The 143,230-nt window shown below is 39.9% G+C and overlaps 6 protein-coding genes across 6 annotated transcripts; 1 reads left to right on the top strand and 5 right to left on the bottom strand.

Moving 5' to 3' along the window:
- Positions 1-41,478: 41,478 nt before the first annotated feature.
- Positions 41,479-55,306, bottom strand: LOC308384449 (class I histocompatibility antigen, F10 alpha chain-like; the record flags this gene model as incomplete). Its single annotated transcript, XM_080863016.1, has 6 exons — positions 41,479-41,504; positions 41,677-41,766; positions 42,239-42,541; positions 43,110-43,388; positions 53,103-53,363; positions 55,240-55,306. 6 exons carry the CDS (start codon positions 55,304-55,306, stop codon positions 41,479-41,481), a joined length of 1,026 nt encoding a protein of 341 aa, XP_080719142.1.
- Positions 55,307-67,026: 11,720 nt separating this feature from the next.
- LOC308384448 (class I histocompatibility antigen, F10 alpha chain-like) lies at positions 67,027-68,884 on the bottom strand (the record flags this gene model as incomplete). The annotated part of the gene is made up of 3 exons (XM_080863015.1): positions 67,027-67,355; positions 67,703-67,981; positions 68,710-68,884. 3 exons carry the CDS (start codon positions 68,882-68,884, stop codon positions 67,027-67,029), a joined length of 783 nt encoding a protein of 260 aa, XP_080719141.1.
- Positions 68,885-73,426: 4,542 nt separating this feature from the next.
- Positions 73,427-99,669, bottom strand: LOC308384970 (class I histocompatibility antigen, F10 alpha chain-like). Its single transcript, XM_080863670.1, has 10 exons — positions 99,421-99,669; positions 97,303-97,557; positions 77,099-77,377; positions 76,432-76,734; positions 75,813-75,953; positions 75,517-75,534; positions 75,267-75,311; positions 74,500-74,547; positions 73,931-73,965; positions 73,427-73,762 (listed from the first exon to the last, which is right to left on the bottom strand). The coding sequence occupies exons 1-9, from the start codon at positions 99,485-99,487 to the stop codon at positions 73,961-73,963; spliced, it is 1,161 nt and encodes a 386-aa protein (XP_080719796.1). The 5' UTR covers positions 99,488-99,669; the 3' UTR covers positions 73,427-73,762; positions 73,931-73,960.
- Positions 99,670-109,173: 9,504 nt separating this feature from the next.
- On the bottom strand, positions 109,174-116,568 carry LOC308384447 (DLA class I histocompatibility antigen, A9/A9 alpha chain-like; the record flags this gene model as incomplete). Its single annotated transcript, XM_080863014.1, has 6 exons — positions 109,174-109,184; positions 109,416-109,520; positions 110,584-110,886; positions 111,228-111,506; positions 112,281-112,547; positions 116,541-116,568. 6 exons carry the CDS (start codon positions 116,566-116,568, stop codon positions 109,174-109,176), a joined length of 993 nt encoding a protein of 330 aa, XP_080719140.1.
- On the bottom strand, positions 115,855-122,766 carry LOC308384978 (class I histocompatibility antigen, F10 alpha chain-like). The gene is made up of 9 exons (XM_080863686.1): positions 122,508-122,766; positions 120,734-121,012; positions 120,067-120,369; positions 119,447-119,587; positions 119,155-119,172; positions 118,904-118,948; positions 118,116-118,163; positions 117,547-117,581; positions 115,855-117,378 (listed from the first exon to the last, which is right to left on the bottom strand). The coding sequence occupies exons 1-8, from the start codon at positions 122,692-122,694 to the stop codon at positions 117,577-117,579; spliced, it is 1,026 nt and encodes a 341-aa protein (XP_080719812.1). The 5' UTR covers positions 122,695-122,766; the 3' UTR covers positions 115,855-117,378; positions 117,547-117,576.
- An 11,683-nt stretch (positions 122,767-134,449) lies between these two features.
- LOC308384989 (uncharacterized protein) lies at positions 134,450-141,205 on the top strand. The gene is made up of 10 exons (XM_080863699.1): positions 134,450-134,821; positions 135,959-136,108; positions 136,216-136,358; positions 136,481-136,617; positions 136,728-136,821; positions 136,907-137,017; positions 137,092-137,318; positions 137,414-137,585; positions 137,683-137,810; positions 137,919-141,205. Exons 2-6 carry the CDS (start codon positions 136,000-136,002, stop codon positions 136,955-136,957), a joined length of 534 nt encoding a protein of 177 aa, XP_080719825.1. The 5' UTR covers positions 134,450-134,821; positions 135,959-135,999; the 3' UTR covers positions 136,958-137,017; positions 137,092-137,318; positions 137,414-137,585; positions 137,683-137,810; positions 137,919-141,205.
- The last annotated feature ends 2,025 nt before the right edge of the window (positions 141,206-143,230 follow it).

Genomic DNA, 143,230 nt, shown 5'->3' with positions numbered 1-143,230 from the left:
AAAAACTATAAAATGGCGGACGAGATGAGCTCATTAAAAACTATAAAATGGCGGACGAGATGAACTCATTAAAAACTATAAAATGGCGGAAGAGATGAACTCATTAAAAACTATAAAATGGCAGAAGAGGTGAGCTCATCAAAAACTATAAAATGGCGGACGAGATGAACTCATTAAAAACTATAAAATGGCGGAAGAGATGAACTCATCAAAAACTATAAAATGGCGGACGAGGCGAGCTCATCAAAAACTATAAAATGGCGGAAGAGGCGAGCTCATCAAAAACTATAAAATGGCGGAAGAGGTGAGCTCATTAAAAACTATAAAATGGTGGAAGATGAAGCCGACAGCTGTTTTGATGCCCCGCCCACACACCTCACAGCTCACGCTTTGGAGCCAGTGAGGAGGAGAGAGAGTGACCACAGGAAACAGCTGAGAGGATCAACAGGTGGAGCGAGCAGGTGAGGAGAGGGCGAGCGACACCACCTGTCGCGTGCGTGAACGCTGCAGGGAGACGGCGAGCGAGTCGAGCTGCTGTCAGGAAGCTGCTGTGGATCCAGCAGGTGCTGACGGTCTGACATCTGAACGTCACAAAGTCGTCTCTAACCTGTCGCCTCCTTTTCTTTATGAAGTCTGACAGAAGGTTAGAAAACGAGCAGCTGCACCACCACGACTCAGAGGTGAACTACACCGACTCAACCTGACAAAGATCATTTACTGATCAACAGTTAGCGTCCAGTTTGTTTCTGCTCTTATCGTAGCTGCAGAACAACGATGATGCTGGACTCAGTTATGCTGGACTCAAAGCCTTTGATACACGGAGCATCGTTTCATCTTTCAATCTTTAAACTAATTTAGTTTCAGTAATTATTTCTCTACATCAGTCAAAACTCTACACAAACAGTAACAGCTGTAATAAACTGATGGCTGCTACATCCACAGATTTAACCTGCATGGAGGAAGAAGACGAGGCGGCTCCGCCTCTCTGCACCTCTTCCTGTTAGTGTTTTATCAGACGAGTAAAATCAGGTGATGTAAAAGGATCTCCGTCACTGGCAGAGAGTTAATCGCAGCACAGCTGACGACACCGCTCTGATTTAGACAAATGAAGGTCAAGTCTGAGCTGCTGCAGTGAACAGTTTCTCCAAAGCTTCCAGATTTGACCTGAATATTAATAAACGTGAACTCATCACAGACGCTCCAAATCTGACCTTTGTAATATCTCCATGAAACAACAGCTTCCATATTTAAGGATGTGAATCACTGAGGATGAAAAGAATGAATCTAAGTCTGATCCCTCCTACAAAAAGAGTTAAAAACAAATTCAGCTCTCTCACTGAGAGGAAGAGTTTTGACTAAAGCAGGAATCTCTGGTGTCCCTGAGGCAGCGCTGGCTCGACGCCTCCATAATAAACCATCAAAGACACTGACAGGCTGCTCTTCAGCTTCATGTGGACAAACAGGAGACGTCACATTAGAAAAACAGCTCGTATGAACTCGATGTAAACGGTGGGCTGAATGTTTCAGATTTCCACACTTTAAACGGCACATTTAAGATAAACTGGCTCTTTTGTTGTGGGCAGTCTGAGGTACACCTGTGCACTACTCATGATGTCAGATCAGCATCCTGATGTGGCACACCTGTGAGGTGGGATGGATTATCTCAATATAGCAGATGTGCCCACTACCACACATTTGGACTGATTTGTGACCACTGTTTGGGAGGGATGGTTATATTGTGTATCTGGAATGAATTTTAGGTCTCTACGTCCATCCCATGGGGAATGGGAGCAAAAACAAAAGTGTTGCGTTTATATTTTTGTTCAGTGTACGTACCGAGTAAACCGCGTCATGAAACATGAGCAGAGTGGCTCATAGGAGGCTTCTACAGCTATGACCTAAAAACAATATCTGTTTACCACCAAGTAAGGTAATGTACACACTACAATGAGTAAACACCTACCAGCCGCGATGATCTCTGCAACACCGAAGGGAAGTCAGGTGACCAAAAAGGAGATCACAGGTAAGCGATCCAGGAATGCTCAAATGGCCACTATTTATACTAGCGCCCCCTAATGCGCCAGGCTGAAAGTGGGTTGAACCAAGGAATAACATTCATCCTGCCACATTAGCCTTACTCTGTGTGCATTATGTTCTAGTTCTCTTCCCATTTATCATTAGTTCATTATGATCAGCTGTTCACTCACCTGCCTCTAATCACTCATCATTTAGCCTGTGTACTTAAGTCCCTCAGTTACATCAGTTCAGCGTCGTGTCATTGATGTTATGTTGTCGTTTCCGCCTACGTTCAGTTCAGCCAGCCATTCAGTTCAGCCAGCCATTCATTCAGTCTTTCAGCCAGTCAGTCCTTTCGTTCCTGCCCTGTTCATCCACTCTTCATAATAAACCATCTTCAGTTCTTCACTACCTACGAGTCCTGCGTTTGGGTCACTTCCTGACCTCCACACGACACAAATCCTGACAATTACTAAACCGTGATTTTGTTTGCAGGAGTGTCTCATGACAATCACTTAAGTGTGTGTGACGTTCGTGATAACATACGTGTGCAGATCAACAATGGATAATATATCAAGTGTGGAAGAGCATATGACCGTACAGTGTTTAAAGAGTGGAAGTACTGACCTTACTTTGACTTTGATTCCGTAAAAAGTGACAAAAACATAGCATCTGCTGTTCACTGCGTGGGAGGAAAACTTCTTTAATTTCCACGCAGAAGAAAACCCCCCTAAACTTCTGAGCAAGCACCGAGCAGGCTGCCACAGGAATGTGAAATTTACAGAGAAACCCCCAGATCCCCCCACTGACATGACCGCTGTTACTTTCCCGTAAGCACCGGGCAAACCTCCACCTGCTCCACTCCTGCTAAACAGGTGAAAATAGATTTAAGAGCAACAGGCCTTAGTGCCGCTGAGTCTTTGATTTTATTTATTTTCTGCTGTGTTTTACTTGCATCTATTTGAAAGAGTGAGTGTAAACACAAAAAATTGTTTTATTTTATATGCTGGAATATGCAGAAAATAGGTTTAAATGTTAAAGACTTTGCATATAATTCAATTTTTACTAATGCAATGTGCATAAAATTAAAAGGTTAAAACTCAAAATAATTTTTAAAAAGAGACTTTTTCATTTGATTCAATTTCATATGATGGATTATGCACAAAAAATAGAATTGGGCTTAAAGGTCTATTGCTTTATTACCTATTCAGGTTGTGTATCATGTTTTTAAAAACAGAAACTAAGTAACTAATTACTTTTGAAAATACCGTATTTCCCGGACTACAAAGCGCACCTGAATATTAGCCGCACAAGCTAAAATCAGGGGAAAATCCTGTTTTGTACATACATTAGCCGCACCTGACCAAAAGCCGCAGGTGTTTCAATGTTGACTCATCATATGTAAGAGAATATGCACAAAGGGAATTGTCAGGAAAGAGATGGCTGTTTGGAGACACACCCCTTTTATTAATATTTTGAAAAACAAGTTATGGGTACATATTTGCACATGTGCTGTGCTTCATAAATGAGTAACAAATGTATTACATAACAATAACCTACAGCACACCAGAAAAATAGATTCGGACTACCTTTTAGGCTCAGGTGCAGTGACACGGCTTTAACAAGAAGAAAAGGCAGTCATTCACCACCATCTTCCTGCGCTCTAAAACCACCAAAGTCCTCTTCTCCAGTGTCGGATACGAACAGGATCAGGATGGCTTCGTCATCCACTCTCAGCTTCTTTCCTTCGTTGTCACTTTCAAAACCAAAGAAATCCTCATTGTCAGTGTCGGAGTCGAACACCCTCTGAAGGGCCGTGGCGGTGTCCTCCTCTCCATCATGCAGCAGTCCAGCCCTTCGAAATCCGTTGGTGATCGTGGATGTTTTCACACTTTTCCACGCTGTCAGAATCCACCGGTGGAGTTGAGCACAACTTGCTTTTCGCAAGTTTATGGCCGCTCGTCATCCACGACTCCCGCTGAACGCGTAGCGCTACTTTGAAGTTTGTTTTTCGCGCTACTTGTACGGCACTATGTTGCCTGGCGGATGGACATGTGACCAACATACCACTCTTGAACCCCGATCCTTCCGCCAGGCAACGTAGTGCCGTACAACAGCGGAACAAACAAAACAAATCGTCTTACGATATGACAAAAATCATGGACAATCTATAGAAAAGCCGCACCTGACTAAAAGCCGCAGGGTTCAAAGCTTGTGCAAAAAGTAGCGGCTTATAGCCCGACAATTACGGTAAGTAATCAATTCAATTCAATTCAATTTCTTTATTGTCCCACAAGGGGAAATTAGTTTAGCAGCAGGAGGATAAGAACAAACAGAACAATGCTATAAAACAATAATAACAATAATAATGATAGAAAATTCAAGGACAATTATTTGCCATTAAGGAGACAAGACGCAGTAGGGATAAAAGAGACCCGGAGTCTTTTGGTCCTCCTCGGAGGTACTCTAAAACGGCGGCCGGAAGGCAACAACTCAAACTCACTGTGAAGTGGATGGTTCACACAATTAATAATAGAATGAGCCTTTCTAAGCACATTTCTATTGTAAATGGCCAAAAGTCCATCTTGCCAGCGCCCTGAAATTTTGCTAGCAGTTTTTACCAGAAGTCCCAACCGATTCTTATTCTTCACCGTCAGGTTACCAAACCAGGCAGCGATACAAAAAGACATCACAGATTTGATAAAACTTCTATAAAACAAGGACAACATCTCAGATGAGACATTAAAAGATCTCATTTTCCTTAAAAAGAACAGTCTTTGTTGAACTTTTTTAGTAGTGGCATCAGCATGAGATTCAAAACACAGTTTATGGTCAAGTACCACACCTAGATATTTATAACTCTCAGCGATCCCAATGTCGGCAGTTTTAATGATAGTGGGTGATGAGCTATAAGAGGACTTCCTAAAATCAATAATCATGTCTTTAGTTTTTGACACATTAAGTGAAAGGAAGGACTCATCACACCAATTCACAAAATCATCTACAACCTGTCCATGGCCTGACTCGTCCCCCACTAGAAGACTGACGATCACTGTGTCGTCAGCAAACTTCAGGATGTGTCTGTTTGTGAAATTGCTGCGACACTCATTTGTGTACAGAATGAACAGAAGGGGAGAGAGGCAGCAACCCTGGGGAGATCCAGTAGAGGAGGAGAGCACATCAGAAAATACATGATTCACCCTCACGCATTGTGACCTATTAGTCAGAAAGTCTGTCACCCAGCTGACCAGACTAGTGTCAAGCTTGAAATGATTGTAAAGCCTGTCAGCAAGTAAGAGGGGTTGAATTGTATTAAATGCAGATGAAAAGTCAGCAAATAATAATCTTGCATGGGTGTGGGGGGCCTCAAGATGCTTATACAAGAGATGCAGGAGTGTGACAGCAGCATCCTCCACACCTCTCCCTGCTCTATAGGCAAACTGGAAGGGGTCAAGATGGTGTTCAACATGCATTAAAATCTCCTTCTTAATTATCTTCTCAAATGTCTTCATCACTAAAGAAGTCAGAGCCACAGGCCTAAAATCATTCAGTGCCTTAGGAGAACTGCCCTTAGCAACAGGAACAATAATAGCATGTTTCCAAATCTTAGGTACTGTCTGTAGCTCTAAAGAAAGTGAGAAGATATAGTGAAAAATCCCACTCAGCTGATCAGCGCAAGTTCTCAGTACCTGTCCACAGATGTTGTCAGGTCCAGGACTCTTGCTTTTGGTGTGGCTAAAAAGATTAGCTACCCCTGTCTCATCAATACAAATTGATGGGGGAGTGATGGTCTTTTCCCTCAGTGTGCTGGTCTGCCTAGAACAGTCATAGTTCTCAAAACGAAGGTAAAAACTGTTAAGACTGTCTGCCAGATGTTTGTCAGAGGTAAACCCCTCTAAGGTAATGCTGCTTTTACCTTTCGTGTGTAGCCCTGCCATTGTTTTCATACCAAGCCAAGCTCTTTTGAGGTTGTTACTGCTGAGTTCTGCCTCAATCTTATTTCTGTACCTCATCTTGGCGTGTGAAAATGAAAACCTGTGTTTTCATTTTCACATACTGTATCAACACAATTGATCTAAAATCAGACAAAAAACATAAAATCTGAGTAAAAAAAGTTATAATTTTTACTGTAACAACCACAAACATGTTTAATGATCATATTTCATAACTTGAAATGCAAATATAAATTGTCAATCTTAAAATCATATGCACAAGTTTTGCAAACAAAGTTATTTGCAGCCATTTACATTTACATAAACCCTCAATACTTGATAAATATTTGAGTTTTGGAACATTTGAACTATGGACACAAATAAAGCTGCTGACAGGCCCCCGGAGCCTGCTGCAGAATCAGCTGTGCAAAGTAGCAACGCCAGCAAGGCTGAGACACATCCAGAAAAGGAAAAACGAGTGGTGAAATTGACTGCTAAGGCACTTGCAGAGAGACTAGACAGACTGCAACGTGATAGAAAAGCTAAATTAAATAAAGCTAATAATTTAAAAGAGAGTATAAGGGTCTCAATGGAAAAAAATGAAACTTCTATGATTCAAGCATCATTCAATGATTTTGTTGGTTTGTGTAATGAAGCAAAAACAATTCATGGTTCATTGATGTGTTTGTTACCAGATGATGAAAAAGAAAAGCATGAAACATGGTTTAAAGCAAAAACAATGCATTATGATGAGTTCACTTATGAAGTGAAAGAATGGTTGTCAGGTTGCGAACATTTACATTTAAAGGGTGATCATGGTGTTGATGATGGTGTTAAGCCAGAGGACAGTGTTTCAAATGTTGTTGGTAAATCCTCAGTCACTAAAAGCTCATCTAGTGGTAAAGTGAGCACAACTTCTTCTGCCAAAATCAAAGCAAAAGCAGAAAAGGCAGCATTACTCGCTCGTATGGCAGTCCTAAAAGAGAAGCATGCTTTGGAGGAGCAAGAGCTAAAGCTAAGGAGGAAACGTGAACAGCTTGAGCTTGAAGCGTTGCTTTCTGCCTCTTCTGCAAAGTTAGCTGTTCTCCAAGCTGCTGAAGTTCAAAGTATATCTAACATATCGTCCAATGCTATGAATTCATATTATGAAAGGGAAATCAGGAAAACAGCTGCTTCAGCCACAGTCAAGCCTAGTACACCAGTCAATGAAGATAAATCTGCAGTGCAAATAGTACAGACTGAAAGCAACATATCTGCAATGATCCTGCCAGGAACGGAAATTAAAAGTGAGCCACAAGCTCAAACGGTCATCACAACGCAATTTCACAATGTGGATCCTCCATCGCCCAGGTCAATTCCTACAGCGGCAGAAGGACGGTCGGAGGACATTTGTACCATTTTACAAAGACAAAATGAAATAACTGCAACCCTTGTTCAGCATCAGCGTGCATCGTCATTACCATCCAGGAAAGTACCTGTATTCGATGGTGATCCTCTTCAGTACATCTCTTTCATTAATGCGTTTGAACAAGGAGTGGAAGAAAAGGCCAATAAGAGGGACTGCTTGTATTATTTGGAGCAGTTTACAACAGGACAGCCGAGAGAGCTGGTACGCAGTTGTCAACATATGGCTGCAGGACAAGGCTATATACAAGCAAAGCAACTGCTCAAAGAACACTTCGGAAATGAATATAAAATTGCAACTGCTTACATTGACAAGGCATTATCTTGGCCTGCAATTAAAAATGAAGATGTGAAATCATTGCAAGCATATTCTCTTTTCTTACGTGGGAGTTGTAATGTCATGAAAACATTGCAACATATGCAGGAACTGGACATGCCAGTGAACATGAAAATCATTTTGTGCAAGTTGCCATATAAAATGAGAGAGAAATGGAGAGCGTTTGCATATGATATATTGGAAACCTCTAAACACAGAGCTCGGTTTCAAGATTTGGTTGCCTTTATTGAAAAGCAGGTGAAAATTCTTTCGGATCCTTTGTTTGAGGACATTCAGAATGTAACGTCAACAATCCCTGTCTCGAAGGTTGACAACAGACTGAAGTCACAACCAAGCAAACAAATTAAAGGGAACAGCTTTGCTGCTACAGCCACACCCATGAACATGAATAAAACCTACAGCACGGAAAGGCTGATTACTACAACAAGCCATGACTTTACAGTAAAGCCATCTTGTGTCTGCTGTACTCAACGACACACACTGGAGGAGTGTCAACAGTTTCAGCGGAAGAAGCACAGAGACAAAATGCTTTTTCTAAAGGAGAAAGGGCTGTGTTTTGGTTGCTTAGGTGCTGGGCACATAAGCAAGGACTGTGCTAAGCGTTTGATATGTAGAACGTGTGGTAAAGGTCATCCCACTGTCCTCCATATTGATAACAATGGTGTAAGCCCTGAATGCTATGGAGAGCCCTCTTCTTCAAAGAATGTAAAAACTTGTGGTCATACAGGGGCCGGAAGAGAAAGCGGTTTGCTTTCCATTCTTCCAGTTCAAATAAAGTCTGTTAAAGGTAGTCATGTCATACAGACATATGCTTTTTTAGATCCTGGCAGTTCAGCTAGCTTCTGTTCAGAGCACCTCATGCAAAAGCTAAATCTTGTGGGCAAAAGAACTCACTTCCTGTTACAAACGATGGGTCAAGAAAAGGTAGTCTCTGCCCACTCACTTACTGGTCTTGAAGTTTCTGGTTTAGGCAGCAATGCCTTCTATGAACTTCCAGAAATCCTAACACAGGAAAGGTTGCCTGTCACCACGGATAACTTTGTAAAGGAAGAAGATCTGATCAGGTGGCCATATCTGTCAAAGGTTCAAATTCCCCACATAATGGCTAATGTGGACCTGTTGATTGGATGCAATGCTCCCAAGTTATTGGAACCATGGGAGGTCATTCATAGCCAGGGGAATGGCCCATATGCTATAAGAACAGCATTGGGTTGGGTCATAAATGGGCCCATGGAAGATGGTAAAAGCAACTTGGACAGCGAGCACCCACCAACAGTTGTAAACAGGATATCTGTTTGTAAGCTGGAGGAGATGTTGAAAAGTCAATATAACTATGACTTTAATGAAAGGGTTACAGAGGAAAAGGGTTTGTCAAGGGAGGACCTTAAGTTCATGAAGATCATGGAAAAATCTGCAACAATGGAAGATGGACACTACTGTTTGAAGTTACCTTTTAAAAAGGATAACATAAAGATGCCAAACAATTTCTCCCTGGTTAAACAAAGGTTGCAAAGTCTACAACGAAAACTTCTCAACAATGAACAGTTGCATAAAGAATATAAAAACTTTATGGACGAGATGATAAGTAATGGATATGCAGAGCAAATACCTTCACAGCAGCTGTCTTGCGAAAATGGAAAGAAGTGGTACATTCCTCATCACGCAGTTTACCATCGCAGAAAACGATCTATAAGAATTGTATTTGACTGTGGGGCATCATTCCAGGGGACATCATTAAACAAGCAGCTCTTACAAGGTCCTAATCTCACAAGCACATTGCTTGGGGTTTTGCTTAGATTTCGACAGGATCCAGTCGCATTTATGGGTGACATAAAGGCAATGTTTAATCAAGTTAAAGTTGCCAAAGAGGACAGAGACTTTCTGCGTTTTTTATGGTGGCCAGATGGAGATCTGAGCAAGGACATAATTGAGTTTCGCATGACTGTTCATCTGTTCGGTGCAGTATCTTCCCCGAGCTGCGCCAGTTTCGCTTTGAGAAAAACGGCTGAGGACAATAAAACTGAATTCCTAGACAAGGTATGTGAAATGCTGAAAGAGAACTTCTATGTGGACGACTGTTTAAAGAGTGTGGCCTCCGCCTCAGATGCTATTGATTTGGTCAAAGATCTTTCAGCACTCTGTCAAAGGGGAGGATTTACACTGACCAAGTGGGTCAGTAACAATCGCACCCTGTTGCAAAGTATCTCTGAGGAGCAAAGGGCTAAAGACTTGAAAAAATTAAATCTTGACAGAGACAAACTTCCGGTAGAAAGAGTTCTGGGCTTGCAGTGGTGTGTGGAAACTGATACATTCAACTTCAAAATGGATATCCCTCAAAAATCCTGTACTAGGCGTGGAATGTTATCAATATCAAGTTCCATTTACGATCCATTGGGATTTCTTGCACCAGTCCTGCTGCCTGCCAAAGGAATGCAGCAGGAGCTTTGCAAAAGGAAACTGGGATGGGATGAACCAATACCCCAAACCATGTTGCAAAGGTGGAAAGGTTGGCTCAGTGATTTGCAAATGCTGTCCCATTTCAAGGTTAAAAGGTGTATACAACCAAGAGAGTTTGGACCTCTCTCACATGCACAGCTACACCATTTTTCAGATGCTGGTGAATCTGGATATGGAAACGTGTCATATCTGCGCATGCAAGATAATAGGAAATCCATCCACGTCGCATTCTTGATGGGCAAGGCAAGAGTAACACCTCTAAAACCTGTCACTATTCCACGTCTGGAACTAACAGCTGCTGTAGTTGCCGTCCGAGTGGATCTCATGTTAAGGGCTCAGTTGAGAATGAAACTCGAGCAATCTATATTTTGGACAGATAGTACATCTGTACTCAAATATATAATGAATGAGGATAAACGATTCCTTACCTTTGTGCCAAACAGAGTCTCATTCATTACAACTGCAACTAAACAATCACAATGGAGATATGTAAGCTCAAAGGAAAATCCAGCAGATGATGCTACAAGAGGGCTCAAGGCTGGGAACGTTGTTCATAGCAGCCGCTGGATTGAAGGACCAAGCTTTCTGCAGAAGCCAGAAAGTGATTGGCCAACCAATTTAATGGAATGCTCCTTAGAACCAGAGGACCCTGAAGTCAAAGGTGAGGCCACAGTAAATGTTACTCAGGTAAAAGACTTGCTTGATGCTACATGTCAATTGATGGTGTACTTCTCAGACTGGAGAAGGCTCAAGGTTGCTGTTGCTTGGTTCCTTAGACTGAAGGCAATCCTTCGTTCAATGAGAGATAAGAAAAAAAGACCGCAACCTTACTCAGATAACCCAATTTGTAAAGGTACTACAAAGGAGAAAGTAAAGAAAACGCAACTGTACAGACTATCTTCAAAGGATCTTCTGGAAGCTGAGCTTGCCATTATTAGATTTTGCCAGCAACAACGATTTGGAGAGGAGATTGCTACGTTGTCAAGTGGGAAAGGTTCTGTGAGCAGGCACAGCTCAGTTTATAGATTAGATCCTTATCTTGACGATGAAGGCCTCTTAAGAGTTGGGGGACGACTGACAAAGGGCTCCTTACCAGAAGAAATAAAGCATCCCTTTGTTCTTGCAAAGGATCAACATGTAGCAAATCTCATCCTAAAGCACATTCATCAACAGCTTGGTCATAGCGGTCGTAACCACACCTTATCCACGCTAAGGAGAAAATACTGGATCACAAAGGCCAACTCAGCTGTAAGGAAGGTTATCGCAGAATGTAATTTTTGCAGAAAATATCATGGAAAAGCCTTGGAGCAAAAGATGGCAGATTTACCCAAGGAAAGAATTTTGCCAGATAACCCACCATTCACCAATGTCGGAGTTGATTACTTCGGACCTATTGAAGTGAAAAGAGGACGAGGTACAGCTAAACGCTATGGAGTCATTTTCACCTGTTTAGCCAGCCGAGCAGTGCACTTGGAAGTGGCTAGCTCTCTAAACACAGATGCCTGCATTAATGCTTTGCACCGTTTTGTGAGTTGAAGTGGTCAAGTCGCTCACATCCAATCGGACAATGGAACCAACTTTGTCGGAGCAGACAGAGAATTAAGGGAGGCTCTTGAATTGCTGAAACATACCCAAATAGCGGATGCTTTGCGACACATTGGAATAAGATGGAGTTTTAATCCGCCTGGAGCATCACATCATGGTGGAATTTGGGAACGGATAATTCGTATGATCAGAAAGATTCTGAGATCCGTTCTTCAGCAACAACAGTTGGACGACGATGGATTAAATACGGTTCTATGTGAAATTGAAGCAATTGTAAATGACAGACCCATCACAAAGCTTTCTGATGATCCAAAAGACCTAGAGCCACTTACACCAAATCACATCCTCCTGATGAAAGGAAAACCATCTTTACCACCCGGACTATTTGACCCTCAGGATATGTATCTGAAGAGAAGATGGAAACAGGCTCAGTACATCTCAGATCTTTTTTGGAAACGATGGATACGCGAATACCTGCCTTTGTTACAGGAGAGACAAAAATGGAACCAAAAGAAGAAGAATCTAAAACCTGGAGATATAGTCATTATAATGGATTCTTCTGCACCACGTGGTTCCTGGCCACTTGGAAGAGTTCTGGAAGCCATTCGTGACAAAAAAAGGACTTGTGCGATCTGCACGTTTAAAAACAAAGACTAATATTCTGGAAAGACCTGTAACTAAACTTTGCTTGTTACATGAAACTGTAATCTAAAAGTGTGTTACTTATGTTTATTTATGTGAATGTATAGGTCTAAAGTAGACTGTATTAGTGGCTCCTTATTTTCTTTGTGATTAGAATTGCCATGTCTGATAGCCATTTCAATTAGGGGCCGGGGTGTAGGAGCCATTCTTGGGTTAATACCTTATGTGGTCACTAGAGGTCACCTTTTTCTGTTTTGATTATGTAATGTAAAGGTATTTAAGGTAGACGCACGTAACCGGCGTCAGGTGTGTCATTAAGAAGGCAAACAGTTTGTGACCGTTGCGCTGTTATGCTAAGTCGATACAGAATAACGACCAAAAAGGACAAGATACATACTGCTGGATTTATTGGACTGTGAACTTAATTCATGCATACCAGTGACATCGCGTCACCCCCGTTAACGACCACCTCAGTGGCTTCAAGCGTAGGCTTAGCCTCTACACCTTTCATCACAGAGTTAAAACAATGTAGAGATGGCAAGCATAAAAATGACAACATTTAACAATTCACTTTAACATTTCCCTCCTGTTTTGTTATTTTTATGCTCAATATTATTCCTGTGTAGTATATTCTCAGCCATGCACCTCTTGCTTGACATTTTCAGTGCAGGTGCCATTTATACACAGGCTTCTGTCATGTCATTCATTTCAGTCATTTCATATTGTTGTAAAAGTACATAATTAACAAATGTATTACAAATCATTTTAGTTAGCATTGATCTTATACACGGTAAAATGCATCCTATACTGTACATAAGCAAATCAATGTCAACAGTCCAAAAACAGGAGTTAATATTTTCAAAAGAAGATGCCACCAAGGACCAGACATTAACCAAACTATCCAGCCTTGTGGTGCATCTACTCCTGTCGTGTGATTCATTATGTATTTCTGCAAGTAAACAACTGAATGTAACAGTCAAACAAGAAGAATCAACATTCTCAAAAATCATATGTCACTACAGTACAACTGTATACAGACACAGGCATTCACATACATCAGTTGACTTTACTGTTTGTCCATGTTGCTCTCAGCTAACTTCAAAGCTGCAGCCTGGTCAACACCCTTCTTTATGACTCCTATCAACCCCCCAAATCTTCTCACTGTAGGCATCCTGTGGGGGTTAGAGTCAACTGGTGAATTATCTGCATTTACAACTCTTCTCCTGTCCTGTTGTCACCGCAGAAAAAGCTTTGTACAGGAAATTGGATCAAGGTGTTTTGATCTTCTTGGCTCAAAACCTCAACCAGCTTAGAGAAGTGTTCATGATGTAAATGTAGACAACAGGCTTCTCTGTTTACATCCTTCTTGTAGAGGACAAAAAGAATAGGTGATGTCGCACAAATTCCATGATAAATCTCCAACTTGGACTAATCCATTGCCCTTCATATACATAGGTAACTGGCCTGCTTCCAGTTTGTTTACCTGTTCAATGTCCAGCAGCGAGTCAGATACTTGGAGTCAGGCCAGCAGGTCCGTCGTACCAGAGCTGTTCACCTTCCTGGCTACTGGTGAATCAACCTTCCATTCAGGTTCAGAGGAGTTGAAAAGTTGGCAGTGTTCCAAGTACGTTTACTCCTGGATGTGTTGCTAAGGCAACCAAACAAACTGTCTCGCTCTCAGTGATGCTATATGGCCACAGTCCAGAAGAATGTGTAGACAGTGGCATCACAAGCATAACCATTGGTCTCGTTCTTATGTGAGCGGTTGTGTTCTTAAACTGCCACCAGTAGTTGGTTGAAAACCCATGCGGGTACTGGGTGTGATTTGCTCTGTCCCAGTGCGCTCCTGTCATCCCACTCAGGGTCCACAGGCTCAAGAAGGTGCACAGCACATTCCTTAACCATTCTAAGTTGGGTTCTGGATCCGTTGGTTTCTTCACCAGGATTGAGACGAGAGGTCCTAGAGATATACTCCCCCCTTTGTACCCTGGCCTTTTCACCATCACCCAGTCTGCCAGGAAGCGTGTTACCTTCTTGCAGTGAGCTTGATGTATCCAAGTGTTTCTTTCAGCAATCTTCACTGCTGTGGGCGTCGTCAGCAGCACCTGATAGGGACCTTCCCACCGTGGACTGGACCAGCACTTCCTCTCCATACCCTTATCAACATCCAATCTCCAGACTTCAGACTCTGCTCCTGCGGAGAAACAGAATCATCTGGCAGATCATTTGTTCTCATGACTTCTTTACTTTTAAACATTTTAAGCATCCAATCTACTAATATGCTCTCTCTTCTGCTTTTCTATCATCACTACAGAAGACTAGACCTCTAAATGCCCTACCATATATAATCTCAAAGAGTCAGACCGTTCTCTGTTAGAGTAATCCTCATGTACATCCTAACTAATTCTATACAGTCTAACCATGTCCTGCCTGTCTCTTCCATTGACTTCCTAAGTCTTAGCTTTACTGTTTCATTAGTTCTCTCTACCAACCCTGCACTTTGTGGGTGATATGAACAATGATGTTTTAGTGTTATCCCTAGATGCTGTGCCATTAATCCAATCACTTCATTTACAAAGTGTGGACCATTATCACTATAAATGGTCTCTGGAATCCCGTGTTCCGGGATGATATTCTTACATATTGCTTTGACAACCGAAATGGCATCTGCTTTCCTAGTTGGGACGATTTCTACCCACTTTGAAAAAGGGCACACTATCACTAGACAGTACTTATAGTTATTACAGTTGGAAAGCTCTATAAAGTCAATGTGAATAACTTGGTCAGATAATGAGCCCCATGTAACTATTTTGTAACCACTGCACATCTGTTCAATTGTCACTTGTCTGTCTGTGCTGAATCTTTTACTAACACTCTTAAAGAAAAACAAACATTAGCCAAACACACGGATCATCCTGGTGGTCAGGCATCGGTCATCCAGATTCCAGAGGTGCTGTAAAAGGTCATAAAGTTAACACTCTGCTGTAAAAAGAAGCAACACTGGTTTTAAACACAGTATGTCTCAAACTGTATTCATTTCTCCCCTGTAACATTCACATTTTCTCCAACATTTCCTCAACAACACAGTGTAATTTCATCATCAACATATAGCCTGTAACCACAGTTTTCTGCACACAAAATCTCAGTAATCCTGTGGTAGAAAAACATTAAGTTGTGTCCTGCTGTAAATCGCCTGATCAAATCACATGATTAACCATCTGCTGTAAAAAAGAAATGTAAATGTTAGCGCTGCGCAGGTGTATACACTCTTTCTCACAGTAATCTCTGTGAGCAACACAAGGTAGTGAATAACACACCCATGGTAAATTCACAGACACAGAAAAATTTAAACTAAAAAGTGTCACGGTACGGCATGGCACACCGTGGAAGGAGTGGGGAAGGAGGACCCAGGCGCGGTGCTCTACGTATAGACAGTGTTTATTTACAGAGGGTGATATCAAACAACAATAAATCCCCGTGTTTCTCCCCAGACTCCCGTGTCGTGTCCTCCAAGTGCTCTCTGCTCCCGTGTCTGCACTCCCGGTGCTCGCTGCTCCTTAAGCCTTCCACGCTCCTCCTGCGGGAAACAATAGCGGCAGCAGTCAGGACACTGAACAATGGCAGGCATACACTACACGACCAAAACCTAAACTGGGTAACTAACGTGGAGTCCCAAGCAATGATCCCGCGTCGGTGGGAGCTCCAAGACTCTCTTAAGTAGCTCCCCCGACGAGGCCTGATCAGCAGCAGGTGTGTGGCTTCGGGTGTGGCCAGTCCCCTTGCAGGGCCACACCCTCCAGGCCTGACGCCGCCTATAAACAAGTGCTCAGCCACCCACACACACATATACACAAGCACAGGGAAGGGGGAGCAACACCAAAATACACAGCAATAATAATAATAATAATATAATACATGACTGCTCAGGGATCCTGGGTCGCCCAGTCCCAGGACCCTGACAGTACCCCCCTCTAAGGGTCGGCTCCCGACGACCCCAAAACCAAAACAAAAAACAGCACAACCAACCCAGGGCGGGCGGCGGGGGGAACCAGGACGGAGGGCCAGAACCAAAACAAGCAAAAACAACAAAACCACAAACCGACCCAGTCCACAGTCTCAGAGTCAGGCCGCGCATCCCGCAGCGGTGCAAAAAGAAAACGAAAAGACGCCACAAACAGTCACAGGCGGCCCATCAACACAACAAGAGAGTTCAGGGGGCCTACCTCGAGCCCAACGGCGGTGACGTAGCAGCTCCGGCGGACGGCCCCGGGTCCGGCAGCAGCAGCAAAACAGTTCAGGGGGCCTGCCACGGGTCCGGTGGCGGCGGCGCTGCTCCTCCGGCGGCCTGCCACGGGTCCGGTGGCGGCGGAACGGTTCTGGTGGCCTGCCACGGGTCCGGTGGCGGCGGCGCTGTTCCTCCGGCGGCCTGCCACAGGTCCGGTGGCGGCGGAACGGTTCTGGTGGCCTGCCACGGGTCCGATGGCAACGTCGCTGCTCCGGTGAGCAACAGCGAGGCGTGGCACCAGGTCCATGACGCGCCGATCGCTGACGTGGACGCACCGGACGTGGACGGCGAGGAGGCCGCGCTAGACGTGGAGGTCCCTCCGGTCCGCTGACCTCCGGCCGAGCGGGACCCTCCTCGGCCGGCAGCGAGAGCTCCTCCTCGGCTCGCAGTGAGAGCTCCACCTCCGCTCGCAGCGAGAGCTCCTCCTCGGCCGGCAGCGAGAGCTCCTCCTCTGCTCGCAGCGAGAGCTCCTCCTCCGGCTCGCTGAGCTCCTCAGCTGGCAGAGCGGGCTCCTCCGGCTCGCCGAGCTCCTGCTCGGGCATGCTGAGCTCCACAGCTGGCGATGCGGGCTCCTCCGGCTCACTGAGCTCCTGCTCGGGCATGCTGAGCTCCTCAGCTGGCAGAGCGGGCTCCTCCGGCTCACTGAGCTCCTGCTCGGGCATGCTGAGCTCCTCCGGCTCACTGAGCTCCTGCTCGGGCATGCTGAGCTCCTCAGCTGGCAGAGCGGGCTCCTCCGGCTCACTGAGCTCCCGCTCGGGCATGCTGAGCTCCTCCGGCTCGCTGAGCTCCTCAGCAGGCGGTGCGGGCTCCTCCGGCTCGCTGAACTCCTGCTCGGGCATGCTGAGCTCCTCAGCTGGCGGTGCGGGCTCCTCCGGCTCGCTGAGCTCCTGCTGCTGCTGGACGAAGTCTGTGGTTTCCCAAGCTTGCACTACCCCCCGGGGCTTATGCAGGGTGCAAAGGCAGGCGGAAACTCCCTTAAGCTGGCCGAGGTAGGGATTTCCCACCAGGATTGCCTCGATGGCGTTTAACCCCACCACTCTTGCCCTTGTGTTGGTGGTGTGAGCTACCCAGTCCATCAGGCGTTGGACGCGTGTGAGGTCGCTCTCTCCGGACAAGGCCGCTGGAGTGGGTAGTGGAATGGAGGCTGCTGCTGGTGGAGAAGATGGCTGAGCGGGTGATGTGGACGGTGAATAGGATGAAACGGTAAGCGGTGAGGTAGATGTCGCGGGGGATGATTCAGCAGGTGACGGCTGGATTACTAGCTGGGCGATAGGCTGTGGTACAGCGACCAGCTGGGCCGCGGGCTGCGCTTTGGCTACCGGCTGGGCAGCTGGCTGTGCCGCAGCTACAGGTGGCTGCTGAGCAGGTAACTGAGCCGAAAGCGGACGGGCAGCTGACCGTATAAACATAGCCCCAGAGTAAACAGTTGAGGTGAGTGACGATGAATTGTCCATATGACTCACCACAGCCGGCTGTTGAGATGTCTGTGGATCTAGCTGCGGTGAGGAACGCTGGCGGCGCGAACGTCGTTTCCGTGTCGGCGTCGGGGCCGGCGTCTCAGGCAGTGAATCCACCAGCTGTCCGAGCTGGTTGGCAGCCTGAGGAGGAGAGTGGAGGTGGAGGGTGGAAAGTAGGAAGTCCAGGACCACTGCATTAAGGGAGTCCACCAGCCAGGGGAATTTAAAAAGCATCTCCTGCAGCCGCCTCTCCACGGCGCGACGCAAACCTTCCGCTGGCTTCTCCCACCACACCTCACATAGGTGGTACACTTCATCCATAACTTCCCTCCTGAGCCTCTCCTCGGAGACCGCTGGGTCCATAAGTGGCGGGATCATTCTGTCACGGTACGGCATGGCACACCGTGGAAGGAGTGGGGAAGGAGGACCCAGGCGCGGTGCTCTACGTATAGACAGTGTTTATTTACAGAGGGTGATATCAAACAACAATAAATCCCCGTGTTTCTCCCCAGACTCCCGTGTCGTGTCCTCCAAGTGCTCTCTGCTCCCGTGTCTGCACTCCCGGTGCTCGCTGCTCCTTAAGCCTTCCACGCTCCTCCTGCGGGAAACAATAGCGGCAGCAGTCAGGACACTGAACAATGGCAGGCATACACTACACGACCAAAACCTAAACTGGGTAACTAACGTGGAGTCCCAAGCAATGATCCCGCGTCGGTGGGAGCTCCAAGACTCTCTTAAGTAGCTCCCCCGACGAGGCCTGATCAGCAGCAGGTGTGTGGCTTCGGGTGTGGCCAGTCCCCTTGCAGGGCCACACCCTCCAGGCCTGACGCCGCCTATAAACAAGTGCTCAGCCACCCACACACACATATACACAAGCACAGGGAAGGGGGAGCAACACCAAAATACACAGCAATAATAATAATAATAATATAATACATGACTGCTCAGGGATCCTGGGTCGCCCAGTCCCAGGACCCTGACAAAAAGGTTAAATTTGCAGAGTTCACATAGTCATGTGACCCAAGTTTCCTCCTGTGGTCTCCTTCTGCTCCTGAAACAGAGACACACACAGAGATACATCCACACCTTTGTCAGGTGGGGGTTAACTTCACACAATGGTGTTAAGTCAGTCAGTCTTGTCAGCTTTTGTCAGCTTTAACCAGTCAGTCAGTTCCCCATTTTTTTAAAATTCTCACTCATTCATTCTTTCTTTGCTGATAGTGGAAATTATCGTCGCATTTCGTTTCCACCCTCAGCAAAACCGATGACATTTTAAAAAGAAAAAGAAGAATTTTGGACTGGATTTCCTCGTTGAATCCTTTTGGACAGGAACTCACTTTCTAACTGTCCCAAATAAGTGGCTTTCTCCTGAGCCCATTTTAATTTAGGAGAAACTCACTTTGCAACCGTTCGCAACGTTCAGATCTGCTTAGATGACAGAAAAATTATCAAACAAAACTTTCAGTGGCCTCTGGATGTCTGGAGTTTTGATCTCCTCCATACCTGCTTCAAGCCCTGGAGGACGGGGCTGTGGCCCCCCCACACCCTCTAGCAGATCATTACATGAAGGAACCTTTAAAAAAAACAAAAAACAAGCGCGTCCATGCTCACAGGTGTACACACGGGTGATCACACCCACAAACTACACCCTTTTTGGCTGTTGATCTTATGTGCTGCACAATAATGTTTAATATTTAGTATTTACTGTCATATTCCCATATATCATTGTGATGTTGTTTATTCTATTACTCTTGTTCTCTTCTGCTTGTTTTCTTTTTTCTTTCTCAGCAGGTGATCCAGGTGATCGATATATGCATTTATTTTTCTTTTTCTCTGCCCGTTCTGTTGGTTTTTGTCTTTTGCCCTTCTCCCCCGTCCCTCTTCTCAGCTGTTTCTCTTTCCCTCTTTCTTTCTCCCCTTCTTTCCCCCAGTCAAGTCTGTCCCGTATTCAGTAAGTGAAAATAAAATAAACAATAAAAGGTGAATCAAATGGACCATTATGGCAAGGCTGGGATGGTCAGTTTGGTAAAGTAAATCCGTTGGGCATCTTTCTTTGCCTTTAGACAACAATTCTGATGGCAAAAGAGCCAAACGGGACAGGCAGAAAAACAAAAAAAAACAAAACAAACTTTCAGTGCACCATGAGAGTAACAAAATAAAAAGAAAAGAAAGAAAATAAAGGAAAGCAAAGGAAAGAAAGGCCTTGTTTAAGTCATGACACGTGTTCTTCATGCCAGGGGATAAATCGTACCAACCCAATTGGCAGGCTCAACTTAGTAACAAAAGACAAATCAACAGCCAGTTTAATCTCAAACATTCATCCAATCAGCCACACACAACATACAGCATAACCCTGTTGTCTCATCACATTAATAAGTTTCTTCTTATGTAACCAAATGTGTGCCATGTTAAAACTTCTTCACACACCAGAAACTCACAATCAGCTCACTCATTTAAGACCCCTCATCAGCATTCTGTTTTCTCCTCTATGATGCAACCATCTGGCCTACTAATAATATTAAATTCAGTCCACTAGTCTATGTATCACTTTCATCTTACTAGTGACAAACAGAATCTCATGCTTAAGATGCTGTCTGGTCTTCATGAGCGTCATTGTATGTGTATATGCATGTAGGGTTAGTATAGTTAATGTATTTTCTGTATGTTTTTGTGTTCCTCTGTCATCACATTTTCATTATTCTCATCACTGCTTAAAACAACACACATCTCTCTCTGTTTTTTTTAACTGTCCTTTTCTCCAAAACAGAAAGTAGCATTACAGCTGTTTCAGGCTGGGAAACACCAAACACTCTTCATGTTATCATTCATATTTCATCCACAGAACTATTTTATTTCTTTTTGTCCACTGGGCAGGTGACCTGCAGAATCATGTCTGCCCCAGCTGGATACCTTTTCACACACAACGTGACGTCAGACACACTCACACTCACTTCTGCTTACTGCACAATTTCACTTCATTCGTCAAGATCCACACACCACGTGCTGCCCAATAAATACTTTGCAGTGTATTTCATCCTCTTTCAAGGCAGACTTCTTTTAAGTTTGCGTCAGGCAACGCGACTTACCCCAAAACCCAGGCTACGTGTGCACAACAGGTCACAGAATTTCGTTAACACCGCTTAGGTTTCCTTCTGTGTTGCTGCGTCCACTTACTGGCACTCACACACACATACGCTCATTAAAACTCTTTTTAGGCCTATATCTCCCTTATCCTCCTTACCATTAGTGGAGAAACCATACACTCAACGCCCTTAACTGCGGAGAAAAACCTTTTTTATTTTTTAGAGCTCTATCCTCCTTTCGGTGGAGAAACCGTCTTAACCCTCCTTAAAACATTGGCGAGGAAATCACTCTACCTCCTTAAATAAATCAAAAAGATAAAAAACAAAACAAAAACACTGGCGGAGAAGCCAGGTAGCTTGTGTCTACACCTTGCGCACTCACATACCTGCTTTAACGCACGGGCACGTAGCCGCTCTCTAACGGTGTGTTCACACCGAACGCAATGGACGCGAACAAAACGCCCCAAATGCCCCTAATTTGACGCGTGCACATTCGCGTCTCAACGCGTGTCCAAGAAAAAAAAACATCGCGCGTCAAACGGAAATGTGGGAGGAATGTGGGAGGAAGTTGTGCCAGACCGGTAGTGATGGGATTTAGGGCTGGGTATCGTCACTGATTTCTAGAATCGATTCAATTCCGATTCACAAGGTCCCGAATCGATTCGATCCACGATTCAATTTAATTCGATTCGATTCGATTTAAATCTGGGAAATTTTGACAGTCAGAAATATTATATTTCAGATAAGTACATTTACATATTTTTGTATCAATAAAAAGGAAGCTGACACACGCAAGACTATCACAGGTGTGAGCGTCACAGCAGATGCCTTTGTGTCAAAGTAGCTGAAGATAAAACACAGAAAAACATGAAGGTGATTTTCCTGGCCTGGGATTTTATAAAAATATTCTGCAGTACATCAAAAACGAAAGAAAACCATTAATCAGCATATGAACATTACCTCTGACGTTACAGCGGTTTTATTGGAGACACGGTTAAGCGTTTTGCATTTTGAATAATTTTAAAAAGTTTAAATTTGTTCAGTATTTGTTAGATTTGTGTTCTCATGAGTAAATATATTGATTTATTTTATGTTGGGAGAGACGCTTTTCTGATTGTCGTTTTCTGATTGTCATTTTATTTTGAAAGAGATTTTACTTTGGTGATTGTTTTTTCATTTCCTCTTCCTGTTCCGTGTGTGTGTTCAGTTGGCGCGAACTGCAGCAATTATGTATTGCATTCCCTTCCTGTGTTGCTAACAATAAAAGAAACGGGCAAAGTAATCAACCAAGTGAGTGTATTATTAAGAGAACATGGCCGAAGAAGAAGAAAACTCTTCAAGCTCAACAGTATTGAACAGCAGAAATTAGGTTTTCTTTTCGGAAGAATGTAAAAGGGAAAAAACAGCAGCCGACAGTGCTGTAAACAACAGTAGACTTGTGCGTAACAAGCAAGCGAATAATGAAGAAAGGGAAACTGTTCTAGAGAGAGAGAGAGAGACAAAACAGTAAAAGTCAGAGTGAAGTGAAGATGTTTATGTGAAGCGTTTGGAACTTCTTTTTGTTAGAGTTTGTATTGTTGATTGTTATTTATGCTTAGAAATATTTAACCATAGATGCTTAGAGGTGTATAATCAATTGTGTAGTGATAAGTTGTGTGATCTTTAACAGGCTACAGAGGCTTGGTGTGTATTCCACACTAGAATGCACACCTACATCCTGGGAGCACGGGAAGAGGTCGCATCTTGTTTTAATTGTTTTATGGTAGGATTAACGTAGCTACGTCTGTTCTAGTCTAAGTGCTTTTCTGTTTAGATGAACTGCTGGACTTCCTCACCGGGGGGGGGTCTAGTCTACCCTCTTCCTGACCAAGGATGTTTGACCCTTTGATCAGCCACACACACACACACACACACACACACACACACACACACACACACACACACACACACACACATCCACCACACACACACACACACAGGCAAGGTACTCTTTGTTTGTATGTAGACGTCGTATGTTAATGAACCTATGCATATTCATGTAACCTCAATAAAAGGACAGTGTTACGGGAGGACGGACGAGAGCTACTGGGGTCAAGCGAAGGAACGGCGTTTGTCTGGTTCTCTCCCGTGCACGAGAAACATGAAGAAGCTTGCCTACTTGTGTCTTGCTTTGCAGTGTAATTATATTGTCTTAACGTTCCAGCGAATAGGTTTATGCTACAAACCTATCATTAATTGGTCCTTCGATGCCGGAGCCCTGGAATCGCATTCACCGAGGGGAGGAGAGGCACGCTGAAAGACTGACGTCAGCCAGGAAGTTCCTGTGGATTCGCGGTCTGTCTTTTCTCCTCGATGAATGACGGTCGGCGGGATTTGGGCTGATATTACACTCTAAGCAACGCCAAGTAAGTTTAAAGAGGCCGACTCTATAACCATGTCATTGTGCAGTCTCCGCCACTGTGTGAGGCGTTGAGAAGAGCCCGACTCTATAACCGTGTGGTTGTGCAGTCTCCGCCACTGTGTGAGGCGTTGAGAAGTTCGCTACTTTGTGGAGCGATACCCGGGTTCCTTGCTACTTTGTGGAGCAAGAGGTTCCTCGCTACTTTGTGTGGCGAGAGGTGAGTTCTCCGCCACTTTGTGGGGAGTTGAGAAGTTCCGCGGGGTCCAGACTGTGCTGGACGATAGGCCTATTTTGTGTTGTTTTTGTTGTCGTCGTCGTCGTTGTTGTTGTTGTGTGGGTGTGTGCGGAGCAGAACACGTGGTCTGTGACACCGACTGTTGTTATTATCATGGGTTTCTAAGCAACCAAGAGTGATTCGGAGGGAGACAGACATTTGTGCTGGACTTTGCTCCTGGCAGCACAAAGTATTTATGTAAAAAAGAGAGGGAGCGACGGCTCCACAGCTGCGCGGGTTCACGCAAGCGCGGTCACGCGGGTTTCACGCGGACCTGAGCCGTGCGGTTAATCGCAGGCTTATAAATGGAAGAGATTAAGATGTTAAGAAGTTTTCAGAAAACACACCAGCCTTGAAGAGCGTGTGGAGAAGGCCAGCCCACATCAGCAGCTATGCTCTGGTGGGTGGCTGTCCCCCCACCCCTTGCTGACACAAAACGTTAACTCTTCAGCCTGTGTGCCAGACCATAGATTTAATTTAGGTGGATAGTTGTTAAAAGTAATCTACATTAAGCTTGTGATTGCTCAAATTCAGTACAATGACATATGAGGTGAAGTGTTATAGATAAATATTTAAGCTAATGAAGTGCATAGAGGCACTTGACCTGTGTGAAAGACTGTCGTCTTATTATGAACCATTGTTGAGATATACAGCACACCTGTGAAAACAACTAATATGCTGAACCCTGTATGAAACATCTAAAAGTACGTGATGGAGAAGCTGTATTGAATATGAAAGTGTAAGACTTTGCCGCTGTGGGCAGAGCAACTACTGTGTGATGTTGCGTTGCGTTTTTTTCTTTTTCTTCTGAGCTGATGAGCAAGCTACACATTATCAGATCAAGAGCTGTCTGAGAACTACTCAAAGAGAGGGAAACAGAGCTATGAGTGTGCACCGTTCCCGTGAGCAGTTTTCCTGCACCTTGACTCGTGTGTGTGTAGCATCAGCATCATGTGTTTGTTTATTTGTTTTGTTGGGTTAATAATAATTAAATAAACTGGTGATCATATTTATGGATCACCATGGCACATATCATCAGTCATGTGATTTATTTACGCAGATCACAAAGTGAGTGTGAATGTGTCTGACATCACAGTGTTTTTGTGCACTGTGCAAAAGTAATTGCCTTTGATTGTGAGTGACAGCGGTGATTTTGCAGGTCGCCAGCTATTGTAAAAAACAAAAAAAAAAACAAAAAGAGTGAATAAGAGGGAGAATTTATATTGTAGGAAAAAAATAATCATAGGAAAAAGGTTTTGTGTTGATCAACCAAAAAAAAACAACTATAATTTCATTTTCTGCTTTTAAGAAAGGCTTGTTCACAAAAACAGAGAGAGAGAGAGAGAGAGATGTGTGTTGGTTAAGCAGTGATGATAATAATGAAAATGTCTTAGTTTGTCACTTTCAGGTGAAAAGCAGACCTGAATCAATTTTCCACATGCAGCAGTCGGAAGAAAGTTATAGTTTAACATCACTGGAAACATGCAGGCCAAATTTCTGGCTGACTTATTTACAGAGCCATGTGTCTCTCAACCTCACAAGCAAGTGCTCACTCCTCCCTGAGGAATGCAGCTCCAAAGAGCAATAACATGGCAGATAAAGACAGCAGCAAGTCCTGAGCAAAGAGTCCCAGCAAAGCAGCAGCAATGTGGACAAACAGCATCAAAGAAGAAGAGCAAACCCATCATCCTGACTGATCGGATGGATGGCACTGTGTTTACAACAGGCTGTGACTTCACTGTGCATGTGAAGAAAACGTTTGAGGAGAACTGAACAGTTGGAGTTTGACATTTGCCACCTGTGGAGTAAAATGGCAAGAAGAGACAGTGGAACACAGGACAAAGCTGAAGGAGAACTGCCGGCTGTGGACTGTTAAAGTGGGAGAGGACAAAAGAGTGAGAGGACAACAGAGTGAGAAGACTAGGTGAGAACACAGAGGAATGCTGTTATTTAATGTGGGAAATCAAAATTTGGGTTAGCAAACCTGGGGAAAAGAAAACTGACTGCTTAAGTTGGAAAATTGAGAAGGAGTCTGGATATATGCAAATATAAAAAACATATACATCATATACAAAATCACACACACAAGCAGAACATGCATTAACCCTACTAACACAAACACAAGAGAGCTCGTGAAGATTAGACAACATCTTCAGCATGTGAGTCTGTTTATCATCTTGTCCAAGTCACTTAGTGTGATGCAAAGACCAGTGGACTCATAGCACATTAGTTAAGAAATGATTAAATAATAGCAGAGAAATGTGTAGGAAAGGCACAAACACCCATGCAATGAAAATTAGCTTGTTATCTTTCATCAGTGTTAAAATAGTGTCAATTTAGCAGACACTTGTTATCAAATGCTGAATTTATCCAATGCAAAAAAAAAATAAAATAAAAAATGACTCTCTAAGTTGCAGGACAACAGTTTAACTTTTGTGGGAAAAAAGATTCTGGTTTGACCGACCAGTGATCAGACAATAAATTTAGTTGTTAATATAGTAAATTGGGAGAAGCTTCCTGCTTGATTGATGCAGCACAAGTTTACTACTAAATTTACTGTATGAGGGAAATTCTCTTTTAGTGATAATATTTTGAACATGCTTTTCTGTTGTCCTGTCATCCTAGTGGGTTAATAGCTGATATGCAAATTAGTTGATCGGTTTTAGATTAATGAAAGGTGACTGAATTCTAGCACGAGTGAATGGGATGTGTTGGAGTTTGTTAGAGTGGAGACTCTAAAACACTGAGTTTCCTGCTTTGATGTGCGAGTGAATCCTGTATTTAGATACACAACTCTGAATACGTCAGAACAAACTTCTTTTGTGAAGTGCATGACAGCATGTCACATGTTTTATGATGAAGGGAAAAGGAAAATTGAATAAAATAGATCTGTGACCTAAATGAGTGAAGAGCACAGACCTGGGGATTAAACTCATAGCTAATAAGGCATTAAGGTTATGTTGTTTTGTGCAGCTGATGGTTGGTTTGGAGTGAATCTAGCTGATGATTTTTCTTTTGTTGTGAAGTTGAGCCTGCCGATTAGTATGATGGTATGATGAACCATGCTAATGGTATGATTTACCCTCCTGAGATGAGGAGCTTGTGTCATGACTTAACAAGGCCTTTTTATTTTGATACTTTCACAGTGCACTGAAAGTTTTGTTTGATAATCTCTGTTCTTTAAGCAGATCTGCACGTCGGGAATTAAAAGCGCTACACGTCGTCGAGAAAATTGTGCCAAGTGAGTTCTCCACATTTAAATGGACTCTGGAGAAAGCCACTTATTTGGGACAATTATTAAATGACAGTCCCAGTCCAAAAGGATTCAGCGATGTAATCCAAACTAAAGTTCTTCTTTTTCTTTTTGAAATGACGTCATTTTGCTGAGAGTGGAAACTAAATGCGACGATAGGTTCCACTATCAGCAAAGAAAGAAAGAATGAATGCATGAATGAGTGAGTGAAAGGAAAACAAACTGACTGACTGGTAAAAGCTGACAAAAGCTGACAAGACTTTACTGATGTAACACGACTGTGTGAAGTTGACCCCCGCCTGGCAGGGGTGCAGATGAGTCTGTGTGTGCTTCCCTTTACAGAAGCAGAAAGATGACAGCAACACTCGAGGTTGCATGATGATTTAACATTTTAAATGCCATTTTCTCTGTCTGTGAATTTACTATGTGTGTGTTATTCACTACCTTGTGTTGCTTACAGAGGTAATGGTGACAAAGTATGCAATACGCCTGCGCAAGCGCTAACATTTGCATTTTCTTTTCTACAGCATTACGGTTCTTCATGTGTTTGATCATGTGATTTATAGGAATACTGGCTAATGTTTCTCTACTACAAGATTTCTGGGTTTATGTGTGAAGAAAACTGTAGTTACAGGCTATATGTTGATGGAGAAATTAATATAGTTTGAGACATACTGTGATGAGACCAGTGTTACTTTTTCCACAGCGAGTGTTAACTTTATGGTGTTTTATGGCACCTCTGGAATGTGGATGGCCGACGCCTGCCCACCAGGATGGTCAATGTGTATTGCTAATGTTTGTTTTTCTGAGACTGTGTTTAGAAGATTCAGCTGAAGCGGACAAGTGACATGAGTAAAACAAATAAGAGATTACGGTAATTATGGAATAGTTTATTATGGGCTCATTTGCTGGCCACTTTTGAACCCATAATAATAATATATGAGTGGAGTGACTTTGCTTAAGAGAAGTCACTGATTACATTAATGTTAACAGAGTACATGGGATAATCCATGTCTGAGGTGAATTAGGGTAATAGTTGTAGTTACTGATTTGAGAAAACCTGCACATGACACTTGTCTTGCTGATGTTGAATGCTTATTACTCTTATGATACAATTGTTTACAGGTATGAAGTTTGATTTCACTTCCAGATTTTGCTTTCCAGGCCGTGATGGTGTGTATGCAGGCTCCTGGGAGAGCCAGGTGTTAAGCAAACTTAATATGCAACACACGCTAACATCTTTTATTGCAGGGTTACGGAGCTACTCCGGAGGAGGTGCCCTGATGTTGCCTGGGACATGATCTAGCTAATCTTTTTCTTTAAGACAGGGGTCCAGGTTTGGTGAGTTGACGCATGGGAATGTCCATGCGTCAAGAGGTGGAGTGCAAGGATTAACATTAAACAATGTTTACTATTATTGTTGCAGTGATTTGTGTGATTAGTCGTTTATTTACAAGTATTAAACCTATGCAAGTGGTGCATCCATGTTCAGATGAGGCTTTGATGGCCTATAAGTGAAGTTCACTGAACTAAAGAATGTGGTTTGATGATTGTTGACATGCTCTCCAAATAGAAGTTTTTCTTCTTAGCAAGGAAATACAGGTGCAGCAGTAATCTCCTGAGAAATCTTCAGAGGCCCAGTGAGAAGCGTGAACCATTCCAGGCATAGCTGACAGCCAGGCAGTGGTTGAGGTCAAAGGTCAAGCTGGTTGGGGCCCATCATGAGATCAGACCTTGGAGCCACAGCAAGGACCATGAAACTGCCTGCAAAATAGAGGAGAGGATCGTCCACAAGATGGGAGCTGAGGCCAGGAGAGAGGCTTCAGGAGGATCAGAGATCATCTTCAGCACAGCAGACATCACACAGAGAGCTGTGCTACTGAGCTTCCAGGAGATTTTAAATAAAATGAAAGATTCAATATTGACGCTGAGGAAGACAATTAAGGTGTACGACGTGCTCTGCCTTAAACCTTCAGCAGCGTTGGAACATGAAAACTCGTGGGATGAGGGGAGCGTGCCAAGCTCCATCGACAGCGCAGAAGGAGTTCGAGGATGACATCATGATTCTGTGAAAGCACAGGAACCAGAAGCTATGGTGGTGATGACAGCAGTTTCCTATGAACATCACCTAATGCTGTGCCACTATACTGTGCATACGATGACACTCTGAAGGCTGCTGGGATCATAACAGCAGTAAGACAACTGAACCCTGCACCCTTTCCACAGGGGTGTTTCTCTGCAGAGCGTGGACAATGAAGGAGTCATAAATATCCCCCTCGCAGGATGAAGGCCTGAAGTGAGGTGATGGGAGGCCATAAAACTAGAGTGCTGAGAGGTCTGCAGCTTTGGAAATAGCTGAGACCCATGTTGACAAACAACAAAACTAACTGGTATGTTTGAATGTTTATTCTACATACATTTGGACTCTGGTCCTATGGACAACGAAACAACTAGAAGAGACATTCATGACGCCCTGCAGAACTCAAACCACTCTGCAGAGAGACATGTGATTTGCACACCCGGAGGAAGCATCACCAAGCTGAGATGTTTTTGAAAATGTTACTTTCTTAGTTTCACTATTAAATTAACAATTTCTTTGGTTGCTCGTAAGATGCAGTTTGCCATGAGATGAGCTCAATGAATGGGGTAACTGCTAATACATTTATTAAACTGTGTAACTTTTACAGTAATTTAGGGTGATTTGACATATGCTGAGTAAAAAAATGTTTGCATTGAAACTGTCAGACATGAGGTATGCATAACTGGGAACTTTCTAGCATAAAGGTCAAAAACGGGGGAATGTTAGAGTTTGTATTGTTGATTGTTATTTATGCTTAGAAATATTTAACCATAGATGCTTAGAGGTGTATAATCAATTGTGTAGTGATAAGTTGTGTGATCTTTAACAGGCTACAGAGGCTTGGTGTGTATTCCACACTAGAATGCACACCTACATCCTGGGAGCACGGGAAGAGGTCGCATCTTGTTTTAATTGTTTTATGGTAGGATTAACGTAGCTACGTCTGTTCTAGTCTAAGTGCTTTTCTGTTTAGATGAACTGCTGGACTTCCTCACCGGGGGGGGGTCTAGTCTACCCTCTTCCTGACCAAGGATGTTTGACCCTTTGATCAGCCACACACACACACACACACACACACACACACACACACACACACACACACACACACACACACACACACAGGCAAGGTACTCTTTGTTTGTATGTAGACGTCGTATGTTAATGAACCTATGCATATTCATGTAACCTCAATAAAAGGACAGTGTTACGGGAGGACGGACGAGAGCTACTGGGGTCAAGCGAAGGAACGGCGTTTGTCTGGTTCTCTCCCGTGCACGAGAAACATGAAGAAGCTTGCCTACTTGTGTCTTGCTTTGCAGTGTAATTATATTGTCTTAACGTTCCAGCGAATAGGTTTATGCTACAAACCTATCACTTTTGCTGCTGGTTCGGTCAATATTGTTTGGAGAGAGATCAAACTAACAGCTTTAGAATCAGCGCATAAAGGGCGTGAACACAAAGCGCGGACCCGCCGACAGATCAGAATCAGCGAGCTGTCGGTTTTCAGCCCCGACCGTGAGAAAGGCGACATCTAACTGATTCTGATCCGCGGGTCGCGCTGTGTGTTTAAGTCTATGTGCAGAATCCGTGTACCTGCTCTCATTTACTGTCTTAACTGTTTGGTGGTTCTTGAAATTTTGTGAGATGTCACCAGAGATTCTGGCAATTCTGCTAAAATAAATTTATATTAAAAATCGATTCAGGATTTTAATGAATCGATTTTACGTTATCCAAGCCAGAATAAATTTTAATCGATGAATCGATTATAAAAACCCACCCCTAATGGGATTTCCGGCTCTTTTTAGAGACCCGGCTCTTTCGGCTCGGCTCACTAAAAAGAGCCGGCTCTTTCGGCTCCGAACCGGCTCTTCAGGTTGTTTTGTTGCTTTAATTAATTTATCATTAACAATAATATAAAATTATGCAGAAAAGGAATTACTAATGTAAAAAAAAAGTGGTTTTATTTATATATGTTTATATATGGCCCCTCGAGACAAAGCACGTACAAACTCTAAAGCATATACAAACTCCAAAAAGCACGTACAAACTCCAAAACACATTTCTAGCGTTAACTGAACTTCCAAAGCAGAGCTACTCAGATCACTTAAATTACACAATTGAAAGCATGTGTGTATTGTTTGTGTATTTATACACAAGCACTCATATTTATTCAAATAATTTAAAAAAAAAGTTCATTTACCTGTTACTACCACACACCAAATCCGGTTGTTGATACTTCCTGGCTTGTGTAGCCACTAGGTAACAAAAGCTCAACACTGCGCCCTAGCATCCTGGAGCACTTCTGTTGTCTTTTGTACGTGATTCTGAGTTTGTACGTGTTTTGGAGTTTGTACGTGCTTTGTCTCTAAGGGCCACCATAAATATACTTTATTTATTCACTCCACATAAAATGTAATAAATAAATCATATAATACAAAAAAACAACTATTTACATTTTAAACTTTTAACTATTTAAATTTTCAGCTTTTTCGATTCCAGAGATATCACCGTCGGCCAGTTTGAGGACCTGCTTTCCCTCGTCGGTCCCAGCATCGCCCGCCTAGACACCAATTACAGGCGCTCATCAAGTCCCGATTTAATTCGATTTATGCTGTTATCAGTGTTTGCAATGATAGCATGGCTGTGTTGTCTATCAGTGTATGCTCTCGGTGTTTGCTGATATCAAACTGTAGCATTAGGACCACTGAGTTAACCTTTGTAGTGATACTCACTCCTTTTTATTTAGACCTGGTTTAATTCTGGTATAGTTGAATATTTGTATATAATCCCTGCAGCTGTCAGACTCTATAGCAGGGGTCACAGCCTTTATTAAAACAGAGTTAGATAAAACTGTGAACAGTTTGGTTCATCTTTAGTTACATAGTTCTATCTTGATAAGCTGTCTTATCACAGATTAATTTTTCAAAAATATTAATGATTTAAGCAAGGAAAGGGCTACATGTCAACATCCAACTCTTTATTTCTATTAATGTCTTACTTCATTCCTACCTGATTGACATGTTTAGGAATTGTGAGTGATTGGCACACTGTAGTGGCAAAAGTTGCTACCAATCAAATTATGATATGTTAAAGTTAAAACAAAACACAACTGTTTTAGATATTATCTAATATACATTTTGTAATTATCCTTATAATTACAAAATGTTTTATGTAAGATTTAAGTTTTGTGATTTAAATCTGACATCACAAAAGTATTTTGGAATTTGAATAATGTATTTTGTAACTGCAGCACACATAATACTAATTTTGAACAATTTTGTCCAGGTTCCTTGCCACCGGGGACTCCTTCAGGACCATCGCGTTCAGTTTTCGAGTTGGTGTGTCCACGGTGAGCCAGATCATCCCCCAGGTAGCGACGGCCATCTGGGACTGTCTAGCGGACGACTTCATGGCTGTACCTTCACCTGGAGACTGGCGGTCCATCACAGAGGGATTCCAGGAGCGCTGGAACTTTCCTCTGTGCTGTGCAGCTCTGGATGGGAAGCACGTCCAGACAAAGGCACCTCGTATATCATATAGGAGACACACACATTGATATACACTAAATATTTATTTCATTTCTTTTTTGTGGTGCCCAAATTTATGCACCTGCTTGATTTTGTTTAAACAATTATTGCACACTTTCTGTAAATCCAGTAAACTTCTTTTCACTTCTCAAATATCACTGTGTGTGTCTCCTGTATGATATTTAACTGACATTTTTTATTGTAACAACCAACGATTTATACATTATATACTGGTTTGTTATTGACCAAATACTTATTTTCCACCCTAATTTACGAATAAATTCTTTACAAATCCTACCATGTGAATTCATGGATTTTTCTTTCACATTCTGTCTCTCACAGTTGAAGTGTACCTCTGGTGCAAATTACTGACCTCTGTCATCATTTTAAGTGGGGGAACTTGCACAATCGGTGGCTGACTAAATACTTTTTTGCCCCACTGTATGTGTCTCCAAGCTAGGTCCTTTTTATTCCTGTCTCAGTAGAAATAGTAGCTAGCATCATACAGCTCGGGGTGATTAGCCACAGCACTGATTAGCTTTTCCTCCATACTGAATGAAGAATGAAGGGCTTTGGCTGGATCTGCCCCTTTGACCTAGGTCAGAGCCACGTCACCAGGCTCCTGATTGGTTGTCGCGGCGCGATTTGATCGTGGAGTTCAGATTTTTCCAACTCGAGCGGTAGACGCGAAACACGCGTATGCACAAAATGCAACACAAAAACTCACGCGTGTGGTTTTATTCGCGAGTCAAACGCGCCAGACGCGCTACACTGACGCGCGTTTCACGCGTTTTGGCGTTTTCGCGATGCAAATCTGCTTCCGAATTTTCGCGGGACCCGCAATCGCGTGTCATCGCACCTTTCCATTGACTTTACATGTAAACCTGACGCTCTATTCACGTCCATCGCGTTCGGTGTGAACACACCGTAAGGCCTTCTGTACTCACTGTTCGTGTTGTTTCCGTTCACGGGAAGCGTCTCTGGATTCCGTCAATCGCCATCCATCCTGAGGGGAGTTCAGACGCAAACTCTCCGGCCTGGTGACAAAGTTAAGCACCAGGGCTTTCGTCATGGCGTCCCAGACGCTGGCTGCTAGCAGACTGCGGTGGCGTCATCTCCCTCTCCTCGGTGGATGCGATGTGTTAGGCTCTGGCTCGAAGGACCAAATAAATGTTGGGTCTGTGTTTTGTAACGTTGGGTTGTGTTGCATGGTTGAGAGGAGCCGGCAAAACACCTAGCAGGCTAGTCGGAAGAACACACACCCACGCTGGTATCTGTAATCCACGGTGGTTCTTTAATATGCCTTCTTCAACAACCATATAAAAGCCCGGCTGAACGGCTGCGGCTCAACAACATAACGCCCAGCGTTCATACAACCCAAACGTTGCAAACAAAACAAAAAGAAGGTCTGGAAAAGAAAACATAAATCCGTCCCTCGTTAAGCACAAGCGTGCAGGCACGTGTCCTCATAATCCCAGAGAGAGAGAGAGACAGAGAGCAGTGGCACAAACTGATGACACCATCAACCCTCGACTTGGGTGTCTTAAAGGGACACCACACCATTGTGACTGTTACAGTTTCCACAAGCCCCGCTGGTTTAGAGACTTATTCATCATGAAGAAAACAAGACAGTCAGCGATCGATCGATTTACTTGCAAAGGAGGCCTCGTTGGTATCTACCACAAAATGACCCCAACGACGGCCTCCGATCGCTGCCTTTTATTGAAAACGTTCACAATAAACAATAGTACTTCCCCTCGTAAACCCCCCTTGGTTACAAAGACAAGGCACTGTATGTATATGTGTGTGTATGTGTAAACATCTGTATGCATGTGAGAATGTGTGTGTGTGTGTTCCTGATCACAACTGTTTCTACAACATCCTGGTCATAAAGAGGGTAGTCTCCCCCACACCCAATGTATGGTTCACCCTGGAAAACACAGTGAAGCCATACAAAGGGCAGGAAGCTTACCAAACATCAAACAGACCTTCACAAGGATGTGCCTGTGATAAAACACTACAGCCCCCCCAGAACCTCGAGAGGCTGGGGAGGGGGACAAAGGAATTCCTTTCATCACAGAGTTAAAACAATGTAGAGATGGTAAGCATAAAAATGACAACATTTAACAATTCACTTTAACACCCCCTCTTCCTAAACAACCAAATGTCATATTGCCATATCAGTTTTTGATTGGTCGACATGGTACATTTTTCCACCAACACGAAAGGGGTGAGTTTTGTTGTTTAGTTTTTTTTAATTGTTGGTCATAAGCAGAGAGTGCTTGCTCGTGCTGTCCTTAGACAGTAAACGGGATGAAACTATTCAGGAAAATACACGCGTATATGTTGTTTATCATGACTCTGGTTTTATGTGGCCTATCAAGACAATTTAAAAACTGATATATATCACCTTGTTGCTTTGTCATCTTAAAGTGGTCATTTGATTGGCTTACCACGACTACTTTATTCTTCTTCAGTCAAACAGCAGCACTCATGTGATTGTTTTGCCCCGCTAGCTCCGGGTTGTGTGCCAGAAAGTGATTGCTCTCCACGGGAGCGCGCGCAGCTGCTCAAAGCCGTAGCGCCCAGATTACTTACGTAGACAGCTACTTCCGTGCAACTGATATAAGATGTGGTAAGCTGAACACAGCTTCAACCGTCTGTTTGTTGAAAAATAGTAACGCGACCGCACTGCATTTTCTTGTTAGTAGCGGTAACGGCGTTGTAACGATAGGAATAGTAATTAGTTCGATTACTCGTTACTGAAAAAAGTAACGCCGTTAGTGTCGGGTCTAAACTCAGACCCCGCTGACACAGAGAATTATTCCCGTGAAGGAAAGAAAGCAAGGCAACAGCGATTGATCGATTTACTTGCGCAAGGGAGGCCTTGTCTGTATCTCAGGAATGCACTTCGAATCCTATCACAAAATGACCCCGACTCAGGCCTCCGATCGCTGCCTTTTATTGAAAACTGTTACAATACACAATAGTTTACAGAAGCACCTCCCCTCGTAAACCCCCCCTTGGTTATAAAGACAAGGCACTGTGTGTCTGTATGTGTGTGCACGTATAAGCATGTGTGCAAGAATGTGTGTGTGTACGTGAGTTAGTGTGTGCGTCTCTCTGTGTGCGTGACTTCCTGATCACAGCTGTTTTTTTAACAACATCCTTGGTCATAAAGAGGGTAATCTCCCCCACACCCAATATATGGCTCAATTCCTGTATTGGTTCACCATACACAACACAGGTGAAGCCATAAAAGGGCAGGAAGCTTAACAAACATCAAACAGAACCTTCACATGGGATGCGTCTGTGATAAAACACTACAGCCTCCCCCAAAACCTTGACAGGCTGGGGAGGGGGACAAAGGAATGTCTTTGATCACACAGTTTGAAACGATGTAGAGATTAGGGGTGGGTTTTTATAATCGATTTATCGATTAAAATCGATTCTGGATTGGATAACGTGAAATCGATTCATTAAAATCCTGAATCAATTTTTTTAATATTAATTTATTTTTCCCGAAATGCCAGAATCTCTGGTGAAACCTCACAAAATTTCAACAACCACCAAACAGCTAAGACAGTAAATGAGAGCAGGTACACGGATTCTGCACAAAGACGTAAACACACAGCGCGGACCCACGGATCAGAATCAGAAACCTGACGGCACGGACACAGTCGGGGCTGAAAGCCGACAGCTCACTGATTCTGATCTGTCGGCGGGTCTGAGCTGTGTGTTTACGCCCTTTTTGCGCTGATTCTAAAGCTGTTAGTTTGATCTCTCTCCAAACAATATTGACCGAACCAGCAGCAAAAGAAGATCCAAACTACGGTTCACATAAACATCGTCATGAATTCACTCTGACTTTTACTGTTTTGCTTCCACCACGATAAAATCACACTTCATGCACAGCTCTCTCTCTCTCTTGCTCTCTCTCTCTCTCTCTCTCTCTCTCTCTCTCTCACACACACACACACACACACACACACACACACACACACACACACACACACACACACACACACACACACACAGTATACTTCAAGAACAGTTTCCCATCTAAAAGTCTGTTTTCTGCATTATTCAATGGCACAAGTCTACCATTGTTTACAGCGCTGTCGGCCGCTGTTTTTTTTTCCTTTTACTTTCTTCCGAAAGAAAGTCCCATTTCTGCCGTTCAATAGGCTTCTGAACAAATGTAAACTTTTTAAAACTATGCTAAATGCAAAACGCTTAGCCGTGTCTCTAATAAAACCGCTGTAACGTCAGAGGTAATGTTCATATGTTGATTAATGGTTTTCTTTCATTTTTGATGTACTGCAGAATATTTTTTATAAAATCCCAGGCCAGGAAAATCACCTTCATGTTTTTCTGTGTTTTATCCTCAGCTACTTTGACACAAAGGCATCTGCTGTGACGCTCACACCTTTGATAAAGTCTTGCAAGTGTCAGCTTCCTTTTTATTGATACAAAAATATGTAAATATACTGTGAGATTATTATATTATATTATGCCATGTTATACCCCTAATTAAAGATTGTGAAATTATGTAGTTTTAGTTTGCATTATTCTCCTGAATTAGAAGAAGGTGATAACTATTGCATTTGATAAACTGATTTGCATTACATTAGACTGCTGATTCAGTGTGAATGAATGATATTATTTATGATGCATTATACTGCTGAGTTATAAGAAATACTGTTTTCAGAGAGTCATCGCCTTATTTGTCTGATTAGAAAAGAACAGAACATACTGCACAGGAAGCCAAGGTCATAACTTAGGCGCCGTAAGAGAGAAAGAATGTGAATGTTTAGGCTTTTACAACTAGTTGGGGGCCACTAGAGGCTATAAGAGGTTGAGTAACCCTCCACCATTTTGAGATTTGCTGTGACCCTCTTCATGCATGTCTCCCCGTCCAGATGGGTTTGTGCTCAAAAGTGTTGAATTGTATGTAATAAAGTAATTGTTGATTGAGCATTTATACACCGAGTACTGTCCTTCCTTCAGCCCAAAGATCGAAAGAATTGGGAGGATTTAACAGTACTGATCTGAATTATAATATTTCTGACTGTCTGAGGCAAAATTTCCCAGATTCAAATCGAATTGAATCGAATCGTGGATCGAATGATTCGGGACCTTGTGAATCGAATCAATTCTAGAAATCAGTGACGATACCCAGCCCTATTTTTGACCCTCTTTAACAACATTCCAACATAACATTATCATTGACTGGGGAGATTAAAATTAATGATATATTTTTATGTGGTTCAGCCACAACTCTACTAACACCTCAGCCAATAATAGGTAGGCCAACTTTTGGACTGTCCAGTTGTCTGTATGACTGCCGCAGTATGTACATCACATCTTCGCATCAGAAAGTGCCAAACGATGCCCTGGTGGAGTGAGGAGCTGTAAAGAGAAGCAGAGTGCTCTGTTTATATTCTAAAAATGTTTTAGAATATTTTGTTTCAAAGATTCTGTACCGCAGCTTTAAATGTTTTCCAAAAGCACACATACATTTACCTTATCAGTGTTTCTCAAACCTTTTACAGTGTGTACCACCTGATAAAAATATTGATCTCTCCCAAGTACTCTCTCCCTGCCTCATCTCTCCCTGCCCACTTGCCTGCCCTCCGGCCTCTGGCATAAATAACATGAAAGCATGGATCCATCCTGCCTTGTGTCAACAGTTCAAGCTGCTGTTCATGCAATAGTGAGGGGATATTTTCTTGACACACTTTGGAGCTATTGGCGTAAACTAAGCATTGTTTAAATACACCAGCCTACCTGAGATTCGATGCTGAACATGTCCATCCCTTTGTAACCACAGTGCACTCATCTTTAAATGTCTGCTTAGAGTGGGTTAACACTCCATGTTTCAAAGCTCTAATCATCTCAGACTTATTTTATTGAACATGACAATGACTTCACTGTACTCATATGACCTCCACAGTCACCAGATCTCGATCCAATAGAGCAGCGTTGGGATTTGGGAGACTGCAACAGGAACAGGATGTGCAGCCAACAAATTTCCAGCGCGTGTGTGTGTCATCTCAATATGAACCAAAATCTCTGAGGAATGTTTCCAGCAACTTGCTGAATCTGTGCAATGAAAAATTAATTAAAATATGTTTATCTGGAACAATCATCAACATTGCTGTTGTTGTCATAGTCAAAATTGTCATAGTTTTCAGGCGGTTATTTTTTTTATAAATATGTCTCAAATTCTACTCTTTCTACTATACATATTCTGTGTATATTCTACTATAGCATAACTATAAAACTTACCTATAACAAAATAATAGATGCTGTTTGGAGTTAAATTTAGCAGAATTTGCAGTAAGTTGCCTGCCACAAACCTCAGTAAATCCCATGTGTGTGATTCATTACATTGTATCCTCACTTGGACAAATAAAGGAGCAGATGAGCTGCTCATCTGGGGAAACTGACTCAGAGCGACTGCAAAGTGTTGCCAATATTTCTGATGCTAATTAATAAGATATTGATTAATTACAGACCTTCCCCAGTCTAAGGGTTAGGGTCTGTCTACGTGCAATTATCTGAGACAGCAGAAAAAATACAAATGAAAAATGAGAGAAGTCAGCTACACACTACCAGCTTTTTGTGTTCACATGGAGCTTGCCAACCCATTCTTCCTTCAGTGTGACTGAGAACTAATAGATCTGTGATAAGTTAAAATGTCGCCTGGTGAAAAAGTCTTTTAACACTTAAGACATAAATCATGTTGTAGCTAAGTGTACAGTGTATGGAATCACAAAAAGACTGACATTTGGATTATTGGGGACTTTATTGAAAGGCAAAAGTATAAAAGAGAATGAAACAGCAACACAATTTTACAAGTGATAATTCCAACATCACATGTGATCTAAACATCACTGTTTAACTCCTAAATATTTACATAAGAGAGAAAAAACCCTTTAAAATCCCTAAATATGAGCAGAAAGCATTTTCAGAAAAATATCACACACGCCATCGAAAGCTCAATTTAAACTAAATCAGATAACAAACCAAAGATCAACACTTTTTAGACTAAAAACACAAAAGAAACAACAAAATGATCTTTTTTATTTGAGAATGACCTCAAATACATAAATTATAATTGGCCTAGGTCTGGTTAAAATTAACACAAATTAGTTTTAAAGAAATGTACAAGCAGTTTATGTACAAAATTTGGAAATCTACTGTGATCTGAGACTTTGGGCAAGTGTTTATGGATGGGTGTTATTTTATCCATCTACTTGATATACATTTTCAAGAAATCAAGTAAAAAAAATAATTTAGGGATGTAGTAGAAGCCAAATGGAAAATATGTGTTTAAAGCATTACTGACAAATCCTGCTAATCATAACAGTTCAGTGCCCATCCATCCATTTTCTGTCTGATTACTCAAAGTTGCAGAGGACTGGAGTCGTTCCCAGTTTACCATCAGATTTAGAAAGTTAAACAATAATTTACACTGACGAGTTTAAAATCTATAATTTCCATAATATGTTTTTAAATGTTGATGACTGATTTACAGAATTGTCCTGTTTGTTGACAAATCTAAAGAAATATATGATCATATTACCAAACTCTAAGATCATGTGTATGTAAAGGGAAAACATCTCTATTAATACATTTTTATTTGTTATAAACAGTAATTTACCGATTTACAGAATATCCCAACACCAGGAATCTTAAGCTAAAATATACTGTATTTATTTCCAATAAACAAAAATATTTTAGACTGATGTCATGTGATTTGAAAAAACATGTGGTACTTCCCTCAATTGGTGTTATATTTATCAAAGTAATCCACCTTCCTAATTGGGAATTAAAGTCTCAAAATGAGGTCACTGTCTTTGTCATACTTGTTAAATATCTGCCAATTCATGTTTAAATTTATTTCCCCAAAATTTAAGGTAATTAAAATCACAAATGTTTTTAATTACTTGAATTACTAATTTCAACTTTTTTGTTTTAATTTTCAAGTAATTTAAAATTAGGTAATGAATGAATAAGTAAGTGCAACTAGTGCAACACTTTTTCAAGTCTTGAGTTTGACGAATTAAAGAATTTAGTCCCACTTTATGGAGGAGAATCGAGTGACAATGTCTCTTTTTTGAGTGCAATATATCTCCATAAACCTGCAGAGAAAAAAAATAAACAACATTAAGATTTTATAAAACAATGATTTAGAACAAGTATTTATACATATTTACAGAATCATTAACACATAAAAGAACTCTGGTTCAGTCAAATATTTGATTAGAAAACTTTGTGAGCTTAAACATTTGTTTTATTATACATTAGTTAATAAATAGTTTATTAATGTTGTGTAGTCACTGTTTGCACTTGTTAAAATGTAAGTTAATATTTAACTGGCAAACAGAAAAAAAAGACTTCCTTTTAACAATATAACTTACTATAATTTGACTTTTAGACACTTTTATGAAAAGTAACTGAAAGTGTTGGTGCAGCTTCAAGGTGTTGTAGCAGTTGACAGAAATAAAACACTAACGTTTCAAGGCAGCTTTGTTTAAAGTGATGTAACTCACTGTATGGAAGGCTGTTTGTCATTTAGGCTGTTGGAGCAGGATTCAGTGGCTCCTTAACCGCAGAATCCTTCATAGCTGTAAAAGGCCAGAAACATGTTTTTAGTTCACATCCTGTCTGAACTGACACTTTAGAAACAGTCCTGAAAAAGTTATTTACCATAAAATACAGAAAAATACTTTATGATCTACAGAATGTTTAAGATATAAGAGAAAACAGACTAGTTTTACGTACGAGGCTGGGAGCATCTGCCTGAAATAAAGAAGAAAATAAAGATAAATTTAAATTCTTACTGTTATAATATTTTATGTGTTTCTCTTGTCATGTAATTCATATTTCCATGACACTGTGCCTGTGCTGCTTATACACTTTTGTATAAGAGCATTAACTAAAAATGATTTTTTTTTCTGTTTTTCTCCCTCACTTGTTTTCTTTTTGTAGACAATGAATCCAATCACAGCGCCGAGGACAAGAACCACAGCAACAATGGCAATGATGATGGTGAGATTATTTCCTGTAGATCAACAACAACAAACAAATCACAAACTGAAGCAGTAAAGAGAATAATCAGTTTCAACTAGATAAAAATACTGGCCTATAAAAATAAAAGACTGAAATAGGCTTGAAAATTTTGTTTCTATAAGCACAGAAATAAAGAAATGTTTAAAAACAAAGCTCAACAAAAAAGTATGTTGATGAGGATCAGCATTCAGCAAAGCTCAGTAAACAGTGAATGGACAGCAGTGAATAGTTGTGCTGGATAATAAAACCGGCATTACAGCACTTTCAAAACATTTAATGGGAAAAGTACTTTTAGGAAGTTGGCACTCAAACAATGATCCATGTATATTTGTATAACATATCAGTGTTATAGACTGAAAAGGAACTTATCTAACAGATAAAACAACATGAACCGCAGGACTCTTAAAATGTATATTTTTAACTTTAATCACTTCTGATTCCTGTGTTACCTTCATCACTTTTACCCTTGTTGGTTTTGATCACTGCTTTGTCCAGTTTGGTGACGATGTCCTCGTTCACACCAGAGAGCTGAAACACACATCTGTATCTGTCCCAGTCTTCAGGTTTGACTGATGAGACATCCAGGTCAACACTCATCTGGAAGGTCCCGTCATTGTTGGTGAGAATCTCTCCTTTGTTCACACCCTCATGAAGCTCCACTCCATCTTTTTTCCAGACCATCTCGGCTCTGTTAGGATAGAAACCTGTAGCGTGGCAGGTGACTGGAGAGGAGGAAGACTTCTGGAGGAGAGACACTTTGGGGAGATCTGTGGAGTAAAGACAAACAGTTCATTCTTTCTGTATTATTACTATTACTTGTATTTGAGCTGGAGAGGTGCATAGTGCAGACGAGACGTGAAGAAAAGAGTGCAGACAAGGTGGAGTGGATGGAGACGAGCGTCACGGGTGATTTGTGACAGAAGGATAGCTGCAAGAGTGAAAAGGAAAGTTTACAAGATGGCAGTGAGACCTGCTGTGATTTATGGTTTGGAGATAGTGGCACTGACAAAAATACAGGAGGAAGAGCTCATGATACTAAAATTTTCATAAGGAGTGAGAAAGACTGATGGGATTAGAAATGAGTATATCAGAGCTAAAACTGTGGAAGATGATCTGCTATGACGACCAGGAGCAACTTAAAAAGAAGATTATTAAAATTATTATTATTAAAAGCATAGTATTTTCTTTTTGATGTGATGTAGTTTATAAAATTAAATTACATTAAAATGTTTCAAAATGCCACATGAATTGTAATTATATTAATTTAATATAGTAAGTAATAAACTGAGATGTATGATTTTTGGCTTACAATCTAATTCTGGTCATAGATTTTACCTGTCCTCATCAGAGAGCTCCTCCCATAGTTCACGTACTTCTTCAGCCACTCAGGACACTCCTGGGTGAGGTAGTTGTTCCAATATGTGGTGAGAGCTCTGTCAGCATCCCACTTGTGTTTGGTGATGACAGCCTGTTGTACAGGAGCGATCCACGTCCCTTTCTTCAGGTCAAGTGCTACAAAGTCCTCTCCATCATAGCCGTCTTGGTGATATCCATTCACTTCACCTGTTTCTTCATCCCATTCACAGCCGCACATCTGCTGGACAATGTGAACACCTGACAGAAACACAGAGACAAAGACTGCAGTGAACCAGAGAGGCTGCACTAAAGTCTTATACTGACACAGAGACGTGATCAACATATAGAGGATCTACATTTATGGCTGCTTTTGTCTCAGTGGAAGATTTAAAAAAAAAAAAAAAAATCATCATTAACAATGTAGATTTTAGAAAAAGACACTGGGAAAAAAAACAGAATTCATTTTCTCCCGTTAGCACATCTACGTCCTGCCTGCAGAGATATCACTGCACAGGTTATCTATGCTGCTGTAGGTGGAGCAACTTCCTGTGAGCTGCAGGATCAGACAAACACACTAAGATGGATCCTGAGCAGCCGACACAGATCCTGATTCTAGATTTACTTTCCATCCTCTGAAACTCTGCAGCCGTCATCAGTCCAACAAAATCCTCCAACAAAAAAAACTAAACACCAGACTGTCCTGAGGTTTTTCTAGAGGTGTCTCTGTTTAATATGATCATGTGACATTAATCTAATCTGGAGTTCTACTTACAGCATTTCAGGCTCCAGCAAATGCTTCATGTCATCATTGATGACGATGCAAGAAATAATTTTTGATAAATCAGTTAATTTCTTGTGCTGTGACCTGACAAAAAGGTGAAAAAGGTTCCTCTAAGATTTTACAACCATGTTGTCAAATTTATTACATTTACTAAGAGCAGAGGACTGAAACAATAACTCAGACCTTGAATTTGACTCCATGCTGGGACACTTTGGTGTTTTTCAGCGTTGTGACCAGATCAAGTTTTTCCTCTAAAAACATCGAAACATTCACACTGATGATATTATTGGATGTGCAGCACAGAGATCTGTGAGTGCCGCTGATGCTGTGGTGAGAGCAGACAGTCTACAGATGAGGATGATATGAGGCCTTTTTTTATAACGTCGCTGCTCTCAAAGCCACGAGAAACGCCTCAGTGCATCATCAGATATTTTCTTTATGTCAACATGTAGAGTTACGAGCCACACAGGCTAAAAATTGCCACTTTTCCAACCCCTCTGGTAAAGAAATGATGTAAAAATCGCTGTTTAATAAATCAGGACGCCCTAAAAATCAACGAAAACCACACCAGGACTCCTCCTTATGAGCGGTGAAAAAAAGACGGATTTTTTCGGTCATTGAACGCCCCTTTGTAAGTCACGCGGAAGCGCAACATTTCAGCGTGGAGGAAAACAGCGTTTCAGACCCGAACAAAAGCAGAACGCTCTTTGTGAAACAAACAGTCCAAAAAGTTGATGCTGTTCATCTGGACGTCGTGTTTTCAGCGGGAGAAACGTTTCACCGCTCATCTAAATGACTTCTTCAGCCTCAGCTGACTGCAGGTTTCCCCAACGTTGAAACAGGACATCTGCATAATGCCTGATGCTAACACCTAGAGCTGGGCGATATATCGAGTTTTTAAAACATATCGATATATTTTTATACGAGATATAAGATGTGACAATATCCTTTATATCGATATAGTCTATGTTACGTTATAATTATAGTTGTGGAGCCGCAGGTTTGCCTCTCTTTCGTCCACTTTTGTCTCTACGCAACGTTACTCCGCCTCGCCTTCACTGAAGACAACTCCCCCTCCTCCCCCATCGCTTCACGTGCAGGCAGCGACAAGACGGACATGGCAAATCTCCGTTAACGAGTTACTGCGCATCGCCCCATGCGTGGGGCTGGACGGCGTCAACGTGCTAACGAGCTAAACATGCTAACGAGCTAACAGCGCTAACCCTAAAATCCTTTCATTCTCTCAAAAGTTGATAGCGCGCCTTATGTATGAATTCTGGTTGTGCTTGATGGCTGCGAACTGATTTTATGTGGTACACGGCGCTCAGCAATCTGTCAAAAATGTTTGAGTAAGACTTTGGTAAGCTACGGAGCTGCACCGATTGATAGATTGTCGGCGCATTACGGCTACCGAGGAGCTTCGCGGAGTGATACGTACTGTGCATCAACGTAATATTACCGTATTGTGTGTGGATAAGGACCATAAATGGCACCTGTAAGAGACGTGGTTATGAAGCGGATTTCAAACTCCAGGCTATCAGTCACACAGTAAAACTTGGGAACAGAGCAGCTGTAAAATCTGTCTGTCTTTGTTATTACGCTCAGCGTCTTTTAGTTTACATTTTGACTGCACAATTGTGAGCTCTTTGTTTAGCACAAAAACAACCTTGTTTTCTTTTATTTATGGAGCATTATTATTTAATTAATGCTCATAATTTAATTTTGAGTAATTTTTCATGTACATCTGTGCTGTATGTTAATAAAAGTGCCTGTGTGACATCTGGGACACAGCTTTGACTAAGAACTCTCTTTTTGTTCTTACTTTATGGCTTAAAAAAAAAATCGAGATATATATCTTATATCGCCATCCAGCTAAAAAATATCGAGATATGAATTTTGGGTCATATCGCCCAGCCCTACTAACACCGCCGACTAACAACGGGCCGCGAGGTCAGTGTCTGATCATAAACACGCAAACTGTCACGATCATTGATCAGTGGCCCTGAGTAACACGTACAGAGAGTTGAGGAACGGCCTCACAGCCCATTGTTAGTCAGTGCTGCTGGTGATCAAATAGGCAAACTTAAGCGATCACTTTACCGGACTGAGGGATGAGTTGGTGTCTGCGCTCCTTCTTCTTTGATTGGAGTTAAACTACAGTGGATGAGAAACATGAGGAGGCCCCGCATAGTTTAAGAAAACGCCTCACAGCTGTCACTGAGCGCCGGGTAAAGCAGCTCAGTGACCGAGCAAGAGCGCTGTTTTTTCCGCAGCTCTTAAATGTCGCGCACACCCGTGACGCCTAATGCAGCGTTCAAAGACCCCGCCAAAAATGTTGTTTTTTCGCTGCTCACATGAAGGCTTTCAAACACCACCCGCTGGCGCTAAATACGGTGTCCTGGCGGGGTTTTCTCCAACCTTTGCTGCGTCCTGATTTATTAAATGGCGATTTTTACATCATTTCTTAACCAGACGAATTGGAAAAGTGGCGAATGTTGGCCTAGACGATACCACAGGGCTGTGGTCATGTAATTATGTCTGTACTGTGGATGATTTTGGAGATGAGCGTCAGTATTTTTAATTCAGTTCGTCTCATTTATTTTGTACGAGGGAAAGTTGATTAAAGTTTTTTACTTGAGGATTTAGTCGCTGTGAGTTTTTTGGGTTAAAGTGAGGAAACATGTCGAGTTAAAGAGGACGTGAAACAGCACATTTTACAGCTTTGACACAAAATTAAGAGCGTTGTGATTTATTCTGAGAGAAACGTTGGATTCAAAGTGATTCTTGTTTATAGTCATTTTCCTGCTCGCTGATTTGTGGTCGTTACAGCACTCATTACGTCACAAGGTCGGCTGGTTGGGCAGCGCTCCCAGGAGAGGTGAGCTCATCAAAAACTATAAAATGGCGGAAGAGGTGAGCTCATCAAAAACTATAAAATGGCGGAAGAGGTGAGCTCATCAAAAACTATAAAATGGCGGAAGAGGTGAGCTCATCAAAAACTATAAAATGGCGGAAAAGGTGAGCTCATCAGAAACTATAAAATGGCGGAAGAGGCGAGCTCATCAAAAACTAAAATGGCGGAAAAGGTGAGCTCATCAGAAACTATAAAATGGCGGAAAAGGTGAGCTCATCAAAAACTATAAAATGGCGGAAAAGGTGAGCTCATCAGAAACTATAAAATGGTGGAAAAGGTGAGCTCATCAGAAACTATAAAATGGCGGAAGAGGCGAGCTCATCAAAAACTAAAATGGTGGAAAAGGTGAGCTCGTCAGAAACTATAAAATGGCGGAAGATGAAGCCGACAGCTGTTTTGATGCCCCGCCCACACACCTCACAGCTCACGCTTTGGAGCCAGTGAGGAGGAGAGAGAGTGACCACAGGAAGCAGCTGAGAGGATCAGCAGGTGGAGCGAGCAGGTGAGGAGAGGGCGAGCGGCACCACCTGACGCGCGGACGCTGCAGGGAGACGGCGAGCGAGTCGAGCTGCTGTCAGGAAGCTGCTGTGGATCCAGCAGGTGCTGACGGTCTGACATCTGAACGTCACAAAGTCGTCTCTAACCTGTCGCCTCCTTTTCTTTATGAAGTCTGACAGAAGGTTAGAAAACGAGCAGCTGCACCACCACGACTCAGAGGTGAACTGCACCGACTCAACCTGACAAAGATCATTTACTGATCAACAGTTAGCGTCCAGTTTGTTTCTGCTCTTATCGTAGCTGCAGAACAACGATGATGCTGGACTCAGTTATGCTGGACTCAAAGCCTTTGATACACGGAGCATCGTTTCATCTTTCAATCTTTAAACTAATTTAGTTTCAGTAATTATTTCTCTACATCAGTCAAAACTCTACACAAACAGTAGCAGCTGTAATAAACTGATGGCTGCTACATCCACAGATTTAACCTGCATGGAGGAAGAAGACGAGGCGGCTCCGCCTCTCTGCACCTCTTCCTGTTAGTGTTTTATCAGACGAGTAAAATCAGGTGATGTAAAAGGATCTCCGTCACTGGCAGAGAGTTAATCGCAGCACAGCTGACGACACCGCTCTGATTTAGACAAATGAAGGTCAAGTCTGAGCTGCTGCAGTGAACAGTTTCTCCAAAGCTTCCAGATTTTACCTGAATATTAATAAACGTGAACTCATCACAGACGCTCCAAATCTGACCTTTGTAATATCTCCATGAAACAACAGCTTCCATATTTAAGGATGTGAATCACTGAGGATGAAAAGAATGAATCTAAGTCTGATCCCTCCTACAAAAAGAGTTAAAAACAAATTCAGCTCTCTCACTGAGAGGAAGAGTTTTGACTAAAGCAGGAATCTCTGGTGTCCCTGAGGCAGCGCTGGCTCTGCGCCTCCATAATAAACCATCAAAGACACTGACAGGCTGCTCTTCAGCTTCATGTGGACGAACAGGAGACGTCACATTAGAAAAACAGCTCGTATGAACTCGATGTAAACGGTGGGCTGAATGTTTCAGATTTCCACACTTTAAACGGCACATTTAAGATAAACTGGCTCAAACAGCTGATCAGAAGCCCCGCCTCCACCCTGAGCGCTACACCTGTTCGTTTCCTCTCCGAGTCGCTGCACCGAGTTTTCCTCGTGTGTAACTTTGTGGATAAAATCCCCGTGAACACGTCGGCCTCTCATGGCCGGGCTTCCTCGTCACAGACTCTCGTCTACAAACACAGTTTGAGCCTCACACTTATTTTATGTGGAACAACAAGGATGTTTGTCCAAGAGGAAATCTGTTTTTCTGGATATTGGTTTGATAATATGATGATGTTGGTAAATCAGCTGTTCCACACAGACGCTGAGCTGCTCTCTGTGAAGAACTCCAGTTAAACATCATCTGTGGCTCCAGGAGATGATGTCACAGCGTATTTAAATATCAGCAACAGTTCAGACTCAACATCTGTCCTGTTCTCTCTGTGACACACTCCCACTGGGAAAACAGGTTTTTTCTGGTGGCTCTGAAAATAAAAACAAATCTATTGGATCTTTATTCCAGAGAAACACGAGCACGTCACCAGATGCAGTTTGTGTTTGGAGCCGTTTGGTGGATGAAACCTGCAGCGACCTGATAAGCATCTGATTACCAACAAAGTTCAAGAAGTTTCTTTAAACTCGTTCATAGACTTGATGTGAAAACGAGCTCGAAGCTGGACTGAAAGCAGACGCTGATGTGAGCTGGAGTTTCTGGAAGAGTCGCCCAGAAGCTGTCGCACGTTTTGCTTTTTGCACTTTTGTTCAGAACTTTTGGTCGAATCTGTGAAGCTTCTGTTGCAGAAAATCTTCTAAAGGTTTTGATTTATTTTGGAAAGATGTTTTATTTGCTCTGAAAACTGAGCGCGAACAAACTAACAGCACCAGCAGAGATATAATGGACCTCGTTGTTTTATGGGCAAAGTTTCACGTCCATCACAGCGAGGATACTGGGATCACAGCGAGGATACTGGGATCACAGCGAGTACACTGGGATCACAGCGAGGATACTGGGAGACGTCCCTCCTTTCTTGTGTTTGCTGTGAATTCAGGCCGAACGTTCGATCAGTTGAAGACTCGAAGGATCCTGAAGCTGTTCAAACTCTGCTGTTTGTGGCAGATAAACAGATTCAACAGAATCTGTTTGATTGTTTCTTTCTCGGCGTTTCTTCATTTAAATAAATGTTTGTAGACGTTTAATAACTGACATCAAACATGTTTGTTTCCCTGTTTTGTGTTTATTCATTTTCAAAAATAATTTTGTTTTGCACTAAAAACAAGAAGCTGCTGTGGATCAGCTGCTCGGGGTCTTCCTGTGTGACCGCCTGTTATCAGCTGCTTCGCTGTGAGAGGGGCGTGTCGGAGGAGCAACCAATCGGCAGCGGGCGCTCTGACGTCTGCTGACGACAGCTTAACGTCGGCGTCTGAAAGCGGACAGAGCGACGTTTGAAACGTGAATCAAACTGCACGGTTTAAGACGAGCCGCTGATTTTAAGCTGAGCTCCACGTCCACGGCTGCTGCTCCACTGATGACCGTTCAAACCGCGCCTGCTGCTGATTGGCTGATAAGACGTGAGGTCGCAGCCAGGAATATATTCAGAGTCAGGAAGCAGACTTTGTTTCACTGACGTCGTCTTCGGCTCGTTGGTGACGTGAGTTTAGACTCGGGTTACGTCACAGCTGATGGCGAGCGTGTCTGTGCTCGCTCTGCTCAGGTGAGCCACACAGACAGGTGTCAGGCTCCGCCCCCTCTTATGTCCCCCCGTCTCTCTATCCCTGTCGCACATGTCTGCGATCACTTCCTGTTGGAAGTTTCTAGAAATACACTAAGAGTGTAAGTGGAGCCTTTGACGCCATGTTTGTTCACATTCACGCTCTCTCCTCTTTAACAGGAAGCTCCACAGACTCGAGTCCCGGCGGCGCTCCGTCCTCGTGGCCTCGAGCCGCTGTGGTTCTGCTCGTGTTATAATAACAGTAAGCGGGAAACCGTTATTGTTCGGCGCAAATAAAAGACATGAATGGGTTTCGCTCTCGCTGCGCGTGCCGCGTCCTATGTGAGAGCGCTTAAACGCCACAGAGCATCATCAGCTATTTTTTCCACATGAACATGGAGAGTTACATCTAGGCCAAATTTCACCGCTTTTCCAGCCAGTCTGGTTAAGAAATTATGTAAAAATCAGTTTATTAGATCAGGATGCTGTAAAGGTCTGTGAAAAGCCTGTCAGAGGGTTTTTTTTATAACAGTGATGTTTTTTTTAAACACCTCTTTATGAGATGTTTACAAAAAAGGGAAAAAAAGATGGCTTTCTTCGGTCACTGATGGCCGCTTTGTAGGTCACTCGGTTGTGCAACGTTTACGAGCAGCGGAAAAAAGCGTTCTTGGCCTGAGCTCTCTTTTCTCAGCGCTCTGTGAGAGCTGAGAGCGTTTGCAGGGCCCCCCGGTGGTTTATTTCGTTGCCCTGTACCTGTGCATGTGCAATGACAATAAAGTTGAATTCTATTCTATTCTATTATCCTTTACTTAATTTAAAGTCCAATCAAAGAAGAAGTGCAGACACCAAATCATCTCAGATTCACTCTGATCCAAAGTGACTGCCTTAAGTTCACTTTCTTTTATCTTTCTTTGGCACAATCTTTACTTGAATACAAATCCCAGTATGCATTTCTGATGATTTTTCAACCTAACACATCAAACAAAAGACAGAATTTTCTTTCTGAAACAAGTGGGGACCTGCGAAAAGTTGATTCTGTTCATCTGGACGTCGCGTTTTCTGTGGGAGAAACGTTTCATCATCATCCAGGTGACTTCTTCAGTCTCAGCTGACTGCAGGTTTCTCCAATCTTATAAACAGTACATTTGCATAATGACTGAGTAACAATGGGCTGTGATCAGTTTCATGATCATAAATTTGTCATGATGATTGACCAATGACATCAGTACCATTCGGAGAGTTGGGGAACGGCCTCACAGGCCATTGTTAGTCAGTGGTGCTGGTGTCAGTAGATAAAATAGACAAACTTATGTGATCACAATGCTCAAAGTGAAATGGTGTCTCCTCTTCTTCTTTGATTGGAGTTTAAACCACCGGGAGGCCCTGAAAACGCTCTCAGCTGTCACAGAGCTCAGTGAACGGCCAAGAACGAGTTTTTTCCGTCATTCATAAACGTTGCGCAGCCTCAAGTGGAGTTCAATGACTGAAAAAAAAAATCAGTGGTTTTTATTCGCCGCTCGTAAGGACGTGTTCTGTCGGGGTTTTGCTGAGTTTTACAGCGACCTGATTTAAAAACGCCGCCTTAAATAATCAACCTTCAGCCACTTTATGGGAAATTTAAGACATTTTAACGCTTTAATTTCCCCATTATATTTTCAGGCTGTTGTCTATTAGTAAAAAATTAAATAAATCTGGGACCAAAAATATTCAACATAAACTGAAAGTCAAACTTAATGTCATTTAAAAATTAGACGAAAATCAGTTTGAAATTTAAAAAAAAAAATCTGATTTTCATGTCAGATCTCAGCTTGTATCGTCTGTCTGTTAGTTTGTTTCTTATTTTTGGTCTAATTCTCACTAAACTCTTGTGCTATTAGGCCCCCTGAATGTCTGCTTAATTTCACAATATTTGATGTATTTGGTTAAATATATTTAGTTATTAATGAGGATGTTTGCTGGTTTACAAAATCATCTCAGAAAACAGTGAATTTCCTCATAAATAACTTAAATATACGTGACAGTGATCTTCAGCACATTAAAGTGTTACGAGTGTTACTCTCACATGAATGTTCATTAAGATGATTCATAAAGAGGGCATGTTCACTGAGCCGTCTCTACTTTCACTTTTTCCCATTTTTATATTAAATATAACATCAGTTTGTGTTTAATGGAATCTGAAAATATTATCTGAGGCAAATGTAAAAACTGTGACGTTGCAGCACATTTACCATCTACTCTGGATGATAAATTATGTGTCTGACATATTTCCTTTTTTATAATTTATTACAACGTGATTATTTGTGAGGGACGTCTGAACTGAGATGAGCGACTTCCTGTGAGCTTCAGGAACAGACAAACACACTAAGATGGATCCTGAGCAGCAAACTCAGATCCTGATCCTGGTTTAAGTTTCCATCCTCTGAAACTCTGCAGCCTCCTATCGTTCTAACAGAATCGTCTAACTGTGAGAAACTACACACCAGACTGTCCTCAGATCTTTCTAGAAGCTTCCACTGAAGGAGAGTTTCAGTCCAGGATTGTTTTTATTAAAAGTCAAATATTAGTTCACAATAATTGTAAAACAAATAAATCTCTGATTATTTAGATCCTGCAGGAGATTTTTTTCTGATTAATCAGTTCATTGAGAAATTGTAGCAAAAACAACCGTCAACGTCTCAGAGACAAAAATCCTAAATATAAACAGAAAACTTCAAATATAATTAATTTTTACTTTATTATTTGATTATTTTGATCAACTAACCAGTTAACTGAAAAATTATATCAGTTCATACAAACATGATCATTAAAGCTGTTTGAATTAAATTAAAGCTTCACAGACTGTAGTTCTACATTCATTATGAATTATTATGTTAATAATTTTAATCTGTAATCTGAATGAAACATTTAATGTGTGCAAACCTGTTTACTACTGTAAACAAAACACACTGAAAACATTAACAGCAAATATCAGTAAAAATGAAACATGAACAAACCTCCAGTTTGGTTGAAGCGCTGCTTTAAAATCTCAGTGTTGGCTTTGAACCACTGCTGGGAACCCCTGTAGATATCAGTGTTCCTCTCCCAGTACTGCTGATCTGTGTTGCTGGCAAACCAGTCCTGTTTGGGCACAGTTTTCTCCGTGTCGCTGTCATAATAATCAATCTGAACATCATCAACCATCCCAACAGTCACAAACTCTGGGAAGTTTGGGACTTGAGAGGACGCAGTGTAGAAATACTTCAGCGAGTGGGTCACTGTAAGAAACAGTTAATGTTGTGAGATCTCAGGAACACAGACTTATAAATCTGGTTATTTTTTAAATAACACAATAAGAAAAACTACAGCACATTAAAGACATCCTGTAATAATCCTGCTGTCCCTTCAATAAACACAAAATAGATTTATGAACAGAAATTCAGTGTTTGTCATTTTCTGATCATCTTTTCTTCAAAACTGTAATTTTGTGTTTTGCAACAGATTCTAGTTTGAACCTGATTTACACAGAAAGCTTTAAAGTTTTAAAACTGGTGTTTTTAATCCTTCAGCTTAGTTTAATTCAGTTTTCATGATTAATGATTTGAACTCTTTATAACTTTAATTTGACTATATTTTTTATTTTCAGTGTTAAAGAAAGTGCACATTATTTTTAATCTGTTTTGCTTTTGTTAGCCGCTGTATGAACCGTAAAGTTTCTTCTTTCCTTTTTCTGAATCAAGCAGCAGGACTTCTAAAGTGAGTTGTTTTCTTTTTTGTTTCAGTTTTTTATATTATAAATTATATGAGTTCATTTCATTGTTTTGATGTGACTGTCCAGACTTTTTTTTTTTCATAATTTCTGTAATGGGTTTCCCATGCTTCTTCTTTGTTTATATTATTTTCACAGACTTTTGTCAATTAATGCACATTCAAAATTGTTACAGAAACTTTCCAATATGTTTGATCAATAATATTATCAATAAAAAACGAATGTTAAGTAAATATTGTTGGGGGAATATTATCTTAAGCATTTTTGATTTTATCTTTCACTCTATAATCAGGTTTGCAGGAGAGGTTTCAGTTATCAAAAGTACATGGATTTGTTTGTTTGTGTTACTGAACAACGCACACAGTAGTTTAAAACGCTTCTCATTAGCGCCCCCTGGTGGAGGAGCGAGTGTGTTGCAAAACCTTTCAGGGATTTCTCACCTGCAGCTTCTTATTGATCATTCAGCAGTGATACCAACATTAACTCTTGCTGGTAACTCCACGATATTATAAAGCAATAATGACTTAATTTGTATCGCAATTTAGTTAATCTGAATTCTATTTAATTTTATTTATATGACGCCAAATCACAACAAAAGTCCCATCATTGAGCTGTTACTGAATCAATAACATCAGAAAAACAGTGAACTTAAATCCGGGCGTAATTCGTTACATCATGTGTGCGCATGTTCTTCAAACAGAAAGTATTCACATGCATAACGCTGTGAAATAATATTGAATACAATCTAAAGCAGCAGTCTTTTACCTTTTAATGAATTCCATCAAATGACATGTGGCTCTACATACACAGCGTATACTGAACAAATAATTAAATAATTAAACTCTTAAATTTTAACAGATACTTTGTGTTAAACACACTTTAGTGAACTTTAATAATCAGCTGTTGTGTGAAAATATTTTTGATTCCTCATGAAAATTAAAATGGTTCTCCGTTTTTAAAGAACAGTGTTGATTACTGTCACCAGATTATCAACGAGCCTCCTCACTCATCTTTTATTTGTTGGACTGTTTGGAAACACAGCAGAGTCTCAACATTTAAAAACGCGTCATGAACGATTTAAAGACGGAAATCATCAAATAGTTTTGGACAGAAATCGCCTTGTTTTAATCTTTGCCTTATTTATTTATTCATTTATTTATTTATATTAGCTAAACGTAACTTTTAATCTAAACTTTAATGTTCATTATTAGGGATGTATAAAATGATCGATTGTTTCTTAACATTGATATTATCTACAAGTATCTATAATAACTAAATGTTTAGCGTACAGGAAGTCTCTGGGGAACAAACAATCTGTCCATTTGTATTTCAAATTACATAAATCTGACATATAAAAAACACAGAAACATTCAAATCAAACTGACCTGCCGCTGCTCCCTGCATTCCCAGGAGAAGAAAGAAGATGAAGACCTTCATTACCTTCATTACCATAAACATCCAAACCTTTAACAGACTTTGTGTGTTCGCTTGTCTAGAAAAGGAGCCTCTGTGCTTCCAGCTCAAGTATCAAAGCTAAAATAGGAGAAAACGAGGAGAACCAGGAGGTACGTCCCCGCTGGGCTCCATCTGAGCCAATAAGAATTTACTCTGACAGTAAACGTCACTTAAATCTGGGTTAAACGCAGCCTTTAGGGTTATCAACGAAAGTGAAAGTAAAATATCTTCATATGAACCATGAATGATAAAGAGAAGGGTTAAAGTTAGGTTCATCTGGTCATTATTATTTTTGATGTTATGACAGGCGTAGTTTGTGTTATGCTGGGTAGACATTGTATAATCTATTATTATTGTTATTATTGTTGTTGTTGTTGTTGTTGTTATTATTATAAATCTGGGTTCACTGTTTAGCTATTTGGTACAGATTGCCCCTGGAGTCTGTGAGGTTATGGTGTCTTTAAAGGTAAAGAATGACTGATAGAGAATACATATCAAATATGATTTCACCGAGTTGTGGGGCTCCCTCCAGTGGATAAAACATAACAGTCAGCTTGTCTTCTTTTTTTTTAAAAAACTTTTTTTTTTTTTTTAACATATCACCATTAAATAAGGTTTACTTCACAAGTTACTTATAAACGTGTTTGTTTCCTGACATTAGTTTTGTTTTGGTCAACAAATATTAATTTCAGTGAGCCCCCTCCCCCCTCCTCATTTCATGATTTGGGTTGGTCCAGGTGTGCGTTCCTAGCTGACGTTAGGGGATGTTAAGAGTCAAGTCTGGGTTTCAAAAAACAAACAGGGACAGATGGTAATTAAACTCACAGCACAGTCCAAATGAAAGAAGCTGCTTGACTTTCCTAGAGTTGGTTAGCTTACTTCATTTCATCTTATAACCCAATGTGACATTTTTCAATATCACATCTAATAACCGCATCATTAAAAATAGTAAAATGTAACAGAAAATGCTTTCAGATATCTAATTAATCATGCACAAAATCAAAAAAATATTTATCTAAGCACAATTTTTTTTTAGGGCTGGCATGATTTTCAGTTTTAAAGTGGTGGGACCCATATATTTATATTTTGGGGTATAAATAAAACTGAAAACCATGACAGCCCTAAAAAATTAAGGATCACTAGTCTTTCTGGAGTTTGCATGTTCTCTCTGTGTTTGCGTGGGTTCTCTTCAGGCTTCCTCCCACAGTCTAAAGACATGCTGTGGGGTTAGGCTAATTGGAAACTTCAAACTGCCCATAGAATGTGAGTGAAAGTGAGTGCAAATGGTTCCCTCTGTCCAGGGTGTACCCTGCCTCTTGCCCTATGACAGCTGGGATAGGCTCCAGCGCTCCCCCGCGACCCTGAAAATGATAAGCTGGATAGCTGTTATAGAGACATAAACAGTGTTACAGCGCCCCCTGCTGACCAATTCCGCGATTGTTACAGCTTTCTTTTCAGTTTGGCACTTTACTCACAACATATTTGAAGTTTTCAAGCCTGAATAAGCGTTTTCCAAAAGACAATAGTTAACATGCAAAAAACCTGTAACTCAATAAAAACCTTTATTCATTTTGAAATGTCTGTGAAAAAGTCGGTGCAATCAAAATAAAAGGAGAGTCAAAATATTTAGACATTTTGTGAGATACATTAACAGAAAATAAACTTCAATTACGCAGTACAGGACAGTAGTAATGTAGTCTTAAAAGTGCCAGGAATCACAGCACATGAAGTTCGTCCTGCCCCTTTGTCCAGTCAGGCTAATCATTCTCTTGCCTTGATATTCCTCTGGCAGGTTTGTGTGTGTGTGTAATCGTTGTGGGCGGCCTTTACTTCAAGTCCCCGCCCTCCTCACATGTGGATCATCACCCACCTTCTTGAGGCAGTGGCTGACAGTCACTCAACTCTAAATCGTTGACCTGCTTTGTGAATGAAACCATCCCTGAGATATATGACCGTGTCCTCTACGACTTCTGGCAATTAATTGTATGTTTCCCTGTGCACAGGTCTCCCCTGGTGTCCCATCCCTAAGGAATGTCGAGAGTGTTCCTGTGTTTCCCTCCCTCTGGATTAACATTCTGATCAATTTTGTGTTGTTTTGTTGCCTAAACCTTTGAATCTTTAGATGCAAGTCATGCTCACAAGCTCAAGACTGAACAGCAATAACAAAAAAAGACAAATCTTTACTTATTTAATTTACTTTATTTAATTATACTATACACCTTGAAGTTTTTTATAAACTCAGCTGAACATTGAGACTTTGACACCACATAAAAAACAGACAAAGAAGAGGTGACCCATCTACCAAAGGCCTTCTGGAGGGACATCGGTTCAACTCTGTCCCAGACTATTTTCTCCATGTCTTCATTCTTGTCCTACTTCCCTCTTACTTTCTACACGTTCCTACCAAATAAAAATAAATTGCCTGAAATAAAGCCTCACACAACACACTGAACCGTGAAACAGATGAACTACAGCAAAACAAGATAAAACTGGGTACAACTACTAACAACCCAGAACATGAAACTGATACGTGTACAATTCACTCAAGTCTAACCCGGTAACAGCAAATGCTGTTGTAATAGCTCCAGTTTGTTGTTTACCATTGTCTTGCTGAAATAAGCAAAGTCTTCAATGAAAAATATCACTTCAGGATGAGACTATATGTTGCTATTACATCTGTATATACTTTTCAGTACTGACAGTTGCTATTTCCAGATGTGCAAGCTGCTAATTCCACTGGCACTGATGCCACCACCGTACCATCAGAATGCAGACTTTTGAAGTAAGCACTGATAACAAGCTGGATGTACGATGATGTCAGCATTGAGTTCGACAGTGTGGGAAAGTGGAACCGATGTAAGGAACTGATTAGCACCTGAACACACAGGAAACCAGGCAGATGAGTGATTACAGATCTTCCTCACAGAACTCACCTATAAGCTTCATGTAATTTGCAAGTAAAGTTATCACATAAGGATAATGACATAAACCAAAGTCACTTACAAAACTTATAGAGCAGTTTCCTTAACATGAAACATAACGTATCAGCAGTTATATCACTTTTAATCAGCTCCACCAAGAGCCTTGGCCACCAAACCAATTAATTTGTCACATCTCTGCACTTGATGAGTCATTGTTTCCCAGCATATTTTATTTCAAATGTCTGCTCTCTGTGACCCTGGAATGATGCTCCTGCATCCTTGTAAGACAAAAGGCATCAGCCTCTGACAGCTAACTTTTCACTTTCATGTAAGTTCTGATGTTTAGTGGTTAATTACCACTGTAATTGGCCATCCTCTTCTTATGTAGTTGATGGTAGTCTGTAGTCCAGTGTCTACTGCAGTGGCAGTGAGCTTTAGGGCAGTTAACTCAATCCAGTGCAGCACTTTCTCAAGTCAGGCATTGTCTTGTTCCATGGTTCTATTTTCCGGATGTGTAATTGCTGTGCAAGAAACTCAACACATGTGAAAAAACACTGTGAAAAAAATGGAGATGACATCAAGCAATGATCAGCTGATCCTGATTTTACTAAACAAAAAAAGGAAGAAACAAAACTAAAAAAGGAAGATGTTTCTTCCTTTTTTAGGCAGCAGCAGTGATAATTTCATGGTTTAATTCAGGAGTTGAAGTAGTTGTATAAATCCTGACATAATTCAGGATATCAGAGGGACAGTCTGAGCTCTTGTTAGCAGAGTTGTGACCACATGTGAGGAGGAAGAGCGTTGGTCAGTCAACTTTATTGACTGACCAACGCGTTTAAGTCACGCCCAAGTAAATGCTGGACTTCATTAGTGATGAAGACGGGGGTGAGGAGACATAATTCCCACCTATCTTAAAATACATGCATGAAATACATAAAAGAATATTAAAAAATATGATTACAAAAAAAAACTTTTAACATTTTCAATCCTCAGAAATTCATCTTCAGCTAAAACTGTTAAATGTGCCATTAATGAGGGATTAATGAAGAGCACGGTCGTTTGATTTGGTGTTACTGTCCTCACTGATGTGGAGACACACTGAAACATGCTGCTGTTTGCACTAGAGGTGGACGGGTCGATCCAAATGTCAATAGTATCAACATTTGGATCGATATCAGTATTAGATCAATACTAATGCAAATGGATCCATGCTTTGTTTCTATCCTTATAGTATAAATGTTAATTATATTTATTAATGTTATCATTGTTTTAAATGAAAAAATATGTGTCAAACATGTACTATGAAAAATGTATGAACCATTTTATACTGACTGTCATGTCAATTCTTTATATTTTATAGCACATTTTAACAACAGAAGCTCAGAAAGCAGACACATTTACATTCCAGCTCATTTTAATTAACTTTCAAGCTCACAGTGATTTCTCTAGTCAGGGTAAATTCGGGTTTTTTCTCGGGTTTACTGAAGAGGCTCTACAGCAGATGGGCAGCCTCCACTCTGAAGATCTGCCCCTGGTTTGATCCCAGATGGATTGGCTGACATGGAGGAATCAGAGCTTATGACCTGGACGTTTTGGAGATGTTTTAGCTTCATTTTTGGGGAGCTGTCAGATTGCTCATGTTTCTTACAGTCACTTGCAGAGATCAGCAGGCTACTCTCTGTGGTCCTTTCCTTATTCCTTTATAAGGATATGACAAGTCAATTGTCAAAGCTGACATGGTTTTTACATAAAAACAGAATCCCTGTGTACCTGCATACATGTTAGAAAGTGGTTTCTAGAAAGTGACATTGTCCACTTAATTACACAATTAATTTCAAATTTTCTGGGATGGCTTATCTGAATTCAAGAATTCATCCAGGCTTAGTTCATTGATCTTGACACATTTTTGTTGGTTGGTTCTGGTTGTAGTCAACATGATTAGCTTTATCATTTACTATGATAAGCTATTCTGACAGCAGTAACAGCTCCTGTTGGCATAAAATAGCAAATGGGGACGTGTTACAGGTCAGTTTCTGTTTTAAAAATCATTATCCACCATCAATTTTCTTCCACTTATCCAGTCAGAGGTCTCCCAGTTTGCCATTAACTTTTTCATACCAAGTTTTGGTTCCAGAAACTAAGTCAGTGCATTTTCAATAACACCTATTAGGCTACTCAACTTTATCTTAACATTACTGTCATAGCACTCGCTAGTTAAACTTCTCAAAAGCATTTGATAAAAGTAGAAAAGCTATTATCATAACTACTAAAATACATTGAAAACTCCTAATTTAGTTCACTAGCCAGGAATAAACATATTATATTCAGTAATTGTTTCTTACAAATCTAACTGATTAACGTCATTTTGAGTCTTATGAGAAAGGAGACCCTGTTTTTGTTAGACTAGCCAGCAAAGCCGGGCGGTTCTTGGGTTCTTCCTGATCTTGTCTAATATTAGGGAGGTCAGCTGCTTCTGTTACTCTGTGATGGACGTGCAGGTAGCTGAGATGTGTTTTATTGTGGCTTCCAGACTTTAATTTAATTAAGCACATTTGTTTTTTGGGGCCTTTTTCTGGTTCCGGCCTTTAAGTTACAGTTAAGACTGAAACAAAAACAAAAGCCAGTGTAACCCTGGTAAGATTTACAGCAATCAGAAGTACAGGGTTCTTTGAATGCATCGTAGTCCTTGTCTGATAGTTTAATTTCCGGGCTTGCCCTGAAGGCACCATTTGCGGCTCCGTGCACGTGAAGGTGTGGTGTAGAGGAAAAAGGACGGCAAGGAAAAACTCCATGCTGCCGCGGAGCACGGTTTTTTCCAGTTGAAAGAGAGGAAAGAGGTTTAATTAACATTTGTGAGAGAGCTGTCGTTAGCGGTGAACCACAGACGGGTACCTACCTGAAAGGAGCCGGAGTATTTCTTTGAACTTTTTGAACTATTCTGGTGAGTTAGCCTAGCTCACTTAGCACCGCTATTGCAGTTCAATGCACTGGAAAAAATAACTAACCAGTCAGAATAGTAGTAAATGTGTTTAATGATGTTTAAGATGTGTTTTCATAGTATTGCAATGTTGTGACAGTTTTGGTTATTATGAGTGTCTAATGTTTTTACTTTCTTGGGCCTGCTAGTTCAGCCGCGGCCAGCTAAGTGGTTATGCGCAGTTCACGTGCAATAGCTGTGCTGTTACTGTAACTGCGGGTGATGCACAGTAATACGGTGTATTTACTTTTAATGTGTCACAAGATGCAGATTTATTTTAATATTTCAAAAGAACCAAGGACATTAGGAACAAGGACATTTAAGGAATGTGGACATCTAACATTCTGCATATTTGTGTGCAGACTGGTTTTTTTTTTAGGTACAGTTCCATGGGTGCCAAGTGAGGAGCTGGTATCGTGGGTCTAAGACACTGTTGCTGCTGTGGAGGCCTTCTCTGTGTCAGGACGCTACACGTTGATGCCTGCCGTACCAGGAGGGCGGTAGGGAAAAAAACAAAAGGAAGCCCACCTGAGAGATACCTTATCATTTTCTTTGCTACTTTTTCTCCGCCTGAGATTCAGGTCGTTTTCAGTTCTTAACCCAGGACAGTGGGTAACTGAATAAACTGACACCATAAGGAACTGGACACTCACATGCTATTTTATTTTCTTTTTCCTTTTCTTTGGGGTGTTGAAATATTGTGTTTCTTGTCTTACATCTATTTTGATTGTTTCAATTATTTTGTGATGCATTTGAGATGGTTACTGCATTTGGAGGTATCCCTACATTGAGGATGAGCAAAGGGAACTGATCCAAAAGGAAATATATAAAGCAAACTTTGTTTCACAAGCCTGTGGTCGTGCGTGTTATGTGGGTTGGAAGTCTCATTGCTCTTACAGAGTTGCTACCGCCAATCTCCTTCCCAAACCTAGATTTGGATATTGTAGACATTGCACTTGGGCGAGCAGTATAGATCATCTCTTTATAGATAGAGGGACACACGTCCAGGTTACACCAGGGAGAGAGAGAGAGACATGTGGCAAGGGGCAACAGGTCGGACTCAACCTGCTGTTCTCAGCCATAAAACACAGGGTCACTCATCCCACTGAGCTAAACTGGTGCCTTTAAAGTACCTTTATGACAAAGACACAGGTATTCTCTCTCTCACACACTCACCACAAGAAGGTTATTGATTTGTTTATCTGTGCATTTGCAGTGTTTTTTGTTCCAGGTGCTGTATCTTTGTTTTTTTTACAGGTGCAGCAGCTTGCAGTACATTGTGCTTTTCTATTTGTACTATACCCTTTTATTATATTTTCTTGATTTTTCTCCCTTTCTTTTTTTCTCCCGTGCCTTAGACACACTATACCACATATAATGTAATAACTGAAGTAACACAAATAGAAATGAATAAATAAACAGATAAAAGAAACACATGAACAAGAGGAGCCAATAGAGTGTTTGTAGACCTGACCTTGGAGAAGCAAAATGGGTTTGGCACTGCCGTTAATTCAGGTCATTATTCTGATTGCAAAAGCTGCCAGGCAGGACAAGATAAAAAACAAACAAACAAACACTCCACTGAAGGATCTGTGTCTGACCCTTCATATTTTGACATGAAGGCCTGCCAATTTGCTATTGGAGCTATAAGCAGATTTTCTTTTATTATATAAAATGTTTCCAGACAAATCTTTAAAGACCTTTTGCCAGATCTGTGATCTTTGGGATGTATATCTTGTATTTTACAAGATATTTTATAATATTCATTTCCATATAATATCCATATAATGTTCTGTGACTGATCTGATCTCCCCATATTCTCTCCATAAAGATTATTGAAACATGACAGATTCATAAATTTGTATACTGCTAGATCTCTCCGGACACAGGCCCTTTTTGTCCTGTGATAAAATCCCACATTTTTTAAATTCCTTGTCATGTGCTGTGTGCAGGAAGCCAGGAAAAGGATCCCATATTCAGACTCCAGGACACAAAACGTAAACTTAAAAAACAGCTTTATTGCTGAACAAGGAAAAAACTAACTAAACTAATGACACAAATAAATTAGGCAGATTTATGGACCGAACATACAGTGTAGGATGATGGTACAACGCAACAGTGACAGACAGAAACACGGGGCTTAAATACACTGAGGGATAACGAGGGAACTGCACACAGGAGAAAGTCACGGTTGGATCTAATTAACATTATGAGATGGGGAAGCAAAGCTGAATACACTGACATAACACAGAGACTTTCAAAGTAAAACAGGAAACGTAACACAGTGACAGAAACCAGAAGACTAAGAACTCTAACATTGAACCCAAAAGACTAGGAATGACAAATAATGACAAAAGTCAATCAATCATAATGCAAACAAACAAAAACAAACAAATAATCATTGGTAATGTAACACGATTGTGAGCACAAAAAGATAGAAGGTGTGAATAATAATTTTTTTTTTTTTTTAACTCATTCACTGCCATTGACGGCCCTGGCAGTGGGGAGTTACCTTGATTTGAAAATGGCTGGCAGTGAATGAGTTAATACTATCAGTGTTTTTTTTTTTCATTTTTATTAAATGGTTTATTAACTCCGTGACCTTTACACAACAGCACTACAACCTCACCGCTTTCTGAGCTGATCCAATCAAACTTGATGACAGCCAGTTACTGTAAGACAAATGGTGGAGAGGCAGGGCTCCAGGGCTGGACTGGGCCAAAAAAAAAAAGGCCTAGCACTTTTGGTCCACCATAATAGCTAACACATTTTTTAAAGTTAATTTCTTTTTATTGTTTTTATCAGCTTTTCAGCGGCACCTTTCGCCATTTCTTCCGCACTAAACCGTTTCTACAAGCTGCGTGAGCTCACAGCGAAGGTAGAGAAGGGAGCAGGGAGCATGAAGAGATTTGATTGGGCAATCCAGTGTCCAGAGGCCGGCCCATCGGGAAAACGCTCGATAACACCCAGTACTAGTGATGTGCGATACCACTGATTTCCTTTACCTTTTCCGATACCAAGTAAAATTCAGGGTGGTAACGACGATACTGATCAGATACCGATACTCTGTACAAAAACGTAATTTTTCATTGTATTTCATAATACAATATATATTGGATTATGTAATTGTAATAATAATGTAATAATATAGCTTCATAATGATTACAGGACATCAGACTACTTGTTCTTATTGCTTAATAATGCAGAATTATCATATAGAAATAAAAAACCTGAAGTTGTGCGCTATTTGAGCATGTTGCCTGCCTGCAGCACTAAAGGACTCCACGAGAGTCTCGCCCTAGCAGCACCTGCCCCTCTCCTCCTCTTCAGTTTGCCTTAACATAAGCTCATATTCTGTGATATGATTTACACTGTAAAGAAAACTGATTTGCTCACGATATGATTTTTTGATATCGTGAGCAAATCAGTTTTTTTTAATTTCGTAAAAGCACGTGTGTGTGTGTGTGTGTGTGTGTGTGTGTGTGTGTGTGTGTGTGTGTGTGTGTGTGTGTGTGTGTGTGTGTGCTCAGCTTTGTCTGAGAGCTCCTGCAGTGATCTCTCTCACCAAAACTAAAGGTTTTCAGTGCAAACACTTTGTGTAAACTGAATCTGACTTGCATTGTAAATTAAAACCTTGTATTATTGTCTTGTATTATTTTCAGTTTCTCCATTTTGGATGCAGCAGGAAGCCTCCTGATCATAAGTTCCTGCAGGTTCTCACTGTAACGGTGTAGGTTTCCATCCACAGTATAAAAAGATGCATGTCAGGTTAAATGCATCCATCCATTCGTTTCCGCTGATCATTTTCAGGGTCGTTGGGGGCGCTGGAGCCTATCCCAGCTGTCTTAAGGCGAGAGGCAGGGTACACCCTGGACAGGTCGCCAGTCTGTTGCAGGGCTAACACACAGACAGAGACAACCAATCGCACTCACATTCAGGCCTATGGGCAATTTAGTGTTTCCAATTAACCTATCCCCACTAACTGCATGTCTTTGGACGGAGGGAGGAAGCCGGAGTACCCGGGGAGCTCCACACAGAAAGACCCTTTTGTAGGTTAAGTTAAATGTTTATTCTAAAATAATTTAATTACCAGAAATTAATTAATCATTTTAATTCTAAGTTTTCCCTGCATGTGTGAGTTTGTGTGGTTGTCTCTCTCTTTCTCAGATAGACTGGCATCTCGTCCTGGATGTACCTTTGAGTCATTCAGCTGGGAGAGGCTGACTTCATGCGAAGCTGAGATGGTTGAGCGATAAATTTCTTTCTAAAGCTGCACTGAGTCACAGACAGAGAAATCTTTTAAACATCTTAAGTCTCAAACATTTTAAATAAGCATTTAAATCTGAAATATAAAAACCAAATAAAATTATTTTTAAGAAAATCTAATAAAATATATACATATATATATATAATAAATTAAATACTTACTGTCAGTACAGCTCTGAAAACACAGACAGTAATACAGTTAATTATTCAAAACATACAAAAGCACATAAGAATAAAGGCACTGTTTGCACCACTTGTATGAAACATTTGATTGAATATCAAATATTTACACATTATGAACTTTATCACATGGGAAGTAACAGACATGAAACTTATCAAATTATAAGAGCATAAACATCAAAATGTTGGAAACATGTTGAAGGTACATGTGTTTCATATTTCTCACCTTTATATTTTCTCCTCCAGATAAAGACTGCAGAGAAGCAGACAGTCAGGAGGAGCAGGATGCCCATAATCCGGACAACAACACCAGCAGGGAAGACTGAAGAACCTGAAACCAACACATTTACATTCTGTAGTTCATCTCACTGTTGGACCAACGTTCATTAAGACCACAACAGTCCTTCATCTATAAAACACCACAGACAATGTTTTAATGTAGATTAGTGAATAATCAAACTGTATTACAGTTTGATGTTTAGCAGTTACACTGAGCCAGTCATCAACAACAGGTGAATGAACACAGTATCACAGCAGGTTTGATTCTTCCATGTTATAAACAGATCACATAAAACCAGAAAAATAAATCAGGGTCACAAAAACCACATTAAAATTAAAGTTTGTAGTTTTTACCTCCCACTGATGATGATGAAAGACGGAGATCAGTGTAATCTGAGCTGTGTGTGATCCTCGGGCCTGCTCCTGTGTTTATTTTTTCTTTATTTGCTCTTGTGTGATTGCCGAGGGCTCCCTTTGCTCTGTTTATTGTCTGATCTTTATTTTCACCTGTGCTGTGTTAGTGGATCCTTCAGACCTGTTTGTGTTTTAGTTGTTGTTAGTGTTGTAGACACAGAGTGTTATTGGTCCTTGAAGGGTCTCTGTTTCTGTCCCTGCGCTAAGTTCACTCAGTGTTTCATCCGTTTAGTTTTACGTCAGCTGTGTCTCGTCACCCTCCTGTTTCCCACTCTCTGATTACCTCATGTGTTTATAAACACTCTTCCCTCCCTTCAGTCTTTGTTTTAGTGTCTGTTTGTTTTTCCTCGTGTGATTTCTCTGAGTGTTTTTTAGATTTACCAGTTTGTTTGGTTTTTTTTTTTTGCCTTTGTTAGGTTTTTGTTGAAAGTTTTGAATCAGCAGTTTAACTTTGTGCTAAAGCCCAAAAATGAAAGTTTTTTTGTTGTTTTTTTTCACTCCCACATCCTCCATTATTAAGATCAAGTACTGAATGATTAGTCCTGTTGCTCCCTAATCTCTATCAAACACCTGGTTTGTTTTAAGCATGTGTGAAAAGGGCTCCTTCCAGTTTCCTCCTTTCACATGGGGCCAAATGGAAAACCCAAATAAGGTCAAACAAAGGTGTATTTATAAAAGTTTTACTCACTTCTTTTTCCAATTTTACCCTCATTGGTCCTGATCGCTGCTTTACCCAGTTTGGTGACGATGTCCTCGTTCACACCTAAGAGCTGAAACACACAGTCGTACCTCCTCCAGTCCTCATGTATGACTGATGAGACATCCAGGTCAACACTCATCTGGAAGGTCCCATCATGGTTGGAGAGGATCTCTCCTTTGTTCACACCTTCATGAAGCTCCACTCCATCTTTTTTCCAGATCATCTCGGCTCTGTTAGGATAGAAACCTGTAGCGTGGCAGCTGACTGGAGAGGAGGAAGACTTCTGGAGGAGAGAGACTGATGGAAGCTCTAGGGAATTTAAAAAATAAAAAAAAATAAATCAAAAATCACCATTCATAACAGCATACTGAGTTTACCATTTTCATTTGATGTATTTTGAATGTTTTAGACACACAAATTAACATAAATGCCATTTAAAGAATAATTAAGAAAATGGTGGAATTACAAAAAGTACACAACTGAGTGAAGGGAGTGCTGTAAAAAGCTGCAGCGATGGTGATTAGAAAAGTTAAATAAACAGAAATTGGGAAAAATGAAAAGCATAAATGTGATGAAGTGGTAATAAATGTATGAGAAGATCAGGATGTGGCCTGTTAATTAAAAGTATTACAATAAATCAGGTCATGTGATTTTACCTGTCCTCATCAGAGTGCTCCTCCCATAGTTCACGTACTTCTTCAGCCACTCAGGACAAAGCTTGGAGTGATAGTTCCTCAGATCACCTGAAAGAGATCTGTCACTGTCCCACTCGTGTTTGGTGATTACAGCCTGCATTACTGGAGCGATCCATGTCTCTGTCCTCAGGTCAAATGATAGGAAGTCTTCTCCATCATAACCATACTGATGATAGCTGTTAACTACAGTCGTTTCATCGTCCCATTCACAGCCGTATATCAGCTGGTTAATGTGAACACCTGAAACCAAGAGGGGCAGGAAATAGTTGATATTTTCCCACAGATGAGGGAGTTAAGTTGAAGAGCTTCAATAAAAACTACATAAATACACATAATCAGCTTTTTTAATTTGGCTGGTTAAGCTTCCATTAGGGCGCTAACAAGCTAGCTTGTGTCTGTAATAGAGTTGGATGCCTCGAGACCACTTTTACGTGTTCTTGGTCTTGTCTTGGTCTCGCTGTCTCTGTCTTGCTGTCTCAGATCGACATAGTGAGTGTACCCATGACACACAAACCAACGTTCGATAATGTGTCGTGCACAAAAGCATGCTTAGAGAGTGCTTTGTAGTGAATCAGAAGAGTCGACTCCCATTGAGCGAGAGCCGGCTCCTCACTTAATTTCCTTTCGCTGCTCAGCTCTCACACAGTGGCTCAGCTATGCTCCAATCCCTCCATATTGTGGCCAATCACATGCGAGGAAATAGGATAACATCATTATGTGAAAAACAAGAGAAGGTGAGAGACGTGACAGTGTAAAGACTTTTTTGTCTCAGTCTCGTCTCGTCTTTGTCTTGGTCTCGATACCCTCTGGTCTTGGTATTGTCTTGGTCTTGGTTTAGGCGGTCTTGACTACAAGTCTAGTCTGTAACAACAAAGGTCTTTAAAACCTGGAGAGATTTAATTCAGTGTCAGCAGTCAGGTTAATAAAAAGCTTAATTTTAAGAGTAAAAAAGTGAAACAGAAACAAACCTCCAGTTTGGTTGAATCTCTGCTTCAAAGTGTCGATGTTGCCTTTAAAGACCTGCTGGGTGTTCATGAGCCTGTTAGTCTGGCGGGACAAATACTCTGGATCATCTTCTGCAGCTTTCTCCATCCACTGCTGCTTAAACTCTGCTTTCTCTGTGTTGCTGTCATAGTGAATCATCTGAACATCATCAACCAAACCAACAGCTACAAACTCTGGAAAGTTTGAGACTCCAGAGGAAGAAGTGTAGAAATATCTCAGAGAGCGAGTCACTGTAAGAAAAAATTACTGTTTCAGCTTTTAGACTCAACAGAAACAGCGCATGCAGTTCATATTTCATCTAATCATCCTATTATCATTCTAACAGTGCTGAGTTAAGGGCAGTTTTTATAAACAAAACAAAAACTATGGCACAGTCCAACACAAAGGTTTTTTTTTTACTATGTTTGAGACTAATACCGATGTAATTATGAATCAAATAATCAATAACTCATTATTGGCTTTTTTCAAATGTTGTAAAATTAGAAAATATCAGATTGTATTTTTGTTCAACTTTATTTTGAGAGTCTAAATTGATGTGATTAATAACAGATGATGAGTAATGGATCATGTTACACTGTTAGTAATGTTGCCGACACACCCTGAACTGCGCAGGAATCAGGAAGTCCTTTGGTGTCACTGATACGTTGATGTGATTAAAACTCACAAACCTTTTTGGTGTTTGTGACTTGAAAGTGATGCTAATCAAGCTTCCTGAAGCATTTTCCCAGAACTAGCAGAGATATTAATGGCTTTTATTTAAACATAGACAAACGCACCTATTAATAGCCTTTTTAAAAATAATCTTAAATATGTCCTTCTTAGCAAAACAAAGTTTAAAAAACTTTACTGTAAGTGATACAAATGTCTAACTCACGTCCCACCGTGCCGTGTATTTCCAGGAGAAGCAGAAAAATAAACAGTTTCATGGTGACCTCTCGATAATCTAACAGCTAATATCTTATTATCTATGTGGGTCTGCATGGAGACCCAAAGCTGAGGTCAAAGCTGCATCATCAGCCAATGAAAACCATCCTCAGTGCCAACGTCACTAATATCTGGGTTAAAATAAACCACTGATGTTATCCGCAGAACTGAAAGTAAAGTCTGCAAAATGTGATGAAATAAGGAGGCGGGGAGAGAGGCCGGGTGCTTCTGCCTTTGCTACAGAAGTTTGTTTAGTTTATGAGTCATGCTGCTCAGACTTTTTGTAGTTTAAAGTTTCTGTTGTTTCTATTGTGTCTGTGTTGTTAGGCTCCCTTTAGAGTGAAAACATTCCCAAATAAAATGTCACCAGAGGACAAACACAGTGTTTTATTGACACTACAAGGACTAAAACTGTGGTGAAGTGCTTCCCTCAGTGGTTCAAAAGGAAAACAGGTTATACATATACACTGAACGGACACTTTATTAGGTACACCTGTTAAACAGCTCATTAACACACATTTCTAATCAGCCAATCACAAAGCAGCAATCTGATGCATTCAGTTGTGTAGACACGGTTGAAACGTCCTGCTGAAGTTCAAACATGGCATCCAGCTTCTTCCACTTATCTGGGTTCAGGTCACGGGGGCAGCAGCCTGAGCAGAGAAGCCCAGACTTTTCTCATCCCGACACAATTACCCCCAAAAAACTGTGCATTCATTCTGCGGCGGTTAATTTCAATTTCATTAGCAAAATCTTATAACAGGAACTGTTTCGTTATTCTATTTGCAGTTTAATTTTCTCTTTCACCTGGATGGCATTACCTTGGCCTCCAGTAACGCTGTGAGGAACCTTGGAGTCATTTTGGACCAGGACATGTCCTTCAACGCACATATTAAACAAATATGCAAGACTGCTTTCTTCCATTTGTGCAACATCTCTAAAGTTAGAAATATCCTGTCTCAGAGTGAAGGCAAGACTTCATGTAGTAGACTGGGGGAGTTGTAGGTTCAGACTTTTAAAGGAGCTCAGCCCCCAATCACAACACCACGCATTATGATTGGGGGCTGAGCATTTTAACACCTTGTCGTTAATATTAGGAGAAAATGCTACTTGCAAATGTCATCAACCATTTTCACATTTTCAAACCTCAATTCTATTTGATACACATTAAAACGTTACTTTCAAAAGCAGCCTAATTAGTTGGATGACGTATTGTAATGTTTAAAAATGAATCAGAGTGAATAATCAGTGATTGTAATCTCATCCACCTGTTTTAGGGCGGAGCCTTTAGTTACCCAACCCAAGCGAAGACTTGTTAAAGAAGTTAAATAACTATTTGTGGCAAAGCAGAAAAGATAAGAAACAGCATTTCAGTCTCTTAACCACACAGAGGCTTCCACCAAATCATCAAGTACTTTAAGTGGCGTTATTCAGTACAGACACTGGAAAATCACGCTGCCACTCCACAGACCAGTACGTGAAGCAAACTGGTAATAGAGTTGTTTCGTATTAATATTTCTGAATTCATCGAACCCTCCCTTTATCATGCAAACACAGCACAGGGCATCATGTACTCCAGTTTTATGAGTGGAGAACTGATTTGTAGCCCATCACATTGTTGTAGTGGCAGCCATCCTGTTCAGCCATGTTTAGAGTGAATCCTGTAAAATGCTGCTATTCAAACCAATATCCCCTGTTCAGAATGTCTACTGGCATGTTTTACGTGTGCTACTGGAAAACAAAGTCTCCATGAAATACATGAAAAACTAATTTTGTTTTTCAGCTGCCTTCGCTGTCTGCTCCCTCAGTCTTCCTGTTCTTATACAACCTCTCTGTCCTCTCTCTCTGCATCATCCTCACTTAACTAGGAACAAGAAAATAACAAAAATATCATCTTAGAATAATTAAGATAAGATTATTATTATTATTATGATAAGGGCAGGTTTAGGATCCATAATTGATAACAGTATAACACACTGCTTTATACTGAAGCTACAACTTTATGCTGTTCGGTGAATTTGACCACATGTCCACTCTGTTTCTTTTTGCTCTCTGCTGTCTTCATCCTGCTCTCTCAAAAGTTAAATGTTACAGTGAATAAAGGACATAAACTCATCCATATAAGTTTATAGTGATATTCAAACTGAATACAGACTGATGCTGGACACTGACAGGTAACATTTTGACCTGCTGTCACTTGGATCTGGAGCTGAAGCCCAATTCATCCAGAATTGGAACAGAAATCTTTAACAAACTAAAATTATAAAGTACATCATCTCCTTGGCTGAAAGTAGTGATGCACCCACCTTTACATACTCAGTAATTCAATATTTGTGGTGTCAGGTTGGAACATGACTCATATTCACAAAGATTCTGTTCACTCATGTTATTGTACTCTCCTCTCAACACTCTGAATAATCGACATTATGCACGACCACAATGTAAAACTTTTATTTAGATGTTCAAGTGTAGAAACAGTGCAGTAGTCTAACAGAACAAAGACTCTTTCCCCTGATTCTGTAGATCAAAACACAGCTGACCTGAAACATCTAACATAAACACATAAACACACACACACACACACACACACACACACACACTGTAAACCTGATTTTTGGCAGCTGCATTGACCTTCTAACAGAACAAACAGTAATAAAATATACACATACATTTCTGTGTAGTATATATGTAATACAGTTACCATTAAAGTCATGACTGTTCATCACTGTCACATGTAACAGGGTTTGAACAAAACATAGAAATGGCAATAATAGAGTACAGCTTTTCTTTGCAATACCTTATTTATAGCTTTCATCAGCGTGTTCATATTTTTATTAAAGATGAAACAAATTATTTATGACAACTTTTATGAATTTTAAACTCAGTATTTCAAGACACCTCATGTTGTTGCTCATAAAAAAAACTGTGATTGTAAAGTGACTGTAAATGATCTGATCTGCAGTTAGTTCAAAGCACAGGAAATCACAGAACTATTATTTTCAACTTATTGACCTTAAATCACGATATCTCCAAAGGTGCAGTGGTTAGCATTCTGACCTTGTCAGTAAAAGGTTGATGGTTCAATTCCAGCTGAAAACACAAATACCGTTTGAGGTTGTGTCAGAAAAGTCATCCAGAATTAAACTAAAATCAAACATGCAGAACTAACTGCTGTAGCAAAGCAGCATTAAAACTGAATAATGTTAATACACGCTCAGACCCAACACTGAGGAAAATAAACACATAATTCCTACAGATGTCGTTTTTCTTCTTCAGGACCATCTTTACTTATTATTGCATAAAAGAGACCTACAGTGTAAAATTATACTTAAAAAATTTAAATTGTTTTTTTATGTTTTTTTCAGTGTTTTTATTTATGTAGTTTTATTTTTATGTGTTTATGTTATTGTTATGGTCTAATTATTGTTAATATTATTATAATTGTTGTTGTTGTTAATTAATTATTTTATTTTTTCATTTTTATTCTGTTCTTAATGTTAAGCACTTTGGTCAGGACTTGCTGTTGCAAAGCACTTTATAAAGTTAGTTTGGCTAAAAAGTATTTTTTCTCACAGAAAATAGTAATTCTCTTTTTTTCCTGTGACATAAAAGTAAAAATTTGGTTCCTTTGTGTTGTATGTTTCAGTCACAAATTGTAAATGGACTGATTCTTATATAGCACTTTTCTCCTCTCCCAGAGTACTCAAAGCGCTCTATACAACAAGCCACATTCACCCAATCACACCCATTCTCACAAGCACTTTATCTGTACTTAGTGCTTTTCTAACTAGAGTCACACACATTCACACTCCGATGGATGCATCAGAGAGCAACTTGGGGTTAGTATCTTGCCCAAGGATACTTGGCATGCAGACCAGAAGAGCCTGGGATCGAACCACCAACCTTCCGATCAGTAGGTGACCTGCTCTACCTCCTGAGCTACAGCCACCCCGTGCCCCAGGGCGGTTGTGTCAGGACAGTTGTGTCCTGGCTGGAATAAAAAATGTCCATTACAGTAGAAATGTTTTCTCAGGAGTTCAGTGATGCAGAATCCTCATCAAGTGAAGTTAGTCCAAGTGTTCAAAGTGTCTCCTGTTCAAAGAAAGATTCAGCTTTCATTAATGAGGAGTGAATGAAAAATTCTTCATGCATCAGCAAATGCAGTCAGTGTGAAAAATTCAGGGTTTCTTTAAATGCATTCAGTGCAACACAAAGATGACTGTATGTGGTACATGTGATGTGTTCAGAGACGTCACTTACCTTTGTTCCAGATTTCACTCTTTGTCAGAATTACTCTAAAGAAAAAAAACATTCAGGTCAAAAGCTCATCATGATAGAAGAGCTGTCACACACACTGGGCCACGACCATCTCCACACAAACTTTCCTCGTCTATCATGTCACTAGTGATACAGTTTAACTAGTTACTTGTTCCTCAGTAAAAATCTGTTAGATGGCCTCGTTATTCATCATATATGAGGTTTTAGTGGAAGCGACTGGTTCTTACCCAGATAAGAAAGAGCATAAAAATGTCTAGTTTGTTATATCTAGATCTTTGCGAGTGGTTGCCATGTTCAGCATGTATGTTGCTCCCTCTGAGGATGTTGTTTTGTTTAGATAAGAGCATTTAAAATCCAAAAACAATCGACTGTAGGAGAAGAAACGTGTGATATGATGGTGATGGAATCTACAGCTGGTGAGTCAGACCAGCTGAACAGTTCAGAAATGTTTTTAATAATTCAGAATGCATCAAAGTATAAAAATCCATCAGTAAAAACGTGCAGTACCACACAAAGATTAAGACTGTGTGTCATAGAGAGCCTGTACGTACTTGTCATCAGCTCAGTTTTGATGGTTATGTCTGAAGAAGGTTTTGAATCTGAGGAGGAAAAATACAAAATGATTATGTTCAACTAAAAAAATAATATGATCTGTTGATGTTGATGATAGTGTTTAATACAAACAGCATGAACACAAACGCAGACACGAGGAGAAAGTTTTCTCAGTTGCAAGAGTGTTTATGGTTCCGTTTCTGTCACTTGAATATTTAACTTTTTAAAATATGTGAGCACTGTTTCATTTTGTAGGTCAGTGCTTATAAAACATATTTATGTGAGCACTACAGAAATCTCAGTTAGTGAACATGGAGAAAAGTTTATTGGGCAACATCCAGGAAGAAGAAGAAGAATGAGGATGTGTGGTGGTGAAAAATGACAGAGAGCAGAATAAATGAAGATCCTGAGGAGTTCAGGGAAACGTTGAAGCTAAGAGACGGATGAGCATTTGTGGCCAAACAGATTAAAGTAACAGGACGTGCAGTGATTCACAGATTTAGTTTGTTACTGTAAAATATTACTGAACATACTGAACAGAGACAGGGCCGTCTATGTTTCCAAGGTACTTGTTTTTAGTACTGCTTTAATTGCTTTGTTCTGTTTAGTGCTGTGTAACTATAAACTATTATAACTGACTATATGAACACATGGTTTGAATATCTAACCTTCTACTTTCATATTTAGAAAAAGTAAAAAATAAAGCCACTACATTACAATTTTTATGAGGATACAAAAAAATCCTCCAATCCAAGCACAGACACACCTGAAGGGCTCCTTTCAGGATCATCTTCAGGTGAAGTCTTCATGTCTACAAAAATCAGACCAGACAGACAAAATCAAAACATAAAAACTTCAGCAACCGGCTGAGCTGCTCTGTGGTGATGCTGTTGTTAATTTCCAACATCTGCCTTGTTTCCATGCATTTAATTTTAGTCTCTAATTCACATTCAGTGAAACAGATTTTAATGTGAACAGGTTTCAGCTCAAAATGTCTACATGGGAATTTTACTTACAAGGTTTAGAAGGTTTAGCTGTAAATAAAAGAAAGAATCACATGTCAGTGATCATAGCTGTAAATACAGGAACACTGATCCCTACACCACTAACTCAAACTGGTTTACAAAGCTCTCTATGTTACTTTACCTTTTACTTTATTTACTAATGGCTCCTTCTCACTGTGATAATACTGTTACAGTCTCATCACTCTGGGGCTTTAAACATCATTGCTGTACCAGGACCTGAAGCTTGTTTTAATGTGCAACCTGGAAAAACACTAAAAATACTGAAATCATCACTTTGGTTCACTCACCAGTTTTCTTTTTGTAAATAATGAATCCGATTAGTGCAACAACAGCAAGAACAAGAGCAGCAGTGACAATGGGTACGCTGATGGGGACGGCAGTGGGGCTGGAGCTGGGGCCGATCGTGATGTTGGGCACTTCTGTTGAGGCTAAAAACAAACAAAGGAAAAAACAAAGAAGAAGAACAGTAAACAACTGATTTATTTATTTTAAATATCGTTTTGCAAAAAAAATACACTCAAATTTTTGTTCAATGATTAACAAAAAATGTTGAATGAAAATAAAGAGAAAGACAAAACTGAAATTTGTGTCCTTAGTGTCTTTAACTTCTTTGACTTATACTAATACTAAACTAATATTATATTAAATCCAAACATTTAAAGTGTCAGTGTTACAACTGCAAACCATGATTGATTAGTTTATTATATATAAAAATTATTTGTGTTTGTGGTTTTTTTCTGTTTTAGACTATTTATATATCATGAGTTCATACAGGAGGTCCATTGTGGGCTATAAAATGAGTAAAATTAGATTTTGAAAATAAAGTCAATATTTTATGACACCCATCAGCTCAAACACAAAACAATACAAACAACACCTCTTCATCATTTCTGATAATTTTCTTACCTTCATTTGTCCTGATGGCTGTTTTATCCAGTGTGGTGGTGACGTTTTCATTTATACCAGAGAACTGAAACACACAGTCGTACCTCCTCCAGTCTTCAGCTGGAACAGATCTCAGATCCAGGTTAACACTCATCTGGAAGGTCCCATCATTGTTGGTGAGGATCTCTCCTATCTCCACACCCTCATGAGTCTCCTCTCCATCTTTCCTCCAGATCATCTCGGCTCTGTCAGGATAGAAACCTGTAGCGTGGCAGCTGATGGCAGAGGAGGAAGACTTCTGGAGGAGAGACACTGAGGGAAGAACTGGAGAGTAAAGCGACACACAGGTCACTGTTTCTGTATTAACAGCATGCTAACACATATTAATGTACATATAGTACCATCTGAAGGATATTACAGAGTCAAATAAAGACTCTGTAATATAAAAATAAAGAAATAAGAAAAATATTTGAAGGGAGGGGGAAACACATTGTAAAAGGATGAAGGGATGGTTTTGAAATTTAACGAATAAATTACATTTCGATTATTGTTTAAAAAAAACACACGAGATTAGCAGACAGAGAGGAAGAGAGAAAATACACTGAACTTAACTGTGTTGGTCATAAAATAGTTGTATTACTTAATAAAAATGAGGTAAATTATCACACTAAGTCTGGTCATGTGATACCTGTTCTCATTAAAGAGCTCCTCCCATAGTTCAGATACTTCTTCAGCCACTCAGGACAAATCTGAGTGTAATAGTTCTTCACACTGGTTATAAAAGCGTTGTTACTGTCCCACTTGTGTTTGGTCACCACAGCCTGTCGTTTTGGAGCGACCCACGTCTCTGTCTGCAGGTCGAATATTATGAAGTCTTCTCCATCATAACCAAACTGCTCATATCCGTCCACCTCATTCGTCACATCGTCCCATTCGCAGCCGTACATCCGCTGGACAATGTGAACACCTGAAAGAAGAACAGAGACGAAGACGACAGTGAACCAGAGTGAGATCCAACATATAAACACAGAGACACAAGTCAACAGAGACTAAAACACCTGACCTGATTCAACACAGCTTCCACAGAAGGAGGGTTTCAGGACAGAGAAGCCTGTTCAGCAGCGAGTTGCTACAACTGGTTACAATAAACATAATAATAAATATCCTTAAAGACAAGTTATGTAAGATGTGAGCTCAGTACAAATACTGTTTTCAAAATTTTAATGAAAGAGAAAAACGTCATTTGACTTCACAATTCTTCATTTCTTCTTACTCTTTCGGTCACTCTCTTTTTCTTTTTTTCTTTTTTTTTTTTTTGGCCAGGCCCCGCCAGGTAGCCACCGGGTGCGAGCTGGTACATACCTGAGTGCCCAGCCCCAGACACCAAGAACCACCAATGCACCGACCCCTGAGGGCATCAATCACCGGCAGGGAGTGTGGTGAGGGGAGATAGGCCTTGGAGGGCCTGGGAGTTCCCAGAGAGGTGGAGTCTAAGACCCGACCTGACATATAGACACAGACAAACAGGCACACACAGACACAAACATGCATTCCCACTAGGGCTGCCACGATTAGTCGACTAGTCACGATTACGTCGACTATTAAAATCGTCGACGACTAATTTTAATAGTCGACGCGTCGTTCGAAGCTTTGTAAGATCACAAAAGACGCAGGAATAAGTAGTAGGATTTAAGAGTGTAATAACGGACTGAAACAGAAGATGGCAGCACTGCATGTACAAGGATGCCAGCTGCCGTTAAACCCCGAAGAAGAAGAAGAAGAAGAAGAAGCTGTGTCCCAGAATTCATAGCGCGGCCCCGCTCAGTTTCCAACAATGGCGGCAGCTAGTTAGTTTTAATGTTACTCTTATTATTCTTTCTGGGTCACAAAATAAACGTTTAACATATTTTCAGGCGAGAATGTAGCTGTGGAAACCTCAAATATCTGCTCAGTTTATCAAGACACCACATATTTTCAAAAGCGCTCCGACGTTTTTGGAGACGTCTGTTACCCACTAGCTCGATAGCTAGCTGGGGTTATAGGCTCACTAGAGCCCGTGAGAACACCGGACTCCTGGCAAATCGTTTTCAAACCCACCGCCATCTTTCGCTACTCAGGTTAAAAATGATATATAAGTCACTTAGATAACTTAAAAATTTTATTGTTTGGCTTTTAAGTGTTTTAATTGTTCCTGAGTAAATCGGTTTGGCTGAGATTAAAGTTTTTACACAGCTGAATAAACGTCAAGCAGACAGCTGATTATCAGAAGTGTGAGATGCTGGAGAATTTACTCCGGTGCCCTGTTATATTTTAGATAGCAAGGAGTTTATTAAACTTCACCGAAACAATCTGCAAACTTCATTAAAATTTAACAAACTATCATCTTGTCTTTATTTTTAGTTAGCACATACCTTAAACACTTAAAGCTGTAAGCTAATGATAGTTATATAAGAGCAGATGCTGCTGGTGCAATAAGCTGTAGTTTTACGTCCAATGGATGATGATCTGATTAGTCGACTAATCGCAAAAATAATCGGTGACTAGTCGACTATCAAAATAATCGTTTGTGGCAGCCCTAATTCCCACCCTCATGCACACATATACAAACACTCAGCACTCACCCACGGTCACTCTCTTTAAGGGTCGCCACAGCAGATCCTCCTTCTCTACATCCATGAACTTCCTCCAAGGTCTTTCTCTTCTCAGCTCCACATTCAACATCCAAACCATCTCAGTCTTGCCACTTGGTCACTCCCAATAAAATCATCCTCAGCTCTGTTACCTCCAACTCGGTGCCTTCATCTCCACACCATGCATCGCAGCAGGTCTCAATACCCTCTTGTAAACCTTCCCTTTCAGTCTTGCTTCTGTCTTTATGCAACAGATCACACCCTGCACTTCTGTTGTGCTCTGCCTGCTACTTTGGATGGTTGACCCAGGCATTTAAATTAATAATCATCACTGTTTCTGCTTCTTGCATCCTCTCTGTAACACTGTTCTCCCTGTCATTCACACATTTACTCTGTGTTGCTTCTACTGATTTTCATTTCTCTTCTCACCAGTGTATAACCCCATCCCTTCCACCTGCTCCCTGCTCTCACTAGAGATCACAATACCTTCTGGAAACATCAAATGGAGACTTCAGTCTGACCTCATCTGTTAACCTGTCCATCCCATCCATCTACAGCTGTGGCCAAACGTTTAGAGAATGAGAAGTGTTGTTTGCTTATTTACAAAGTTTGCTGTTTCAGTGATAGTTGTATATCATATTATATCACTTCAAACAGAGGTGATCCAGTAATGCTGCACTAATGAATTAGACTAACTATTCACTTTAGCTAAAGTTATTAAGTTAGCTAAAGAGTTGTGATGCTGTGTAAGACATAAATAAAGCTCAAACACAAAGGTTTGGACACTGTTTTGCATGTTTCCCTACTGTAGGGGTCTCTGCAAGCATACAGAGGGGGTACTCTGAGAGGGTCCAAGATGACAACTTTGGAATTCTACTAGAAACATATTTGTTGTCAAATCTGAATCCAGGGCAAACTACGCTAAATTAGCGTTTTTAGCTAACAGCTACAATAAGCATAAAAGTTACCTTACGGCTATCATTTGTTAACATGACGCTTGTTCTTATACATGTAATACATTTATTACCAACCTGAGAGTTTATCCGCTGGTCATTCGACATGACGAATGGCTTCTGAAGTCTTAATTCAGCTCAAGATGCTGTAGATTCCCGTCAGTAGCACTTTCGGTCCGCTAGTAAAACGTAGTTCTATTAATCTGCGCTTGAACCGGAACCGGATGTAAGTTCCAAAAAACTGAATTTTGGAACTGAAATTGAATTGTAGAACTGAAACTGAATGGTGAGAAGTGAAACTGAAATTATTCGAGAGCTGAATTTTTAAAGGATAAAATGCAGTTTCAAAGCAAATCAATTCATTTTCAAAATATAAAATTAAATTTCAATTTAGTGATGATCATTTTCAAACCATAAATTCAATTTCAAATTAGACTAATTCAAATTCAGTTTTCAAAAGCATTTATTCAAGTTACAATTCAGATTCAATCTGAGCAATTCAAATTCAAATTGAACTTATTCAAATTCAGTTTCTGATGGCACAGATTTCTGCCCATATGTATCCCTCGTCTTGTTCGTCAGATCATTTCAAGTCACCAAGTATTCTCGGTTTAGTTAACCTTCCTAGTTGAAGTTTTGTTTTTTGTAGCCAAGTTTGTTATGTCAGCAAATAAAGATGCCACTTTTGAGTTAACTATTCGGTCTCGGAGTCATGCACACTCTTGGGTCCAGCCACTGGCAGCCACACAGCTCATCGTGACAGTGTTGCTCCTTCTTGCAAGAATAAAAAAAATGCTTTTTCAGTGGAATGATCGGCATCTCCCGTGTCTGGAGATATATCTATCTATAGATATAATTTTTTAAAATCTCTCTCTCTCTCACTCACACACACACACACACACACACACACACACACACACACACACACACACACACACACACACACACAACCTCAAAAAACTAATCAGTAGAACTTTATTTAGAAAACCTTTAAAGTTTACAATTTGCATAAAAATAGGTCACTTGATACATTAATGTTCATTATCCCTGCACCATACACAATCTGTAATAACAAAAGAAAAGTAGTTAAAAGAAAAAATTCCTCATAATTTATAAAACCAGCATGGAAAATTATTTCAATAACAATAACAAGTTACTTTTGTAATTTTTAAGTGAAGAACAGGAAATAAAATTCAAAAACTTATTTATGTGCCATCACAAAGATTCAAGCAGCAATATAGGTTAGAGAGCCATACATCCTATACACCAGCATTCTATATGTAAAACTGAAGTCTACTTCATTTTAATTATTTTATGATGTTATCTGACATAAAAGGATCTCTTTACAAACCACGTTTATTATTCAGTAGAATAAGACAGGAGTATGTCTGTCTTGATACCTAACAAGAAGCTACTTGTATTTTAATAGCTTTTATTATTTTCCAGCATTGTTGTCCATCATCTTCTGCTTTTCACTGCTCTCCTGTCAAATCAGAAAACAACAGATAAAAAACACGGAGCCTTTTAGCTTCCTACAGTGCAGCTGGTCAGCATATATATACTGCTTTATCACATACTGAAATTTTCAAAAGGCTTCAGTCTCAAATATTATGAGACTTACATGTATGAATATGATTTTTTTCTGAAAGAAGAGTTTGGAAGATTTTGATGCACGCTTAATCATCCAATTAATTACAACTTTCTCACATTTATTGGGTATGCTGTATTTACTGTGCATGATGCTGTACTCACTTTCTTAGGGTCTGGATCTTCAGCTGATGAAGATGAAGTCTCAGAAGCTTAAAAGTGTGAAAATGAAAATTATATTAGACAAAACTTCATGAGACAAAGTAAACAAAGAAAAACTCATTTTAAAGTGTGAAATACTTACAGTTGGCACGTTTAAACCCTGAAATACAAGAGACAGTATTATTTATTTATGTTGTTTACCAAACAATGTTGTCATCTTCAGCCAGTGGCATAAAACTTATTAATGATCATATAATATATGAAATATTTGCATTTATGAACTTTGGTATATCTGTAAAATGTGATTTACAAGAATACTTAAACAAAAGCACACATTACATATAAAAATAAAATGAGCTTTATTGTGTAAAAGACATTTTTGTTCCTGACCATTAGTACGTCTTTTCCAGAAGAAGATTCCAAGACCAACTATCAGAAGAAGCAGCATCACAACAACAACTCCAATAATTGTTCCAGTTGAATCTGAAGAACCTGAAACCAAAACAGGATATTCTGTTGAATCACTGTATGGTCAGATTATGTTAAAACAACTGAAGTCCTTTTAGCATTTGAATAAAGATGAGAGAAATAAGATCAGCAAATAAAATGAACAATGAAATTTGCTTAAAGTTATTTTTCCAGAAACACTAGTGTGTTAAAACATAGTCTTTTTTGTCTGATACCTGTGTGCCCATTTTGCCTTTATAGATGCTTGCACATGTATGATCACCACCCTGAGCATTTAACTGAGTTCCTGGACAGTATGAGGTGCAACCTGGTGGCATAAGATAGACTGAAGCACGATGCCCCAAAGGTGATCAAATGAATTTAGGACAGTATGGTTGCCAATAAGTGGTATCAATTCCTTCATCTTGCAGGAACTGCCTGCATACCCTCTGCACATGAGGCCAGGCATTGAACCCAGGACCCACTGCACAACACTGCATGTTGTAACTCTGGCAGAGATCATCCTGTTCCTTCTTGTACAAAGGAGCAGATAAAAGTCCTGTTCATGGGTTAATGACCATCTATAGCCCTGTCCAACTCTCCTAGAGTAACTGCCTGTCTCTTTGAATCTCCTCCATGATCTTGTTACTGTGCTGGGAGATAAAGCAAACCTTTTGGCAATGGCACGTACTAGTGTGCCATCCTGGATGAGTTGGGCTACTTGCACAACCTCTGTAGGGTCCAGGTATCACCTCATGTTAACAGTAGTCACACTGATCATAGCCAAATGCAAACTTAGTGGAAAAACAGTCAGAAAAGATGGGGAGAAAAATATCAGTGGCCTCCACCTGTAAATCTGGGGTTGTCTCATTGTTGCAATTAGTGTCCCATTTGTTAAATTCATTACAACCAAAGCAGATGAAACTAATCAACAACCCTACATGAAAGAGAGGGTCTTTTTGGACAAAGTCCCAACATAATTGTTCAGGTATTTATATAGTTCATGTGTAAAAAATACATCATCCCAACACAGCTCTGGGATAGGATGAGCTTTAAAGAACACTTTTAAAATACTACTACTACTACTAATAATAAAATAAACTTATATATTAAAACAAAAAAACGCAGGAGCAGAAATTAGAAAACCATATTTGTCACTACAACAACAAGCACAAAGAAACCAACACGACTAAATGATCAATTGAAATTCTTCAAAACCAAAGAAAAAATGTCATGGAAAGAAAAATGTGTATATGTACTGTTTTTCTCTTATAGCTTGCTGAATAGAAACACAGGCCAGACCAAGATTGAGTATTAATCAAGTATAAAATAAAGTTTAGTTTAAGTAAAACTTTCAAACAAAACTTTGGGATAGGATGGGTTGAAAATTAAAATAAAACACAAGAAAGATAATAGAATTAACTGTTTCTTACCTCCATCACTTCTGATGCTAGGTTTCCCCCAGTTGGTTTTGATTGCATTTTTGTCCAGTTTTGTGACGATGTCCTCATTCAGACCTGAGAGCTGAAACACACAGTCGTACCTCTTCCAGTCTTCAGATGTGACTGATGAAAAATCCAGATCAACACTCATCTGGAAGGTCCCATCATTGTTGGTGAGGATCTCTCCTTTCTCCACACCCTCATGAAGCTCCACTCCATCTTTCCTCCAAACCAATTCAGCTCTGTTAGGATGGAAACCTGTAGCATGGCAGCTGACCGGAGAAGAGGGAGTCTTCTGGAGGAGAGACACTGATGGAAGAACTGGAAAGAGGGAAAATGTGTAATTTATTATTATTTACTGTGCCTAGGTTGTTTTGTTGTTGTTGTTGTTTTTTTTTTTGGGGGGGGGGGGAGAAGAGAAGCATCTCTCCATGGGGAAATGGGTGTATCATTGATAATTACTAATGTTAACTACAGTAAGGAACTAATAAAAAATTATTAAAATTGTTGCATTCATGCATTTAGCATAAAAGTTTAAGTGGTTACCTGTTCTCTGTAGAGAGCTTCTTCCATAGCTCACATACTTCTTTAGCCACTCAGGACAAAGCTGGTTGTGATAATTGTTCCAGTAGTCATTCAAAACTGTGTTTTTGTCCCACTTGTGTTTAGTGATGACACCCTGTTGTTTTGGAGCGATCCACGTCAGAGTCTTTAGATCAAACGATATAAAGTCTTCTCCATCATAACCATGCTGATGAAATCCACTATTAACAACATTAGTCTCGTCATCCCACTCACAGCCGTACATCCACTGGACAATGTGAACACCTAAGAGAAAGCAGAGACAAACTGCAGTGAACAATAGTAAGGATCCAACAGTGTCATATAAACAGAAAAATGCTAATTATAGCCCAGAAAAAGCTTAGCTTAAGTGGTTGAGTGGGCTGTTCACTAGTTATTCAATCCCCAACATTTCAAGCCTTGATCAGCTGAGCATTTTTTTCTCCACTGTAAGCCCTGACCATTTACCATTTAACAGAGCACTCTACTGTAGGCAAAACAACTTCCTGTTAGTTCCAGGAACAGACAAACACACTAAGATGGAGTCCTGAGCAGCAGACACAGATCCTGCATTTAATTTTCCTTCCTCTGAAACTCTGTAGCCATTATCAGTCATGAAAAAATACTTGCTGTGAAAAACTACACACCAGACTGTCCCGGGGTTTTCTAGAAGCTTCAACTCTAGGATTAATGTGCAGCTGCTCAGCTAGGAGTCCTGTTCAGCAATGAGTTAGAACTTGTCACAATAAACCAGAGACCAGCGGGACCAATACAGATGCTCTGAGTCTTCATCTAATCTGTAGGTCTATAGGATTTATATAGAGCTTAAACATATTATAATTTATATATTTATTCTTTGTAATATTGACTTATTGTTTCAAGACAAGGCTTCTGTGTGTTTATTATGGCATAAACACACTGTAGTCCAGTGACATTAATCTAATGTGAAGTTATATAACTATTTAAAGCTGAAGCTACTGATTCATGTCATTACTGATTATGTAACAAACACTCACTGAGTAATTAGTTATTTGAGATGTGTAAATATTAAATCTCTCTCAGCTGTGTTTCCCTCCTGTTTCCCATTCATAGATGACTTCCTCCGTGTATTTAAGCCCCGTGTTTCTTTGTGTCAGTTTTGCATTGTATCCTCAGATTGTGCCTGAGTGTTTGTGTTCTCAGTATCCATTGTTCAGTTCATGTTTTGTTTTCTACCAGCAATAAAGCTGAGGTTTTTGAGTTGTATTCAGTCTCTGAGTCCTGCATTTGAGGGTCATTACTGATTATGTAACAAACACTCACTGAGTAATTAGTTATTTGAGATGTGTAAATATTAAAAAAGGGAATAAAATGTCCCTTGGCCTCCTAAAAGCATGGTTTCTTTTTAGTGTTGACTGGTTTTGTGAAGGATGAACAAACTATGACCAGTACATTTACTATACCAAACAAATTCAGGGCTTTTGATGAGCTTTCTAAAAACTAAATAATTAAAACCAAATTATTGTCACGGTTCTGGGTCGATGACTCAGTGTTTTGACTTTTGTTTTCTTAGGATGGTTGTATTTTGAGTCTCTGGTTTCCTGTTCTGTTTCTGTGTCCTTCCCTGTGTTCCACGTCTCAGTGTCCAGTCTGCACCCTGATGTGTGTTATGCTTCACGTTTTATTTTAATAGCCCTGTCCTGTCTGCAGTGTGTCTAGTTTTACTTTTGCCTCATCTTGTTTTGCCCGATTAGTTTGAGCTGTGTTTTCACCTGTTCCCTATATCCTTGTTTTCCGTCCTGTTCATTTTAGTTCTCAGTCTTTCCCTGCTTGTTTTTGGGTTCACACCCTAATTCCGTGCTGTGTGTTTTGTCTGCCACCCTGCCTGTTTAGTTTATGGTATTTTCAGTTTTCAGTGGTATTTAGCAATAAAGCTGCTTCCAGTCTACTTTTCGTCTCTGAGAGTCTGAACTTTGGGTCAACATTTATCATTATCATTGTTATCATTTTGACCCAGCATTTTCAGTTTCTTATATTCCTTTGTATTATGGTTTGTATTTTGATGCTTTTGTTATGCTTTGTTGTTTATTAGTATAATTCTATGTTCCAGTTTATTCTGGTTTAAGGGTTTGTTCTTAGGTTTTGTGTCATGTGCCCTCATATTTAGAGTAGGTTTAGTTCTGTCTCAAGTCTGCATCTTTGTGAATTGTTTCCTGTTTTATTTTGAAGGGTTGTGTCTTATGTCAGTGTTTGTAGCTTTGGTCCCCCTGTCTCGTTAGTCTTAATCTCTCTCAGCTGTGTTTCCCTCCTGTTTCCCATTCATAGATGACTTCCTCAGTGTATTTAAGCCCCGTGTTTCTTTGTGTCAGTTTTGCATTGTATCCTCAAATTGTGCCTGAGTGTTTGTGTTCTCAGTATCCATTGTTCAGTTCATGTTTTGACTCAGAGTCCTGCATTTGGATCCTCATCTCCGCCTGCCCGCACAGAGAGCCCTGACAATCTTGCCTGCACACAGCCCGCCCACACAATTATCTTAAAATTATGTTTGCTAATCAAATTTTAAAACACACCAAACTAGCAGTAGGTATAAAACTACTGAACAGTGCAGTAATGTCTAAAGAATGGATCTGGTGGATTTTTTCTTCTGGATACACATAACAGTAAATATTTTTGGATTTTGGACTGTTGGTCAGACAAAACAAAACTGAAGAAACCATTTTGATCTGTTCTTTATATTTACATTGTTTATTTTTTTATTTTTTTGCTTGCATGTAGTGTGACACTCAAATGCTGGCCTTAAACATCTACTGTCTCACTTTATTTTTTACCTGAATATTCGTCGTGGCGTGACATGCGTGTAGTGACCTGTTACCTGGTAAACTGGGTGGGCGTGCTTGGGGAAAAGAAAGATTTCACTCAGAGATAACCGGGGCTTAAATTTGACCATAATGTTGTGTAAAATAGTGCCGATCGCAGCTCGTGCACATCTGTTCTGCAGCTGATTGCAAAGCTCAGTCATCTAATTACAGCATCCAGCTGTTTCTTTGCTAACAGGCTGGGTGGGACGATCTGTACGTCCAGGAGGAAGAATCAAACTAAGGGGGGGGAAGCATCGGTGCTCAGCTCGTTGGTCTGACTCAAACTCTCTCTGCTCCTCTCAGTCCTCGTTTATAAAGAGCTCCCAGCATCACAGCTAACAGCTGGATGAGGGTGATCATAAAGAGACAAGAAACTAACAATTTTATGAGAGTGATTTAAAAATTTATGTTAAGGGTTATTTTTTATACTAGTCTTAAAAATGCCACCTAAATAATCTGAATACTTTCAGCCAGTTTATGGGAAAATTAAGCATTTTAAGACCTTCATTTCATTGATGATAATTTCAGCCTGCAGGAACTGTTAAAGTGAATGTGTCTGTTAATAAAAACTTAATCAAATGTGGGACTAAAAAACATTCAACATATATTGAAACTGAGATTTACGTTCATTTCAAAATGAGAGAAAATGAGTGAAATGAAGAGAAATGTGATTTTCCTGTCAGATTGTCTGTTGGTTTGTGTTTCCTACTGTTGGTCTTTGTGCTTCTTGCCATGACTGTTTTATTGTTATGAGTCATTAGATATTTATAAAATGTATTTAATTTGCTGAAATCCGGGTTTAGACTGAAACAATCATTTGCGCCATGATTTTGACTCTGGGCCACTTTGGTGTTTTTTAGCGTTGTGACCAGATCAAGTTTTTCCTCTAAAAACATCGAAACATTCACACTGATGATATTATTGGATGTGCAGCACAGAGATCTGTGAGTGCCGCTGATGCTGTGGTGAGAGCAGACAGTCTACAGATGAGGATGATATGAGGCCTTTTTTTATAACGTCGCTGCTCTCAAAGCCACGAGAAACGCCTCAGTGCATCATCAGATATTTTCTTTATGTCAACATGTAGAGTTACGAGCCACACAGGCTAAAAACTGCCACTTTTCCAACCCCTCTGGTAAAGAAATGATGTAAAAATCGCTGTTTAATAAATCAGGACGCCCTAAAAATCAACGAAAACCACACCAGGACTCCTCCTTATGAGCGGTGAAAAAAAACGACGGATTTTTTCGGTCATTGAACGCCCCTTTGTAAGTCATGTGGAAGCGCAACATTTCAGCGTGGAGGAAAACAGCGTTTCAGACCCGAACAAAAGCAGAACGGTCTTTGTGAAACAAACAGTCCAAAAAGTTGATGCTGTTCATCTGGACGTCGTGTTTTCAGCGGGAGAAACGTTTCACCGCTCATCTGAATGACTTCTTCAGCCTCAGCTGACTGCAGGTTTCCCCAACATTGAAACAGGACATCTGCATAATGCCTGATGCTAACACCGCCGACTAACAACGGGCCGCGAGGTCAGTGTCTGATTATAAACACGCAAACTGTCACGATCATTGATCAGTGGCCCTGAGTAACACGTACAGAGAGTTGAGGAACGGCCTCACAGCCCATTGTTAGTCAGTGCTGCTGGTGATCAAATAGGCAAACTTAAGCGATCACTTTACCGGACTGAGGGATGAGTTGGTGTCTGCGCTCCTTCTTCTTTGATTGGAGTTTAACTACAGTGGATGAGAAACATGAGGAGGCCCCGCATAGTTTAAGAAAACGCCTCACAGCTGTCACTGAGCGCCGGGTAAAGCAGCTCAGTGACCGAGCAAGAGCGCTGTTTTTTCCGCAGCTCTTAAATGTTGCGCACACCCGTGATGTCTAATGCAGCGTTCAAAGACCCCGCCAAAAATGTTGTTTTTTCGCTGCTCACATGAAGGCTTTCAAACACCACCCGCTGGCGCTAAATACGGTGTCCTGGCGGGGTTTTCTCCAACCTTTACTGCGTCCTGATTTATTAAATGGCGATTTTTACATCATTTCTTAACCAGACGAATTGGAAAAGTGGCGAATGTTGGCCTAGACGATACCACGGGGCTGTGGTCATGTAATTATGTCTGTACTGTGGATGATTTTGGAGATGAGCGTCAGTATTTTTTAATTCAGTTCGTCTCATTTATTTTGTACGAGGGAAAGTTGATTAAAGTTTTTTTACTTGAGGATTTAGTCGCTGTGAGTTTTTTGGGTTAAAGTGAGGAAACATGTCGAGTTAAAGAGGACGTGAAACAGCACATTTTACAGCTTTGACACAAAATTAAGAGCGTTGTGATTTATTCTGGGAGAAACGTTGGATTCAAAGTGATTCTTGTTTATAGTCATTTTCCAGCTCGCTGTCATGTGGTCGTGACATCACTCATTACGTCACCAGGTCGGCTGGTTGGGCAGCGCTCCCAGGAGAGGTGAGCTCATCAGAAACTATAAAATGGTGGAAGAGGTGAACTCATCAAAAACTATAAAATGGCGGAAGAGATGAGCTCATCAAAAACTATAAAATGGCGGAAGAGGTGAGCACATCAGAAACTATAAAATGGCGGAAAAGGTGAGCTCATCAGAAACTATAAAATGGCGGAAGAGGTGAGCTCATCAGAAACTATAAAATGGCGGAAAAGGTGAGCTCGTCAGAAACTATAAAATGGCGGAAGAGGTGAGCTCATCAGAAACTATAAAATGGCGGAAAAGGTGAGCTCGTCAGAAACTATAAAATGGCGGAAGAGATGAGCTCATCAAAAACTATAAAATGGCGGAAGAGATGAGCTCATCAAAAACTATAAAATGGCGGAAGAGATGAGCTCATCAGAAACTACAAAATGGCGGAAGAGGTGAGCTCATCAAAAACTATAAAATGGCGGAAGAGATGAGCTCGTCAGAAACTATAAAATGGCGGAAAAGGTGAGCTCGTCAGAAACTATAAAATGGCGGAAGAGGTGAGCTCATCAAAAACTATAAAATGGCGGAAGAGGTGAGCTCATCAAAAACTATAAAATGGCGGAAGAGGTGAGCTCATCAAAAACTATAAAATGGCGGAAAAGGTGAGCTCGTCAGAAACTATAAAATGGCGGAAGAGATGAGCTCATCAGAAACTATAAAATGGCGGAAAAGGTGAGCTCGTCAGAAACTATAAAATGGCGGAAGAGGTGAGCTCATCAGAAACTATAAAATGGCGGAAAAGGTGAGCTCGTCAGAAACTATAAAATGGCGGAAGAGGTGAGCTCATCAAAAACTATAAAATGGCGGAAGAGGTGAGCTCATCAAAAATTATAAAATGGCGGAAGAGGTGAGCTCATCAAAAACTATAAAATGGCGGAAGAGGCGAGCTCATCAAAAACTATAAAATGGCGGAAGATGAAGCCGACAGCTGTTTTGATGCCCCGCCCACACACCTTACAGCTCACGCTTTGGAGCCAGTGAGGAGGAGAGAGAGAGTGACCACAGGAAACAGCTGAGAGGATCAACAGGTGGAGCGAGCAGGTGAGGAGAGGGCGAGCGACACCACCTGACGCGCGGACGCTGCAGGGAGACGGCGAGCGAGTCGAGCTGCTGTCAGGAAGCTGCTGTGGATCCAGCAGGTGCTGACGGTCTGACATCTGAACGTCACAAAGTCGTCTCTAACCTGTCGTCTCCTTTTCTTTCTGAAGTCTGAAGGTTAGAAAACGAGCAGCTGCACCACCACGACTCAGAGGTGAACTACACCGACTCAACCTGACAAAGATCATTTACTGATCGACTGTTAGCGTCCAGTTTGTTTCTGCTCTTATCGTAGCTGCAGAACAACGATGATGCTGGACTCAGTTATGCTGGACTCAAAGCCTTTGATACACGGAGCATCGTTTCATCTTTCAATCTTTAAACTAATTTAGTTTCAGTAATTATTTCTCTACATCAGTCAAAACTCTACACAAACAGTAACAGCTGTAATAAACTGATGGCTGCTACATCCACAGATTTAACCTGCATGGAGGAAGAAGACGAGGCGGCTCCGCCTCTCTGCACCTCTTCCTGTTAGTGTTTTATCAGACGAGTAAAATCAGGTGATGTAAAAGGATCTCCGTCACTGGCAGAGAGTTAATCGCAGCACAGCTGACGACACCGCTCTGATTTAGACAAATGAAGGTCAAGTCTGAGCTGCTGCAGTGAACAGTTTCTCCAAAGCTTCCAGATTTGACCTGAATATTAATAAACGTGAACTCATCACAGACGCTCCAAATCTGACCTTTGTAATATCTCCATGAAACAACAGCTTCCATATTTAAGGATGTGAATCACTGAGGATGAAAAGAATGAATCTAAGTCTGATCCCTCCTACAAAAAGAGTTAAAAACAAATTCAGCTCTCTCACTGAGAGGAAGAGTTTTGACTAAAGCAGGAATCTCTGGTGTCCCTGAGGCAGCGCTGGCTCGACGCCTCCATAATAAACCATCAAAGACGCTGACAGGCTGCTCTTCAGCTTCATGTGGACGAACAGGAGACGTCACATTAGAAAAACAGCTCGTATGAACTCGATGTAAACGGTGGGCTGAATGTTTCAGATTTCCACACTTTAAACGGCACATTTAAGATAAACTGGCTCAAACAGCTGATCAGAAGCCCCGCCTCCATCCTGAGCGCTACACCTGTTCGTTTCCTCTCCGAGTCGCAGCACCGAGTTTTCCTCGTGTGTAACTTTGTGGATAAAATCCCCGCGAACACGTCGGCCTCTCATCGCCGGGCTTCCTCGTCACAGACTCTCGTCTACAAACACAGTTTGAGCCTCACACTTATTTTATGTGGAACAACAAGGATGTTTGTCCAAGAGGAAATCTGTTTTTCTGGATATTGGTTTGATAATATGATGATGTTGGTAAATCAGCTGTTCCACACAGACGCTGAGCTGCTCTCTGTGAAGAACTCCAGTTAAACATCATCTGCGGCTCCAGGAGATGATGTCACAGCGTATTTAAATATCAGCAACAGTTCAGACTCAACATCTGTCCTGTTCTCTCTGTGACACACTCCCACTGGGAAAACAGGTTTTTCTGGTGGCTCTAAAAATAAAAACAAATCTATTGGATCTTTATTCCAGAGAAACACGAGCACGTCACCAGATGCAGTTTGTGTTTGGAGCCGTTTGGTGGATGAAACCTGCAGCGACCTGATAAGCATCTGATTACCAACAAAGTTCAAGAAGTTTCTTTAAACTCGTTCATAGACTTGATGTGAAAACGAGCTCGAAGCTGGACTGAAAGCAGACGCTGATGTGAGCTGGAGTTTCTGGAAGAGTCGCCCAGAAGCTGTCGCACGTTTTGCTTTTTGCACTTTTGTTCAGAACTTTTGGTCGAATCTGTGAAGCTTCTGTTGCAGAAAATCTTCTAAAGGTTTTGATTTATTTTGGAAAGATGTTTTATTTGCTCTGAAAACTGAGCGCGAACAAACTAACAGCACCAGCAGAGATATAATGGACCTCGTTGTTTTATGGGCAAAGTTTCACGTCCATCACAGCGAGTACACTGGGATCACAGCGAGTACACTGGGATCACAGCGAGGATACTGGGAGACGTCCCTCCTTTCTTGTGTTTGCTGTGAGTTCAGGCCGAACGTTCGATCAGTTAAAGACTCGAAGGATCCTGAAGCTGTTCAAACTCTGCTGTTTGTGACAGATAAACAGATTCAACAGAATCTGTTTGATTGTTTCTTTCTCGGCGTTTCTTCATTTAAATAAATGTTTTTAGACGTTTAATAACTGACATCAAACATGTTTGTTTCCCTGTTTTGTGTTTATTCATTTTCAAAAATAATTTTGTTTTGCACTAAAAACAAGAAGCTGCTGTGGATCAGCTGCTCGGGGTCGTCCTGTGTGACCGCCTGTTATCAGCTGCTTCGCTGTGAGAGGGGCGTGTCGGAGGAGCGACCAATCGGCAGCGGGCGCTCCGACGTCAGCTGACGACAGCTTAACGTCGGCGTCTGAAAGCGGACAGAGCGACGTTTGAAACGTGAATCAAACCGCACGGTTTAAGACGAGCCGCTGATTTTAAGCTGAGCTCCACGTCCACGGCTGCTGCTCCACTGATGACCGTTCAAACCGCGCCTGCTGCTGATTGGCTGATAAGACGTGAGGTCACAGCCAGGAATATATTCAGAGTCAGGAAGCAGACTTTGTTTCACTGACGTCGTCTTCGGCTCGTTGGTGACGAGAGTTTAGACTCGGGTTACGTCACAGCTGATGACGAGCGCGTCTGTGCTCGCTCTGCTCAAGTGAGCCACACAGACAGGTGTCAGGCTCCGCCCCCTCTTATGTCCCCCCGTCTCTCTATCCCTGTCGCACATGTCTGCGATCACTTCCTGTTGGAAGTTTCTAGAAATACACTAAGAGTGTAAGTGGAGCCTTTGACGCCATGTTTGTTCACATTCACGCTCTCTCCTCTTTAACAGGAAGCTCCACAGACTCGACTCCCGGCGGCGCTCCGTCCTCGTGGCCCTCGAGCCGCTGTGGTTCTGCTCGTGTTATAATAACAGTAAGCGGGAAACCGTTATTGTTCGGCACAAATAAAAGACATGAATGGGTTTCGCTCTCGCTGCGCGTGCCGCGTCCTATGTGAGAGAGCTTAAACGCCACAGAGCATCATCAGCTATTTTTTCCACATGAACATGGAGAGTTACATCTAGGCCAAATTTCACCGCTTTTCCAGCCAGTCTGGTTAAGAAATTGTGTAAAAATCAGTTTATTAGATCAGGATGCTGTAAAAGTCTGTGAAAAGCCCGTCAGAGGTTTTTTTTATAACAGTGATGTTTTTTTAAACACCTCTTTATGAGATGTTTACAAAAAAGGAAAAAAAAGATGGCTTTCTTCGGTCACTGATGGCCGCTTTGTAGGTCACTCGGTTGTGCAACGTTTACGAGCAGCGGAAAAAAGCGTTCTTGGCCTGAGCTCGCTGTTCTCAGCGCTCTGTGAGAGCTGAGAGTGTTTGCAGGGCCCCCCGGTGGTTTATCCTTTACTTAATTCAAACTCCAATCAAAGAAGAAGTGCAGACACCAAATCATCTCAGATTCACTTTGATCCAAAGTGACTGCCTTAAGTTCACTTTCTTTTATCTTTCTTTGGCACAATCTTTACTTGAATACAAATCCCAGTATGCATTTCTGATGATTTTTCAACCTAATACATCAAACAAAAGACAGAATTTTCTTTCTGAAACAAGTGGGGACCTGTGAAAAGTTGATTCTGTTCATCTGGACTAGGGCTGGGCGATATGACCCAAAATTCATATCTCGATATTTTTTAGCTGGATGGCGATATAAGATATATATCTCGATATATATTTTTTTAAAGCCATAAAGTAAGAACAAAAAGAGAGTTCTTAGTCAAAGCTGTGTCCCAGATGTCACACAGGCACTTTTATTAACATAGAGCAGATGTACATAAAATTTACTCAAAAATAAATTATGAGCATTTATTAAATAATAATGCTCCATAAATAAAAGAAAACAATGTTGTTTTTGTGCATAACAAAAAGCTCACAAATGTGCAGTCAAAATGTAAACTAAAAGACGAGCACTATAACAAGGACAGATTTCACAGCTGCTCTGTTCCCAACTTGTACTGCGTGACTGACAACCTGGAGTTTGAAATCCGCTTCGCAACCACGTCTCTTAACAGGTGCCATTTATGGTCCTTATACACAGTAGGGTAATATTACGCTGAAGCACAGTACGTATCACTCCGCGAGGCTCAGCCGTAATGCTCCGACAATCCATCAAGCGGTGCAGCTCCGTAGCTTACCAAAGTCGTACTAAAACATTTTTTGACAGATTGCTGAGCGCCGTGTTCCACATAAAATCGGTTCGCGGCCATCAAGCACAACCAGAATTCATACATAAGGCGCGCTGTCAACTTTTGAGAAAATGAAAGGATTTTAGTCCGTGCAGCACCTCTGGGCTGCATGGCGTTAGCGTGGTTAGCTCGTTAGCGTGGTTAGCTAGCTAACACGTTGACGCCGTCCAGCCCCACGCACGGGGCGATGCGCAGTAACTCGTTAACGGAGATTTGCCGTGTCCATCTTGTCGCTTCCTGCAGGTGAAGCGATGGGGGAGGAGGGGGAGTTGTGTTCAGTGAAGGAGAGGCGAGGCCGAGTAACGTTGCGTAAAGACGAAAGTGGACGAAAGAGAGGCAAACCTGCGGCTCCGCAAGTATAATTATAACGTAACATAGACTATATCGATATAAAGGATATTGTCACATCTTATATCTCGTATAAAAATATATCGATATTTTTTTAAAAACTCGATATATCGCCCAGCTCTAATCTGGACATAGTGTTTTCAGTGGGAGTGTCTTCTGTGACTTCTTCAGTCTCAGCTGACTGCAGGTTTCTTCAGTCTTATAAACAGTACATTTGCATAATGACTGAGTAACAATGGGCTGTGATCAGTTTCATGATCATAAATCTGTCATGATGATTGACCAATGACATGAGTACCATTCGGAGAGTTGGGGAACGGCCTCACAGCCCATTGTTAGTCAGTGGTGCTGGTGTCAATAGATAAAATAGACAAACTTATGTGATCACAATGCTCAAAGTGAAATTCAGTCTCCTCTCCTTCTTTGATTGGAGTTTAAACCACCGGGAGGCCCTGAAAACACTCTCAGCTGTCACAGAGCTCAGTGAACGGCCAAGAACGAGTTTTTTCTGTCATTCATAAACGTTGCGCAGCCTCAAGTGGAGTTCAATGACTGAAAAAAAAAATCAGTGGTTTTTATTCGCCGCTCGTAAGGACGTTTTCTGTCGGGGTTTTCGCTGAGTTTTACAGCGACCTGATTTAAAAACGCCGCCTTAAATAATCAACCTTCAGCCACTTTATGGGAAATTTAAGACATTTTAATGCTTTAATTTCCCCATTATATTTTCAGGCTGTTGTCTATTAGTAAAAAATTTAATAAATCTGGGACCAAAAATATTCAACATAAACTGAAAGTCAAAGTTAATGTCATTTAAAAATTAGACAAAAATCAGTGTGAAATAAAAAAAAAAAAAATCTGATTTTCATGTCAGATCTCAGCTTGTATCGTCTGTCTGTTAGTTTGTGTTTCTTATTTTTGGTTTAATTCTCACTAAACTCTTGTGCTATTAGGCCCCCTGAATGTCTGCTTAATTTCACAATATTTGATGCATTTAGTAAAATATATTTAGTTATTAATGAGGATGTTTGCTGGTTTACAAAATCATCTCAGAAAACAGTGAATTTCCTCATAAATAACTTAAATATACGTGACAGTGATCTTCAGCACATTAAAGTGTTACTCTCACATAAATGTCCATTAAGATGATTCATAAAGAGGGTATGTTCACTGAGCCGTCTCTACTTTCACTTTTTTCCATTTTTATATTAAATATAACATCAGTATGTGTTTAATGGAATCTGAAAATATTATCTGAGGCAAATGTAAAAACTGTGACGTTGCAGCACATTTACCATCTACTCTGGATGATAAATTATGTGTCTGACATATTTCCTTTTTTATAATTTATTACAACGTGATTATTTGTGAGGGACGTCTGAACTGAGATGAGCAACTTCCTGTGAGCTACAGGAACAGACAAACACACTAAGATGGATCCTGAGCAGCAGACTCAGATCCTGATCCTGGGTTTAAGTTTCCATCCTCTGAAACTCTGCAGCCTCCTATCGTTCTAACAGAATCGTCTAACTGTGAGAAACTACACACCAGACTGTCCTCAGATCTTTCTAGAAGCTTCCACTGAAGGAGAGTTTCAGTCCAGGATTGTTTTTATTAAAAGTCAAATATTAGTTCACAATAATTGTAAAACAAATAAATCTCTGATTATTTAGATCCTGCAGGAGATTATTTTCTGATTAATCAGTTCATTGAGAGATTGTAGCAAAAACAACCGTCAAAGTTTCAGAGACAAAAATCCTAAATATAAACAGAAAACTTCAAATATAATTAATTTTTACGTTATTATTTTAATATTTTGATCAACTAATCAGTTAACTGACAGTTTATATCAGTTCATACAAACAAGATTATTAAGGCTGTTTGAATTAAATTAAAGCTTCACAGACTGTAGTTCTACATTCATTATGAATTATTATGTTAATAATTTTAATCTGTAATCTGAATGAAACATTTAATGTGTGCAAACCTGTTTACTACTGTAAACAAAACACACTGAAAACATTAACAGCAAATATCAGTAAAAATGAAACATAAACAAACCTCCAGTTTGGTTCAAGCGCTGCTTTACAATCTCAATGTTGGCTTTGTACACCTGCTGGGAACCCACACAGTTTCCAGTCTCTCTCTCCCAGTACTGCTGATCTGTGTTTTTGGCAAGCCAGTCCTGTTTGGGCACTGGTTTCCCGTTCTCACAGTAATACATCTGAACATCATCAACCAGTCCAACAATCACAAACTCTGGGAAGTTTGGGACTTGAGAGGACGCAGTGTAGAAATACTTCAGCGAGTGGGTCACTGTAAGAAACAGTTAATGTTGTGAGATCTCAGGAACACAGACTTATAAATCACATTATTTCTAAAATAACACAACAAGAAAAACTACAGCACATTAAAGACATCCTGTAATAATCCTGCTGTCCCTTCAATAAACACAAAATAGATTTATAAACAGATATTCAGTGTTTGTCATTTTTCTGATCCTCTTTTCTTCAAAACTGTAATTTTGTGTTTTGCAACAGATTCTAGTTTGAACCTGATTTACACAGAAAGCTTTAAAGTTTTAAAACTGGTGTTTTTATCCTTCAGTTTAGTTTAATTCAGTTTTCATGATTAATGGTTTGAACTCTTTATAACTTTAATTTAACTATATTTTTTTATTTTCAGTGTTAAAGAAAGTACACATTATTTTTAATCTGTTTTGCTTTTGTTAGCCGCTGTATGAACCGTAAAGTTTCTTCTTTCCTTTTTCTGAATCAAGCAGCAGGACTTCTAAAGTGAGTTGTTTTCTTTTTTGTTTCCGTTTTTTATATTATAAATTATATGATTTGATTTCATTGTTTTGATGTGACTGTCCAGACTTTTTTTTTCATAATTTCTGTAATGGGTTTCCCATGCTTCTTCTTTGTTTATATTATTTTCACAGACTTTAGTCAATTAATGCACATTCAAAATTGTTACAGAAACTTTCCAATATGTTTGATCAATAATATTATCAATAAAAAACGAATGTTAAGTAAATATTGTTGAGGGAATATTATCTTAAGCATTTTTGATTTTATCTTTCACTCTATAATCAGGTTTGCAGGAGAGTTTTCATTTACATGGATTTGTTTATTACTGACCAACGCACACAGTAGTTTAAAACGCTTCTCATTAGCGCCCCCTGGTGGAGGCGCGAGTGTGTTGCAAAACCTTTCAGGGATTTCTCACCTGCAGCTTCTTATTGATCATTCAGCAGTCAAACCAACATTAAATCTTGCTGGTAACTCCACGATATTATAAAGCAATAAAGACTTAATTTGTAACTCAATTTAGTTCATCTGAATTCTATTTAATTTTATTTATATGACGCCAAATCACAACAAAAGTCACATCACTGAGCTGTTACTGAATCAATAACATCAGAAAAACAGTGAACTTAATTCGTTACATCATGTGTGCGCATGTTCTTCAAACAGAAAGTATTCACATGCATAACGCTGGGAAATAATACTGAATACAGTCTAAAGCAGCAGTCTTTTACCTTTTAATGAATTCCATCAAATGACATGTGGCTCTACATACACAGCGTATACTGAACAAATAATTAAATAATTAAACTCTTAAATTTTAACAGATACTTTGTGTTAAATAGCCTACACTTTAATAATCAACTGTTGTGTGAAAATGTTTTAATTCCTCATGAAAATTAAAATGGTTCTCCGTTTTTAAAGAACAGTGTTGATTACTGTCACCAGATTATCAACGAGCCTCCTCACTCATCTTTTATTTGTTGGACTGTTTGGAAACACAGCAGAGTCACAACCTTTAAAAATGCGTCATGAACGATTTGAAGACGGAAATCATCAAATAGTTTGGACAGAAATCGCCTTGTTTTAATATTTGCCTTATTTATTTATTTATTTATATTAGCTAAACGTAATTCTTAATCTAAACTTTAATGTTCAGTATTAGGGATGGAACAGAGAAACAGACGATTTAATTAAATGTATAAAATGATCGATTGTTTCTTAACATTGAAATTATCTACAAGGATCTATAAAAACTAAATGTTTAGCGTACATGAAGTCTCTGGGGAACAAACAATCTGTCCATATGTATTTCAAATTACATAAATCTGACATATAAAAAACACAAAAACATTCAAATCAAACTGACCTGCCGCTGCTCCCTGCATTCCCAGGAGAAGAAAGAAGATGAAAGCCTTCATTGTGACCATAAACATCCAAACCTTTAACAGACTTTGTGTGTTCGCTTGTCTAGAAAAGGCGGCTCTGCGCTTCCAGCTTAAGTATCAAAGCTAAAATAGGAGAAAACGACGAGAACCAGGAGGTACGTCACCACTGGGCTCCATCTGAGCCAATAAGAATTTACTCTGACAGTAAACGTCACTTAAATCTGGGGTAAACGCACCCTTTAGGGTTATCAACGAAAGTGAAAGTAAAATATCTTCATATGAACCATGAATGATAAAGAGAAGGGTTAAAGTTAGTTTCATCTGGTCATTATTATTTTTGATGTTATGACAGGCGTAGTTTGTGTTATGCTGGGTAGACATTGTATAATCTATTATTATTATTATTATTATTATTATTATTATTATTATTATTATTATTATTATTGTTGTTGTTGTTGTTGTTATTATAAATCTGGGTTCACTGTTTAGCTATTTGGTACATACTGCCCCTGGAGTCTGTGAGGTTACGGTGTCTTTAAAGGTAAAGAATGACTGATGAAGAGTACATATCAAATATGATTTCACCGAGTTGTGGTGTGGGGCTCCCTCCAGTGGATAAAACAGTATAACAGTCAGCTTGTCTTCTTTTTTTAACAATTTTTTTTTTTTAACATATCACCATTAAATAATGTTTACTTCACAAGTTACTTATAAACGTGTTTGTTTCCTGACATTAGTTTTGTTTTGGGCAACAAATATTAATTTCAGTGAGCCCCCCTCCCCCCTCCTCATTTCATGATTTGGGTTGGTCCAGGTGTGCGTTCCTAGCTGACGTTAGGGGATGTTAAGAGTCAAGTCTGGATTTCAAAAAACAAACAGAGACAGATGGCAATTAAACTCACAGCACAGTCCAAATGAAAGAAGCTGTTTGACTTTCCTAGTGTTGGTTAACTTACTTCAGTGGTTCTTAACCTTGTTGGAGGTACCGAACCCCACCAGTTTCACATGCGCACTGAACCTCTCTTTAGTGAAAAATAAAAAAGGTTTTTTTTTTCAAATTCAAGACATAGATATGTTTTTTATTGGTGCACAAAATGAGCCGTGCATGTCACGGTGGAGGCTCTGCCGAACCCCTGAGACCGACTCACCGAACCCCTAGGGTTCGATCGAACCCAGGTTAAGAACCCTTCATTTCATCCTATAACCCAATGTGACATTTTTCAATATCACATCTAATAACCGCATCATTAAAAATAGTAAAATGTAACAGAAAATGCTTTCAGATATCTAATTAATCATGCACAAAATCAAAAAAATATTTATCTAAGCACAATTTTTTTTTAGGGCTGGCATGATTTTCAGTTTTAAAGTGGTGGGACCCATATATTTATATTTTGGGGTATAAATAAAACTGAAAACCATGACAGCCCTAAAAAATTAAGGATCACTAGTCTTTCTGGAGTTTGCATGTTCTCTCTGTGTTTGCGTGGGTTCTCTCCAGGCTTCCTCCCACAGTCTAAAGACATGCTGTGGGGTTAGGCTAATTGGAAACTTCAAACTGCCCATAGAATGTGAGTAAAAGTGAGTGCAAATGGTTCCCTCTGTCCAGGGTGTACCCTGCCTCTTGCCCTATGACAGCTGGGATAGACTCCGGCGCCCCCCCCCCCCCCCCCCCCCCCCGCGACCCTGAAAATGATAAGCTGGATCGCTGTTATAGAGACATAAACAGTGTTACAGCGCCCCCTGCTGACCAATTCCGCGATTGTTACAGCTTTCTTTTCAGTTTGGCACTTTTCTCACAACATATTTGAAGTTTTCAAGCCTGAATAAGCGTTTTCCAAAAGACAATAGTTAACATGCAAAAAACCTGTAACTCAATAAAAAACTTTATTCATTTTGAAATGTCTGTGAAAAAGTCGGTGCAATCAAAATAAAAGGAGAGTCAAAAATATTTAGACATTTTGTGCGATACATTAACAGAAAATAAACTTCAATTATACGCAGTACAGGACAGTAGTAATGTAGTCTTAAAAGTGCCGGGAATCACAACACATGAAGTTCGTCCTGCCCCTTTGTCCAGTCAGGCTAATCATTCTCTTGCCTTGATATTCCTCTGGCAGCTTTGTGTCTGTGTGTAATCGTTGTGGGCGGCCTTTACTTCAAGTCCCCGCCCTGCTCACATGTGGATCATCACCCACCTTCTTGAGGCAGTGGCTGACAGTCACTCAACTCTAAATCGTTGACCTGCCTTGTGAGTGAAACCATCCCTGAGATATCTGACCGTGTTCTCTACGACTTCTGACAATTAATTGTATGTTTCCCCATGCACAGGTCTTCCCTGGTGTCCCATCTCTAAGGAATGTCCAGAGTGTTCCTGTGTTTCCTCCCTCTGGATTAACATTCTGATCAATTTTGTGTTGTTTTGTTGCCTAAACCTTTGAATCTTTAGATGCGAGTCATGCTCACAAGCTCAAGACTGAACAGCAATAACAAAAAAAGACAAATCTTTACTTTTGATTGTGTAGGTGGAATACCCCACCTATAGACAGAACAGTTTTCATAATAAAGTCTGAGTTTTCTTGTTTGTTTGTGTGTCAGACTTTAAGGATGTTGATATATACCTTCCAAATAAAGTTAATGGGCGGGTCATTGTGTGATGAAAATCAAGAACACTTGTAGACACATTTTTTATATATATAAATTATTTTATTTATTAATAACCTTTATTTAATTATACTATACACCTTGAAGTTATTTATAAACTCAGCTGAACATTGAGACTTTGACACCACATAAAAAACAGACAAAGAAGAGGTGACTCATCTACCAAAGGCCTTCTGGAGGGACACAAGTTCAACTCTGTCCCAGACTATTTTCTCCATGTCTTCATTCTTGTCCTGCTTTCCTCTCACGTTCTACACGTTCCTACCAAATAAAAATAAATTGCCTGAAATAAAGCCTCACACAACACACTGAACCGTGAAACAGATGAACTACAGCAAAACAAGATAAAACTGGGTACAACTACTAACAACCCAGAACAATGAAACTGATATGTGTACAATTCACTCAAGTCTAACCCGGTAACAGCAAATGCTGTTGTAATAGCTCCAGTTTGTTGTTTACCATTGTCTTGCAGAAATAAGCAAAGTCTTCAATGAAAAATATCACTTCAGGATGAGACTATATGTTGCTATTACATCTGTATATACCTTTCAGTACTGACAGTTGCTATTTTCAGATGTGCAAGCTGCTAATTCCACTGTCACTGATGCCACCACCGTACCATCAGAATGCAGACTTTTGAAGTAAGCACTGATAACAAGCTGGATGTACGATGATGTCAGCATTGAGTTTGACACTGTGGGAAAGTGGAACCGATGTAAGGAACTGATTAGCACCTGAACACACAGGAAACCAGGCAAATGAGTGATTACAGATCTTCCTCACAGTACTCACCTATAAGCTTCATGTAATTTGCAAGTAAAGTTATCACATAAGGATAATGACATAAACCAAAGTCACTTACAAAACTTATAGAGCAGTTTTCTTAACATGAAACATAACGTATCAGCAGTTATATCACTTTTAATCAGCTCTACCAAGAGCCTTGGCCACCAAACCGATTAATTTGCCACGTCTCTGCACTTGATGAGTCATTGTTTCCCAGCATATTTTATTTAAAATGTCTGCTCTCTGTGACCCTGGAATGATGCTCCTGCATCCTTGTAAGACAAAAGGCATCAGCCTCTGACAGCTAACTTTTCACTTTCATGTAAGTTCTGATGTTTAGTGGTTAATTACCACTGTAATTGGCCATCTTCTTCTTATGTAGTTGATGGTAGTCTGTAGTCCAGTGTCTACTGCAGTGGCAGTGAGCTTTAGGACAGCTAACTCAATCCAATGCAGCACTTTCTCAAGTCAGGCATTGTCTTGTTCCATGGTTCTATTTTCCGGATGTGTAATTGCTGTGTAAGAAACTCAACACATGTGAAAAAACACTGTGAAAAAAATGGAGATGACATCAAGCAATGATCAGCTGATCCTGATTTTACTAAACAAAAAAAAGGAAGAAACAAAACTAAAAAAGGAAGATGTTTCTTCCTTTTTTAGGCAGCAGCAGTGATAATTTCATGGTTTAATTCAGGAGTTGAAGTAGTTGTATAAATCCTGACATAATTCAGGATATCAGAGGGACAGTCTGAGCTCTTGTTAGCAGAGTTGTGACCACATGTGAGGAGGAAGAGCGTTGGTCAGTCAACTTTATTGACTGACCAGTGCGTTTCGGCTTGTGGCCTTCATCAGGGTCATAGTAACACATAGTAACAGTGTGCTTACGCTAAAAACAGGAAACAGAAAAAAATTCAAATTAACCAATCACATCTTCATGGATAGACCAGCTGACATATAACAGGTTAGTATTGGTTAACTGGTTAAGTCACACCCAAGTAAATACTGGACTAGGTCATTAGTGATGAAGACGCGGGTGAGGAGACATAATTCCCACCTGTCTTAAAATACATGCAAGAAATACATAAAAGAATATTAGAAAATATCCATCCATTCACTTCCGCTTATCCTTTTCAGGGTCGCGGGGGGCGCTGGAGCCTATCCCAGCTGTCATAGGGCGAGAGGCGGGGTACACCCTGGACAGGTCGCCAGTCTGTCGCAGGGCCAACACACAGAGACAGACAACCATTCGCACTCACATTGATTCACACATTCACACCTAGTGGCAATTTGGATTATCCAATTAACCTATCCCCACAAGCTGCATGTCTTTGGACGGTGGGAGGAAGCCGGAGTACCCGGAGGGAACCCACGCAAACACGGGGAGAACATGCAAACTCCACACAGAAAGACCCCGGCCTGATGGTGGAATTGAACTCAGGACCTTCTTGCTATGCGGCAGCTGTGCTAACCACCATGCCACCGTGCTGCATATTAGAAAATATGATTACAAAAAAACATTTAACATTTTCAATCCTCAGAAATTCATCTTCAGCTAAAACTGTTAAATGTGCCATTAATGAGGTATTAATGAAGAGCACGGTCGTTTGATTTGGTGTTACTGTCCTCACTGATGTGGAGACACTGAAACATGCTGCTGTTTGCACTAGAGTCAGTATTAGATCAATACTAATGCAAATGGATCCATGCTTTGTTTCTATCCTTATAGTATAAATGTTAATTATATTTATTAATGTTACCATTGTTTTAAATGAAAAAATATGTGTCAAACATGTACTATGAAAAATGTATTCTTTATATTTTATAGCACATTTAAACAACAGAAGCTCAGAACACATTTACATTCCAGCTGATTTTAATTAACTTTCAAGCTCACAGTGATTTCTCTAGTCAGGGTAAATTCATTCATATGCATTGACCAGTTAATGAGCATGGCTTTCCTCAACAGCTCGTCTTAGCTAATGATGTCACTTACAGCTTGCTAACACATTTAATTTACTGAAAAAGTGCGGCGGGGCCTCTGTTTTTTTCTCGGGTTTACTGAAGAGGCTCTACAGCAGATGGGCAGCCCCCACTCTGAAGATCTGCCCCTGGTTTGATCCCAGATGGATTGGCTAACATGGAGGAATCAGAGCTTATGACCTGGACGTTTTGGAGATGTTTTAGCTTCATTTTTGGGGAGCTGTCAGATTGCTCATGTTTCTTACAGTCACTTGCTGAGATGAGCAGGCTACTCTCTGTGGTCCTTTCATTATTCCTTTATAAGGATATGAAAAGTCAACTGTCAAAGCTGACATGGTTTTTACATAAAAAGCCGAGATGTGTGGCCTCAGGTCTTCAGTATTCTTGGGGGCTATGGATGGCCCGGTTGTCCTGGTTCCATCTCTGTTTGCCTCTGGCTCCTGGGGGGCATTATTGTGGCTTCCAGACTTTAATTTTATTAAGCACATTTGTTTTTTGGGGCCTTTTTCTGGTTCCAGCCCTCAAGGTACAGTTAAGACTGAAACAAAAACAAAAGCCAGGGAGAGAGAGAGAGACATGTGGCAAGGGGCAACAGGTCGGACTCAACCTGCTGTTCTCAGCCATAAAACACAGGGTCGCTCATCCCACTGAGCTAAACTGGTGCCTTTAAAGTACCTTTATGACAAAGACACAAGTATTCTCTCTCACACACTCACCACAAAAAGGTTATTGATTTGTTTATCTGTGCATTTGCAGTGTTTTTTGTTCCAGGTGCCGTATCTTTGGTTTTTTTTACAGGTGCAGCAGCTTGCAGTACATTGTGCTTTTCTATTTGTACTCTACCCTTTTATTATATTTTCTCAATTATTCTCCCTTTCTTTTTTTCTCTCGTGCCTTAGACACACTATACCACATATAATGTAATAACTGAAGTAACACAAATAGAAATGAATAAATAAACAGATAAAAGAAACACATGAACAAGAGGAGCCAATAGAGTGTTTGTAGACCTGACCTTGGAAAAGCAAAATGGGTTTGGCACTGCCGTTCAGTTCATTATTCTGATTGTGTTAGGGAAAATGTTCTAAAACACTTCTTCAGTAAAGACTCAGAGAAGAGAAACACACAGAAGTTCTTGCTAGCAAGGGCAGCCTCCACTCTAAGAGACTCCAGTGAGAGAACTGCCCTGGTCTTTATTTATACTCCATTGAGCGTATGTGTGTGTGTGTGTGTGTGTGTGTGTGTGTGTGTTGATCAAAGGGTCATATAACATGAAAGCACAAAAGGTACATCCTTGGTCATAAAGAGGGTAGTCTCCCCCACCCTAGATGGCACGGTGAGGAAGTCCAGTAGTTAAAGCACTTAGACTAAAACAGACATAGCTACGTTAAAACAATAAAACAGGGTACGACCTCTCCCACGCTCCAAGGATGTGGGGGTGAACCAAGCCTGCTAAAAATCACACATCCTGTCACTACCAAATAACTACAAACAGCATCCTACCATAAGCAAACTTATATCACTAAAAGATTATACTGACTACTAAATACAATTTTCCATTGACAGATTGCAAAAGCTGCCACGCAGGACAAGATAAAAAAAAACAAACAAACAAACACTCCACTGAAGGATCTGTGTCTGACCCTTCATATTTTGACATGAAGGCCTGCCAATTTGCCATTGGAGCTATAAGCAGATTTTTGTTTATTATATAAAATGTTTCCAGACAAATCTTTAAAGACCTTTTGCCAGATCTGTGATCTTTGGGATGTATATCTTGTATTTTACAAGATATTTTATAATATTCATTTCCATATAATATCCATATAATGTTCTGTGACTGATCTGATCTCTCCATATTCTCTCCATAAAGATTATTGAAACATGACAGATTCATAAATTTGTATACTGCTAGATCTCTCCGGACACAGGCCCTTTTTGTCCTGTGATAAAATCCCACATTTTTTAAATTCCTTGTCATGTGCTGTGTGCAGGAAGCCAGGAAAAGGATCCAATATTCAGACTCCAGGACACAAAACGTAAACTTAAAAAAACAGCTTTATTGCTGAACAAGGAAAAAGCTAACTAAACTAAAGACACAAATAAATTAGGCAGGTTTATGGACCGAACACACAGTGTAGGATGATGGTACAACGCAACAGTGACAGACAGAAACACGGGGCTTAAATACTCTGAGGGATAACGAGGGAACTGCACACAGGAGAGAGTCACGGTTGATGGTAATCCAGTGTCCAGAGGCCGGCCCATCGGGAAAATGCTCGATAAAACCCAGTACAGCTCTGGCAGCCATTATAGAAGCTAAGTGACGTAGGGTGGTGTAATGTGTCTGCATTGCTTGAATTTGCTTAAACTGCACAGTATAGGCGATGTTGTTGTGCTCTGTAATACAGTAATGATATGTTAGTGAGCTCAGTTTAGCTAGCTCTACTTCCATCCATTTATAAACGGAACATGGAGGCTTTGATTTTCCTGCCCAGTCAATGCGCCCCTCCCCCACCCACACGCTTACACACGTAGAAAGTTCTAGATCAGCGATCAAGCAAGCAAGGGCAGCTCTGTGGCAGCAACACTTATAAGGCTTGTTTTTTGTTTTTGTTTTTTACTGTACTCCAAGTGTCCTTGAGTCCCATCACAAGAGTTATGGGTGTTTAGCCAAAAGCAAGTTTATTTAATTAAACAGGTACCAGATTCACAGACACTTTTTGGAGGCAAACTGTTATGTTTGTGTTATATTTAGCTTCTGCTTCAGTGATTTTTTTAATGATAAAGAATTTTAAAATGTCCCTTTTTTCATTTTAAAGGAGAGCTCCTGTGGACTTCTGTAGTGATGTGCGATACCACTGATTTCCTTTCCGATCAGATACCAAGTAAAATTCAGGGTGGTAACGACGATACTGATCAGATACCAATACTCTGTACAAAAACGTAATTTTTCATTGTATTTCATAATACAATATATAATTGTATTATGTAATTGTAATAATAATATAATAATATAGCTTCATAATGATTACAGGACATCAGACTACTTGTTCTTATTGCTTAATAATGCAGAATTATCATATAGAAATAAAAAACCTGAAGTTGTGCGCTATTTGAGCATGTTGCCTGCCTGCAGCACTAAAGGACTCCACGAGAGTCTCGCCCTAGCAGCACCTGTCCCTCTCCTCCTCTTCAGTTCGCCTTAACATAAGCTCATCATATTCTGTGATATGATTTACACTGTAAATCATATCGTGAGCGAATCAGTTTTCTTTAATTTCTTAAAAGCACGTGTGTGTGTGTGTGTGTGTGTGTGTGTGTGTGTGTGTGTGTGTGTGTGTGTGTGTGTGTGTGTGTGTGTGTGTGCTCAGCTTTGTCTGAGAGCTCCTGCAGTGATCTCTCTCACCAAAACTAAAGGTTTTCAGTGCAAACACTTTATGTAAACTGAATCTGACTTGCATTGTAAATTAAAACCAAATAACATCTTGTATTATTTTCAGTTTCTCCATTTTGGATGCAGCAGGAAGCTTCCTGATCATATTTCCTGCAGGTTCTCACTGTAACGGTGTAGGTTTCCATCCACAGTATAAAAAGATGCATGTCAGGTTAAATGCATCCATCCATTCGTTTCCGCTGATCATTTTCAGAGTCGTTGGGGGCGCTGGAGCCTATCCCAGCTGTTTTAAGGCGGGAAGCAGGGTACACCCTGGAGAGGTCACCAGTCTGTTGCAGGGCTAACACACAGACAGAGACAACCAATCGCACTCACATTCAGGTCTATGGGCAATTTAGTGTTTCCAATTAACCTATCCCCACTACCTGCATGTCTTTGGACTGAGGGAGGAAGCCGGAGTACCCGGGGAGAACCCACGCAAACACGGGGAGAACATGCAAGCTCCACACAGAAAGACCCTTTTGTAGGTTAAGTTAAATGTTTATTCTAAAATAATTAAATTACCAGAAATTGATTTATCATTTTAATTCTAAGTTTTCCCTGCATGTGTGAGTTTGTGTGGTTGTCTCTCTCTTTCTCAGATAGACTGGCATCTCGTCCTGGATGTACCTTTGAGTCATTCAGCTGGGAGAGGCTGACTTCATGCAAAGCTGAGATGGTTGAGCGATAAATTTCTTTCTAAAGCTGCACTGAGTCACACACAGAGAAATCTTTTAAACATCTTAAGTCTCAAACATTTTAAATAAGCATTTAAATCTGAAATATAAAAACCAAATAAAATTATTTTTAAGAAAATCTAATAAAATATATACATATATATATATAATAAATTAAATACTTACTGTCAGTACAGCTCTGAAAACACAGACAGTAACACAGTTATTTATTCAAATCATACAAAAGCACATAAGAATAAAGGCACTGTTTGCACCACTTGTATGAAACATTTGATTGAATATCAAATATTTACACATTATGAACTTTATCACATGGGAAGTAACAGACATGAAACATATCAAATTATAAGAGCATAAACATCAAAATGTTGGAAACATGTTGGAGGTAAATGTGTTTCATATTTCTCACCTTTATATTTTCTCCTCCAGATAAAGACTGCAGAGAAGCAGACAGTCAGGAGGAGCAGGATGCCCATAATCCGGACAACAACACCAGCAGGGAAGACTGAAGAACCTGAAACCAACACATTTACATTCTGTAGTTCATCTCACTGTTGGACCAACGTTCATTAAGACCACACCAGACCTTTATCTATAAAACACCACAGGAACTAAACTACACAATGTTTTAATGTAGATTAGTGAATAACCAAACTGTATCACAGTTTGATGTTTAGCAGTTACACTGAGCCAGTCATCAACAACAGGTGAATGAACACAGTATCACAGCAGGTTCGCTTCTTCCATGTTATAAACAGATCACATAAAACCAGAAAAAAAAATCAGGGTCACTAAAACCACATTAAAATTAAAGTTTGTAGTTTTTACCTCCCAGTGATGATGATGAAAGACGAAGATCAGTGTAATCTGAGCTGTGTGTGATCCTCGGGCCTGATGCTGTGTTTATTTTTTCTTTATTTGCTCTTGTGTGATTGCCGAGGGCTCCCTTTGCTCTGTTTATTGTCTGATCTTTATTTTCACCTGTGCTGCATTAGTGGATCCTTCAGACCTGTTTGTGTTTTAGTTCTTGTTAGTGTTGTAGTCACAGAGTGTTATTGGTCCTTGAAGGGTCTCTGTTTCTGTCCCTGCGCTAAGTTCACTCAGTGTTTCATCCGTTTAGTTTTACGTCAGCATTGCCTCGTCACCCTCCTGTTTCCCACTCTCTGATTACCTCATGTGTTTATAAACACTCTTCCCTCCCTTCGTCTTTGTTTTAGTGTCTGTTTGTTTTCCCTCGTGTGATTTCTCTGAGTGTATTTTAGATTTACCAGTTTGTTGCCTGTTTTAGATTTTTGTTGAAAGTTTTGAATCAGCAGTTTAACTTTGTACTAAAGCCCAAAAATGAAAGTTTTTTTGTTGTTTTTTTTCACTCCCACATCCTCCATTATTAAGATCAAGTACTGAATGATTAGTCCTGTTGCTCCCTAATCTCTATCAGCTGTTTTTTTTTTCTAAGCATGTGTGAAAAGGGCTTCTTCCACTTTCCTCCTTTCACATGGGGCCAAATGGAAAATCCAGATAAGATCAAACAAAGGTGTATTTATAAAAGTTTTACTCACTTCTTTTTCCAATCTTACCCTCATTGGTCCTGATCGCTGCTTTACCCAGTTTGGTGACGATGTCCTTGTTCACACCAGAGAGCTGAAACACACAGTCGTACCTCCTCCAGTCCTCATGTATGACTGATGAAAGATCCAGATCAACACTCATCTGGAAGGTCCCATCATTGTTGGTGAGGATCTCTCCTTTGTGAATGCCCTCGTGAAACTCCTCTCCATCTTTCCTCCAAACCATCTCGGCTCTGTTAGGATAGAAACCTGTAGCGTGGCAGGTGACTGGAGAGGAGGAAGACTTCTGGAGGAGAGAGACTGATGGAAGCTCTAGGGAATTTAAAAAATAAAAAAAAAAATAAATCTAAAATCACAGTTCATACTGAGTTTACCATTTCCATTTGATGTATTTTGAATGTTTTAGACACACAAATTAACATAAATGCCATTTAAAGAATAATTAAGAAAATAGGAGAATTACAAGAAGTACACAACTGAGTGAAGGGAGTGCTGTAAAAAGCTGCAGCGATGGTGATTAGACAAGTCAAATAAACAGAAATGAGGAAAAATGAAAAGTGTAAATGTGATAAAGTGGTAATAAATGTATGAGAAGATCAGGATGTGGCCTGTTAATTAAAAGTATTACAATAAATCAGGTCATGTGATTTTACCTGTCCTCATCAGAGAGCTCCTCCCATAGTTCACGTACTTCTTCAGCCACTCAGGACAAAGCTTGGAGTGATAGTTCCTCAGATCACCTGAAAGAGATCTCTCACTGTCCCACTTGTGTTTGGTGATTACAGCCTGCATTACTGGAGCGATCCATGTCTCTGTCCTCAGGTCAAATGATAGGAAATCTTCTCCATCGTAGCCATACTGATGATATCCGTTAACTTCAGCCGTTTCATCGTCCCATTCACAGCCGTATATCAGCTGGTTAATGTGAACACCTGAAACCAAGAGGGGCAGGAAGTAGTTGATATTTGCCCACAGATGAGGGAGTTAAGTTGAAGAGCTTCAATAAAAACTACATAAATACACATAATCAGCTTTTTAAATTTGGCTGGTTAAGCTTCCATTAAGGGCGCTAACAAGCTAGCTTGTGTCTGTAATAGAGGTGGATGCCTCGAGACCACTTTTACGTGGTCTTGGTCTTGTAGTGGTCTCGACGGACTTTGGTCTTATCTTGGTCTTGCTGTCTCTGTCTTGCTGTCTCAGATCGACATAGTGATTGTGGACCCATGACACACAAACCAACGTTCGATAATGTGTCGTGCACAAAAGCATCAGCCCTAAGAGCCGTGCTTAGAGAGTGCTTTGTAGTGAATCAGAAGAGTCGACTCCCATTGAGCGAGAGCCGGCTCCTCACTTAATTTCCTTTCGCTGCTCAGCTCTCACACAGTGGCTCAGCTATGCTCCAATCCCTCCATATTGTGGCCAATCACATGCGAGGAAATAGGATAATATTATTATGTGAAAAACAAGAGAGGGTGAGAGACGTGACAGTGTAAAGACTTTTTTGTCTCAGTCTCGTCTCGTCTTTGTCTTGGTCTCGATACCCTCTGGTCTTGGTATTGTCTTGGTCTTGGTTTAGGCGGTCTTGACTACAAGTCTAGTCTGTAACAACAAAGGTCTTTAAAACCTGGAGAGATTTAATTCAGTGTCAGCAGTCAGGTTAATAAAAAGCTTCATTTTAAGAGTAAAAAAGTGAAACAGAAACAAACCTCCAGTTTGGTTGAATCGCTGCTTCAAAGTGTCGATGTTGCCTTTAAAGACCTGCTGGGTGTTCATGAGCCTGTTAGTCTGGCGGGACAAATACTCTGGATCATCTTCTGCAGCTTTCTCCATCCACTGCTGCTTAAACTCTGCTTTCTCTGTGTTGCTGTCATAGTGAATCATCTGAACATCATCAACCAAACCAACAGCTACAAACTCTGGAAAGTTTGAGACTCCAGAGGAAGAAGTGTAGAAATATCTCAGAGAGCGAGTCACTGTAAGAAACAATGACTGTTTCAGGTTTTAGACTCAACAGAAACAGCGCATGCAGTTCATATTTCATCTAATCATCCTATTATCATTCTAACAGTGCTGAGTTAAGGGCAGTTTTTATAAACAAAACAAAACTATGGCACAGTCCAACACAAAGGTTTATTTTACTATGTTTGAGACTAACACCGATGTAATTATGAATCAAATAATCAACAACTCATTATTGGCTCTTTTCAAATGTTGTAAAATTAGAAAATATCAGATTGTATTTTTGTTCAACTTTATTTTGAGAGTCTAAATTGATGTGATTAATAACAGATGATGAGTAATGGATCATGTTACACTGTTAGTGATGTTGCCGACACACCCTGAACTGCGCAGGAATCAGGAAGTCCTTTGGTGTCACTGATACGTTGATGTGATTAAAACTCACAAACCTTTTTGGTGTTTGTGACTTGAAAGTGATGCTAATCAAGCTTCCTGAAGCATTTCCCCAGAACTAGCAGAGATATTAATGGCTTTTATTTAAACGTGGGCAAACACACCTATTAATAGCCTTTTTAAAAATAATCTTAAATATGTCCTTCTTAGCAAAACAAAGTTTAAAAAACTTTACTGTAAGTGATACAAATTTCTAACTCACGTCCCACAGTGCCGTGTATTTCCAGGAGAAGCAGAAAAATAAACAGTTTCATGGTGACCTCTCGATAATCTAACAGCTAATATCTTATTATCTATGTGGGTCTGCATGGAGACCCACAGCTGAGGTCAAAGCTGCATCATCAGCCAATGAAAACCATCCTCAGTGCCAACGTCACTAATATCTGGGTTAAAATAAACCACTGATGTTATCCGCAGAACTGAAAGTAAAGTCTGCAAAATGTGATGAAATAAGGAGGCGGGGAGAGAGGCCGGGTGCTTCTGCCTTTGCTTCCACACAGAAGTATGTTTAGTTTATGAGTCATGCTGCTCAGACTTTTTGTAGTTTAAAGTTTCTATTGTTTCTATTGTCTCTGTGTTGTTCGGCTCCCTTTAGAGTGAAAACATTCCCAAATAAAATGTCACCAGAGGACAAACACAGTGTTTTATTGACACTACAAGAACTAAAACTGTGGTGAAGTGCTTCCCTCAGTGGTTCAAAAGGAAAACAGGTTATACATATACACTGACCGGACACTTTATTAGGTACACCTGTTAAACAGCTCATTAACACAAATTTCTAATCAGCCAATCACAAAGCAGCAATCTGATGCATTCAGTTGTGTAGACACGGTTGAAACGTCCTGCTGAAGTTCAAACATGGCATCCAGCTTCTTCCACTTATCTGGGTTCAGGTCACGGAGGCAGCAGCCTGAGCAGAGAAGCCCACACTTTTCTCATCCCGGCACAATTACCCCCAAAAAACTGTGCATTCATTCTGCGGCGGTTAATTTCCAGATAAAATTTCATTAGCAAAATCTGTTTCTTTATTCTATTTGCAGTTTAATTTTCTCTTTCACAACACAGCTTAGTGTGGTTATTTTTGCTTTGAGTGTGTAAAGTTTATGAAGACTAACATAATTACAGTAGTAGGTTAATGCCACTGTTATTTCACATAAAGAGCAAAATAAGTAAATAAGAGGAGAAGTTGGTCCAACAAGCCCCTAAATCAAAATTATGGGGGCAAGACTTCATGTAGTAGACTGGGGGAGTTGTAGGTTCAGACTTTTAAAGGAGCTCAGCCCCCAATCACAACGCCACGCATTATGATTGGGGGCTGAGCATTTTAACACCTTGTCGTTAATATTAGGAGAAAATGCTACTTGCAAATGTCATCAACCATTTCCACATTTTCAAACCTCAATTCTATTTGATACACATTAAAACGTTACTTTCAAAAGCAGCCTAATTAGTTGGATGACGTATTGTAATGTTTAAAAATGAATCAGAGTGAATAATCAGTGATTTTAATCTCATCCACCTGTTTTAGGGCGGAGCCTTTAGTTACCCAACCCAAGCGAAGACTTGTTAAAGAAGTTAAATAACTATTTGTGGCAAAGCAGAAAAGATAAGAAACAGCATTTCAGTCTCTTAACCACACAGAGGCTTCCACCAAATCATCAAGTACTTTAAGTGTCGTTATTCAGTACAGACACTGGGAAATCACGCTGCCACTCCACAGACCAGTACGTGAAGCAAACTGGTAATAGAGTTGTTTCGTATTAATATTTCTGAATTCATCGAACCCTCCCTTTATCATGCAAACACAGCACAGGGCATCATGTACTCCAGTTTTATGAGTGGAGAACTGATTTGTAGCCCATCACATTGTTGTAGTGGCAGCCATCCTGTTCAGCCATGTTTAGAGTGAATCCTGTAAAATGCTGCTATTCAAACCAATATCCCCTGTTCAGAATGTCTACTGGCATGTTTTACGTGTGCTACTGGAAAACAAAGTCTCCATGAAATACATGAAAAACTAATTTTGTTTTTCAGCTGCCTTCGCTGTCTGCTCCCTCAGTCTTCCTGTTCTTATACAACCTCTCTGTCCTCTCTCTCTGCATCATCCTCATTCAACTAGGAACTAGAAAATAACAAAAATATCATCTTAGAACAATTAAGATAAGATTATTATTATTATTATGATAAGGGCAGGTTTATGATCCATAATTGATAACAGTATAACACACTGCTTTATACTGAAGCTACAACTTTATGCTGTTCGGTGAATTTGACCACATGTCCACTCTGTTTCTTTTTGCTCTCTGCTGTCTTCATCCTGCTCTCTCAAAAGTTAAATGTTACAGTGAATAAAGGACATAAACTCATCCATATAAGTTTATAGTGATATTCAAACTGAATACAGACGGATGCTGGACACTGACAGGTAACATTTTGACCTGCTGTCACTTGGATCTGGAGCTGAAGCCCAATTCATCCAGAATTGGAACAGAAATCTTTAACAAACTAAAATTATAAAGTACATCATCTCCTTGGCTGAAAGTAGTGATGCACCCACCTTTACATACTCAGTAATTCAATATTTGTGGTGTCAGGTTGGAACATGACTCATATTCACAAAGTTTCTGTTCACTCATGTTATTATACTCTCCTCTCCACACTCTGAATACTCGACATTATGCACGACCACAATGTTAAACTTTTATTTAGATGTTCAAGTATAGAAACAGTGCAGTAGTCTAACAGAACAAAGACTCTTTCCCCTGATTCTGTAGATCAAAACACAGCTGACCTGAAACATCCAACATAAAACAATCTTTACAATAAATCCCACATGAGGCACGCGCGCACACACACACACACACACACACACACACACACACACACACACACACACACACTGTAAACCTGATTTTTGGCAGCTGCATTGACCATCTAACAGAACAAACAGTAATAAAATATACACATACATTTCTGTGTAGTATATATGTAATACAGTTACCATTAAAGTCATGACTGTTCATCACTGTCACATGTACCAGGGTTTGAGCAAAACATAGAAATGGCAATAATAGAGTACAGCTTTTCTTTGCAATACCTTATTTATAGCTTTCATCAGCGTATTCATATTTTTATTAAAGATGAAACAAATTATTTATGACAACTTTTATGAATTTTAAACTCAGTATTTCAAGACACCTCATGTTGTTGCTCATAAAAAAAACTGTGATTGTAAAGTGAGTGTAAATGAACTGATCTGCAGTTAGTTCAAAGCACAGCAAATCACAGAACTGATATTTTCAACTTATTGACCTTAGATCACGATGCCTGCAAAGGTGCAGTGGTTAGCATTCTGACCTTGTCAGTAAAAGGTTGATGGTTCAATTCCAGCTGAAAACACAAATCCCCTTTGAGGTTGTGTCAGAAAAGTCATCCAGAATTAAACTAAAATCAAACAGGCAGAACTAACTGCTGTAGCAAAGCAGCATTAAAACTGAATAATGTTAATACACACTCAGACCCAACACTGAGGAAAATAAACACATAATTCCTACAGATGTCGTTTTTCTTCTTCAGGACCATCTTTACTTATTATTGCATAAAAGAGACCTGCAGTATAAAATTATACTTAAAAAATTTAAATAGTTTGTAATGTTTTTTTCAGTGTTTTTATTTATGTAGTTTTATTTTTATGTGTTTATGTTATTGTTATGGTCTAATTATTGTTAATATTATTATAATTGTTGTTGTTATTAATTAATTAATTATTTTATTTTTTCATTTTTATTCTGTTCTTAATGTTAAGCACTTTGGTCAGGACTTGCTGTTGTAAAGCACTTTATAAAGTTAGTTTGGCTAAAAAGTATTTTTTCTCACAGAAAATAGTAATTCTCTTTTTTTCCTGTGACATAAAAGTAAAAATTTGGTTCCTTCGTGTATGTTTCAGTCACAAATTGTAAATGGACTGATTCTTATATAGCACTTTTCTCCTCTCCCAGAGTACTCAAAGCACTCTATACAACAAGCCACATTCACCCAATCACACCCATTCTCACAAGCACTTTATCTGTACTTAGTGCTTTTCTAACTAGAGTCACACACATTCACACTCCGATGGATGCATCAGAGAGCAACTTGGGGTTAGTATCTTGCCCAAGGATACTTGGCATGCAGACCGGAAGAGCCTGGGATCGAACCACCAACCTTCCGATCAGTAGGTGACCTGCTCTACCTCCTGAGCTACAGCCACCCCGTGCCCCAGGGCGGTTGTGTCAGGACAGTTGTGTCCTGGCTGGAATAAAAAATGTCCATTACAGTAGAAATGTTTTCTCAGGAGTTCAGTGATGCAGAATCCTCATCAAGTGAAGTTAGTCCACCTGATCAAAGTGTCTCCTGTTCAAAGAAAGATTCAGCTTTCATTAACGAGGAACGAATGAAAAATTCTTCATGCATCAGCAAATGCAGTCAGTGTGAAAAATTAAGGGTTTCTTTAAATGCATTCAGGACAACACAAAGATGACTGTATGTGGTACATGTGATGTGTTCAGAGACATCACTTACCTTTGTTCCAGATTTCACTCTTTGTCAGAATTACTCTAAAGAAAAAAAACATTCAGGTCAAAAACTCATCATGATAGAAGAGCTGTCACACACACTGGGCCACGACCATCTCCACACAAACTTTCCTCGTCTATCATGTCACTAGTGATACAGTTTAACTAGTTACTTGTTCCTCAGTAAAAATCTGTTAGATGGCCTCGTTATTCATCATATATGAGGTTTTAGTGGAAGCGACTGATTCTTACCCAGATAAGAAAGAGCATAAAAATGTCTAGTTTGTTATATCTAGATCTTTGCGAGTGGTTGCCATGTTCAGCATGTATGTTGCTCCCTCTGAGGATGTTGTTTTGTTTAGATAAGAGCATTTAAAATCCAAAAACAATCGACTGTAGGAGAAGAAACGTGTGATATGATGGTGATGGAATCTACAGCTGGTGAGTCAGACCAGCTGAACAGTTCAGAAATGTTTTTAATAATTCGAAATGCATCAAAGTATAAAACTCCATGAGTAAAAACGTGCAGTACCACACAAAGATTAAGACTGTGTGTCATAGAGAGCCTGTACTTACTTGTCATCAGCTCAGTTTTGATGGTTATGTCTAAAGAAGGTTTTGAATCTGAGGAGGAAAAATACAAAATGATTATGTTCAACTAAAAAATAATATGATCTGTTGATGTTGATGATAGTGTTAAATACAAACAGCATGAACACAAACGCAGGCACGAGGAGAAAGTTTTCTCATTTGCAGGAGGGTTTATGGTTCCGTTTCTGTCACTTGAATATTTAACTTTTTAAAATATGTGAGCACTGTTTCATTGTGTAGGTCAGAAAATTTTGCAGTGCTTATAAAACATATTTATGTGAGCACTACAGAAATCTCAGTTAGGGAACATGGAGAAAAGTTTATTGGGCAACATCCAGGAAGAAGAAGAAGAAGAAGAATGAGGATGTGTGGTGGTGAAAAATGACAGAGAACAGAATAAATGAAGATCCTGAGGAGTTCAGGGAAACGTTGAAGCTAAGAGACGGATGAGCATTTGTGGCCAAACAGATTAAAGTAACAGGACGTGCAGTGATTCACAGATTTAGTTTGTTACTGTAAAATATTACTGAACATACTGAACAGAGACAGGGCCGTCTATGTTTCCAAGGTACCTGTTTTTAGTACTGATGCTTTAATTGCTTTGTTCTGTTTAGTGCTGTGTAACTATAAACTATTATAACTGACTATGAACACATGGTTTGAATATCTAACCTTCTACTTTCATATTTAGAAAATGTAAAAAAAAATAAAGCCACTACATTACAATTTTTATGAGGATACAAACAAATCCTCCAATCCAAGCACAGACACACCTGAAGGGATCCTTTCAGGATCATCTTCAGGTGAAGTCTTCATGTCTACAAAAATCAGACCAGACAGACAAAATCAAAACATAAAAACTTCAGCAACCGGCTGAGCTGCTCTGTGGTGATGCTGTTGTTAATTTCCAACATCTGCCTTGTTTCCATGCATTTAATTTTAGCCTCTAATTCACATTCAGTGAAACAGATTTTTATGTGAACAGATTTTAGCTCAAAATGTCTACATGAGAAATTTTACTTACAAGGTTTAGAAGGTTTAGCTGTAAATAAAAGAAAGAATCACATGTCAGTGATCATAGCTGTAAATACAAGAACACTGATCCCTACACCACTAACTCAAACTGGATTACAAAGCTCTCTATGTTACTTTACCTTTTACTTTATTTACTATTGGTTATCACTATGATAATACTGTTACAGTCTCATCACTCTGGGGCTTTAAACATCATTGCTGTACCAGGACCTGAAGCTTGTCTTAATGTGCAACCTGGAAAAACACTAAAAATACTGAAATCATCACTTTGGTTCACTCACCAGTTTTCTTTTTGTAAATAATGAATCCGATTAGTGCAACGACAGCAAGAACAAGAGCAGCAGTGACTATGGGGACGCTGATGGGGACGGCAGTGGGGCTGGAGCTGGGGCCGATCGTGATGTTGGGCACTTCTGTCGAGGCTAAAAACAAACAAAGGAAAAAACAAAGAAGAAGAACAGTAAACAACTGATTTATTAATTTTAAATATTGTTTTGCAAAAAAAAAACACTCAAATTTTTGTTCAATGATTAACAAAAAATGTTGAATGAAAATAAAGAGAAAAACAAAACTGAAATTTGTGTCCTTAATGTCTTTAACTTCTTTGACTTATACTAATACTAAACTAATATTATATTAAATCCAAACATTTAAAGTGTCAGTGCTACAACTGCAAACCATGATTGATTAGTTTATTATATATAAAAATTATTTGTGTTTGTGGGTTTTTTTCTGTTTTAGACTGTTTATATATCATGAGTTCATACAGGAGGTCCATTCTGGGCTATAAAATGAGTAAAATTAGATTTTGAAAATAAAGTCAATATTTTATGACACCCATCAGCTCAAACACAAAACAATACAAACAACACATCTTCATCATTTCTGATAATTTTCTTACCTTCATTTGTCCTGATGGCTGTTTTATCCAGTGTGGTGGTGACGTTTTCATTGATACCAGAGAACTGAAACACACAGTCGTACCTCCTCCAGTCTTCAGCTGGAACAGATCTCAGATCCAGGTTAACACTCATCTGGAAGGTCCCATCATTGTTGGTGAGGATCTCTCCTATCTCCACACCCTCATGAGTCTCCTCTCCATCTTTCCTCCACATCATCTTGGCTCTGTCAGGATAGAAACCTGTAGCGTGGCAGCTGATGGCAGAGGAGGAAGACTTCTGGAGGAGAGACACTGAGGGAAGAACTGGAGAGTAAAGAGAAACACAGGTCACTGTTTCTGTATTAACAGCATGCTAACACATATTAATGTACATATAGTACCATGTGAAGGATATTACAGAGTCAAATAAAGACTCTGTAATATAAAAATAAAGAAATAAGGAAAATATTTGAAGGAAGGGGGAAACACATTGTAAAAGGATGAAGTGATGGTTTTGAAATTTAACGGATAAATTACATTTTGATTATTGTTTAAAAAAAACACATGAGATTAGCAGACAGAGAGGAAGAGAGAAAATACACTGAACTTAACTGTGTTGGTCATAAAATAGTTGTATTACTTAATAAAAATGAGGTAAATTATCACACTAAGTCTGGTCATGTGATACCTGTTCTCATTAAAGAGCTCCTCCCATAGTTCAGATACTTCTTCAGCCACTCAGGACAAATCTGAGTGTAATAGTTCTTCACACTGGTTATAAAAGCGTTGTTACTGTCCCACTTGTGTTTGGTCACCACAGCCTGTTGTTTTGGAGCGACCCACGTCTCTGTCTGCAGGTCAAATATTATGAAGTCTTCTCCATCATAACCAAACTGCTCATATCCGTCCACCTCATTCGTCTCATCGTCCCATTCGCAGCCGTACATCCGCTGGACAATGTGAACACCTGAAAGAAGAACAGAGACGAAGACGACAGAACCAGAGTGAGATCCAACATATAAACACAGAGACACAAGTCAACAGAGACTAAAACACCTGACCTGATTCAACACAGCTTCCACAGAAGGAGGGTTTCAGGACAGAGAAGCCTGTTCAGCAGTGAGTTGCTACAACTGGTTTCAATAAACATAATAATAAATATCCTTAAAGACAAGTTATGTAAGATGTGAGCTCAGTACAAATACTGTTTTCAAAATGTTAAATGAAAGAGAGAAAAACGTCATTTGACTTCACAATTCTTCATTTCTTCTTCCTCTTTCGGTCACTCTCTTTAAGGGTCGCCACAGCAGATCCTCCTTCTCTACATCCATGAACTTCCTCCAAGGTCTTTCTCTTCTCAGCTCCACATTCAACATCCAAACCATCTCAGTCTTGCCACTTGGTCACTCCCAATAAAATCATCCTCAGCTCTGTTACCTCCAACTCGGTGCCTTCATCTCCACACCATACATCGCAGCAGGTCTCAATACCATCTTGTAAACCTTCCCTTTCACTCTTGCTTGTACCACAGATCACACCCTGCACTTCTGTTGTGCTCTGCCTGGTACTTTGGATGGCTGACCTAGTTATTTAAATTAATAATCATCACTATTTCTGCTTCTTGCATCCTCTCTGTAACACTGTTACACTGTCATTCACACACATGTACTCTGTGTTGCTTCTACTGATTTTCATTTCTCTTCTCACCAGCGTATAACCCCACCCCTTCCACCTGCTCCCTGCTCTCACTAGAGATCACAATACCTTCTGGAAACATCAAAGTCCATGGAGACTTCAGTCTGACCTCATCCGTTAACCTGTCCATCCCCATTACAAACATGAGGGGGCTCAGAGCAGAGCCATGATGTAATCCCACGCCCACCTTGAACCCAACTGTCACTCCAACCACACACACCACTGTCCAGATACATGTCCTGCACCACCCTCACATACTTCTCTGTCATCCTTGAGTTTCTCATGCAGCACTACAGTTCACCTTTTGACAACTTATCATGTGCTTTCTTTGCAACACCTTCTGACCTCCTCTAAAATTCTCCATCAACACTGAAAGAAACATCACGTCTGTGATGCTCTTTCTCAGCATGAAGCCATACTGCCACTTCCCCATGCCCCAGACGTTAAGTAGTCTGGTTAAAAAGTCCACTGCTCTCTCTCCTAAACATCCCCATAACTCCACAGGTATGATCTGGACAAACTGCCTTTTCACTCTTCATCCTCTTACAGCTGCCCTCACGTCTTCTTTACTCATCCTCTGCACTTCCTGATTCACTAGCTGCCCTCCATCTGCCCTTTACATTCATCGTGAGTCATCCTGTATTTAAATCTTTAATCTGAATGAAGTATTCTTAAAGTGTATGTATGCAAATCTGTTTATGACTAAAATTAATGCTGAAAACATTAACAGCAAATATCAGTAAAAAAACAAGAAAATATAAACAAACCTCCAGTTTGGTTGAAGCGCTGCTTTGCAATTTCAATGTTGGCTTTGAACACCTGCTGGGCACTTACAAAGCCCCCAGTCTCTCTCTCCCAGTACTGCTCATCTATAGTTCTGTTCATCCAGTCCTGTTTGGGCACAGCTTTCATGGTGTTGCTGTCAAACTGAACCATCTGAACTTCATCAACCATCCCAACAACCACAAACTCTGGGAAGTTTGGGACTTGAGAGGAAGCAGTGTAGAAATACTTCAGAGAGTGCTTCACTGGAAGAAATGTTTAATGTTGTGAGACACGGCTTTAAAAATCAGCATATTTTCAAAATAAAAAAACTATAGTGTCCCCTCTATAAATACAAAAAAAAATATGAATCAATGTTTTATCTTTTCTGATCATCTTATTTTAAAAACTTTTACAATTCGTTTTGTAAAAACTGGTGTTTGTAGGTCATTTTGACTTGATTATATTTTCATTTTGCATCAGTAATGATTTACAGTCCTTATTATGGCATTAACCCGACCATAGGCTGCCAATGAATTCATTTTTTAGTATTGTGCAGATTACAACTGTTTCTTTCCCTTTTTGCTAATATTACACTTCTATACATTACACCATAAAACATTATGAGCAGCTTAAAATTTTCTTCTTCTACAATTAGAAATTTAATTTCCACAAAAATAATTTGTAAACCAACACTCATTTAAGTTTTGATGTTTGTAGCTGTTTGTAGGCTTTCTGCAATCAGCTACAAACATCAGGGACCCAAACCAGCCCTCTCACGGCCTGTTCTCCCTCCAGCATCTGGAAAGAGGTGACGGAGCATCAGCTGCAGAACCAGCAGGATGCTGGAAGGCTTCTTTGCACAAACTGTGGGACTGATAAATGTACTTTGGCCCCTCCCTTTACAATCCATAAACACACACTTAATCTGATCTAATTTAATACTCTCTGTGAGAGGACTGCTGCTGGCTGAATCAATCTGATTATTTACACTTGAGTTTGCTCAGAGTCTCTGCAGGCTGCTGCGTCATTGCTATTTATCCTTATTTTAGAATTGTTATCGCTGTATTTTATTTGTTTTACTGATCATTGTGTAGATGCTGGTGAGAAGCAACATTTTGTTGAAGCCTGTGTATTTCTGTAAAAAATAAACAACAACAACAACCCTGCGAAATAAAAATAAACCTTGAATCTTGAATATGTGGAAGCCGAGAGTCTGTTTACAGTAACACCTGAGCCACCTGAGAGCAACACTATCTCTAAAGAACAGTTTCATTTTTATGAAGCTTACCTGCAGACACAGACGCTGTCCAGTAAAGAAGCAGCATCATAAACGTCCTCATTTTCAATTCAATTCTCTCAGTATAAGAAGAAAAAATTAATACAACCGTTTATTGTTTTAATTTTGCCACAAAATGAAACTACAGCCTCTGAGTCCGCACGCGCAGTGACTCCTCTCTGACCAATAGGAATTCAAAGCTGGATGCGCCTCACCAGTAACCAGGCAAAATGAGAGAACCGAGGTTTATTTATTTACTAATTTATTTTGGAAAGTGGAGAATGACAGAAACAAAGAGCTAGTAGCGCCTAATCTGTGATTTTGATTAGAGACCTAAAGTGACGCAGGGATTAAAGACACATACCAATCATGTATATTTGTGTCACAGCTGTTATCACATATTTTCTGGAGTTATTTGTACTTAATCATATTCTTACTAATGCCATTTTAAAAGTAGTTATGCTCATGTTTACACAACTATGCAATTAACCTTGAGTTCCCAGAGTAATCCAGATACAATTATTCATCCACCCACAAATTTAGCTTGCAACCTATTTCACCTGATTTGGGACAAGAGATAAGGTACACTCTAACAGGTCTCGCCCAGAGAGAGAGAGAGAGCAACCATACACTCTCACATCCACACCTATGCTTCATTTAATCACCAGTTAACCTAAAATGCACATTTTTGGACTATAGGGTCAAGTCAAAGTGAAAGAAGTGTAAAAGAATTGTTCCACAAACTAGCATCCAACAATATACCAAAGTAAAAACACGTTTGTACAGGTAAAAGTCTTGCAGTCAAAATCACGCTTAAATAAAAGTCACGAAGCACCAACGGAAGTAAAAGATTTATATTTATCATAAATTAAGTTTAAGAGATTATTGATTTGTAAGCAGTATTTATATTATAAATACGGCAGTATAAATTTTATACTGCGTTATGTGGTTGAGGTCCATCAAATACAGTTCAGCAGTTTAAAGCTTGGCAAACCACAGGGGTCACCACCTCTGTGTAACCTGAGAGTTTGTGACATGAAAGCCTGCACACTGAAAACATGAGAAGAGGTCAAGATCAGATACTGCTGACTCTTTAACTAGAACATACTCAGAGGTTTCAGGTGCAGGTGTCATGTGCTTGTAACTGTTGTATTTCATGAGCTTATAATATGATTTAAATTCCTGAAAAGTCAACAAAGCTGTCAAATATAAAAACCAAAGCAAAAAAGAAAAGATTTTATTTCTAAAATATTGGGATAGACAGACCAGAGAAAAACACGTAGTGATGAAAAACGTATACACTTAATAACTTTGGGTAAGGTTAGACACTAAATGCTGCAATGTGAGGAGAAAGCAGTCAGAGTAAAGGTGCCCAATATTCAGAGATTCTCATATTTAATCTCAGAAAAGCAGCAAAGTAACCAGTTTAACCAGATTACAGAGGCTGTTTTCAGCGTTATAACATGATGATGATGAACTAGAGCTTTAACTATGTAGAGAAAATGAGCAGGTTTTTCAAATGAATTCAGAGAATGTGAAATGTCAAAGAACAAATGAACAAAGTCAGTGATCTCATTTAGCTTCCAGCAACATCACATCTTTTAAATTTGAGATTTGCCTCTTTATCTTTTAATTTGCCAACATATGTAAACTTACAACTTCTGTCATTCTTTAATTTCTCCTGTCTTTAAAGTGGGAAGAAGTACATTGTTTTCACACCAGAACAAAGGAATCCGCCTAAAATCAGACAGAGCTCTGATGCATTTCCTGGTTTTATTTTGAGAGGTTATAAAAACACAACACCCTTCTGAAGCATGAGTTTGTGTTTCTTTGTTGAAGTTGAAGCTCCAGCGGAAAACTTCAGCAAATCTTCTGATCATTCACGGTGTTAGAGCTCCACCACTGGACTCAAACAGCACTCCATCTGTGCCGCTTTGTGAGAAACCACGTGATGACTCTGTTAGGTTTCGTTTTTGTGTTTATGAAGCTGGATCTGGTTTGATTTGCAAGCGTTGGCACACAAACAAAGAGGCTGTTATCTAATTTAAGCGCCAGGTCGACAAGGCTTTTTGTCTTCCTGGTTTTGCAACATTGCTGCAATGATAAAGAAATGAAGCTAATAATGATTAACATCAGAAAAACTTTAGCAATGTAGAACTATGTATGTATAAAACACATAAAACCACAATATTTAAGTATTATTGCCTGAATCCAAGGGTTACAGACATAATATTATACATTTGGAATATAAAAACAAAGTTGTATATTTGTGGATTTTAAGACTTTTTACTAGTTCTGTTTCTCTTGTCCTCGTCTGATATTTTTTATTTGTTTTTTGAGTAGGATTTGCCACAATATCCAATATATTTATTTCTCTCTCGCTCTCAATAAGATTTGGATTTTTGAGATGTGGGTCAGCAGCAGAATTCAGTGGGTGGTGTTAATACACCTGACTGTAACAAAGAAGGAAAAAATGTCTGTTTGTTGTTTAGACTCCGCCACACGGTCTGGGGCCTCCCTGCTGCTGCGGAGTCGGGGCAGTCTGCCTCTCCCCACCGCAGGGAAAAGGGTAACACCACCTGGGTCTGGGTGCAGTTCCCCCCTCCAGGGGCAAGGGTACCTAGACCCGGTTAGTAGAGTACGCTTGGGGAGTGTGATCGTGTATATAGCGTCCCTTTATGTCTGTCTCCACGTCGGTTGAGTGTGAAGTGCATATGAGAGCATGAGGGTGGGAATGGATGTTTGTGTCTGTGTGTGCCTGTATGTCTGTGTCTATATGTCAGGTTGGGTATCAGACGCCACCTCTCTGGGGACATCTCAGGCCCTCCAAAGTTTGGAGGCCTATCTCCCCCTACCACCACTTCCCCTGCCGGTGGCGGACTCCCTCAGGTATCGGTGCGTTGGTGGTTCTTTGTATCTGGGGGTGGGCGTCCGGGTACACACCGGCTCACTCCTTGGCGGCCGCTTATTGGGGCCTGGAGCCTGGGGCTCGCTCGGGCCACTTCGGAGGTGGGGTGCCCCCGGCCTCTCGGCCTGGGGCTCGGTCACTCAGGCACAGCTGGCTGCCGGCGGAGCTCACGGGCGCGTCACTGCAACTCCCCCTGGCTTCTGCTCCACGGCTGCTGAATGAGCCCTCATCTGGGACTCTCCTTAGCTCTTACTGGGACAGTGGCGCGGCTGCCCCTCTGTGGGTCTTCCTTGGTCTCTTGTGTTCTGGGGGCCTCTGGATGTCTGGAGTTTTGATCTCCTCCATACCTGCTTGATACCATAGAGGACAGGGCTGTGGCTCCCCACACTCTCTAGCAGATCATTACATGGAGAAACCTTTGGAATGCAAGCATGCTGATCCACACAGGTATGCACACAGGTGTACACATGGGTATTCACAGATGCGGACTACAGCTTTCTTGGCTGCTGCCTCAAAGCACACTGTGCGCTGTCTATCTTGCGTGCTGCACAATATCGTTTATTATTTAGTAACTATTGATATCTATGACTAGCTAGTTTATTGTGATGGTGCTTTTTTTTTTTTTCTATTATTATGTTGCTCTTTGTTGTTTGCTGTCTCCCCTGTTTTTTTTGTTTTTCTTTCTCTCCATACAGGTGACCCAGGAGTTTTTGTTTTTTTTCTCTCTCTTCCCCCCCTTCTCACCGTCTCTTCTCCCCTTTGGTTTTCTTTCTTTCTCTCCCCCTCTTTCTTTCATTCTTTCCCCCTGTCCTTAAAAAAAAAAAAAAAAAAAAAAAAGATGACAAAGGATGAACTGAAGCTCCGCCATCACGTGATGTCACATGCTGCTGTTTCTGATGTCACTTCAAAAAAAAAAAAAAAGATTTGGATTTTTGAGATGTGGGTCAGCAGCAGTGGGTGGTGTTAATACACCTGACTGTAACAAAGAAGGAAAAAATGTCTGTTTGTTGTTTAGATTCCACCACACTCAAAATAAAACTGCCGCATGCGCAGTAGCTCCTCTCTGACCAATAGGAATTCAAAGCTGGCTGCATCTTAACAGTAACCAGGCAAAAAAAGGGAACTAAGGTTTTCTCTCGAAAGTGAAACTTATCAGGCCAGAATGACCTGAGAAACAAAGAGCTAGTGGTGTGTAGTCTGTGGGCCTCGTCTTTAACCACTACCTCACTGTAGGTCTATTTGCTTCACAGCTGTTATCACATATTTTCTGAAGTTATTTATACTTAATCACATTCTTACTAAATCCATTTTAAAAGTAATTTAAATTATGCTCGTGTTTACACTCATATACAAATAACTTCCCCAAGTAATCCAGATACAATTATTCATCCGCCACAAATTCATCTGGAAACCTATTCCAGCCAAATCAGCTGGAATAGCTGTGTGTCCTTCTCTTTCTGCAATGTTGCTGCAATGATAAAATAAGGAAACGATCAATTCCTAAAATCAGAAATGTTGAATTTTTTATGTATAAAAACAAATAAAGATCAATATTTAAGTATTATTGCCTAAACCGAAGGTCTACGACTGAATATTATGTATTTACATATAAAAATTTAAATATAATGTTGGATTTTAAGACTTTCTGTTATTTCTGTTTCTCTTGTCCTCATCTGACCTCTGACCTCTGCCCTCACAGACTCTTTCTCATAACTTGCTGCCTCTCATATGAACTCACTTCAAGCTATAATCCCACTGTTCATGATTAAACCACAAATTCTGCACATAAACCTGAATGAGCATCAAAGACTATCATTAAGCTCTGCTGCAGGACTTCTTTTATTTTTAAGAGTAGGTTTCTCCACAATGTGCTGCTAGGTTTGGTTTGTCAGATGGTGCCATCTAGCAATGGGATTGTAGTACTGCTGAATATAAAAGTAAGCTTTGTCTTTAAGTGTTTTCTTACCTCTAAATATATCTTTGATCAAATCCCTTCAGGCATATAGGAAAGTCAGCTTTTGCAGATGATACACTCATCAGGAAGAGAGGAAGAAGTGTGCAGATTGTTTAAAAGCAGCTGCAAGAAGCAGTTAAGTAGGTACAAATATGGGCTACTACATGAGGATTTCAGCTCTCCATAGAAAATAAAACTAAATCGTGTATTTAAAAAGGAAACATATAAGCAAAGATTGCTTCATCTATCTGCATGTCATTGGAATTTTTAGGAGTGCACTTTGATGTAAAGCTTACATGGACACAGCACATTAACAAATTCAAATTCAAATTCAAATTGTATTTGTCACGTACACAGTCATACACAGTACGATATGTAGTGAAATGCTTGGACAACTGCTCGTGACCTAAAGAAAACAAAAAAAGGAAAAGGCTATGAATAAGATAGGAAATAAATATGAAAAATTAAAAAGGGTAAATTTAACTAGGAAGGAATAAAATATAAATTAAGGTTAAAAATGAAATAACTGTACAACACACTGGGAAAGAATAAGATAAAATATATAAATTAAATTGAAAATAAAATAACTGTACAACAAAATACACAATATAGAACTATATAAGAATGTATGAACAAAATACACAAGAAGTATAAATAAATATATACACAATAACAGCAGCAGTGATTTAAGTGATGAAGTGAAAACAATGTCCAGAATGTCCAGTGTGTGTGTAAGAACCATATGTGTGGGTCAGTACTGTGTGGTGGTGTGATTGAGTGACCGTATCGCCTGCGGGAAGAAGCTCCTCCTCAGTCTCTCTGTGTTGGTCTTCAGGGAGCGGAATCGCTTTCCTGACCTCAGCAGAGAGAACAGTCTGTTGTTGGGATGGCTGAGGTCCTTCACGATCTTCCTGGCCTTGGTCCAGCACCGCCTGCTGTAGATTGAGTGCAGGTCAGGGAGCTCGGAGCGGATGGTGCGCTCAGCTGACCGCACAACCCTCTGTAGAGCTCGTCTGTCCTGCATGGTGCTGTTCCCGAACCAGGTTAAGATGTTTCCCGCCAGGATGCTCTCTATGGTGCACGAGTAACAGGAATGAGAAGAAAATGTAAAAAGAGTTTAAATATAATACCTGGTGGAAACGCAATGGGAATCACAAAAGGTCATTTTAAAAAATGTATATGCATATATATCAGTGATAAGATGTAGTTTGGATTATGGAGCTGTAACATTGGGTTACTATCTGTTTGTATTGAGGCACAATCAGTTTTGCAGCCTTTGGTGAACCGAGCAGAGATCATAGACCTGGACTCTTCAGATTTAATGGTTCTGTTTCTGTGAGCAGTCACATCATCAGTAAACACTAGAAGCACTAGTTGCTGTGCTTTCAATCATGAGCTGTTTTTCTTTTCCAAGCTCTTCATTTCCCATCATTGTTATAACATTTGTTTCATTTGTTTAATGATTTATTTATTAATTCATTTTATTGTTTACATTTCTGTGTACGCCGTTTTAGATGTTTTCTGGGAAAGTCTTCCTGTTCTTGAGTGTAACCAGTGTTTTGTACCATGTTGTAAACTCTCTGTATTTACATTAAATAATGGTTCTCATGACTGTAGACCATGTCAATGACATACATACTCATCCAGTGTTACTGGCTTGGTTAGATGTTTTAAGTTATTTCTTGTAACCATGTAAATAATTCTGCCATCATTCACTTTAGTTGTCTTCTGTGGTCTTTCAGGCCTTTTGTTGTTGCCGAGCTGGTCAGTGCATTCATTCTTTTTAATAATCCATCCATCATCTTCCACTTTATCCGGGGCCGGGTCGCGGGGGCAGCAGCCTGAGCAGAGAAGCCCAGACCTCGCTCTCCCCAGCCACCTCCTCTAGCTTATCCTGGGGCGTTCCAAGGCGTTCCCAGGCCAGCCGAGAGGTATAATCTCTCCAGCATGCCCTTTTTAATAATGCACCAGATTATTGATTTGGCCACTTGTGCGTTTTTGCTCTCTCTGAAATGTTTATTTGGGTTTCTCAGCCTAGTAAAGTCTCCATAACTTGCACCAACATCTTTTTGTGCTCACATTTAAAATTGGAGTTATATTATCCATGCTTAAATAAAAGCTAATCAAAATAACAGTAGTTTGACTTTTCAGTACACTGCAGACCAGCTCCCACCAGGAACAAACTTGACAACAATCTGCTGGGAAAGCTAAAGCTACATGATTGTGTTTGGAGCAGAAACAACTAAGAACAGCTTCGGCTAAACACACACCTCAGGGCATGGTCATGTAAAGTTAACACTTCTTTTGAGAAGACCTTTAAGCAAATCGTTGGACAGTCACATCAGCAGGTGGAGTTTTCTAACTTCCAGGAGGATCAATGTTTCTTGGATTACAACCTGCGTTGTTGCAGCATCTGCTCTTCATGTAAAACATCCAGCACACAGAGCAGCTGTCTCAAGTAGATCCAGTGACATCTCCACCGAACTTCTAGTATGAACGACGGCATCCAAGAGTTTTGCTCTTTAAAATGTCTGAGTTCTTTCATGTGGGACTCATGGCAAATATTTAGTGAATGAAGTTTCATTTATTAAAATTGCACAAGTGGAATTGGATGCTTTTGACTGGAATTCCCTGAGACCCCGAAAACGTTATATTTTTTAAAGGACTAACCAAAGATGCAGAAAACAACGATGTGACAAAATCATTAGAAAAATTTAATGATTTTTTTTTAAAAGGGAAAAACTGTGAGATATGACAAAAAATTATACCACTGTGGTCTAAAAGAATCTCAGTCAGTAGGATTCAGTTTAAACATGTCCTCAGTTGCCTGATAAAATTATTAAATAATAATAATTAAATAAATAAATATAACACAGAATCCCTCCACTGTTTACTGTTCTACGAATGATTTTATATATAAAATCTGTACAAGTTCTGAATATCATACATTGTGCAAGGAGTTCATTAATAATCCCAGCTCTATGATGTCTGTAATCACAGAGCTTAACAAAACGTGTGAAATAAATTAATTTGAAGGAGAACGTTCTTGAAAAGAAACTCTTAACATTATAAAGTTTATAAATTATAACAGATCCAAAACAAAATGACAAAAGAAGCATAAAAAGAAAAAGGAAACCAGCTTCTCATCATAGACAAATGTCCCAAAAATGTTTAAATAATTTGGGATCTACATCTGTGAATGTTGCAATTTCTGAGTGAAAAACACAAAATGACTGATTCTGTTCATCTGGACGAAGCGCTTTCAGTGGGAGAAACGTTTCGTCGCTCATTCAAGTGACTTGTAAACTTATAACCTTATAAACAGAACATTTGCATAATGACTGGAATTAGCACCACTGACTAGCAATGGGCCACGAGGTCAGTTTTATAATTGCTATTAAAGTCATGACCTTTGATCTGTAGTCACGAGTACCATTCACAGAGAGTCGGGGCTGCAATCACAGCTGCACCTTCCTCAGTTCAGAGATGGTTGTCTACTCTTTACTGCTCTCCTGTCAGAACAGAAATATTGAGTCTGTTTAATGCAGTCATTCATTTTTTGCTTCATACTTTTTGGATTTGGAACATTTATTTTACATTTATAGACATTTATATAATAATAAATAATATTTAAAAGTTTTTAGAGATGATATTAAATAGTGTAGTTTGGTGTGCTGTACTTACATTAGGATTTAATTACTTTTGAGTCTGAATCTTCAAGTCACAGTATCAGAAGCTTAAAAAGAAGAATTATATTTTCAGATGAATAACAACATTAGTTATTTCTGTCAAGCTGACGTCAGTTATGGAATGCCAGGACTGCCATAATGAATTAATTAAATACACCATTAAATAATTAATTAAATGTGGCAATAATTAATTAAAATTGGAATTAATTAATTAAATAAATAGTTATGACACATGTAATTAATTAATTATTGACACATTTAATTAATTATTTATGTATTTCACATTTTAATTAATTATTGACACATTTAATTAATTAATTATTGACACATTTAATTAATTATTTAATGATATATTTATTTATTTCATTTTGGCAGTCCTGGCGCCTGGCTCTCATCATGAAATAATTTTATCTGTCAGCCTCACCCATCAAACTCAGGGGGCGGGGTTAACGCTGCCCATGCAGCTTCTCTAACATTTGATTGGTTGCCGTGCAAAGTAAGTCAAAACAGGTCGATCCTAGATAATCGATCGCTTGTGTAGACTTGGGGCAGCCAGGTATCCCAGAATGCATTTCAAATCACAGGCAGAAATGGTGGTGGTGTAGTTTTAAAATATCCCGTTTTTCTGTCACCTACTACTAGTGATGGGATTTCCGGCTCTTTTTAGAGAGCCGGCTCTTTCGGTTCGGCTCACTAAAAAGAACCGGCTCTTTCGGCTCCGAACCGGCTCTTCAGGTTGTTTTGTTGCTTTAATTAATTTATTATTAACAATAATATAAAATTATGCACAAAAGGAATTACTAACGTAAAACAAAGTGGTTTTATTTATATATGTTTATATATAAATATATGCGGTGGCCCCTAGAGACAAAACACGTACAAACTCCGAAACACATTTCTAGCATGAGCTGAACTTCCAAAGCAGAGCTACTAGATCACTTAAATTACACAATTGAAAGCATGTGTGTATTGTTTGTGTATTTATACACAGGCACTCATATATATTCAAATAATTTTAAAAAACGTTCATTTACCTGTTACTACCACACACCAAATCCGGTTGTTGGTACTTGCTGGCTTGTGTAGCCACAAGATAACAAAAGCTCCACACTGCGCCCAGCATCCTGGAGCACTTCTGTTGTCTTTTGTACGTGTTTTGAGTTTTTATGTGCTTCTGAGTTTTTACATGCTTCGGAGTTTGTACGTGTTTTGGAGTTTGCACATGCTTCAGAGTTCGTACGTGATTTGAAGTTTGTATGTGCTTTGTCTGTAGGGGCCACCGTAAATATACTTTTATTTATTCACTCCACATAAAATGTAATAAATAAATCATATAATACAAAAATCAACTATTCACATTTCAACTTTTAACTATTTAAATTTTCAGCTTTTTCCTTTTACAAATTTAAAGTGAAAACAACACAAAACACTGCAAACCACAACACAATTAAATATAAATTAAAATATCAAAACAAAAAGAACATGCATATTCTCTGTCATATGGGCCTGGATGAATAAACTTTCTGAATCCTTTATCATCTGCAACCGAAAATAGTTGTGGATGATTACTAATGTCACGTTGTTGTCCCTGGCTCTCTTTCTCTCTCCCTCTGGCTCTGTTCCTGCTACTGAGTGTAACTACCGCCCCTCCCCCTCTGCCCAGCGTAAAGCACAAGGCTCACGTGCAGGCCAGAGAGAGAGGGTGAGAGAAAGAAAAAGAAAAAAAACCCACGTGACGGCTCGCGATAAGGAGCCGGCTCGCGTCGTTCACGTCAAAGAGCCGGCTCTAAGAGCCATTTCGTTCGCGAACGACCCATCACTACCTACTACACTTTTAACAGTGTTCTAGCCGCGAATGTCGCGCCGTAATCTTCACATGTCTGGTCAGGTTGCCAACATAGAACATGTTTGCAAAAGTGCTCAGATGTTTTCAGAGATTTCACTAGCTCTGCTAACAGTTAGCATGCAGAGTGCACCCAGGGGGTTACGTTAACCGGTTTGTTTACATATTCCACTCTCCGTGTTCCACATGTTGCATTCGCAGATTCTCATTTTCACCGAACGATCGTTTCTTTCCGCCTGGTTTTGTGTCTCTGTGCTTCTGCAACATAAAAGAACGAGCTGACATTTTTCTCACGAAACCAGCGATCAGCTCAACAGACCCTCAGTTTACCTGCATGCAGACGGAGGTCAGACAACAATTTTACATGTATGATCTTAAAACAGGACACAGCCACTATACGTGCTGCACAGTAAAAAATGGAGTGTCAATATTTCAGTGTAAACCTATTTTAACCTAGAGAGAGTATATACAACTCTGTGAGGAGTAAACCAGCTCTAACGTCAGAGTTAAAAGTCAGTGTAAAGTTCTGTAGACACGGAGTGAAGACATAACTCCACACAGTGTTGATTAGTACCAGTCCGCAGGCGTGTGCGGTCTGAGAGCTGTGACGCACGCGGAATTTTCTCCGAAGAGCTACCACAGTTAGGTAAATTAAGTTAACATTCCCATACTGGTAACATTGTTTAGTAAGTATTTTTAAACTAAATAGCTCTTTATAGTTACACTGATGTCGAGTGAGGACATGTTAGCAGCATTTACCCATAGGTTTAATGATATTGTCGAGTAGCTACATGCTAACCGTTGCTAAAAGTTCAAATGTTCGTTATCCTCTCACTTTGTTAAGATTAACCTAAAACATGTTAACTATGTATTTCTTCTAAGTGCAGCTTAGATAATATTATTGTCACATGTCTAATGGGATAGTTTTAGCAACTAAATTACCGTTTATTAGTAAGCTAATAATCGCTAATTAGCTTCGAAGGAACTATCAGAAAAAGTGGGTAACATTACAATAAAGTTTACTCTACTGATTTATATTCTTTTAAGCAAATGCCAAAGGCTTACACTAATTTAGAATTAATTCAGATTATTTTGTATAAATTAATTGACAGCAATGTTAATGATATGTTAATATACATTAATTGTTCACAGAAATAAAGCGAATTGCAGTAAGAGCGACCAATACTTGATAAGTAGACTAAAGTTATTAAACAATATTAGATGTTAGTCACACTTGGTCCATTTGCAGTAACACTGGTTGATAAAGGATCTTTATTAGCAGTTAATCTGTTACTTATTTCTTCATGCTGTAGCTGTTAAGTAATAACTTTTAACTGCTTCTATGTTGTATAAAAACTAAAGCTCTAAAGTACATCCACAGTCTTAAACTCTTTCCTTTATTATTTTTCTCTCTTTTGTTTTGTGAACAGAATATGTTGCTGCGTGTTTTGTTTGGTGGGGAGCAGAAGTATGTTAGGCTGTCTGACCTGACATTTGATGCTTTCATGAAAGAAGGTTATAATAATCAGGATAAAACAAGATAACAATGTTTACCTGGTCAATATACAAGCTTAATTATAAGCTTAATTATATTCTTACTCAACTACCTAAGTTGATAATTGTTTCTACTTCAACAATGAATGAGAATTACCTATACTCTTAAGCTTCATCTCATCAATATTTTGTGAAGACATAGCCTTACTCTACCATTTGATAAGAAAATGCATGGCCTTTTTTTTTTTAACAATTTCTGTAAAATTTCTTTTCTCTTACCTTACTTCAGTGTGCCTAAAATTTAACATACCAGAAGGCAGACAGCTAGATATGAAGGTGTTTGACCAGTCTGACACAGAAGTAGACGCAGAGGTGTTTGAAGAAATAGTGAAGGGGTCACCTGTAACCTTCCGAGTCATGCTGAGCAATGAAGAACTTGGTAATCACTCACATACGTATATGTTTATATGAAATTTAAAGGTTGAGATTGAAGCATTAACAGTTAAATTTAATGCTTCTGCTTTGGTCATGTTCCTTAATGCACAGGTGTATCTCTGTCATCATCATCTTCTCCATCGGATGATACAATCATTCTAAACTTCACAATGTGTGAACCTCCTGAAGAAGCAGCAACCACTGAAGGAAGACAACCTAAAAGGCCATGCCATATAAACTATGAGGCAAAAGCTGTGGGTAGTGAACATTGTTAGTCTAATTTGCATGTTCGATGTGAAGTGTTTTTATGTAATCGTTTTCCAGTTTTTCTCAAAGTTTAAAAAATTTCTGACTTCATATTTTATGTCTATTTAAGTTGATTGAAAAAATCCTAACAACAAAGCCTGGTGGTGAACACATCATACAAGAGTATGCAAAAACCAAATCTCTGACAGATGCAACTAGAAGACAGATGATAAACATACTTGCTGCTGAGATGACAGAAGCACATGGGTAAGAATCATAAATGTAGTCTATAAAGAAACATTTTTAGTATTGTATTATTTTTAATTGTGATTTTCAATGCCAATTGAGTGACGGTCATCACTGAATTTATACATTAGGACATCTCCCCCTAAAAGTGTAAGAGTGATGTATGCGCAGGGGATTGTTGCTCTGTTTCCATATCTGGAAGACCCATATTCACAACATGGATATGTAAGTAAAGGGGACTTTGCAACATTAAACACATAGTTGCCCTCAGAAATGTTGATAACATTCTGCTTGTATTTAATTACATAAGAACATTACTATGATCCAGAGAGCGGTTCAGGATACCTTGCGTGGCGGTTGAAGACAATTCAAAGAAAAGCTGCAGAGGAAAGAAGTGTCTCACTTTCCAAATCTCCTAAAAGTAAGTTCGCTTGTGATTTAAATGATTCTGATCTAATTTGTAGGCAGGAGTCAATCAAATTGTTTTTTCTTAAGTTGGCGGGCCAGGCAGTGGTCGATCCAGACCACTCACCACTGAGACAGTGTTATCAGATGAGGATGTAAAAGCAGCTATTGCTCTTTTGAGACACTCTGCTGATGAAGACACTATCCGTGAAAAGATGAAAGCTACCTTCATTTATCGGCATTCAATGGTCAGCGATGATAAGAATGCAGCAGATGTCTTCATAGTCTTCCCGCGGTTTCTGGACACACCAGGACTGGTAAGACATCTTCATTTGTTGAATCACTGAAATATTCCATGCAGCTTGCAATTTCACTCATTACACCTCTCTTATCTTCTATTTTTGCATTATAGATAGAACAAGATTTCAAACTCCTGTTTGATGAGGTCACTGCCAACAAATTCTTGGAGAGGTGGCCCATCGATCTCAAATCAAAGATTGTAAAGGAAAGTCATGGACTTGTACCCACCTCGGAGCTCTTGGAGTTGATGTGCAATGCTGAGTCAGCTACTGAAGTTGAGAATGGTATGACTGACTGTTTTTATTTGCCATTGTTGGTTATATAGGCAATTCTGTCTATTGAATGTATTTTTGGAGTAATTCTTTGTTTATTCGTCTGTAGGCTGGGACAGTGACATGTCTGCTATCTTGCTGCTGCTACATCTGCTACCGCCATCTGCACAAGGGTGAAAGAGACCAGGAAAGATGTCTGCATCTCAAGCTGTCGATAACCTCATCAAATTCCTAAAGGTATGTTATTTAAAATATATATTCCATCACCGCCATTGTAATGTACAGTAAGGTGATCTAATCTAATGGGATAGTCACTAAATACTGCTGTTTAATGTGTTGTTGTAGGCTGGAACCAGTGTACAGCAGCATCTAGACAACATCACCCGAAGCAGTCAGCCCTACCTTCTTGCTCAGGGACCCACAAGAAGCAGCATTCACACCTTCTTCATTGTGATTGACAAGCATGCACTTCCATGTAAAGCGACAGGTTCAGTAGGAGCCCTTGATGAACTCTTTAAGGCCCATTATGTCTTTGATACGTCATACAGTTCATCCCTGACCAACTTTTTCACTTTTCTGCAAACAACCATTTACAACATTGATGTTGGGGAAACAAAGGAAAATCCCAGAGTTGTGAGCAAGAATGGTGCGTTAGTATCCATTGAGATCCAAATAATGAAGTGCTTTCTTTGCAAAAGTGATCATGGTAGACCAAACAGCCTTGTAAAACACCTTAAGATAATTCATGGTCTCTGTACTGGGAGGACACTATATCTCAAATTTGGCCAAGTGGGATGCTCACGTTCTTTTAGTAGTTTTTCTGGCTTTAGAAAGCACCTGAACAAATGCCACGTAAGCAGTTCATTTGATTCTGCAGAACTAGATTTTTCACCAGTTCAAAGTGTTACGGACACAAGTACTACTGCTAATGTTGATGTGGTGCCTGAACATTTAGAGGCTGAGTCGGAATTATCTTCAGCAGACCTTGTAAATAGTTGTGCAGCTGTTATTTCTGATCTAAAGGCAGCAGGTGTAGGCCAAAGTGTAGTGAATTCCATGGAAGAGATTGTTCAAGATATCCAACAACATGCTAAAGAAACAGTCATTAAGCATGTATTTAGTAATGAAAGAGAAACAGAAATGTGCAAGAAAGTTAAAGCATGTTTTGATGAGTTAGAGAATCCTTTCTCAGTTCTTAATTCTGAGTACAAGAGGTCAAAATATTTATCAGACAAGTGGGAAACTGTAGAACCAGTTGAATGTGTAATTGGCTCAAGATTTGACACAAGGCGAAATAAAAAGACTGGAACATATGATCAGGCAGTTGTTCAAGATAAATTCATGTATGTTCCAATTTTATCAACATTGGACTCAATATTTAAGAGTCAGCATGTTGGAGAAATGTTGAAAAAATCAGACACTTGTGATTCAAGACTCAGAGATATTTGTGATGGATCTCTATTGAAGACTCACCCTCTTTTTTTTTCAACAAAAGCACACAGTTCAGATCCAAATGTTCTATGATGACTTTGAGGTTGCAAATCCTCTTGGTTCCAAGCGAGGTATTCACAAGTTGGGTGCAGTATATTTTACCTTAAGAAACTTCTCTCCCAAATGGAATTCTTTTTTGGCCAACATACACCTTTGTGCCTTATTTCATGCACAAGATCTGAAACGTTATGGTTTTAGTGAAATTCTTGCTCCTATTGTTCGAGACATTAAAGTGTTAGAGAGCGATGGTATTGAGATTCCACTATTCGGTGGTTATGTTCGTGGTAGTGTGGTACAGGTCACTGGTGATAATTTAGGCTTACATAGCTTGTTTGGTCTGGTGGAGTCTTTCAGTGCAAGGTACTGTTGCAGGTTTTGTTTAGCTGAAAAAGATGACTTTCAAACAGAATTCTCTGAAGATTCCCCCAAAATAGTGTTGCGCACCAAAGACAACCACACTGCTCACTGTCAGGAAATGTCTAATAATCCATTGCTTCCTTATGTTTTTGGTGTAAAGAGTTCATGCTTATTGAATTCACTGACATATTTTCACACAACTGAGAACTTCTCAGTTGATGTGATGCATGATGTTTTGGAAGGAGTGGCCCAGTACGAACTGAAGTTATTGTTTTTGTATTTAAAAGAACAACATCTTACATTGGGAGAACTGAATTTGAGAATACAAAGTTTTGATTATGGATTCATGGAGAAAAACAATAGGCCAGTAGCTGTGAATTTAGGTGGAGAGTCTAATGATCTGGGACTGAATGCTATTCAGACATGGTGCTTACTGAGGAATGTTCCCCTCATGTTTGGAGATTTGGTAACCTCTACTGACCAACATTGGGGCCTACTACTTTTATTACTACAGATAGTTAACTGTTACGACTGTGACCGTAATCATGTGTGTGAATTTGAGTGTCCAGGTGCTCCTCCGGGATTGGTGCACCCAGGGTGGATGACTCACACCGATTGGCTGAGGACTGGGAGGCAGCGGATAAGAAGAGACCGCCAGGGACTGTCAAGTTCATTCATCCTCGGCCCAACCCAACCGGCAGACCGTTCACTGTGTCAAAATATTATGTTAATGTAAGAGCATGCAGGGGTGGACCGCCTTTCTGTTTGATCAGTTTTCTCCTGTTTTGTTAGGCAGGGAGGAAAGTGATTGTCGTTTGGTTTAGTTCTTTGGAGTGTAGGTAAGTTGTGTTTATTTCCTGAGATAGGGTACTTTTTATTTGTTGTTTTGGCCTTGGGTTCACCCTGAAGTTGTGGTATGCTCCCTTCCTTTGTTAACGGCACTTCTTGTAAATAAATCACTGTCACAAAATATTAAGTGTGTGACGTGCTGCTTGGGGTTGGACGGGGATGGATCACCCTTTATGTTGTGGTCTGGCCGCGCCTAGACGGGCCATAACATTAACATTGTATTTTCTCCTATGTTATCTCAAGGTATGTGTGTATATTTAAAACATTTGATTGTGGAACACCACAAACTGTTCAAGATGTTGTATCCCCAGAAAAAACTTTTACCAAAGCACCATTTTCTTATCCATTATCCTCGCTGCATCCAAAAAATAGGGCCTGTACTTCATAGTTGGTGCATGCGCTATGAAGGTAAGCACAATTTTTTCAAGAAACGGCTCAAATCATTCAAAAATATCACCAAAACGCTGGCCAAAAAAACACCACAATTATATGGCATACATTTGGCAATCTTCAACAACCTTTAGTCGGTTAGACATTGGTCCAGGAAAAATGGTGTCTTTAGATATGGTAAAAGGAGGTTCTGGAATTGCAATAGCAATGCAACTGCCCAATAGAGTTCAAGTTATGAAAGTGAACTGGGCTAAACAGAATGGTATTGTTTACCGCCCGCATTTGGTTATTTGTGGCAAAATAGTGTCTGAAATGGCTGTGTTTTACCAGATTGAGTCAGTTCTGATAATACATGAGAAACTGGTACTTCTCACTTTGCCATTATGTACAGTAGCCTTTCAAGAACATTTCCATGCTTATGAGTTGACCAGGACAAAGCAAGATTTAGTTGTCTTTCATGTTGACAGCCTGCATTATCCCAGGCCTTTTGACATACAATTGTCGTATGGAGTGAATGACAACGCTCTCTTTGTGATCCCATCTTGCTTTCTCTGGTGAGCATCATAGCTACTGTCATTTGTAAGAGTTTGTTATGCTAATAAATGCTGTTACTGTAACCTGTATGTTTGTAGTTATTTTCATAATATAGGATAGATCACAGCCATTTAGAAATATAGCATCATATGATAAATATGAAAAAATAATAAATGAAATATTATTACACATTAGAGTGAACTTGGACTAAAAATAACTCTATAAAGTGAAATCATATTACTCTAAACAGTGTGAATAACCCTCAGTGTTAAATATTTTTACACATTTTGTTGTTAATTTTGACACTAAACTGAGTAGAATTAACACTAAAAAGTTAACACTGGCCATAGAGTAAATTTTACTCTAATTTTGAGTGGGACCAAATGTTATCTGAAACAGAGTTAAAATCAACTCTCTAAGTGTAAAATTGACACTGTTTTTTACTGTGTGGCCTCATATCAAATGTGAAGGCAGAATGAGTCTACGTTTGACGTTTGTTTATATCTAATCTTCCTTTTCAAACATTTAAACAGCAGCGAGTCTGCAGCTGAGGGAATACAAACTCAAATTGTCGGAACAGGTTTGCGCGTTTCTTGGATTCATTTGGTGATTTATTAAATGTATAACTGTTATTCTAATCTGCTGCTGAGTCTCTTACACTTTTCTTTATGCTGTATATTTTCACGTCTCTGGAATAGTTGGCAGTTAGATAGTCAGCTGGGAAACTCTGTGTTAACTCATGGAGCTGAGGATATCGTGGATATGCTGACCTCGCTCCGTGGTGTACAGGGCCGTTTACCCTCATGATTAATATTCACAATAAAAATATTAGCCGAACATCATGAAGTCTGTATGTGTTTCATAGTGTCGAACAACCTTTGTACAGTTAAAGCCAGCAGTTACTACATGACAGAAACACCAACGTTATCTCTTTTATGCGTTTATACACAGGTCACGCTGATTACTGAACAAAAACCCAAAGATCAGATGTCAAACAGATTTATTTGCTCTCTCTCCTCCTTAAACATGTTTTTAATGTTAGTTATAATTCAGAATTGGCGACTGAAACACGTAGGACACATAAGAACATCAGGAAATAAAACACCGATAAATATAACCTCAGTAAAAGAAGTCAGCGGGGGTTATTACAGCTGTGTACCGGGGCCTGCGCTTTGTCGGTGGTAATAACAGCTCGATTGCTTGCGAGGCGAGCGGGTCTATCCCACGCTTTGCCGTGAGACTGTGCAGACATCTCCGAAATCATCGAAGCACTTTTGCAAAGAGGCTGTATCTTGACAAACCGACCAGACACATGAAGATTAAACCACTACATTCTCGGCTAAAAAAATATTAAAACGGTATTTGGTGACACACAAACAGGGTTTTTCAAAGTTCAGTTCTGTTAGCTTCCACATGCCGGTTGTTGTGTGCTAGAAACAATGGCCACCAGGCCAAAGCAATGGTTTTGACTCGATCAGCGTTAACCCCGCCCCCTGAGTTTGATGGGTGAGGCTGACAGATAAAATTATTTCATGATGAGAGCCAGGCGCCAGGACTGCCAAAATGAAATAAATAAATATATCATTAAATAATTAATTAAATGTGTCAATAATTAATTAAAATGTGAAATACATAAATAATTAATTAAATGTGTCAATAATTAATTAATTAAATGTGTCAATAATTAATTAAAATTTGAAATACATAATTAATTAAATGTGTCAATAATTAATTAATTACATGTGTCATAACTATTTATTTAATTAATTAATTCCAATTTGAATTAATTATTGCTACATTTAATTAATTATTTAATGGTGTATTTAATTAATTCATTATGGCAGTCCTGGCATTCCATAGTCAGTGACTCTACAAGTCTTTTTATATTCAGTACACAAATAACATCCAAATATCTTTAAACACATTTTAAAAATACTTACAGTTTGCACGATTAAACCCTGAAAACAGACATTACCACAGTTATTTATTTAGAAATTAATCAGACAATAAGTATTTTACATAATTTAATTAGTAAC

Source organism: Rhamphochromis sp. 'chilingali' (genome assembly GCF_963969265.1).
Source record: "Rhamphochromis sp. 'chilingali' genome assembly, chromosome: 17".
In the NCBI taxonomy this organism is placed as follows: domain Eukaryota; kingdom Metazoa; phylum Chordata; class Actinopteri; order Cichliformes; family Cichlidae; genus Rhamphochromis; species Rhamphochromis sp. 'chilingali'.
The sequence above is the reverse complement of the archived record's forward strand: the minus strand, read 5'-3'. Positions and strand labels throughout refer to the sequence as shown.

Excerpts from the sequence above, each read along its gene's own strand:
- LOC308384970 (XM_080863670.1), bottom strand. The coding sequence starts at position 99,487 with ATGTTTATGGTCACAATGAAGGCTTTCATCTTCTTTCTTCTCCTGGGA. Across the intron at positions 76,735-77,098 it reads GAGCTCTTTAATGAGAACAG|TTCTTCCCTCAGTGTCTCTC; the intron begins GTATCACATGAC and ends TTTACTCTCCAG. Across the intron at positions 74,548-75,266 it reads TCCTGAAAGGAGCCCTTCAG|ATTCAAAACCTTCTTCAGAC; the intron begins GTGTGTCTGTGC and ends TTTCCTCCTCAG.
- LOC308384978 (XM_080863686.1), bottom strand. The coding sequence starts at position 122,694 with ATGGTTGATGAAGTTCAGATGGTTCAGTTTGACAGCAACACCATGAAA. Across the intron at positions 121,013-122,507 it reads GCGCTTCAACCAAACTGGAG|GTGTTCACATTGTCCAGCGG; the intron begins GTTTGTTTATAT and ends TTCTTCTTTCAG. Across the intron at positions 118,164-118,903 it reads TCCTGAAAGGATCCCTTCAG|ATTCAAAACCTTCTTTAGAC; the intron begins GTGTGTCTGTGC and ends TTTCCTCCTCAG.
- LOC308384989 (XM_080863699.1), top strand. The coding sequence starts at position 136,000 with ATGAAGGTGTTTGACCAGTCTGACACAGAAGTAGACGCAGAGGTGTTT. Across the intron at positions 136,618-136,727 it reads GAGATGACAGAAGCACATGG|GACATCTCCCCCTAAAAGTG; the intron begins GTAAGAATCATA and ends TTTATACATTAG. Across the intron at positions 136,822-136,906 it reads CATATTCACAACATGGATAT|AACATTACTATGATCCAGAG; the intron begins GTAAGTAAAGGG and ends TAATTACATAAG.